We start from the raw sequence: 144179 nt of genomic DNA on the forward strand, positions 1-144179 counted from the left end.
TCTTCCATGGTCAGCATGCTCATTCTTAAGAAGCCATCCAACAGGAGGAAAAAAAATGCAAGTCCTAGGAAAGTGACTGGAGGAAAAGAAGGTCTGGGCTCAAACATGACTTAAAGACTTCAAGGTGGAGTGCACAGTACAGAATCATAATGAACTATGCATTTAAAAAAAAAGAAAAAGCTTTCTTAGGAAGGGAAGGGAAGGGAACTTAACAAATTCTCCTTTGAGTATTTCCATTCTCTTAGCAGGAGAAACAAAAAAAAAAGAAACTGCTCTCTGTGAAATTGATTGTAGTTACGAGAAGTATACATTACATACAGCAATTTCATGTATTAGGTGTATCCAAAGGTAATGTTAGCTATCTAAGATTTATCAGTCATTTCCCTGGACTGCGTAATTTCAAAAACCAAGCTGTGCATCTGCTGCATTAGGTATCCAAGCACTTTTCAATTTTAATGTTGACAGTCTTATAGACCATTAAATTAAGATCTTGCTGCTCTTCACTTGTAAAAGACAGAAGGAAAAAAAAAAACAATGAATGGCTTTTCTTATTACTGTCTCCTTAGTAAGACCAGCATATTAAGCTTAGCCAGAATACAAAGAGATGCAGTAGATTCTGGACTGTTAAGATTCCAGGTTCGTGCACTTTGACATTCCTGGAGGACTTTAGGCTCCACTGCACGATGCAGCATTCAAAATACAATAGGAAGATGAATTGGAATAACAGTTCTTGTCTGTGATAGAAAATAGCAACATAAGCCAACTGGTTGATTTCACTGAAACTGGGTCAAAACCAATGCTTTAAACAAATACTAGCCAGCATATAGGGGAGCTGGTTAAAACTGAAACAAGAATGTAATCAAATCTGGGCAACACAAGGTAGTTTTATGCCTTCTTTTAGCTAGAATTCAGTGCATAGCTTTTACACCATTCTTTAGATCTATGTGGAGAGAGCTGTCTCAACTGTTTCTTTTGTGACAGTTGGGATAAAACTCTCAGTTGCATATGAAAAAGGTGTACCCTCCCCCAATTTGTAATAGATTTCACTGATCATGTGTTGATTTCTCAATTTGTTAAGTAAAAGTTAAAGGAAAAGTGAATAAATCAAAAGCCATAGACATGTAACCAAGGATTCCAAACATATTAAGAGTTATTATTAAAGGTAATGATTTAATGTCACGTAAGATAAACTGAGTTTAGGCTATATATTCGATGTTAAGGCTGAGATGCTATCACCACATCTTGTTAGGCAATAGGAAACCTCAATGCAGATAACATGTAACTAGCAATAAAAAAATAGAACTATAATTATATAATTAGTATATGCTGATGCAGTCTTCTGACTTAATTTGTGAATATTTAACTGGCTTAGTTTCACTTTTGAAGAACATCACAGAGAAACAATTGCAATCTTAACCTTTTGGACTAAACCTCCCCAATATCCAACACAAAACCCAGTGCTTTCTATTCCAGTCATGAATGCTTCTGGAATAATGACAATATTAATTTGGGCAGAAAGAAGATTATGTAATATACATTTATACAGAATAGTCTAAATTATACTCAAATGCTAAGTTTTATATATCACACTTTGCTCTTCAGTTGACAAACTTCTCTTGTATAGAAAGAGAAAGAAAAAACCCCAGCCTCTATTGAGAGAATTTGTATATGCAAGGCTGATAAGTTTAAACAAGACAGTGAATATAAAATTACCATCAAAGATAAACCATAATCTTTAAAGTCGCAGCTAATTTCAAACATTCCTTTTGACAGATTCCTAGTACAGCAATTTTTTAGAAGTATGAACACTCCAAATCTCCTCTATTTATAGGGAAGTTTGGAGGTTCAATTGGAGACATCAAAAACATTTTAAATAGACATCACAAGATGCATCTGTAGTTTAAAGGTCAAATTTATTAGGAGATTAAGAGATGTATTATACATGGACTATAAATATAGCACAGCTGACTTTATTCACAGTCAGACAGCCAATGCCAACCTATTTTGTAGACACCCTTGTTCTTTTGTTCCAAGAAAAGTTTGCACCATAAGACTTGGATTTAGGTTTTGGAATCTTCTTCTCTTCAACATCATAGCTCCAGCCTGGAGGTTACAGGGGAAATGGTGGGGGGAGACAAGAAACAAAGAGAATTCTAAATATTCTCAGCTTACAATATAGAGCAAATGCAACTTAAACCTTTTAACTTTAATATCTTTTTCTCCACGTAGGCATCCACTAGTTTATTCCTTTGTAGTTGGCAGCAGAGAATACTGAAATGCCATAGACGTGACATATGCCCATTCTCTCAGCTGATAAGACTTCACCATACTACATATCTCCATTTTCTTTACTCCTGCAAAAAACTTGACAGTCATCAGTGAAAAGCTCAACAGGGAACACTGACTGTCCTGCAAGTTAGTGGCTCCACAACTCCACAGCATCACAGAAGCACTAAGGCTCTGTGTATGCTGGGAGAGAAATGAAAATAAACATAAGGAAACATAGAAAAAAATAGCATACAGAAGATCAATCCCAAAGGTTGGGAGAGAATGGAGACCTTGGAAAGCTACAGAAAAAAGAAGGGTGAGAGGACCAAAGAAAGGAAGCGCAAAGAAAAAACTTCAGCGTTAGAAAGAAGTTTAATACTTAACATTTTTATAATATTTTTAACATAAAAAATTAGGAGTAAAAGAAAAGGGAATGAAGTGATAGAAGACAAGTAAATTATGTGATAGTTAAGCAAGAGAAATGCTAAAAAATGTCAGAAAAGAGGAGGTGGAGACATTAGTGTTTATGTAAATCAAAATGCAAATTGGTTGCAGCCTCCAGGTGCCTGGAAAGTTGCCAGGGTAGCACTCACTATTCCAAAGTTTGGTCTCTTTAGTTGCAACATTTCCCTCAAAGTTGAGATACTTGATTTGAAGCTAGAAATGGTTAAGTACGCAGATTTAACTGATACTAGTGAGATGATACTTTTCTTCCTTAGTTTTAAAACAAAAATTCCATAAGTCCTAAAAGGTTTAACATATATCTGAATTTTTACATTTAACAATGTTTACAGAAAGCTCAAGATACATCTTCACATCAGAACATGTTTTGTAAGATACACAAGTTGTCACGTCACTGTGCCTCAATTTTTTGTATTCACAAATGTCACACAAACATTTTCTTCATGTTTATTAGGCTGAACCAATGTTAATTTCCAAGTTAACTATTCTCCATAAGATATACTGGAATAGATGTTTTAAAAACATATTCTTTCCAGCTGTGAGAGCACTGAGTTTTGCCTCCTGATCTGATTAAAAATATAACCTTGAGTAAACAGCCAGAACTAGATCCAGAGACAGACTTTGGTATTGCAACATTCAGCATTATAACACCTGACTTTGAGGCACTTGGCTGCTGGAATGGAATCTACAACCCCAAGTCACTGCTTCATCTTTTTATACACTAGATACAGAGGAGCCAAGTGCCTCCAAAACAGATTCGCAACTGCCAGCACAATGACTTGGCCTGCCATAGCTATCCAAAATCCACAAAGTTAGTTACATCTAACTTTGTATTGCAAGAGGCCACCATATGTGATAAAATTTCACATTCTGGAACAGTCTCCTTGAGTTAGGCACCTTCAGTTGTTCATGACAGAGAGCAGAATTCACTTTTATAAAAATACCACAATGGTGCGGGAGGTTATTCTTGCCCAGAACCCTGCTGTACCAGCCAAGTGGGTAGAAAGCAGATTTCATCGTCTCTGGAGGAACACCCTCACCACCTGACTAAAGGTTACTGTGGTGTAGAAATACTCTCCATCCTTGTAACTAAGGCTGTATTTTTTAAACAACTGCCTCGGTGATGTCAGACAGAACAAAAAAGAATTTAGGTTGACGGGCTAAACTTTTAATTTCATCCAGTTATAAGTGTTTCCTCCTTGCCTTGACTTCAGACCATCCTCTGCTGTCATATTTTGGACAGAGATCTCATCCGTTACTGTACTCTGTGCTGTTATTCCTACATTAGAAAACACATCAGATGGGGCAGGCAGAAAGATAGCTTGCCTCAGGTTCCTGAAGTTCTTAGATGAGAAAGAACTCTTAGGTTTCCCAATCGTATCAAAATACCTGCAATATCTAGGATTTGCAGAGATCAAACTTGAGGTTCTTAAGGAATTTTGTAATGGAAAACTTGGGTGGTTCATACAGGAAGGACAGAGAGGTACATACTTGTGTTCCTAGACTTAGAGATCTTTCAATAGCACCTCAGTTTAGAAGCTAAGTTCCATTGTAAATGTGTGCCTAAGTTTCTCATTTCTTTCTAAAAGCAGAACTAAATATTGTGAAATTGGTACTTCCAGCTACATCTGATACTGAAGCTATTACCACAGAAAATATTATGCACATACCATACGCCTAAAACTAAGCCACCTTAAATAAAACGGAATAATAATTTAGGCAAGCCAGTATCTGCAGAGGAGTTTGGTACATCTCTATTATGGTAAAATTAAGGCTGCAAGCTAAGTGAATATTGAACTAATAATATTAAATACTAAGTCATAGCCTTAGTTTAGTTGGTAGAATTTCTTCGTAGTTTTTCCCACACAATGGAGATTCATTACTAATTCAGTGAAGGCATAAACTTTCTACACTGAACAAATCAAATATCTTACTTGAATCTGCATTTCAAAAGAACAAAATACAACATGTCCAAAGAGATGACATAAGTAGCTCATTAATGCAGTGATATATTGGCCAACATTCAGTTTTTGTCTCTTATAGGCTGAATTTCCCAAGAAACAGAAATAGCATGAACAATATAGAAGCATAAGTAAAGCAACACCAGATTCTCCCAAATTCCATATTTGTTCATAAAACATTACAAAATACTATTGAAACTGCACAGTAATTGGTATATCCAATGCACATATTATGATCCTATTCATTTCTTAGTGAATACAATTTATTTTTCAATAAAATTAAGACTATTAATTTAAAAAAAAGATCCATTCAAAGAGGAATAGAGGAATTAAATCCTAGTTTTTACCATTAAAAAGTGCAAATAAATTGCACATTAAATGGTTTAGCTTCTTAAATGTATAAGTTAATGGACTTATCCTGGTTTTTGGGTGTAAAACATAAGCCATCTAACAATGTTGCACAATTTGGTCTGGCCAAGAAACTTTACTATTTACCCCAGACAAAATATAGTTGAAAGCGGTAGACCACAGGGAAGGCTTCTGAAGAAGTCAGAATGCACACTCCATGTGCATTATTCCTGGCTTTAACTCAGTGCAATTAATCTTCCTCACATCCATGAGCACTAAGCATCAAGACTAGCTCTTTAAGGAAAATGAAATTGATTTAAAAAGAACTCAAAAATGCAGCGAAAAATTCGTACCGATACATAAAAGACTGCTTAATATTCAAAAAGCTGAGATTATGGATACTGCTTGTGGTACCATAATTCCATGAGAAAATACAAGCCTAAATAACCAAGTAAGTTTACACATACAGTCCTTCTGATATACGCCATTAGCATTAAAAATATTAAGTAATGATACTGGCTTTTCTACTACCTTTTTCTCAAATATGAACAATCATCAAGTGTAAGTGTTCAGACTTTAGTATTGTACTTGGGAAGAGTTAGTTATAACTTCCTCAATCTACAACCTCCTCACGGGAGCAGGGGAGGGGCAGGTGCCGATCTCCTCTCTCTGGTGACCAGCGACTGGACACGAGGAAAGAGAATGAAGCTGCATCAAGGGAAGTTCAGGTTGGACATTAGGAAAAGGTTCTTCACCAAGAGGGTGGTCGGTCACTGGAACAGGCTCCCCAAGGAACTGGTCATGGCACCATGCCTGTCAGAGTTCAAGGAACATCTGGATGATGCTCTTAGTCATACGGTTTAGTTTTAGGTAGTCCTGCGAGGAGCAGGGAGTTGGCCTTGATCCTTATGGGTCCCTTCCAACTTGAGATTTCTATGATTCTACGATAAATCCATTCTGCAACATGGCCAAAACTAAAGTCCAACATGTTTACTTGGTAGTCACTTAATTTTAGTTTTTCTGATTATCAAACATTCACAAGGGTTCTGACAGTCTTTCCTTAACTAGAATTCAGATGCCTATGTCAAGCCTTCAGGCAAAAATCCCACTGTCATGTAGCCGGGACCCCGAGCCTGGGATATTCTTAAAGATAAAGCATTACTATTAAATTTTCCTCCAAGACCTGAGGAAGGCTCAGTTCTCATTCAAAACACAGGTACTTGCAAAAGCATGGCAAGTAATGCTAAGAGGCACCCTTGGAAATACTCTCCCCAGTTTTTCTCTTCCTCAAGTAGAGCACTAATGGTCTACCAATTTTGTGGAATAGAGGGAAGGTACTTTATTCTGTACTTTTTCTGTTGTTAATACTTTGAGATCAAGACTGCCTATAGAAAGCTGAATCCCTCATACCCAATACGTACAATACGTACCATTTTTTTCAGCAAAGGCAATGGCATCTTCTTTAGTAGAGAAAGTAAGAACCATGTTGGATAAAGGATCAGCTCTGTAAGAAATCAGATGACAAATTTTAAACACATTTGAAATACAAAATAATTATATCTGTATCTCAAATGCTTGCTAGATGCTGTATTACACAACTTTTTGTAGTACACCACCTCACAAGCCATTCAAAATACCTTTATTTTTAATTATTTCCAGGATTACACTTACTTTCTGCAGAGTATTGTTTCACTCTTCCAGTCTGTTAAACTTCCCTCCCAACTCCTTGCAGAAATTGTTTTAAGTTTTTTATTAGACAAATATGTCTAACCACCTGCTGAGGTTATAGTAACTGCTCTGAAACAATCCTCTTAATTTTTATAGCTGTGTAGTCCCTCTCTTTTTGGAAGATCAGGAGTCTTAAGGTAATTTTGAACATTTCAAGGAAACCAGGAGTCTGTAGAGCAGCTAGGGGAAGAATAATCTTACATAAAAAAGAGCAGAATATCGAAGTGAGCAGAGCAGGAATTAATCAGAGACTGAAAAGTACGTAAAAAAAACTCAAGAGTTCAGCTTTGGCTGAGGTCATATGACTTCCACAAATTATTCCAGTACAGCAAGCAGATCGAGGCCACCACTGAAAATGAAGCTTACAAACGCAAACTGCTAGCTAACTAAATACAAAGTGGTTAGTTTTAGATGATCAGCTATTGCTCAACTGCATTTCTGAAAGGAATCAAACAGCAAAAAGCTTTTTGAAACAAATTAAAATCTCTTAAGCTGCCTTATTTGTTGCTATAAAAGCTCAATTTAAGAACAATGACAAAGGATGAAAAAAAATAGCATTCTAAAAATTAATCTACAAAACTTTTAGAGAAATAAGATACCAGCTGTAGCAGGCACAATGATTAGATAATGCTTCCCTGAGACAACACTGCACGAGCTTGGGAGATGCCTGGGAAGACAAGACCAAATTGCAACAAACTATTGAAGGAGCTGCCTCTCAACTGTTCTCTCTTTGAAGCTAGAAGAGTAAATGAAGAGAAAAAGCAACCGAAGATACACTGAACTCTCTACAATAAAGGACAAAGCCTGTGACTGGCAGAGGGGGAGGGGAAGAGGGGGAATCTAGCTTCCAGCAAAGACAACAATGTAATTTTATCTCATGTACACATGGAAAAATGGAGTTCACTATATATCCAATATATTCCCCAATAAAAAAAAAACCAAACAGGATAAAGGCAGAAATTTCACTTTCACAAGCCACTAAGATGGGGTCTCTTAAACACATTTAAAGATTTCTCTTATAAAGGCAGTAAGGAGAATTAGGAACTAAGAATTGGCCCATGACGTATCAGTGAAGAATCAAGTGACCCAAATATACCGCAATATTGTGACAACTTTTGCTTATCGTTCTTCTCTTCCACGACTGAGGTTGGAAAAATCTCAACACTACTAAGTGGGAACAAAGAAGTTTAAGTCTGAAGCGTAGTGAGAGACCGGTGCCTGTTCAGTACTGCCAGTTTGGTGAAAACCTTCCAGGACAGAGGCAGTTTGGAAATCAGGATTGTGCAGAAATGATTTGTTCTGTTTTCACGTGGGGCCACCTTTCATCCATTCTAAATACAGCTTTTTGATTTCTTTCCATACATGAGCTATCCATGTGTTTCAGTCTGTGATAATCTGTGAGCAAACCGGAGCTCAGGATGGCCAGCACGATGTCCTGATAGTGTCAGCAAGAGCAGTGCTGCAGGCTTTCCCGTGCCTGCCCTGAGCTGTCTTATCAGTCACTACAAACTGGGATTCCGCATTTTGTTCTCTTATGAGATCTTGTACAATGGAAACCATGCATTTCCCATGTTTCTTTGTTTACAGCTTTATATTAAAAGATGTATTCAAGACCTATCCATAGGCACTCCTGTAATGAAACCTCCCCATTAAAAAAAAATGCCATGGGTCCAACTGGATAATTTTCACTAAAAAAACTACATCCAAGAAACAACAAATGCAACAAAAAAAGCAAACGAGACCGCAAAATGACAGAAATATACCAAAGACCTATAGATAAGTAAGTATATTGAGTTCAGAGGAAAAGGGCTCTAATCCCAAGACCCTAAAGGGCTCTAATCCACTAATCCCATTATATTACTCAAAAGTAAATCGGAAAACTTCTAAGAACTGTTCTTTGCAGAAATTAAATCTGAAGAGAAGAAACTCTTCTTAGGTATTTCTGGATGCTGAACGGTAATTTGAAATTACCAGAATGTCCACTAATAGTTTTTGCGAGAATTCCTTAAAAAATGAACAGATAAAACTAGTTTACAAAACACTTAACCTAGCAGTGTCAACTTTCAACACAGCACTTGCTTTTGGCCTACCTGGAGCTTGCTTACACAGGAAATATTCCTTTCCCTACCCCTAAATAAAAACAGATGCAGAGATGGATTCATTCAAAACAGCCATTCCTTTTTAAATTCCCACAACAAGCTCACTTCAGGACAATTTAACATACAGGTAAGCCCTTAATACCATGGCTCATTTTTCTAGGTGGTTTATTTAGCACAAATGGTTATAACTGTTAGAAAGGTTAAAAGCCATTGCTTTGGCTGAGATCATGCAAAATCCTACCCAGAAAATAACTTGTCTGGGGAGGTTAAAGTCAGCTGAAAAGCAAAGGGGATTAGGAGAAAAGTTAAATTCAACCTGAACTAAAGCGGGTGTTACTGGCACCTGCTACGGTGTTACAGCCTGTGCAGGGGTATAAATAGACCACACTTTAGTGGCTGGACACTTGGGGGGCACACAAGACAGGAGGGAAAAGTTTACTACTGGTCAACAGTCTATCACTTAATTAATTTAACAACCTGGTCATTACTTGCTAAATGTAGTAGGTACTTGCAGTACTCGAGTCATCCAAGGCATATATGTATTAAATCATTGAAATCTTATCCTCTGAAACAGCAATTTAAATATGCTTAACATGAAATGGTGAAAAACCCCAGGCCATGCTTAAGATGACGTCAGTGTTATATACAGGCTTAAAGTTTTAAAACAGGTATTTTAACAGACTATTTTAATACAATTAATATTTTAATTCATATTCAGTATTTTTTCTCGTCTAATGATAGTTGAGCTTGGCTTCCCTAATGCTTTCAATGCCAATACAACTGAGATGTTACAGGTTGTGAGCCTCCTCAATTTTTCATGGGAAACCAACGTATGAGGAAGACTTCTTTTCCGTATTACTTTGAACTTATAAATAATATTTATTTATAAATAAATAAAAGAAAAAAAATCATTTTGTGACCAGATTTAGAACGTTAATAAATCTCAAAAAAATACATCCTCAAGTTATTTCCTATTTAAGGTTTTAAGGTTTTTTTCATAGAATTTTGTGTTCTTTGACCATAAGTGCTAATATGATTACAGCCACACATTTTCAATACACATTGCATCCTTTTTGAAGTTTGAAAAATAATCTCTAGTGGTTGATTTTTGTTCATGTAAAACAATTAACTCTTCTGAATATGCCTCAAACAAGACAGCTTCAAATCAAAATTACAATATTTTCAGAAGAATTGCTGGCATAGTCCTCACAGTTTACAGGAATTCTAACCACACTGTAAAATGTTCGTAGTATATTTATATATGGGAAAAAGAAATAAAAATTAGCTGCATCCAAGTTAAACGTACATCTCCAAATTATAGCGTATTTGGCCAAGATTAGTACTTTTCTGGATTTTGGCGTTTTTAAGAGTTTTTACTACTAATATTAGCAACATTGAAACAAACAGTGTAATATTTTAAATAGGTTTGGTTTTTTTTTTTAAAATTAGTTATGGCTCCTCATTCCAGATCTTTAGGATATTTATAGAACTTTGTAAAAAAAAAGCCTCCAGAAGCTAAGTATTGTTATTTTATGTTTAATCAAATTTAAAAGATGCAACAGAGAGTTGAGAAGGATTTACTGCTTCAGGTAACTAATAACCTTCTTTCCCTGATGCTGCCATACAGTAACATCATCACAAATGTAATCATTGAAATTTCTGGGTTTTAACACCTTTTTCAAACTCTTCCAGATGATGTTGTGAGCTAAAATCTGCTTTTAAACATAACAGATCATTAATCATATGACTAACAAACCCAACCACTTATTGTAAGTACTGTTAAAACACAAGTAGATTTACAGGTAGAACGGACATTTCAAACTTAAAATTTACATGACTAGTAAGAGCCAAATACAGAAGACAAGTATTTCCAAATTCAGTAACTACTCACGTAGATGCCCAGCCCATTAAAGGGTTCTCCCAGCGCTCCCTGTTATCAAATTCCATCTTCCATTTCTTTGTATTGTTAACTCCTGCCTGCATAGCATTACGTGCTGGAACAAAAATGTGAACTTTTCTGGTTTTGATGTGCTCATCTGGAACACCAGTTAAAGTGGTGATATCCTGTGAAAAACACAATGGAACCTGTTAAAAAAGGGTTCGCGTAAAAGGCTTCTAAGATAACACTGCTTGTGCTTTTCACATAATTTCATGCTTTATTTTTTAAGTTACAAAAAAAGAAAAAAATTGCAGAAAAGCATGTTATTAGTCCAGTTGTATAAAAGTGAAGCTGATACATGTTGGGGCTGCTATCATCCCGCTTCCCCTGGCTGAATTAGATTTTGCATGGACCTGTTACCTAAACCTGCTCATGTCTCAGCTACACAACTGCTAGTGGCAGAGGTGGGACAGGACATTCCCTCCCATCCTCTGACCACAGCAGCAAAGTCAGGACTGCTCCAACTTGCACCAGCTAAAGCAAATACAGAAATGTATAAACTCTTCTTTCTCCCTTAAAGAAAATATTAGAGCACAGACTGAAACATCAACAAATCCCCGAAATTTTATATTACCATTAGGAGCCTAAACTTCATATGAACAGTACTATTCACCAAAATCCTAGCCAGCCAACTACGTGCTGCAGTGTAAGTGCTTTCACTTGGGCTTAAGTATGTATATAATTAAGAGGCACCAACATCCACGCCGACTCAAGAAGCTATGCTTAGCATGAAGGAAGAGGCAGAAGGTTATCTTTTGCACAATTATCTATTGATTGTTTAAGACTGCAGAGCACGTACTATAATTCAGCTCTCTTATTTCTCTGATCATTAGTTATTATATAAAACTGACGCCCTCGTCGTGTCTTAAGCTATGAATATCAGATTTTGAGAGTCAATTCTTCTGTTGATGTTAAAGATCAAGAGAGGAACATTTGATACTGGTAACATTCTTCAGTATTTTTGTGAAGGACAAAAGGATTCAGGAGATTCTAACCTTCAAAGAAAAAAAAAGGCTTGTAACATTGTATATAGCCCGTAATAGGATACTAAGGCTTGGTGTGTGAACCTTCAACAAATAAACCTAAGAAAGATAAAAATTGAAAGATCACAAAAACAGCCTAAATATATTAACTGACTTTAACAAAGAATAAGATAGTGAAAAACCTCACAAGAATTGCTGTTAAAAATTACCCTCAGCAGCATCTGATATAATCAAAGTGAACTTTCTTGCTAAAAACTAAACAGTAATTACACAAAATTAACCTGTCAGTTCACCCTCGTAAAGAGTGAAATCAAACATCAAACCCATCTCTAAGGATGCTAAACTGCTCCTGTTCCTCACATACTTAAAAGGCCAGTGGGAGCTCCTTGGTCTCCCTCCCTGCTCTCCTCTCCCCTCCTCTCTCCAGGAACAAATAGTAAACTGGTAAAAGTCAAAAAAAGTGCAGCTAAACTTTGGGCATATTAAACTCATCTCAGCAGTACTGCCATGACTTGAATTAAAAGGCAAACAAGTTTAAATAAAACACTGTGGCTTTACATGTCTGTAGCTATTAACTTTATGGGATTTTATTTGGGGCAAACTTAAACAGTCTTGGTGCTGTCATCAGATTATCCTTTGAAATGAGGCAAGTCTCATTTTTCATTTTACTTCAGAAAATAAATTTTGGGAGATCAGTCCCTCAAAACTACACAAGGGAGCAGATTTAAAGCATTTGACTTGTATTTGCAATTGGAACAGCAGGGGAAACAAACAAGCATGCACACTAATTTTCCAACTTCTGACATTTCTACTCAGACTACCAAAAGAAACTGTCAAAATATCTTAACAACTCCATTATAAATGCTTTCATTAGGACCGTAATGTTTATGTTTAATATGAGTCTACCAGTGATATGAAAAAGAAACACTACCAGTCACTGGAATGTTGCAACACGTATGTAAAACACCTCCTGACAGACTGGTATTTCTGACTGCTGAAGCTTAAACCACTGTTTTAGAAGGAAATAGCTTGAAGTTTTCTTATTTGAATTGGCAAAGTGCTTTGTTTAACAAAAAGGGTTTTTTACCCGCAGTAAAGTTTGGTGGGGCTTCAATGTTTCAGCTTGCCTGTTTATAGGAATAGGCTACTATATTAGCCTTTGCTTCTGTATTTAACAAACATGCCTATTGAGAAAATGTAAGAATAGTCACAAAAAAATTCTTTTCCCTCTCTGAAATAATCTGCTACATGCAAAAATTCTGGGTTTGTTATCATCAAATACCTCCTAATATGCAAGCTTCAAAATAGCTCAAAATTATAGATTTTTTTTTTTTACTGTTACTATTCTCAGCAACTCATATGTCCATTATGAATTTTATGCTTCAGATTTAGAGGTTTTTTCAGTTGTTCCAGAATTATCTGGAATCATTAAAATAAGATACTATGTTAAATAACACTATGGACATACACAATTTCCTCTTTTGAAGCCTCCACACCAGAGAATCATAAAAATACTACACATTAGTGCATACAGAACACAATCTGAAAAGACTATTAAAAAACAGCAAATGCTATATTTATGAGGTAACATAGTAAAGAAATGCCTAGACTTGTTCATCTGGATGAAAATAAAACCAAAATCCCAAACAAACCATAAGTCCCTTCAAGCCATGTTTTTTCGGGCACTCAGTTGGCTTCAAATCAAAGTTATTTCACTAATAATATAGGATTCATCCCATAAAAATCTTTCCAAGGTGAAAACTAAAACCTGCCTACTTTCCGAAACTAAAATATCTACATGGTGTTGCTAGCTCTTCATACTTTGATTGATTATAGCTAAAGTTTCCATGCCTTCTGGGAATCTAGCAATTGTTTATTGATATCTTCCCCATTTTAAAGCTGGCAATTGAACAGACAGTTGTTAGGACAATGAGTTTCTGGTTTCTGAAGCCCAAGTTGTCCTGACATAAAATCACTGTTTTTGCTTGCTGTAGACATGTAAGGTACTGTAGCATAGCTGAGCTGTTGCCAAAGATATGGAATAAAAAGGCTTGGCATCTATCACATACTTGACACCTAAAGAGCACAGAAGCTCTAAAATTCCTATTCCCTGTAGGCGCACTCTTAGTCTAGACAAACTGATTTCTCACACTTTTAAAATGCATTACAACACTCTATTGTGATCATTTCATCCACACAGCTCCAGCTAGTGACAGAAGAACCTGTCCTTTAAGCGACATTTCAATGGGCTAAAGCTCCCGCTCCAAGATGCCATTAAAACAATATAATACTTGAAAAGAACTATGCTGCACTGGGTTGAACTCTTTACTGTGTCTTCAGTGCTTTGTTCTGAGTTCAAATTCTTATTGAAACTACCTGTGAACCAACTTTCCAAAACAAAGATGTTTTTGACAGCTGGTTTCACTTTTGTTTTTTAAGTGTTCCTTACTGAATTTTGCTATATTAGCATATTAAAATATTAGTGAGGTGCTCAGCATTCAAAATTCTAAATAATAAGGTGACAATATAAAAGTCTTGAGATTTGAACTGTATAGGTTTGCTTTACTAAAAATTAACAACTCTGCTTCACATTTTTAACACAGGGCATCATCTAAAAGGTGCATTCTGACATTCTGTTTTTCTTAATATATAGAGAGGGTTTTTTTTTTTTAACAGCAACCTCTGAATTTTTTTGTAATTAAAATACTCATTTTGAGGCATTTTGGCTCCTCTTGGAATAAGCTGAGAGGGACAAACACTCACTTTTTTTAAGCTGCAGAAATCACATCAAATTGCTTACAAATGAAGAGGAGGTTTTGTCTTTATTATAACTTAAACTATTTAAGAACACTTGTCATGGTGGAAAGCCTGGTAACGCTGTTCTGGAAAGAGTAATAAGAAACGATACATGTGCTATACAGCAGGGAGAAAAACTGGTTCACAAAGGAAGTGTCAATGAAAGCAGTATTCGGCATGAAGATGACTTTTAAAGGAAATGAAAATTTCCTTCTTTTAAATACTCCGTTAATAGCACAAATTCCAAAGGGGACAAGAAATGGAACTCTAAAATTCATGGGAAAGAGACAAAATGATTGAAAGTATCTCGGAAAACCAGTGTTTTTAAATAGATGCGTCAGGTGCGCATAAAGGTGTCATGTTTATCCTATGACATTTCTTTCCATGCATAGACAAAAACTGTACATAACCACTATCAACTATCTACTGTTTAGCACATCCCCCCCCCCCCTTTTTTTTAATAAAGGAAACAGGGAACAAGCAATGGGAAGTTGATGTCAAAACACAGAAAAACCTCCCAGCAAGCTTCCAGCAACCACCCAGGATTTAGAGTCTTGCTAGCCGCTCTCTTTTCAATACCAGAATTTCACACATTTCAATGACCATTATGACTTCAAAGAATCAAATTTTCATCATTGTCCGTCATCTGCCGGTTGATTTGTATAAAGGAGTTCTTCTGCATGCACTCCAGACAAAGGGCTCCTTACTTTCGTGGCTATATATCAAGTTTAAAAGTTCTGTTTGTGACAGTTGTGTCTGTGGTAAATTAGGGTAATACTGAAGGAGTGCAGCTGCTCTGCAGGCACCTCCTTTTTGGCATCATTTCACTTAAATAAAAACTGAATAATTAGCTTCTGCCTTTATTAAACCGCAAAAATGCCACTGGCCTTAGTAATTACTTCCGGTTGCCCCACCTACTTAACCTCAATAGTTTACACTTGTTAGAAAGGAGGGCAAGTAGAAGTTTTCTGTACTTTATAGGAGTTTACAACAGCTTGCTCTCTTCCCCACCCCCAACATGTTTTACCAGACTAAATGCATAAAGTTTTCCCATAAATTCATGTTGCAATACACTTTCTTTAGGAGCTGTTATATCAAAGCACAGAACATCTTGCATAATACCCACAAAATAGCTGCCGTAAAAGGAGCTTTTTATTTAGTGTGCTCAGCTGCCTAGGCTGTAAATCAGAATGAGAACATTTACATTTCTACACTTCAATACGGTATTTTTGAAACAAATGTAAAAGAACAGAATCTACTATGCAAACTGTAAGTGGAAAAATGGAGCAGAATGAACTAAACATGGTCAGACAACATTTATCTAACAGCTACAGACATAACAAGGGGAAAAAAGCTTATTTGCCCTTAGGAAAGTCTGTATCACACAGAATACAGTTTTCTTTCAGGCTTCACAATCATTTTGCATTATCACAGTAATCTGTGAACAACATGGTGTTACCCGTAACATGTTCTCCCATCTAACCATCCTGCAGAATGATTAATAAAGAAGTTGAGAAAAGGAGTGAAAGTGAAAGAAGTATTTTAAAAAAGAAAACCGAACACTGTAAGCAGGAAACAGGATTCAATAATAATAATGATTGCATGAAAGCTTCTATGGAAAGAAAACCTCCTTCCATAGGCAGTTTTGCAGAAAACACCACAGAGAAACTGGATATGGAGAAAAGGATATGCTGAAAAGCGGGTCTAACAGAAGCAGAAATTGTCATATTATTGGAATCAACATAAGTCCATTATAATCCTTTTTTAGACTACTGACTGCCATTATGCAAAGGAGGTGTCAGCATCCAAAACAGTCCAACATGTGCAAGTGCTGTTGCTTCAGCAAACTCGATTCATCAGTTTGTATTTCACAGCTGAGGAGATACTACTCTAACAGCCACCACAGCTAAGTGTTCGCTGCTGTCAAAAAACCTCCTTCAGAACTTCCCTGTCGTCCCACTGCACAAAGGCTTACTCCACTTTCCCAATGTTTTGCATGCCCAGTATTATTCTATGCTGCTTGCATGAGATACTACAAACATAATGGCATAACACATCCCACACACCATTAATCCAATGTCACTTGGATTTGTTCAGAGAGAACATGATGGAAGAACAAACAGGAATAATTGATTGGACTTCTAAAAATCCCAGGTGCTCTCTACAAACTGGAACACGACTTCACACTAGCAAGTAGAAAACTTTCGCCTCACCAACCCTTCTTTCACATCTTAAAACACTCTACTTACAGTCTGCATTACATTCCCAAATTTTGTATGCATATTTGTCTCCTGCGAAAATTATAGAAAAATTGTATTTATAAAAGTGATTCATGGTAAAGTTATGGCAAAAGCTGCTGAGTTGTGCTTTTGTTAGTTTAAACTAACAAATAGTTTAATACTAAAAATAAAACCAAAAATCTCAGATTTTGCACCCCTCAGTGGCCTGACAAGCCTCAAAACAGAGAGGCATTTTTCTTGACAAATATGCAAAAAAGACCTATCATTCAGCCTGCATTCTTGATGGACAGGTAAACAACATTTTAGAACTTCAAAAATGAAACATTCAAAACACGTAAGCCCCACTTTCAGCACAGGCGGATATTTCATGCTCAGTATAGTTTTTCTGCCAAGAAAGAATCAAAGAGCAGGACAAAATGATTATTTAATTATTAATAATGTATTTTTTCCCTGTAATAGTATGTCTTAGTTTTATAAATGTTGTCTGGGTAAATATAATGAAATTGAAGAGAAGGGGAATCAAATATCTGGGTTTACACTTTGCAGTTTCTCCATATGACTGAAATTAAGAAAATCATTACTACATGGAGGAAAGTAGAGGCAGTCAGGGGAGAAGAATATATTTCATAAAAATAGGCTGACGTTGCTACTAGTAGTCATCAGAGACTTCAGTGTGGTCATGACATTCTTCAAATTGAGGAAATGATAAACAGCATGCTTATCTCAAACAAGGCGGGAAAAAAGTCTGAATTACTTACAGCAGATCTTGTAAACTCCTTTTTCCTGAAACACAGCAAGATTTAGAGAGAACATACTTTCTAGAACTCATTCAAAGCATATGTAAGCAAATCTTTTGCTTCCACACACACAAGTGGCTGGAGTTTTTTTATTACCTGTGAGGCATTTAAAAATACAGAGTTTTCTACAGCACACAACTTGCAAGCATTCTGCAAGAACTTCACAATCCTCAGATTAAAAAATGTGCCAAAAAATTGATGTTAAGAATAAGACTACAGCAAAGTTTTTAGACCGTAAACTTTCAAATAAAAGGATAGGCAGTCTTAGTTTATCTGCATTTAGAAAAAGAAAGAGGATAACCGAACAATTGAAATAATCTATTCCTCTTAGAATAATTTACAGTTATGGCAACACTCTACTGCTTTACTACCATAAGCAACTGTTCTTACAGGTACTATTTCTCAGTTGGAAAACAAAAAAAAACAGGCAGGAAGGAGCTTTAAAGGAAAGGAGACAGAAGTACTAGCAGCTAGAGCCTGCCTAGAACAGACAGCTTTGTATTGATTCCCCTGATTCAATTTTGTATATACTATTAAATAAATAGTATATTGTAGTTCACTTGTAGTTCAGTGATGGTATATTCTGTCAAACAAAATTTATTCAGTTTGCAGTTCTGATTATTTATGCTATACTCCTAGCATAAGTCACAATAAGCAGACTGGCTTGCAAAGCTAAACACAATATTTCAAGAATATCTTGGTGAATTATTCACTGAAGATGACTCTTGAGCTTACAGTCTATAAAATGTAGTTTTGATCATGGACATCCAAAGCCCCAACCAGCAGCTCAGGGTGGGGTCTTTCATATCTTAAGTGAGAGCCAAAATTCAGGCTGCTCTTGCACATTGGGAATAACTTTTGTATTTTTTGTGTGTTTCTGATGTCATTTTAGTAAAGTCCTTATTTTCAACATTCATTAAAAGTTACCTGTATTTACAAAATAAAACATAAGCATATAACTTAAGTGAATTTTATAAAATGACTGTTTTTCAGGAACTCTGTCAGGAACAAGAAATGTAACAGTTCTGATCTGCTTTATGCCTATTTGAAAACCTTACAAAGCTTCCTTTAAATTACCCATTAAGAAATGGGTAGAATTAGAGCAAAGTCTTAAGACGAGTAAGATTTCCTGTGAAGTTGTAAGAAAGATTATCACTACAGTATATGAAACATCCATTGTGGATTCAGTTTTAACTAGCTAACAATCTCCCTGGGCTGGCAGCTAGAGCAAAGAATACTAAATTTTTTTTTTTTTTTAATTTCATTATCGTGCATTCTGGTGGTGTTCTCCTTTCACCTCCCAACTACCTATTATTCCCTACTTAATGGTAGCTGTGGAACACCATTTAACTTTAAGGGTTAAAATTTTACAAACCATTTAGGTTTTTATTTATTAAAAAAAGACATTCATCAAAGGTGGGGGTGAAAAAAAAGCAAAAAGTAGTGTTTTAAAGTTTAACTTCATAATACTGTCACATTAGTGCTTAGTCTGCTACTAAGAACAATATGAAGAAATCCTGAGTTCATGTAAACCAATGCCAGCCTTCATTGTGATGCATGTTCTCTATTCTTTACATCTCCTTTATAAAGGAAGTGATTTCTGTAACAGATCTTTGCCACATAGTAACAAGGGGTGTGAAGCATAGGGGAGAAGAACAGAAGCAAATCCCCAATCAAGAAATGCAAATTTAGAGCAAAATCCCTGTTGGTGCATGCTTTATAGAAGAAAAGTTGCATTTAAGAAATTACAAGGAACCCAGACCTGTTAAAAGCAGTCCCTTACCCTAATGCAAGATGTAATGCTTCTATGTAATATGCATGGACTTTAAAAGTTGAAAGCAAGTGCTAAACAGTGTACATAATTTCTATACACAGCAGGTAGTGAAGCAAGAAAAGAACTGACACAATTACCCTCGTTAAAGAGATGCACAATAGAGAACGGTTATGCAGTGTTAGCATACTGAAGGTCTATGCATCAGAGATGTTGCGGCTATTAACAGCTTAAATGTTCTCTGTAGTTTGTTAATTAGTGCATACAGCTTTTAAGCCTTAAATGTGTTTTAGAAGGTTCTTTTCTAACAGTAACACAGTCATTATTCCCTGGTGGGGATAGGAAGGGTTGATGGGACTTGAACTGTTTCAACCACCGTCAATAAAATACGCAGTTTAATACCACTGGACAAACCCAGTTTCTTTAAATTTACCTATATGGCTAGTTAAAATGGAAGCTTTCTACACTCTCTCTCTAAAAAGCTGAATCATAACTAGAATGCATTAGTGTTACTTCACAAACTGTTTTTAGCGTGTTCTATCTAGAAGTCTGTCCCTGTAATTTGTGCTTTGGCCTTTATATGCTTGGCCTTTAAGGTTATTTATAGGACAGAAATCATGGTCTTATACTTCCTGATACAATAGAAAGAAATCCATCACCAACTAAATTCGGTCATTCAACTTGATACACTACATCTTTCCTTTCAGTTTTCTATTACTGGGAGGGGGGAGGAGGGGGAATCAAAGAAGAGCATAATGTACAATTGTGTTTACTAAACAGTGATAAAAAAGTAAGAATTTGAATTGGAAACAGACATCACAGAAGAAGATATTCAACTTCTGACTTATCAGAGAAGCAGAATTAGTTTACCCAAGAATGCTTTCAAATGGAGCGGACATGGCAACAAAAATGTGGTCCTAAGAAAAAATACAGAACAGAAGAATGAGGAATAAAATACTAGTGCAAACTACAATTTTCATTTTAAAAAAGCTTCTGCCTGGTTAACATGCTACTCAGTGAAAACTTTAAAATATATATTGATGATGATGATGTTGACCTATATAGAAAGATACTGTTATTTATTTTTATACATTAATATATGTGCTCATCTATAAAATTAATCTGTAAGGAAAAATTATGCACTTCTTCAGATGTTTGTAATCAGAATTACTCAGCATAGTCTTAATTTTTTTTTAAATATTTGCAACATAATTATAACATCTTTAAAAAAATAATGTATTTGGTATATCTTATCAGCATTTTGTAGAAATTCCTTATAGCTCAGCTTCTTCTCACTTGTTAACTCAGTTTTCAGGCTAACAGGTAATAGGATAAAAGTTATTTCCCCATCAAGCGAAGATTTTCTTTTGCACTAAACGTAAGTCAATGGGCTTTATGGAGTGAGTAGAACAGTATGCCAAAAAGATACATAAGAGACTGAGCAATTTTCCCACTTAACACAGGTTAACGTTCCTAACTTGAGAAAGCAGCCATGAAAGTAGTTCAAAGATACCTCACAAACAAGCCATCAAGAACTGGAAAAGCATCTGGTTCCATTTCATCATTGATCTTCTGAGTAGAAAGAGGTAGCACAGAAGCACCAAGCTCTCTTGCAGCATGACCAAGATGTTCAAGGATTGCCATAGAACTATTGGGCTTTCCAGACAAGGAAAGCTTTTCCTTTCTGACTTGGTAAAATGATTCAGCCAGAACTTCATGACTAGAAACAGCTTTCAAGTCTGTACATAGAACTTTGTTAGTTAGGCTAGGATTTGTGTCTTAAAACTACAACTTAGAACTACAAAAATGCAGAAAGACACATATGATTTAATAGAAAAGCAAGCGCTCTACAAGGAATTGTTTATTCACTATTCTTGACAGGACAAGAAGAATTCATATCATCTACAGAAATATTTCATAACAGGGGATACTAACTTAGGTGTTCTAGAAAAAGTTCAGATAATGGCATTGTTTTATGAGAGCATGAAAATACTATCTAGTCTTTAAAAAGCTAAAGTACTAAACAAAAGAGCTCCAAAAATGAAGTTACTTCTTACTCCTGTTGATTACTACACTGTATCAATGGCTTACTTTTGTTCTTTCCAGCAGATTAGAAACATTGCTTGCAGATTTAGACTTACAAAACCAAACAAGTATTTGCATGTTGAATAACCCTTTGGAAGCCAGACAAACTAAACATGGCACAATGATACTCCTTTAATTTGTTCTGAGCAGCCATTATAGCAAGCTCTTCAAAACCAGTATTCTTTCATAGAAAATGAAATACTATGTAATGAAACAAAAAAAATTGCCTGCATGCCCTTCAAAGAGACATATTCTTTGACCTAGTGCTCCAGACTAAAGCCTTGAAATTTTTGCACAAGAATGCTGCACGAAGGAAGCCCAGACAAAACAGACACTCGAGATGTTAGAAGGTTGTGTAACCTCAATCTCAGACACTCCTCCTTCCAATACCCAGCAGAGATAGCAGTACCATGCACCAAAAGAAAAGGCTCTCAGACAAAGAAATCCAAATCCTTTACTTTATCCTAAAACCAAAATAAACCTACATAGGGATGAGAGTGCCGCTGGCCTCATTGATACAACTATGTATCACTTTATACGAGGTTCTGGGCTACTTCCAAAATGTGCAGTTTTCTAAACTGAAAAACAAAATTATCTCAAGCTGAAATTTAGTAATATAGCAATATTTATTACTCTTAAAACACAGCTAAAGGTGATAGCAATTTCTTTACTTAGACTGTCAGAGCTATAAAAAGCTTCTTTATCATGGCGAGTAACTTGTTGCCCGCAGACATTCTTACAGAAAGCTCTTCATCGGTATCCAGCCAACTGGGTTTTCTAAACCACCGCAAGCTTCATCAAACTACAACTGCTTACAAAAACAAGTTGTAGCAAGCAATATAGGCTGAATTGAGCTAGGATATTCCAACTAAAGAGAGATTTAATTGACAAACAGCAAAATATAGTGAATTTGCAGTACTGAAAATGCGTACGTAGTTACACCTAAGCTTGTACTGTATTTAAGACCAAATGTAGCTACCAGCCAAAACTATAAAGAAGAAACTGTCAAATTATTTAAATTAAAAACAAAAAAAATCTGTTTAGAAATAAATATATGCTCTGGCAGACCAGCATGGTGTACATGAAGTGAGAAGCTTATCACTATCCCCAAAATAACTGAAACCTTTAAATATTAAATTTCACATTAGCTGCTTGACAAAGTTAACCAAGAGAGTTCCCCCCCACCCCAAGCATTATTCCTTAGTCTTCACTGGGGGAGGGGGGGAGGGGGGGGATAAAAAAATAATAATAATAAAAAAGAACTTTTTAATGGATTATGTTTTGCAGCAAAAATGCAGACTCACAAATAAACTATCAGTGACCACAAAAAGTAAAGGCCCTTAAGTATTTAACTCTATGCAGGTCCACTCTTAAATCAGACACTTTTATTAAAGTAGATGCATATGTACTTTTACTTGCAAACAGGCTTCTCTTTTGAATATTTCACTTTTATTGAAAGAATGCATTTAACTTTGAAATACTTCTAGAATGTGGTTTTACACCTTAAACACCTTCTACACTGGAAACTAGTATCATTCAAGTGTCAAACATCACAACTGCAGATGACCAAATGCAAACCCAACACTAAGGATTACATATGAAGTGAAACGGGAGGACAAGACACACTTATTAAATATTTCATACACCATGAGCAAAAAACTTTTATCTTGAATCCTAAGTACAACACAGTTCAAACAGGCTGGTCACCTGCTTACTTGACACAACTGTGATGGAAAAAAGTACTTCTCCAAACCGCAGGCTTTATATACAAGGGCATTTTGGCCAAAGCTAGAAATTGTGTCTCAAAACGTATCTGCAAAATAAAGGGTGGAAAAAACATTTTTATTAACCTTATTTTACAAAACAGGTTTATTCATTTTTCATTATTTTGAAGCAAAATGCAAGCTGCTGATCTAATTGAGAGGAAAATAAAAATAAAAGGAATACAACCTACAGGGGAGAAATTTGGGGCTAGTGGGACAGACTTCCACACAGACTTCCATTCTGGTACCTTGTACCCTTTGAATATAACAACTCCCTATCAGAGAGCCATACACATAAGGCACACAAAAATTTCTAAGTTACATTCCTCATCTAAAGAGGAATGCTGTCCTAAACTGAATCTTTTATGGTAACCAGTTGAATAAACACTGCAGCTAGAGTGGCTTAAATGAAGAAAAGATTATTCTCAATTCTTTTATCCCATTAAGTTACTTTAGGAACAGCTTGTACTCACCCTCAAGGAATAACCCACAAAGGGTTAACAGCATTTTGAAAAACCAAAACATAGAACATCCACTATATCCTTATTATCTAACACAGTGGAAATGCTTGGGAGAATTCTTGGCTGAATAGTCGTTTCAAGAAAATGAAATCTAGTAAGCCTGTCTTTAATAAAAGTATACTTTGCCAAGTGTTTTCTCTTCACTGAGTTGCAAAAACAGCTCCTATACACAGTCTTCAAATGCAATGTCACACTGTCTCACATGTAATTTTATGACATATTACTGCTTTGGTTTTCAGAGTAAAGTATATTATATACTCTTGGTTCTTGGGAAAGGCTGCTAGCAATGATCATGCATTAAAAAGCATGTTAAAGCTTGATTTGCTATGTCCTTTGTTTCACAGCACTATTAGATTGAGATTTTAAGAAGTTTCATCACTCCAGGCTATTTTTCACTTGTTTGTATATTTTATTTTGAGCTGCAGTATTATCACTGTTTATTACAGTAAACTCTATGCTTCCCTAATCAAAGAATATACAATTTCACTAATTCCTAAGCCTAGCCAAAGTTGGGATTTGGATGAAGGTGAACAAACTATGACTCAATCCTGAAAACACCGTGCGATCTTTGCTAGTAATACAGTCTTCTAGAAAAAACGGACTGGAGTGTTTCTGCAACATTTTTGCCGAAGAGGTTCGTGTTCTGAGAATCCTATTAATACACTGCTACTCCTGGATTATCCAGTAATAAACACTTACAACAGACACTAACTGCTACCTCTGGACAGCCAAGAGGAAGCTCCTAAGATTCGTGATACCGATTTCACAATAGTTATTAGAATCATAGAATCATTTAGCTTGGAAAAGACCCCTAAGATCATCCAGTCCAACCGTAAACCTAACACTGCCAAGTCTAGCAATAAACCATGTCCCTAAGCACCTCATCTACACGTCTTTTAAATACCGCCAGGGATGGCGACTCAACCACTTCCCTAGGCAGCCTATTCCCATGTCTGACAACCCTTTCGGTGAAAAAATTTTTCCTAATAACCAACCCATTTCCTCTTGTCCTATCATGTGCTACTTGGGAGAAGAGACCAACACCCACCTCGCTACAACCTCCCTTCAGGCAGTTGTAGAGAGCGATGAGGTCTCTCCTCAGCTTCCTTTTCTGCAGACTAAACAGACGCAGTTTCCTCAGTCGCTCCTCATAAGGCTTGTGCACACCAGCTTCGTTGCTCTTCTCTGGACACGCTCCAGCACCTCAATGTCTTTCTTGTAGTGAGGGGCTCAAAACTGAACACAGTATTCGAGGTGCGGCCTCACCAATGCCGAGCACAGGGAGATGATCACTCCTCTAGTCCTGCTAGCCTGATGCAGACCTGGATGCCGTTGGCCTTCTTGGCCACCTGGGCACACTGCCGGCTCATATTCATCCAGCTATTGACCAGCACCCCCAGGTCCTTTTCCTCTGGGCAGCTTTCCAGCCACTCTTCCCCAAGCCTGCAGTATTGCATGGGGTTGTTGTGACCCAAGTGCAGGACCCGGCACTTGGCCTTGTTGAACCTCATACAGTTGGCCTCGGCCCATCGATCCAGCCTGTCCAGGTCCCTCTGCAGAGCCTTCCTACCCTTGAGGAGATCAACACTCCCGCTCAGCTTGGTGTCGTCCGCAAACTTACTGAGGAAGCACTCGATCCCCTCATCCAGATCATTGATGAGGACATTAAACAGAACTGGCCCCAATACTGAGCCCTGGGGAACACCGCTCGTGACCAGCCGCCAACGGGATTTAACTCCATTCACTCCAATTCTTTGGGCCCAGCCATCCAGCAAAGAGTATGCCCGTCCAAGCCATGAGCAACCAGTTTCTCCAGGAGAATACTGTGGGAAATGGTATCAAAGACTCTACTGAAGCCTTGGTAGACAATATGCACAGCCTTTCACTCATCCACTAAGTCCGCTTATTAATCCGCTTCGGCCTAGGCTGCTTCAGTATACAGCATTTACTGCTCCTCTCGAACATCATCTGAAAAGTATGATCTGCTCATCCTCAAAAAGGGGTTCAGATTTGTGCCCAATTTGGTGTATGCAAGTTATCTTTTGTGAGTTACGTAGAGCTTGTCTACAATCAGAAGGAAACTGGCCCTCTGCGGAGGTTCAGTACTAAGACTTCTGAACCATTACTGAAAAAAAGGTTACTTAACAATATAGACAAAACAAAACAATTTCAGGACAGGTGCTGAAATGTCAATAGCATCATTGTAGTTAGCCTGTCATGCTTGTAATAGAGTCTGTCCCTACATGGTCTCACAATGCTGCAAAAACTACTTTAGTACCGTTTCAATTGCACTTGATAGCACTGCTCTTGAATGCTTAACTCTGTGTAGCAACTCATCCTATTTTATTTTGGCCTGATAAAGAATAAAAACATCTGTGAGATGGCTGCAAATAATAGCTGATCCTTAACCACAGTTCCACAATGTTTCTAGTGTCTCTCCAGTGACCAACCCTACAACTGCTCTGGCAATAATTTTTGCTTTGAGCTATACCATACATATTATCAGTGGAATATTCTGCTTTAGAGATGCAAAGGATATTTTCTGGCAGTTGTTCTAATTTTGAAATGTTCTTGCAATATTGGTATCATTTAACCACTACAAAAGTCTTTTTATCGGCAAATATTTGGTAGTACCTTCCAATTGCAACTTTCACAAAAAATGCCTAGGCTGTAGAAACTCCAGGCTAGACACCCACAACGCAGCATGACCAGCACTGACTGGGAAGCATGCTTAAAGCACACATGCTGAACAGGACGACTTTTAGCTACACAAACAGTATTGATGCACCCTACTTAAAACAATTGAAACAAATCGCAGTAATTTAGAACAGTTCAAACCCATATTTTAGGCAAAACAACTGAAGCTTTTTATAATGATGATGGAAGCTATATTATTCCATAGGCACAAACAGTTACATCATTTGGAACATTACCTGAGGGAGATTTGCTGCCGACAGCCTTTGTCCTCTATAGCCCAAATTTCCTAATGCAAGCAGGGTCTTGAGAGACTACTTTTCACACAGCTATTTGTCCAAAGTCTTGGAATATGACCTAATTGGTGGCCAGAGATTCAAAATGTGATACAAGAACTATATTTCTGTTTAGCTTTGTTCATTTTATATGTTATTTTCTTCGGATTTAACTGTTCGCTAAAAGTTATTTTATTCAATATTCACTGAAAACAGCTAGTAGCTGAGACAAAGACATCATTTCTTGGATGTGTTCTATACAAGCTGAGCATTTAACTCCTTTTACATTAAAGAGTCCCACTTTCTTCTAATATGAAAAATGAATGTGGTCTAAACTACTGTATTTTGTACTATTTCATGAGAACTCATTTTTCTGTGGTATTCAACACATGCTGGCCTGCAGGAAGAAGGTGACCGACTACTGCTCAATAATTCAATGTCAGGATGCTCTCCCCCCTTCTATTTCATTTGTGTTTCCCAAGACAAGGAATATTTTAGTACTTACAGAATCAAATGGGACTCTAGGTAATTCAAAGGAATCCCTGTTGATCAAGTTCTAGCATATGCATGTGTACATAGGAATATAAGGTCTACAAAAGCACTGGAAATAGATTAATTCAGCTACAATATGCAGTTAAAAGTTTTCAATAACCACAATGTTACTCTTGTAAACATCAGCTCACAGGAGAGTTCAGTTTCAAAATAAGTTACAAGAGGAGTAAGGCAAACAAGGACAACCATATCCCATTTTCCGCCTGTTGTTGCTTCTTCTTTCTGATATGCCCGTAAAAACCACCCATAAGGTGATGTCAGGCTTTAAAAAAAAGTATGACAAAGCCAACAAATCCATCAAAATATGATTTAATGATTTCTAACAATAAGATGCATATATCTGGCAGTAATAGAAGAAGAGGGGTCTTTTTTAATTAAAACTTAAGCATCAACTTCTGGAATACAGTTTAACTACAACTTGTGTGGAAATAATAGTTTTATTATGCTTAGCAACGTTATTCAAAAACCAGAAAATTCATCTAATGTGTTACATTAGTTTTAATGGATTGTTATTAATCCTACTTAAAATTAGGAAACACACTGCAACAACCTAAAATAAGTCAATACAGTACTCTACTTTTCCATGAGGTTTTACAGGTGTCCAGAGAACTTCTCCTAATCCTGAAACAGTTGAAAACCACATCAAACCTCTTTGTGAAGATCCTCCTTGCTAGCGGGATATAAATTTTTGCCCATTAATAGAATATCAATTATTGGATATTTTATGGCATTATGGAAACTTCTCCAAAAACTTAACTAAATCTACAAAAGAAAATTTTAAAATAATATTCTAATTTTCTATCATTTTGTTTCAGGCCCTACAATAATCTGGAAAAAAAAAATTGTGTATCTAGAATGTGCACCTACATGCACAATATTGTAGGAAAATACCATACAGTCTAACATTTAACCTAATACTTGAAAGAACTGAGGATAAAAATAATCATTTAGATACATTATATGTATCAAAATTAAACAAAATTATTCAATAGCTGCTACTATGAGATCTCAAAAAAAACCCCAGCAACTATGATATGAGCATCTTCAACTTGATAAGAACATATAATTACATTAGGAATAACCACTTCGCTTAAAATTAATTTACACTAACACTAAGAGAACAGAATAGTTGTATTTCAAATTAGCATCACTAACTCAACTGGAAGTATAAACTCTCATAGCTAGACAGGGTAATTTACAACCCTAACTTAGAATAATGTACATTTAAATACAAAATGGAAGATAGAAGAGTATTTATTTTGTGGGTCTGTCTTCGCACTGTAGTCTCTTTCAGATCTATGTATCCATCACCCGAGGTCACAATAGGGAAATGTAAATTCAGGCATTATAAAAACTCTCTCTAGATTTTTTTTTTTAAATGTTGAAGAACAGTGCTACAATAATCAAACACAATTCACAATTTGTTTAAGGAAATCTAGGTCTATTGACTTGGTGAATCTTATTTACATAGTGACTCATGAACTCTTGTATATTAAATGAAATTTCCTGAATCCCAAGTTATGCAACTTGATTAGCAAGATAATTATGTTTGCTAGAATACAGTATTAATTTTTTCCCTGATTTTTAAACCTAAAATTATTACTTTTTAAATTCAGAAAAAATTTTACAACAGAACGAAATTTTTTTAGCTGTGAGTAGATTATTATTGCTACATCTATATTACAAAGCACGAGAAAAAAAGCCCTAAAGAGTTGTTAAAGTAGATGTGTTTTTTTCCAATAGCCTGTTAAACTTCAGCTGTCTCAACTTGTAATTATCATTACAAACGTTCAATTTTTAAACACAAATTCCAAATATTTCTTAAGTAGTTAATATAGCTTCAGGGATACAAGAAAGTACATACAATATGAACTGTCTGGCACATATAATGGGAATTTTTTTTTCCTGAAGATTCAAAAGCGATATGAAAACCAATGAAAAGTATACTTCTGCTGTGATGCATTCCGCCCTAGAAGTCTTACAAAAATTATACTATTGAATAATGTAAACATAAGTGTCAGGTTGCATCTAGAGTAACAGACCACACATTATGGAAGAACTTACAAGAAAAGATTGCCAAATTTCTGATCTGCTACTGATTAGCAGAAGAATGTTATGCATTTGTTCCTAGTTGTAATCTAACCTTCATGCATATTCAAAAGCTAGAGTATATGTGCATAGTAACAATAATCTTGCATGATGCTTCCTTACACAATTTCTTTAGTAATATGGGTCCTAATGAAGATAATTTCAGGAAGCTGGCAAATTCTGTATAATTTCACTATACAGAAAATACACACAGATTTCAAAAAGAATAAACTTGTTATAAATTACAGCTCATGCTGGTCCTTGGCCATAATACAATAATAAGCAAGGTACTCATCATTTTATATTGCTTAACACTTTGAATGCCATATCTCCTTCACATACTTATGTTTTACTAATGTTAAAAATGTATGAAGGATTGTTGCTTTGTAGTTCACATTTATATGGCTTTCCTAGAAGAATGCAGAATACCATACTGAATGCCTATTGTGCAGAAATAACCCTGAAGGCTGTATCATAGCAGTATGCAGTAGAAAACCCTTACCAATTTTTCATCAACTGTGATGAGTTGCGTGTCTCGAGTTTGGTCCTGTGCCAGCCGCCATGTGGAAGTGCTCAGTGACCTGCGGTGCAAGACTTGAAGTTAAAAAATGATTCATGCAATGAGAAAATAGAGGCAGACAAATCTTACATAAACAAGTTACTTTAACAATATCCGTCTTGTAAAAAAAATTGAAGAGGGAGAGATGAGGGCACAAAAATCCTTTTTCTCCCCAATTAGTTCTGTCTGCTGAGTTTTTGGCAGACTCCCACTTAGCAGTTCACAACAGGCTGCACTTTATGTCAGCCTACAGGCTCTCTGTCACAGAGAGACTGCCAGTGGCAAGGACTGTGCTGCTCTATATGAATGTACAGTAGCTGGTTTGTCACGAACAAACAAAAATACAAAGCTGCTGCAAGCATTCTGGAACTCTGATCCTTACAATGATGGCATCAGAGGAAAAAAATCCTAAATCTATTTGTAATGGTAAAGCTCCAGTTCTACACTTTAACAACAGAATATTAATAAATTTTAAAAATAACAAAAAAAACCCCAACAAAAACCAACAAAACAAACCCTAAGCTGATAATTCAAACAAAATTTTCTGGTTTTGAGTGGGCAAAGCTTACAACTATTTTGCTTCATTTCTAAATCAGTATGGGTCAGCTTATTCATTTCCAAGAAATATGATTAATCTTCTTGCATAATTACTAAACCTGTAAGGTACAGATGGAAACACAGAACCCAATTCCACATCACTGAATTAAGAAGTAAAATTTGCCCTTAATTTGCATTATGTCACTAATGTCAGGATTGGGCCCTTTGAGTACAAATCATCTTTTGACAAAATAATGCAAGAGCAAGTGAAACAAGCCAAAAAGCCTAATTCTTTGAGCTAATAGTGTGCTTCACATTTAATTAAGGTCATTTTAAACAAATGAGGCACAAAAATGCAAGAATATAGACAACTGAACAGTAACAGGGACTAAGCCACTTTCGTTTCAACTGTTCCTCAGAAGATTACCTAATTTGGGAAGCCAGACATGCTTGCAGATGCAAATGAACGTTGAGATTTTGCCTATGGGATACTCACAACCATACTTCTAGTAATTTAATGCTATTGGTAATGTTTACCTAATTTTTGAGGAAACCATCCATAAGTGACCTTAAAAACATCACAGCCCTTAAAGCAAAATTCCAGGACTTTCAGAAAATCTACAATACTATCCAAACTAAACCCTCCCCACATAAACTATAATTGTTAAACAGCCAATAACGTGAAAGGTGTCTCAGGACCAGGTAACGTGCACACAATCATTCAAAACCTGTAGAATTAAAAAAGCGTACCTTCTACCGCATTCTACTAAGCCATGGAAACATGGAAGATCTAACTGGGGGAACAGTCTCCACAACACATGCATCTACCATGTCTTCTAATCTCAAACCCCTCCCTTATTATTGTCAATTATGGAGAGAATGCATTTGAAGATATGAACTTGATCATTTAATTAATCTAGCTGCACTGGATTTAAGACATTAACTAAACAAGCATTCAATTTTCAGACAATATTAGCATGGTTAAGGTTTTAGGAGGCAATACCTACACTAGAAAGGAATTTGAAATTAGTGACTATAAAGAAAGCCACAAGAATCTTAGAAAATTAGGCAACTGGAACAAAGTTCAGTTCAATAATATTTCAAATGCAGATTCCCACAAATCTATACTTCTAATACAGATTACACTCTACTAAATTACCTTCCGTTTGCCAATAACAAGTTCAAAAAATCTCCACATCATGAAAAGCAAACTTAAAGTACAAAGTTTATAGAATCACCCAACTTTGTGACATGGACAGACACATCTATTCCTACTTAAAACGACAAAATCTGTCTGGAAAGGTACTTTGAAGAACAAGATGAAGTTTTCAAGTGCAAGGGAGCACAAGAATTTCATAAACATCGAAATGATAACTACTCTGTTAGCTCAAAATCTCTGTCCTAGAGAGCTTCTGGCTCAACGCAGCTGTCATTTCTTAATTTGCACATCTAAAACAATACATCATAAAACCAGAATAGAGAGATACTGCAGCATGCTACAAGAAATGGCTCTTAGATGGTCCTTATTCAAAAATACACCAAGAGAGAAGTTATCCTAAAAGTCTTCAGAACAGCAGCGTTACACTTGAGTTTCAGTGGTTGGTAGCTGAAGCCACAAAATTTCCAACAAGGCAAAAACATTTTAATAGGAAAATTAGTTTCTCCCCCACTCCAGGAATTTTAGTATCAAAGTAGTATTCTGCAGGTATTCTAGAACTTAATGTGATACAGTGTTCACCACACTACTTAATATATGGCCAAAGACGGACATTGGATTACACAATCAAATCTGGGTAGAAAATAATCTAAACTATGAATCAAGAAGTTCTCTGAATCTTGCTCTGTGGAGAGGTCTGATGAAGTTTGTAAAGATTTGAGTATGCCAGGATTTAAGTAATACAGCTGATCAGAATCACACTTTTCTTGCAATATAAATGCAATCTGGAACAAAATTTAGCACAATTCAGTTTGAATTTGGTTGTTTTTTTTTTTTTAAATTTGGAAAAGTATTAATCAGCTTTGAAAAGTACAAATGCCACGCCCTTCCAAAATTATTTCCACTCAGCATTATGTAATTTGACATTGTTTTTACTCAGATGATTGCTCATTTTGGAAATGTCTGTATTTGCAGAAAAAAAAATTAAAGAGATTTCATACCATTATAGTTATTGGGAAAGAGCAGGGTAAAAATCCCACCAGATTAAAGCTGGGCAGAATCTCTCTCTGAGATGCCTCTACACTGCATACAGAGGGAGATGACTTTTTTGCACAAGATGTCTTTGTCAATGGGATAAACTGCGAGGCATCACACCTGACAGCTCTCCATGATGTTTTGTAGACAAAGAGCTAAAAGTAGACAGACAGTTTACTAAGCTAAGTCAACTTCTGCTCCTCTTCATCATTTTTTCAAAGCCATTCTGAAAAAAGCACAACTGTTGCAGGAATTTGCAACCTTGTGCATTTCTTAAATGCCTAGTCTTCTGCCCACCCCTAAATTGCAATGAGTTGGAAAGAACGTACTTTCCTTAAGAACTCCCTATTTGAAAGTGGTTGAAAACTGGCATTTGGACTACACTAGGAATTTGAACCATAAATCCATGGAGGTGTCTCTGTGTAAAGATACATAATATGTTTTGCTTTAAAGATGACACGATATTGGTATTTCCATTTGTTGCATCTGTCATAAGAAAGTAACCTGCAGTTTAGAAATACCAGCAACTCTGAAGTAACATCTGATCTGAAATACTACTATTTTAAAGTTAATAGAAAGTGTTACTTGATTCCCAGAGCACTTGTTTAATTTTCAACAGATTTCATTGCAAGTTTGTCCCTAATGTCAGGCACTTAACTGAGGACATAACCAGGAAACAGACCTCTTTCACACAATCCTCTCTTTTCAAACTCCCACAACAACATGTATCATTTCATCACTCGTTTCCCCTTAGAAATTGTATAAACCTGACAACATTTATTTTACCTTCAAATTAAACAAATATGCAATCTACATCACCTCAGTGACCACTGAATTTAAACCTTTTATTCTGTCCTCAACAGTAAAGTAATTCTCACAAAATTCCCAATTAATACTTGCCTCTGCTCACATCCACCTTGACCTCTAGGTAGCTTTTGTGACAGATAAACTTGCAAAAGTATAAAACATACTTCTTACGGTTCCATTCTCACAAGATTCTCCTCCTTTCTTCTACTACTGACCTCCAGAAAGATAATCTGCTTTCTTCTTTTCTCTTTGTAAGCAATATGGTCCACATTATCCCATTTTGGCTCTTTTTGACTGTTTATGCATTTTTTATTCCTGTCGAAACGTCTTGGGATGAGGCCTTAAGAGCAAGAAGTTCCATTTCTTACGCTGTTCCAAGATTAATCAAACTCTTGATTTAAAATTACTGTACACACAATACTTTAAATAATAATAAATAGACCAGCAATGTAATTCTAAAGTTCAGAAACTATACAGAAAGTTTTACACGTAATAGCTAGCAACAATAAACTCTGCTATCTTCTAGGCTCATTAATGGCCCATTCAAAACACAGAGCAGACAAACTACCTTCACAGTTACTCTCTAATAAACAAAGTGTGATGAGACTCCAAGCTGGCCACAGCTCCATTGTGCCAAAATGTTTTTCTTATAGTGAGCTCCCTAGTGGTGAATAAACAAGCTTTTAAATGTAAAAGCCTGGGTTTATTAGAATAGTTAGCCTTTTAAAATAAAAACACTTCAAAATTTCGTAGACAGAAGTAAAATTAAGGTTTATAAAAATAAAGTCACCCATGTCCTTTACGATCTTGCAGATACTTTCCACAGTATCCCACATTAATGTATATGGCTAATCCAATCTGCAGCTTCTTGGATTATAACTAACCCTTCACAAGGTCTTCTAGTCCATAAAAAGTTTCTCTTCCATCAAGGAGGCCTGGCTGTATGGCTCGTGAAGATGCCACACTTAGTCCACAGGGATTTAGACAGCAAAATTCTCCTTTTGCTGAAGTTTGTCTTTCTGGGCTTCTTCCTTCAGATGCATCTGGCATCACACTCCTCCCCAAGCACATTCCTTCTCTCAAATCTCCTAGTCACTCTCTTAATGGAAGATTCCTTCTTTGTTCTCTACATGTTAGTCTGTCACACAAATACGGAGATGTCTTTGTATTTCCACAAACACGGATAACTTGAAATGAATGTATAGCAGCTCCTTTGGCTACAGAGACCACCACTCATACTGTCATTTGGTTTGCAATTATGGAAGTGGTATTTTCTCCCCACCTCGTGCCATTGTGTTTAAATTCCTTAAACTTGATCTATATGATCCTGTATCATCAGTTAATCATTTCTATCATTTATTATAATTTCATTACACTAATTTCTACAGGTCACTTAAAATGTAACTTTGTAATACAATTTTGACTTTACCATCAATCTGATCGTGGTCCAGCTTCAGCATGAACTCTGCTTTAATATCTGCTATAAAACAATACCCTTTAATGATATTTCTGGGTTTCAGTGTTAGGAATTTAAAAAACAGTTAAGCTCATGTTTTCTTCCACAGTGCACAGTTCTTTAGAGAGGCATTATAGACCTGAACATTGTATCTAGACAGCGTTATGGCTACAATTTGTTATTTTAGAGCCTTAGAGTAAACCTATATGTCTTTTATACTGCGTAGAGAGACAGGAGTAGAAATTTCGTAAAGACTACCCTACACGGTCTTCTTATTAAATACTTGTAAAAAATACTCTTACATTAGTTCAGTAACACGGAATGAATTAATGATGACAATTAGTGAAAATGTAAATTAGTAGAATTCAAAAATTTCTATAGGTATTGTGTATCCTGGAAGAACAAATGCTGTGATCATCTAACCACGTGTGTTTCATGAGAAGCATGTACTCCCCCTTCCACCATCACCTGCTGTTCCAGCAAAGTCACAAATGGGTTCCACATCTCTGCTACACAAATGGAGGGGTCCATTGAGAAGTCATTGGAAGTTCTCCATTCTTCGCTACAATATTCACACCAGTATCAGGTCTCTCGACCATCTTATCCCACTGTGGAATAAGGACGTAGCAGAGTTCCTTGTTTCAGAGCACATACTCATGTCTCCTCTTCCCTTCTTATATTAGAGGCCCTAGCTCTGTTGATGTCATTAACCAGTTCTGCTGAACTGGAGAAACTAAAGAGTAAAAAAATGGACAGCGAAAGTCTTTTGTGATATCAGGACGAAGGATATTAAGGTGTCTGACTTGAACATTTATCTTGGTAGTTTTGGATATCTGTATTCAATCTCTAAAATTCAACAAACTTGAACTTCTTAAATATCTGCTAAATAACCTATGCTTAACCCTACATGCTTTTGGTTTTTAACTGCATAAAAGGAAAAATAAATGGAAGTCTTTCAGAAGAGAATGCCTGCCACAGAGCCTCTGGAAATGTCATGAAGAATCCCCCACAAGCCTAGTGGAAGGTGAGAAGCAGACATATTTACAAGGCATGAATTTGCCTTCCACGAAGAGCAATGCTGTGACCAGCATGTTACACAACACCCAGATGTGAAAACTTGTATTTACCTGATCTAATTCAATAGCTGAGATTTAATTCATTGCACAAAAAAAGGCTCCTTAACTTCTTTACGCAACACATCTGGCTGTTTGATCTATTAGCCCCCCCTTTTGGTCAACTGTTGGAGATATGTTAAAGAAAACCAGATATCACAGCACAGGTAATCAGATCACAACATGGAGATGAAACAAAGTCTTGAAGAAAACCTCACATGCCTCATGAAAAATGAAGGCAATCATTAAGAAGTAAGTCTAAATAGTGTTTTAAGTATTCTGATACTGAATGACCAAGGCACCAGTAGGTGTGAATATACATATATGCAGAAGCAGAAGCCATGATGAACCATTCAATACATTGAACAGATGATCATGCTTAGAAAACCAACCTTTTTTAATATTATGGCATTTATCAGGAATAATGTAAGCTTCACAGAGTACAGCCACCATAAAGATATTAAATTCTGAACAAGAAGAACATGGAAACAATGCTAGTTCAGAAATTCCACAGCATCCAACCTAGTCACACACTGCAATTAAGTAAACTAAAAACAAATGAGTATAATGTTCTCTCGTATAAAACACAGACATTAATGATTGCCTGTTATACGATGTCAAATATAGTAGAGATCACAGTATTCAGCTCCAATATAATGCATTTTTATAAAGACAGCTTGTAAAGTTGAACTTGTGAAAGATGAACTTTAAATAGAGTGGGATAATACTTCCTTGGTATTAGATTCACTATTGTTATTAAAGTGATAAAGACTTAACAGAGTCAATTTTTATTTTATTTTTACCAGGATACGTTTACTATTCTTATTACATCCCAACATAAATAAAATATGGAATATAATGCCAAACACTGCCTGTGGAGACCATGTAGTTCTATTTTGTAGTATGAACTGCGTGAGTAACTTTGGGGTTTGGAGGAAAAGCAAGTTCCCCATTTATAACTAGTTACATTCTCAGACAATATTGGCACATTATAATTTTTCCTTTGCCTACAAAATGATATTAAATTATAAACACAGTAAATTATGTTTCTGAATGGATGAAGGGAATGCCAATTTATTTAATCTAAACTACTGAAGTGGCTAAAAAGATCAAAATTGAAATAGAAATATATAAACACTGCTTCTACTTGCTAAAAAGTTCATACGCAATATATGTATATATATTTTCCAGGTGTGTGTTTAGAAAACAGGGTCGGAACTGATTGTGCTTTTCTGTTACACAAATCTGTGTTATGAAAAGAAGCAATCATCATATAAATGTACTGAATAAACACGAAAATAACTTTAAGCATTTGACTTGTGGCTTTTAATTTAGTGTACATCTTCAAAGCTAAATGTTAAGTTCACCTGCCTCTAGAAATATTAAATGAGTTTTCAAGTAGTAAATGCTTTATTAAGTAGAAAACAATCAAATTTTAGTTATTTTAGGTTCTATTTTAATTATAGGAAAACGCTATTGATATACCTACAGACAACCAAGGTATCAGCTGAACTGCAGCACTATGCAAACACAGCCGTAGTCCTTCCAGAACTACCGAAGGACCAGAGCACTATAGCCACTCCTGGCACGCCAGTTAAGTCCCCAGGACAAAAGTCAGCTCTGTTAAGACACAGCTTGAGTTGCCCACCATCAGTTTCCCTCATTTAAACAGCTTTCTCAGGGTCAACAAGGAATGAGGAAGGTTAGCTCTGACTTAGTGCCAAGCCTGCACTGCCCTTGACTCAAACAGGGTGCATTTGAGCTACTCTCTAGCCAGCTAATTGAGCTGATACCACTGGGCACACAAAAAAGACCAGCACAACCTTTCAGAAGGCTCCGCAATGGCCAGACAGTAAGCACAGGCAGGCTCAACCTACTCCTGCAGAGCTACACAGGTGTCTCCACCATGCTTTTGAGCGCTATGCCCTGTAGGAGCATTAATTAGGTGGGTACATGCATGGCATAAGCACACACACAACGAAAACAGCTTGAGCTGAGGAATAGTTCAGGCAAAAATCCACAGAGTTAGCTGGGGTTCAAGTCAGCACACTGGCAAATGAGGGCTGCATGTCCTGAAAAAGTTCTTTGCAAGTCCCAGGCTGATACCAGACTGTTTCTCGATGTGCTTGGACTCAGTCATTATTTGCAACTAAACTTCTGAACAAAGTCATGTCAGTGCTTCTAGATGCCCTTACGCATGTGACTCAAGGTATGCCAGTGGTCTCTCACAGATTACAGAAAACAGACTAGAGAGGGGCTTAGCACTTTAAGAATAAAATTACCCAGAATTATTTAACTATTTTTGTAGTGGAAATAATAAAACTTATTATGAAAGGAGATCTGGTGTACTACTATTACAGCAATAGAATACATAACTTGTAAGATGTCCAACTGCTATCAGGTGACAGGAGCTCTGAAACTACTGCCACCTGTACAGTTGCTGATCAGCAACTTCATTATTACGCTACTCTCCAAACCAGAAGACCTAATCTTAGAAATTAACCTCAGATCACAATCTGAGAACAGCAGGTTCCCTGTAAACTAGTGGAAACCGCTTGTAGGCAAGTCAGCCAAAAGGCAAATAATACTAGAAATGCTGCATAGCCTATATCAACTATCAACTGAATTTTACATTATCTCGTTAGAAAGCCTAATAAAGTTGAAAAGGAAGAGGGAAAAGTTATGTAGGGATTAAAGACAAAATACACAGGTGACATATTTGCTCTGTTTGTGCTTTCTAAATGTCAAACTTCTCCCCACACATACACATTCAGGCATTCATACAACTAGACAATAACTAAAAACTGTGCTCTCTTTATAGTAAGAACAACAGAAGTCAAAGGGTTTAATTCCAAAACTGTGAGGAATGAAACTAATGTTCCACAACCCACCTCTGTCTTAGGGAAGTTTATGCATATTGAACAAGAGCCTTTGAATCATGTAAAATTAAACAAAAAAAATGAGTAGATTCCTCTGTGTTTGCAAACTGGTTTATGGCACAGTACCGTCCTGTATTTCATCCCTATCCTTTCCTCTTGATTTAGCCTTCCTAGTTGACTGCACTTACAGGCTTAAGTAATACTTATTCTAATAATCTAAGGTAATAGTAAGGTCTGTGAAAGATGCCATATAAATGAAGCCAACTTCTTTCTTATTTAATGCCTTCAAACACTTGAAGTGAAACTACTGAACTAAACTATCATACAAAAATGAATCCTTTAAAGTGTTACTGGAAAACTACATCTTGGTTTACAATGGTTCATGAAAGTCAATGAAGCTATTTGGCTAATAAGCCTCAGTTGTTGGGCAGCTATGAAAAAATGTATTTAAGAGCTATCTATTCATTTATATTTGTAGTAATTCGTAAAAGCCACTTAGAGACAGCCAAATGCCTCACAAATGGAACACGACATACAGAAGCAGGTCACTTGTCTGAACTGTATGCTCTCAGCAGTTGTTCTAGATGAGAATGGGATAATCTAGCTAATATTACTGCATATGATTTTATTTCACCCTTGCTTTGTCAACTTTGCCTTGTCTCAGCCACCTTACTCTTCAATTTCCTTCCTGACAGCATGCTTTTGTCCTCAACTCCTCTTTGCGCTGTTGCCATTCCACAGTTATCAGGTACCTTAGCTACTCTCCATTATATCACACATCTTAATCACACCACAGCCCATTTTTTAATTCTTCTGCCTGTCCACATCATTCCTTTGTTGACGTATTTCCAACTTCCTTTTCACAACCTCTGAGTGGAACAACCCCCATGATATTTCAATATATCTTTGCATACTGAATTACATGCAGAGAAGATACACCAATGGTGCCATCTTACATGCAAGAATAGTTTTCAAGTCAGCTTATGCTCTAATATTAACAGTCTCAAGACAAAATCTGTGAGACCATGCATCAGGACCCTAAGGGCACTAACGGGTCTTAATGGCCGTGACCAGCCTCACCTAGGGCCTCCATGAACACACCCTGCCTATGGCTCCCATTTAAGCTCAGTCTCCAGCCCTTGCCTGAGCAACATTATTAAGTGCACCTGCCTCCAGTCCTGGCTCTGGCTCCTGTCTCCAAGCCCGGCTAGACCCATCACCCAAGCTGCAGTATAACTCCAGTCCTGTTCAGACCCTGTTGCCTGGACGGACTTCAGACACACGTTGCAGTTTGTCTCCAAACCTGTCTCTGGTTCCTTTTGCTCCTGACTGGACTCCCTGGATGGACCCTGGACTTCGCTCATGACTTCGCTGTGTCTGGGACAGCGCCCAGCTATTACTAGCACCCAGCTCTCCTCATGTATAGATGCTGTGGGACTGTGGCCTGGTCAGTGAGGGCACTGTCCCTGCTGGGATCACCCTCAGCTTCCCACTTGCTTTACCCTCAGGAGCAGCCAGCCCTTGCTGCTCCCCGACACTTCGCTAGTCATTAATTCCTATCAAATTCAGTTTTTTCCAGTCTGTGCAATATATTTGCACTTGTTTTTCAGCCTCATTACTTTGCAACCAAAGCACAGGACTTAATTTTTATGTAGTCTTTCTATAATGACCAATTTTAAATCTTACCTCTTTTAAAAAAAGATACTAACCACACAGGTTTTTTGTTGTGGATACCAGTGTGATTAATTAACTTCCACAATACACACCTCCCTTTAGCTTAAAACAAATGGTTGGCTGCAATGTAAGCAATCTATGCAAGTGTCTCCAACAGAAGTTTTAAAAAAACTATCACATCAAAAACTTTAACTGCTATTCTACATGCAAGTGCAAGTAACAATTATATAGCACTAGTTTAGAGAGGGAAAAAAAAAAAAAGTCCTTTCTTCTAGAGAGTACTGTATCAGCATCTGCAGTCTTGGGACAACAATTCCTTAAATTGGTGAAGGTTAAATTATTGTGTTACAAGAGTAATATAATGAAACTGCCTAGCTACTTAAATGAAGTCTACTTTAAGAGAAAGCTTCAGTGCCCTGTTGTTCCATAATTATCTTACTTCATTTTCTTTCCACTTACTGTCATTTATTAATGTAAACACACCTTACAAGCATTTTTAGAGAACTCACATTTGAGAATAAAAATAACCTCATCAGCTATCCTATTTATGTGTTCTCTTGTACTCTTATTTATACACTGACCCTCTCCTCCTCCACTGGTACTATTCTTTCCTTTTGCTAGTCTCTTTTCATATTCTTACTATCTGAGCAGTTATTAGCGCTCTGAAAGGAGACTGCTAGCCTTGCTATTGCTCACTCTTTTCTAAAGTGGAATAAACCCTTAAGGCAAAAGGGGTGCTTCAAATGCAAACCTTATTGTTGAATTCTAGTTCAGATAACAACATTCAGATTATTTGTCTCTTTCTCTGGTAGGCACAATCAACACTGACATATGACAAAACATCACTGCTGCAGAATTTCCCTTCAGATAACTTACACAGCACGTACAAATACTCCTTGAACACATGACAGAACAGTCACAGCTACTGCATGAAGAGCTCTGCGTTTTTTACCTTCATTTAAAACATAGTGGTTCTACTGAAATTAGTAAGCCACTTGTGTATTCTTGGGTCTTTAAATAGCCACAAAATACATCTCTGGTTTTATAGTGAAAGATGGTACTTCTGAACATTATTGACATCAGATGCAATATCCATAAAAATCTCTACCTAAAACTACTGAAATATATAGAAAAGATGAAAAATTAAACAGTCATCCTCTGCCACAAAATTTTGGATTGGACTTTAATACAAATGGCATCACTAACAGAACATTACTTCATTAGACTGATAGCAAATGACAACATCAGAAGAAGTACTTACATATAGAGTATACATTCATAAAAGATAGGTCTTCAAATATTTTATATAAAATACATCAGATCTGATTTTTAAAAAATAATGAATAGAAGCTGCTTATGAAATCTTCCATGTTAACACTCCAAGAATAAGCAGCTCCAAGAATTGTTTGCCCACACACATTCTGGAGCTGCCTACAGTCTGTCTAGTTGAGTCAAAAGTTAATTTACTTCCTCAACATCAGTCACAGGTCAAGGAAAGATTAAGACAGGCAGAAATTATTGCTGCTAGAAAGTAGTTTGTTAGCAAAATGGTACCTAAACATACTGTTATACTGCCAAGAGCGAACAACTGCACTTTGAAACTCAGACAGAAATAGGCAATTCATTTCTTAGGAAATATGGAAATATGCATTATAAAGAAGGTAATGTTAACTGTTCAGCTTGCCTCCTGCTAGTTTAACAATATCTTTTATTAGAAAGAATAAAGGATGTGATCTTAAGACAGTTTGGAGGTATACTTTGTAACACTCTCAGAATCAAATTCTTACAAAAGAATTTAAAAAGCTTATCAAAATCCACTGTATTGTCATGAGAATGAAAACATGTACATGGATAAGATGTATAAAACAATAAGCTCTTAAGAAAGAGCTGAAACTATTAGTATAAAAGAAGATTTTTTATAAACTTGGAGTTTTTTTAAAGTATTTGTGAGCAGGTTGAAGCTTTCCTGCTAACCATATAAACCTCTCAGCATTGCAATCTCTTACAACAGACAATTCATCTATGACAGACAATTTGGCAAACAGCAGAAAAATCAATAGCTGTCTGGCAGGGTGGGATAACTTTAATTTCTAGTTTTTCTCAAAATACTAAAAATTTAATTTCAGGCCCTATGGTAACAAAAAAAAAAAAGGTAAACAGACATGGTTCACTCTCGAAGAACCAAAAACGCATAAGTTTAAGAAAAGATATTTTCCCGCATCACAAAGAATCACATAAAACATAGTAACTATGAACAAGACTATGTGTTAATCCCAGGCAAAATTAAATAGTGACATTGTCTTTGAACCTCCAGAAATTTCCCTTATGCCTAACACTGTTTTCAAGCATGCTTAATGTTCACAAATTAAAAAAAAAAAAAACAAACTTGACAGAAACAGTCACAAGATTGGGGATGATGAGAAATTATTACCATACTAAGTAGATGATTCCATAGAATAAGTTATACAAAGATGTCAACAAAAGCAACGTTCAAAATTGAGAATGCAGATAAAAGTTAAAAATATTAACCATATTAACTGTAATTAGTGTTTCCATCCTCACTATTCATCAACATGTGCTTAACAATAGGCAAGATTTCCTACAGTGCCACAGGGAAGACCTATTACATTGGTCTAATACATTGAGAGCTATACATTGGTCTAATAATTCCTACTGTTGATTTGATTTGCATTTATTTCCTCACAGAAGAAGAAATATCAGATACTGATTTTGCTTGTGTCTAGTTGTGAGTGAAAGGCTTTGGCCTTTCACGTCACTGAGGTAGATGGTATCGATTAAATTCTGAAGTTACTTTGGGTTTTGGAACTTAACTTCTTCTGAATCTCACTGGCACATTTGAGTAGCGCCTGTTTTTGTGAAGAACAGCTTTGAAAGTGACAGTTCCTATCCGTCAGAAATACAATCCAACCCAACTGTCTTTTGGGCTTTTCCAATCATATATAAATATTGCATCAAGTTGAGATGTATAATGGAATAACAATGTTAATTGAGTCATAATGCTTAAACCTACATTAAGGCAACAACAAGGTCATTTTTGTAACCCAAAAAGTAGTATTTTTCCAGTATGAGTTAAACCTGCTGAACAGTATATATTAAACCACCACCACTAAAGCAAATTCAATTATTTTGTTAAGATAGATTTGAAACTCCATCTATTGACAGCTGGCATTCGAATTCCCCTTCTCCATGTATCCATATGGCATTTCATAATCTTTCTATCAATTTCTTCATTTATTTCACAAAAAAATATGTTTGTAGTCATTGTAACAAGTTCTACAAATACACTTCTCTCAAACTTCGAGATACCAAATATTTGGTATTAGGAAATACCAACATAAAAGCCTTTTCCATAAAAAAGGTTTGGGGTTTTGTTTTGAAAACGAAGTAAGTGTCATTTTCAAATACAGTGTCAGAACCTATTTTAAATTGTTTAGTCCCTTAAGGAAAGTATTATGTCCTTCTGTTTTAGGATCCTAGTGCAAACAAACTTCACCTCTATCCTTAAAGGCTTTTTTTGTGGTTTTTTTTTGTTTGTTTGTTTGTTTTGGTGGGTTTTGAGGTTTTATTCATATCTCCACTCCTCTTCAAATCTTCAAAGTAGAGAGAAGATTATTAGGTCCTCAGATCAGTAGACTTAGGGAAAAAGTTATTCTAGCATGTAATAATGCTTTTTTTAAAGATACGCCAAACTTTAGGTAAGTGACCTGCAGTTCTGAGCCCACAATGACTAGTTGCCACAGAGCTGGTAAGAAGAGCTTTCAGCTGTTTTAGTGCAGAAGCAAGAACATCATTTATTTACTAGTTATCTTTCAACACAAACATACCTTAAACGTCTGTCTGCTTGTCTCTATTAAACCTTCTCTTGCTGAAAAGGCTGTCATTCCTCCCATTTTGGGTTTCTAATTCCAAAAGTGAAGGAACCAAATATAATTAAAATAAGTCACTCCAAGTTATATGCCCAATAATGAACAGCAATTTAAGAAGCCTCATCAGGAACATTTTGCTGTCATAATGCCTGTTCTACTTAGTTACATTCTCCATAGTTACATTAAAAAACCAGTAATTTCCAGAACAACACATCTCTCCCTTGCCCCCATTCTCAAACTTTGGTTCTCCCAACCTCTTTTCCCCTTCTGCCTCTCTTACTTTCATGTCTTTCTACCGATCCTCTTCCTCACCTAGACCAATACTGAAAATACTTGAACTTTAAGAAACATTATGGGAATCCCATACAACTAAGAACAAGAATGATCTCGATCTTAGCTCACTAGGAGACAAGTTGTGCATTAAAAGAATTACATGATACATGGCATTTTTCACTTTTTAATTTCTCTAATCTGTGACAGAATTCTTCACTTTGACAGCAACATCCTACTGCTCTAATGTTTCATTACATCCAACATCTTTGTTCCTCCATGGGGGCTTTGCAAAGCTTCCTCTTTCCATTTTAAAGGAAACAGGGAGCACTCCTACACCCTACTTCCCATAATGCCAAACACAGAAGTCAAAAGCAGGAAATCCATTCTGGTTCACCAAAGCCACTCTGACCTCGTAATAAAGGTGCATATCCATGAACAACACACCAGTCATGAATAAGACAGTATTCAGAGTTGTTGTCCCGTCAACTCTTACAGGACAGAAGCAAGTGGTGATGGATTAGCAACTTTGAGCTCCTACGTAAAGGACTGCAAAAGGACTCAAGTCATCCTGTTGTCAGATATCTCCTCCTCTCTCCCCCACAGCATGCAAAACTGATGGGAAAAGAGGGCCCTTCACAACAGCCAGACACCAGATCATCATCAAAGAACACATGACTATAAAAAATAACCACTGATGATGGTTTCAGTAACAGTGAATACGCAAGATTTGGCTGCTAGACAAATCTTTTCCACACAATCGTTATCTGAGCAGTGTGGACAGAGTCAAAGGGAATGGGTTTTACATGAATTATACACTTAGATATACAGAACATCTACTTCTCCCAAACTACTGCTTCAGGCTATCTGCAAGATCAGACGAACACTTCCTGCTGCCTGGAGTCTTGTTTTTAAACTTATGCTCATGAAGTGTACATACTGCAGTGTTTTTCATTCTTTTCTGCCCTCGCTATGTCCATTTGTCTTTCCACATCTTTCACCTTGAGTCTGCTCCAAAGATCCACATCACCACAATCTTATGACCAAAAAACTCCCTGGAGTTTTATTCCGCATTTCAGCTTATAGTTGTACTATTGTGTCACTGTACCTTCTCCAATATGCATTAAAAACAAAATAGATACTCAAGATAAAATTGTAAATGCAAGTTAAATATATATTTTAAAAGGTCTTTTTCTCCTATGAATAACCAAGATGAAACTATGTATAAACACCACTTACACAAGCAAGGGCAAGACCTCAAAAAACTTTTTCCCCTGGTCTTATCTTAAAATTTTATTCCAGGTATTGTTTGCAGATGCAGTTAGCCATTGGAATTAATTTTGATGATGTTAAATGCCGCAGAACTATTTTTTTTATTAATGAAAATCAAAGCTTCTGACATGTCTGAACCTGCTACATTATCCTGCACAGTATATGAGAGTAAGCAGCAGACACACATTACAGCTGTATGAAATAAGTAATACAACTGCTGCAACATGCCACTTATTCCAAACTTGATAAAAATGTCACACTGGCTAGCACTAACACTGGCTAAATAGTGCTTCAATTAACCACACAAAGTCAGAGCTCTATGCATCTTTGTGTAGCTCTCTGGTCTACCCAGATCTAGATCTGGGAAGTCTACTAAGCCCTATTTCAACATATGGTTTAGTATGAATATGTAACAAAAAAGCAAACACTACTTTGAAGAAAGAAAAAAAACCCCGAAACCAAACAATAATACAAAACAGTAAGCTAGTTATCATGAGGAAAAAAACCATTTTTTGAAAAGTTAATAAACATTTTCTCTATTATTCATGAAAGAGCAACATAGAAAATGAAACAAGTTTATTCTATATTTTGTAAATCCTTTATTTTCCCACAAAAATGGCATCCCCCTCTTTTTACTGAGGGGGAAGCTTGATATACGATAATTGAAGAATAAGATTTAAATGGCATCCCAGGTTTCCTCTTGAGCATATAGCATGAATTGAATAACAGGCTTTCTACTACACAAACGTCCATAATTCTTTGCTTTCGTAACCTCAGGTATCCATTTATGCTGAACTAGCAAAACATTTGCTATCATGCTCAGAGTCTTTACAACAGAATTACAAGAGGAAAGTAATACCTTTTGAAGAACCATCATCTATCAATGAAAAGTGACAAGAACAATCCATTATCATGAAATGTAGGGACTGTGTGGCCAGGTATTACACCTGCACACACAAAATACTCTGCTTCTGCAACACAAATTAGTATCTTTGCATCCTGACTGCAATACCTTGTGAAATAAAGGGCCTCTCTGAAATACTACGTAGTTTTGGAACAAATAGCTGATTCCTACTTCAGTAAAAATTTTTTGGGAGTTTTCTTTTCCCAGCTCCACCTACCCATATTTTCTAATGCAAGGAGATACTGCAATCTTTCCCAAGACAAAGACATTTAAGAGTCCCTCTTCTGCTTTCCTCCAATTCACATGAAACTTAAAGAAATGTAACTATATTATTTAAATTATACCCCTTAATCAAATTTTGGCTGCAGATAACTAAAAGGTAAATTTTGAAGCAATTAGATAAGACAGACAAACAAGGTACAACTTTCCTTCTGAAGAGGTCAAACTCAGAAGAGCGTGTTCAACATAATTTCAAGCTCCTGAAATCCTGACAGATCTTACAGCATGAAAGCTTCAAAACTGTGATTTAAGCAAAGGAGGCACTTCTACCTTCTGTATCAGCTCAAGCCATCTGCTGATGGTCTATTAGTCTTATCACCAGACAGAATAATGATGGACTCAGTAACCACTGCTTCAGTGATTTAAACTAGGCACACATAAGATATGGCACTTCATAAAGGTATGAGGAATGTTGCTGCATGTTGTCTTAACTTCAGACCGAACACTTATTTCCTTGTGTTACCAGTAACCAGCTCAGAATCATCAAGCAGCTTGGGCATGCATATTTTGAAGTGCTTAAACATGTACTGATAAATTCAATCTTTGCGTTAGAGGATGTCATAATATTTGTAAGAATCAAATATAACTCATGGAAATCAGAGTAGAATCTCTCTTGTGACTACTGGAAAGTGATCTTGGGAATCGTTTTCAAAATCAGGGGGCAGCTATATTATTCTGTAATTTAAGTTCTGAAAACTGGAGAACTGTCAGAAGTTTCACATGCAAAAATTTGCAAAAAACACTGTAAATAAAACTACTGCTTGAAGGTTTTAACTTTAATCCTATGGTGCTCAAACAATAAGCTATATTATTCTCACAACCTAATTTAGGCAAATAATATGAAACTGTAATTTAACCAAGTTGTACCAAACTTGATCAAACCTTACTCTGAATCTGAGTAAACAAAAGCATAGCACTGAAGTCACAGAAGAATCATTCAAATGCCCTCACAGTTGAGAATTCCAACATCTTCTTCAGGCATCTCCTAAGAACAGTGTTAACTTGTATTGTCAGTAATTCTAACAGCTATATTTACTTTAAAGGACACATCTAGCATACTGTGTATAGTACATTCTTTCTACAGATTGACAAATAGAGATTACTCCAATAATAAATTAGACAGACAAAGACTTTAAATATACTCTGAATTTGTTGTAACAAAGAAGCTACTTGCACCAAACTGTATCTGTCAAAATACTTTTCTGAGAGGAAACCAGTCTCGCAGGATCTGTACATTCAATTGCAAGATATGCTGCAAACCATCAGCTTCTCAAAGAAGTAAGCTTTTGGATAGTGGCGGATCATTATAACTGGAAAATAAGCTTACGTGGTATGTATTATAAGACCATTCACAATTCTGTGAGGTAGGGAAGTTCCTTTATCCCCTTTTTACAAATGGAGATGTGAGATGCTAAAGCTAGAAATGGAACTTGTACACTGCCAAGCTTTGAGGCATCTACCAGTCTACTGAAATTTATGATACTGGAGTCATCTAGATTTCTGGTAAATCAAATACAAAGGATTGATACCTTGATTCTCCCTTCCAAGTAAGGAGACTGCAGAGGGTGCTCAACAATACTTTTTGTATAAAACAATAGCTGAGAAGAAGATGTACGTTTCAGTGCCTACTTCATCAAGAAAATAATTAATTACTTTACAAAAATTATGCAATGAATGACAGCCTTAACTGTTCCTTCATACTGCCAAAACTATCTTTCTCTGAAACATCTTTTCCTTGTTCCAAGGAAAATTTTCCTGCAACGATTGCGAAGATGTGTAAAACTTTAAATAAGAGAGACTCATAGCGCTCTTCTCTGCCTCTTCTCCAAGAAACCTGCAGATTTATGATCAAGCCACTCTCCTATGGAATGCGAAGCGTAAGTTCCAGTCCACCTCAGGCAAATATCTTCAACCTCCCTCTTACTGAAAATATTAAGGGACAGTAATTCTTCAGTCTCCCTCTGTGGCAGGGAAGGAACGTAAGGCACTATTTCAAAGAAGAAATTTCCTGGAAGAAATGCCAACTTAGGAGTCCCTACCTCACATTTCCATGCTGTTCATTCCTGCCCCTGCTACATCCTACTATTTGTTCTGGAATAACTGCTTAAACAGTAAAGTAATAAAACTTTAAAACAAACAAACAAAATTATTTTTAACCTGAATCAGTTGACTGATCCAATTTACCACATGGCATAGGCAACAGTTGTGTCAACACCACAGAGGACTAAAAGAAGGGCAGAAACAAGCAGTCAAACATGAACAATAAGTTTCTGCATTAGCACAGAGGAATTCCTAAATTCATATTCACAGATTCCAAAGCATTTTTATGAGACCGAGGATTAATCTTCAGCACTGTAAAACAGATGCCGTTTTTAGAGGGAGGAAGCAGCAGTAACCGATGGGACAGTCAGAGCATAAAAAGTGGGAAAAAATAGTATGGCCATAGTCCTTCTTTTTCTCTGTGTGTGTGTGTATATAGCTTTCTCTGTGTGTTTGTGTGTGTGTATATATATATGTGTATACATAAAAAGATATGTGTAAAGACCCTACAAATTTTTAAAAATTACTGAAACTACCTTGTGTGTAAGTTTATATGTAAAGATTTAAGTAGCATGGAAAACCAAACCCTCCAAATCATAGTTAATGGCACTAAACTAGATTTTTTTTCCTGACTAGAAGTGAGTCTTACAAAAACCTAAGTCCTGTGACATGCACAGAAGTAAACACATGCACACATCTTCAACTAGAGATTGGGTCATGTACTGGTCTTTCAATACAGGTGTCTGCATTAAAGAAACAAACAACAAAGTGCCACGGAAAATTATAAAGCGATTTCCAGCATTATTTTGAGGACTACGTCCCCCCGAAACAGTAACAGATCTTGGGGAGCGGACGGACAGGAAAAGCTACGGTACAGAATAGGGCAAAGGGATGCAAATCTGCGGGAAGACCGTGCTGGCGACGAAAGAAGCCATCGCCCTCTCCGGCTCCCTGCCAGCGAGGCAAACGCTGCCTGCCACGCCGGGCACGGCAGGGCTCCTCTGTGTTTCGACCAGCTCCCGACCTCCGGGCGCCGCAAGGACACCGGGGGTGGGGGGTCACAGCGAGGAAAACAGCACGGACAGACACGGACAGACACGCACAGCCCCGGAGAAAGGCCTTGGCCAGGCGCCCGCTGGCAGCTTGGCCGCCCCCCGCTCGCGGTGGGGCCCTGCGCGGCCCTCCCGGCCTAGCGCCCGAGGCGGCCGCGGCGAAGCCCTAGGCCCGGGTCAGCCTCCTCGGGAGCGCGGCCGTCCCCGCGGGCCGCCGCCGGCGGGCCCCTGGCTGCGGCGGTGCCGCCCGGCAGGCCGGCGGAGCGCCCGCGCTGCCCCGTTACCTGGCCGGCGACAGGCGGGCCGCGGCGGCCGCGCTCCTCGCGACAAGGTGCCTCAGAGCCGCTGACATTGAGAGAGCCGCCGCCATGACGCTCGCCGCAGCCGCTGGGAGACGGCGGCGTCGCAGGGCCAAACCTCCTCCGCCCAGACAGGAAACGCGAAGGCGAGGGCGGAAAGAGGGAGCGGGAGGGGCGGGCGGGGAGGGAGACAGGGTGCGGTGGGGAGAGGGCTGGGGAAGGGGAGAAGGGAAAGGGTGGGGGGCTGCTGGCGCCCCATCGCCAGCGCTGAGGAAGGTCGGGCCTGATGCCCGGAGCCCCGTGGAGCAGCCATGCACGCGTTTGGGGCGCAGGCGCCCCTTTCCCCCGGCTACGCGATCGGCCCAGAAACGTTTTCTGGCAGCTTCGGGCGTGACGCCATCTTCTCGGTGGCAGGGGACGAGCCCCCGGGAGGGATGGCGCAGGCCTGCGGCCTCGCCGGCGCCCTGGCGGGGTGGCTGGGCTGGCCGGGGTGCGTGCCTCCAGCCTGGGCCAGCAAGGCAGAGAGGGTACGGTGGCCTCCGAGCCCTGGTGGTGTCCCCAGCGGCTGGAGCCCCTTCTGCTTGAGCACAAAAGCTGCGGGACGCGTGTTTTTAGCCCCATTCTTTCCCATTACGTTTCACAGCCAGAATGGTACACTCTGTACAAAGACATCAAAGCTTTGATATATCTTCTTGCACCTGTTTTTTAACATATTTCTTAGTTTCACTATCTAAAATGGATCCACATTCTTAGTTCACTAAGATAAGCAAGTCTTTAACAGACTGTGGTACTTTTAGGAGCTCTGTTCTGGTTTTTAACCACTTCCAGTCTTGTTTCCTATGTTCAAGCAAGGAAGACTGGCAAGACTCCTGTTCTCTTAAAGTGGAGTCATATTTTTAATACATTAACTGTAAAAGGGAAGTAAATAACAGTACTTATGCCCTGGAAGCATTATGGTGCTGTGTCATGATTAAAGAAGACATTGCTATAAATCAAGAGTCAAATACAATCATGTTCAGTGCCAAAACCTCAAATGACAGTTTCCAAAAATGCGTGGTGCAAAAGCACAGTTTTATAGTAGGATCTGTAATATTGTGAAGGACTGAAAAGTTTTTGATTTGGGGGGGGGAAAAAGGCGGTATTCTTAAAATTACTCTGATTGGTTTTATATTAAAAATCTGTTGACATTTTGAAAAAAGCTTAGCTTAAGTCTCAGCTTCAATTTTACTGAAAAACTTCAAAAATATTTGGAAGTTTGTTAAACAAAAAAGTGATAAAATTCCTACAGGAGGAGATGTTGGTTTTGACTGTTTCTGCGTTGCTCCAGGAGAAGCCAGCCTTGTTCTCAATGTTGACAGCACAGTTTGACAAGGTCAGATACAAAAATTCTGCACAAGCAAGTAAATTCAGCATTTTCCTGCCCCAAATAAAGGAATATGGAAGAAGAATAGTTAACGAAAAGTTAAACAAACTTTCAACGAATGTCTTCTGCAGTTATCAAATCAACAGAGCATTAATTTCTGATGAGAACAAACAAGCAACACCCTTGTATTATATAATCCTAATTAAATGTCAGACCTAGAGCCATTATTTCATAGTCTTTGTATTAGGCAAAGGATGCAAAATACTTTCTATTGTAAATCATCCTATTAGAACTTTCCATTCTCAAATATGTAATTTTCTATGCTTTCTTCCCGTCAGATATTTCTGAATTGTGGGCAAATGAAAATGTACACTGTTTTTCCCTTTTAAAATAGCAACAACACTGCAGAAAAAGAAGAAAAGTGAAAAATCTTTCTGGGCAGCATAATACAGAGACTCCCTAAAAGCAGTGATTTACAAATTTGGTGGTTTTACAGATAGGAGTATTTAAAATTAATTTTTCAATCATTAGTGAATATGTTCAAAGTCAGATGTAGTACGACAGCAGGAGTAATTCTGTAGCAGTGATGTATTGAAATGGCTTATAAGGGGAGGTGATATCCTTTGTTAAATGCAGGTGGGAAAATACCCCAAACTTTTGATCTTCCTAGTTTTTCTTCTGGATTTTTAAGAGAAAGGGTTGAAAAACTCTGTTCCCCAAAGGTTTTTTTTGTGATCTTTTTTTTTCAACTGTATCAGTTATCAGCCTAGTAATGTATGTCATCTCTCGCACCAAACCTTCAGTCACATGCAGATAGACATAGTAATAATATCTGCATCTCGGGAAATTCATTAATTTTTCTCTTTCTCTTCCAAGAACTTTTTCCAGTGCATGAGTGATGGTAGGTTAGAGGAGGCATTCACTCCAACTCAGATTTACTTCAGCTAATCTAAACTTGTGCCTTTTGTGGTGCTTCAGCTAGGAGAAATGTTCTGTCATTTCTGGAAGCAGAGGAGGATTTTATAGCTGTTCAAAGGTACCAGTGGTTTGGTGAGGCCAGTTGCCCTTGAGGGCTCCGTTGCAAACTGAGGCAAGTTGTTTGAGTCTGTCTACTTTGCATCAGCTGGCAGGTCGCCATAGCTCAGCTGAAGAAGACCTTTGGGGTAGATCCAGCTTTGTATCTGGTGTCTTCTTTCACTGTCAGAGATGGAGCTGGTGTTTTGGGCAGCACGTGAAGGCTCCTGTGCTTCTTGTGGCTCAGTTCTTTGAACTCCTGATCTCCCTGCTACCTCTTCTTTGGGTGGAGGAAGGACAGAGGTAGCACGCGGCAGCTAGAATTTGGAGCTGCCACCTTATTAGCTGGACCTGTCAAAGGAGGGTGCCAAATTCAGGAGCTGCCTTTGGCAGCTGCAGAGGCAGGACTGTCTTGTGCTAGATCACAACAACTGATGGGCTTGAGCATGTGCACAAGTGAATGTGCTGCTAATTGCTAGCACAGTCCCTGGAACTGTTTTGGCCCTGGCCAATTAGCACCGTCCCAAACAATGTCTGAGCACAGTCTGGGAACTAGCGTGGGCCTGGGACTGTTCTTAATAAGCTGTGTGGATGAGGCCATTCTGGGTTTTGGATTGTTTTTTTGGAGCAGGGGAGAAGAGGGGAAAGAGTTTAGCTCCATGGGTGTGAGCTGTGCCACGTAAGCTGAGCTGCATCAGGGGTACAAAAGGGTCCTTGGACTGTTTATTTACTAATATAAATGTAACCATAGCATTTGTTGCTGAAGTATTATTGTATAGCAGTCACAAACACATGAGAGACTATTTCAAGACAAATACCCATAGCTCTCCAGAGACAGCATGTGTGGCAATTCCAAGTACACAGTTTACCGTGAAATTAATATGCACCAACAGTCCCTTGCAGTCTGGTGCCTGAGAAAGGGAGAGATACAAGTTTTTCTGCCTCCCACTATTTCCCCAGGCTTAGGAGTAGACTTGTAAGGTTCTCCTACATAGGTTTAAGTTGAATGTACACTGTTTTATCTGCTTGGCTTAAATCTGTGTAAATGTATTCACACATATAATACACCACCTTTTTAAATTATCATGTCTTAGGTTAAACTAATGAATTAGTGTGCGTAACAGTCTTAGAAAATGAAGTGTTAAATGCTTTATTCCCAAAAATAATTCAATGCATCAATTTTTGAGGTGACTGCAGAAGAATCATTGTAAATCCATACTTTCATGAAGGTTTAAACTTTTCATTCATAATTCTGGCTGCAAGCTGGTCTTCTGTCACTGATACACTGTGAAACGCTGTCCCTCAAGACTGAAACAGTTCATGTGCCAGCACTTATTGTGCTGTACAGTATGCTCACATTTCCTATTGTCTCACTGTATGAGAAAGCTTATTAGCTTAACTATGCAGAGTTAGAGTCATATTTTCTCTTCACATATGTGAGCTGCACACATTGTGAGAATTGGAGAGGAAAATTTAACCTTTTACATTTTTCCTGCGAGACTGAGGTTGCACAGCTTTACTCCATGCCCAGGCAAATAAATTCTGGTATAAATAATTTCATAGTCTGGAATAAACCACAGTTAGCAGTGACAAGCAGAATTGTAGAGCTATTCCTTAATATACTGTTGCTTTGAATTGGTTTGTTTTCTTCTGGGTGGCACAGGGGAACTACATAGGAAGCAATAGCATCAGTCTCAAAGATCTCGACAGTCTATGTGGCAAAGAACTGGTAGAAAAGGGGTACAGCTTACAAGCAAACTGATTATACTGGCTATAGCTCTGTGTATTCCCAGTTCCATTTTGGTTGTTGGTTGTATTGCTTTTACATACAGAGGCTATGATTTCAGTGTTGGATAACTCTCAGAGTCTGACACTTCAGACATCTAAGCGTGACAGCTTAACATACACTAAGTAATTCACGTTAATTAACTTCGTTTTTAAAATACTAATTTTTAGTTTGAAAATTTGATCTTTGTGAGAGCTTACTATGTAAGTAGTGACTCTTTTGGCTCCATTCTGTCCAAAATAATTTCTTTTGCTGATGAAGTATCAGCTGCAATTATGCTTGCAGTTTTTTTGAGTATTTGCCGTGGGACAAAGGCTATTCCTCTTACATAGTCCTTTGCAAACCTTACCATGCTTCAGATGTCAGGATAAATTTAATGGGAGAATTTGTCCCAAATGTCAATTTCTGCATTAAAGGAAGAGTTAGCACAAGAACAGGATGTTTTGGGATTTTAGTATTTATTTACATTTTCTATATGGCAGCCATGTTGGTAAGGAAGCTGACAATATTCTCAAAGTCTGTTTGATTGCATATGAAATTTAAAGTGCAGTTGGAGCTGTCTGGATTTAATTTTTCCCCCCCTTTGGTATGGGGGAATAAAACATCTCAGCTCATACGGGAGAAAAAAATTAAAACCAGGCAGAGCCAGCCCCATTGTAAGCTTCATATGCAATCAAACGGCCTCGCAGGGAAACTCCCCTTCCTGGCTGCACTGCTGCCACTGGTGAACCACAATTAAAAAAAAAAAAAAATCACTTTTTATACTCTCTGCTTTCAAGCTAGACATTGACATGTGAACCAAAATCTTCTTTTTAACTATTGCCCGGGAGGCCACCAAAGAATCCCAGCTGACCCCCTGCCATCAGAGTGAGTGATGGTCGGCTGCTGGTGTTGCAGCTCACTTCCCCCAGGCTGCCACCCTGAGAGATCCCACCATCCACCGTCGGTGTGAGTGACATTAGCCCACTGGGCTTTGAAAACACTTTTCAGGTCGGTCATCGCAGAGAGATAGCTTCCTTCACACACACCATCAGGGTGAGTGACGTCAGGCCACTGGGGTTTAAAATACAGACCCTCAGGCTTGCTAAGCTGACACTGCTGAGAAAACTGCTTTTATTGTTTTACATCAGCAGGGACCTCTTTGTCTTTTTTTGCATTGTTTACTTAGAAGCCAGCCTCCCCCTTCCCCGACTCCCACCCCAGACAATTATTAACATCTGTAGGGTAATTTCTACTTTTTTTTTTTTTTTTTTAACTGGAGGTAAAGCAGATTTTAGTCTTTGAATTTTTATAGCCATCTGCTTTCTCATATGATTTTTGAGAGATCCTGGGTGTGCCTGAGTATTTGTTAGTGGGAGAGTCTTAGAATACTAAAAGGAGAGGAGTTCTTAGAGATTCTAGTCCTTTTAGCTGTCCAGGTCAGACACTCCTTGAGCGATAATGCTAATGATAGTCATTCTTCCTTCTTAGCTTTTCCTGAGATTCCTGGATTAAGACTTCAGGAAATGTTTCTCTCCAGTCTTGACAGAGTATGACTCTGGCTGGTGCTTGGTCTTCCAATTCATGCTGCAAAAATTAAAAGACTCCTCTCTACCAACCATTGTAGAAATATATACCTGACATTTTGGATAGTTTTTGAACCCTAAATTCAGATGATGAGATTTTAAGAGCTTTGTGAAATAATACATGGGATTTAGGATAAAAAATCCTACACTGGTTAATATGGAATAAAAAGATCTAAAATTGTCATTCTATAATATTGCCGGAAACACTATATCATAGAATAATACGTAGTGCAGGAGAAGTACCATTTTTCTGAACTCTGTTTCCTTTTCATTCAATATTAGGAAATGTTTCTTGATATATTACTGAAAAGTAATGATTTTTTTCAAATATTTATATCTAAAGGATTTTAATTCCCTGTGAAAACAGCAAATATAGGTAAGCTAAGATAAATACATGCATTTGAGAATTTAGGAAAATAAATTCTGAGAAAGATTACTTGGTTAATTGTTGATTTATTTAAAGGTATAGAATAGTATTGAAACTAACATTTTTTGTCTGATTTGTGACTTTATTTTCTTTTTCTTTGCTCTATGCAATTTGAAGCTCTTCTCTCACTGATCTGATCTTCATTTGGATGCATAAACTCATTTTGGAGTCAGATTTCACAAGAGGTACTGTGCAGAGTACCATTGCTCTTTAACAGAAATTCGATTGTTTAAAATAGTCTCTCACTTCTACTTGAGCTGGCCTATTTTTTGAATGGCATCAGCTACAGATAGATACTGAATGCCACCAGTTTCATTGAAGGAAGAGGCTTTTTAATGTTTTTGAGAGATTAGCAGGAAATTATTGAAAATATGTAATAAAAATGTATTTTGATGAAACAACTGTCCAGTAAAATACATTTGAAAAGAATTTGCTTTAGCCTTATGAGAACTGAAATATAGAACAGAAATATATTAACAGTGCAATACTAGATCAGACTGAGGTCCTTTCATGTTAGCATGAAAGTAGCCCCTAGTAGTTACCAGTACGAGATGCTTCTGAGGACACTGCAGGCCAGGATGACACTGAGTCTTCCACACTGAAGTTCTCATCCTAAGTAATATCCTTAAACATTAAGGCTTTTCCTGCTCATAAAAGTTCTTTTAAAGGTGCAGTTTTAATAAGCTTGATTATATTCTGTGGTTGTAAACACCACAAGCCAGTTATGTATTGTGTGTGGATTTTTAAATTATTGTCCTAAATTTTGAATAAGCCCCACCTCACTTTTGTATAAACGGGACTTTCAAGGCCAACTGCTTGTTTCTGCCCTGTACAAACTTGAAGCAAGAACTAGACCCTGGACTTCTGCAGTTCAGAACCAGAGCCCAATCAGGCAAGATTGGGAATCTAACTGCTGTGCTATAAAATTTGCAAGAGGTGTGAAGGAGTGCTTTTGCTTTTTCTCCTGGCTGCAGCAATCTGTATGCGATTTGCCATTGTGCTCCTGTTTTTGTGACCAGACTGAAGAAAGTGCTACTTCTAGCTCTCTTTGTGCTGTTTGCAGGAGTTCATGTGTTGCTCCGAGCACGCTGATGTGCAGGCTTTCATACTAGCAGCACACCCCAACTAGCTCCCCTGTCTAGCGTGATCTGGGAAAGGGCAGTGTATATTCAGCGCCTGTGCAGTTTTAGGATTCCCCTGCCATGGAAATCCCCAGTCTCCATCTCATCAAAAGCCTGACCATAATATACTTTGTTAAGGATTAATTCATTTGTCACAGACTTAGCATTGCAGAACCTGTTCAGAAATGAGAAGTTGGCATCAAATGTCATGAGTTTGTTAAAAAATTAAAAAAAAAACCAAAACATGGGTTGCCTCCAGACATTTGGGCCTTTTTGGTTTACTCAGTTTGCATATTCAAATCATCCTACAGAACCATGAACATTATTTTGGATCTTTGTTGTAAAATGAAAATTAAGTTTTCTCTTAAGTGCACAGCTTGAGAGTCTAAGATTCACGAGAGGTGCCAAAAAGTCTGCAGTATCTGTGACTGTCCATATAGAAATGAAAGATGGATGTCCCTATAGCAACTGGAATCTGAAATCAAGACATTGCAAAAAGGAAGGCAACAACCCAGTTGGGTTATGCTTGCTTTGGCTCTGAGTAGTTTGTATAAGGAATTACAAGTTTTGTGTGTCTGCCTTATGCACTGGCATGCTGGATCTGGAAGAGACCACACATGTATTTCTGCAGCTTCTGTGTTTGGATGGAAGACATCAAAATCTTCTACTAAAATGCAGCATGCTATATAGTACTTTAAATTTTGATTGTGACCATTGCTGCATTAACTACACCAAGAATGTTGGTTTTGGTGACACAATTAGTTTCTGCAAAAAAGGATGTGGTGCCATGAAAATAATACGATTTCTGTAAAGCAGCTGTTGGAATTCTTAAGGATTAATGATTCTGTTTCCATGGAAGTAAGTTACCGAAATATATATTGGCAGAATATTTTCTAAATAGAATATTTAGAAAATGTCCAGAAAAAAAAAAATCTGGGTCATTTATAAAGAAGATGTTGAAGAATGTGCTGGTTTTACTCAATACACTGGTGAAGCAACACTATGCCCCTCTCAAAATAACCCCTGGTCTGGTTATGTGCTGTAGGAATACATTTTTTTAATACAAATGCTTGGCAATGGGAGCTTTAGCTTACCCACCACACCTTTCCCAAAATGTGCTGTAATTTTTATGAATTATTGCTTATTCACAATAACTTTCTCTTTTCTCTTCTTCTTGAAATGGCTTTCTATAAACTCTTTTAGCCCTGGTTAAATCACAGTGACATCAGTGATGAACAGTATTTTTCTGCTTGCTAAGATACTATAGCCTGTATAAAACTAATCACAAAAATGAAGTTCTGAAAAAAGTTGTCTACTTAACTATGTTTCTCAGTATAGTTTTGTTCTAAAGCCTAAGCTCTGCTTTGTCATTAGTAGTATACACAGTTAATTACGACATCATCATTCTGGTAGTCATGCAATTGGTATTGCATACCATAATTTGTCTTGACGATTTTTAAAAGTGCCATAAATTAGTAATTTCACTCCATTTGCATCGTCAAATTGCATAAGATTAGGACTACAAATCCACAAGATTTCTACTTAAAAGAAATAGTTATGTTCCTAATTTTGGAAAGTACAGCTTGATGTGTGATGTGTCAAACGTCAGGGCCTTAAAATAAAATCATAAGCTGTAGGCCTGTTTCAAGACCTGGGGAAAACGGGATGGTTCTGCCCTATGCCACTAAAAGGCTTAGTATATCAGTATGCTTGCCACTATCAGCTGTTCAGCTGCAGGACAGTGTTATACTGAGGAACAGATGACTTACATCCAACAGGAAAGTGGCAAAGCAAAAGTGACATTAATTCCCTGTCAAATGAGAATGAACTATTATTTTGCAATAAATCATTTAAATTAAAACAATTCCCTAAACATATAATTAAAATATAATGATAATAGAAAGTAGTTCATGCCGTCCTTTTTTAATTTGGGGTCACTTTTTATTCCATTTTCTATGACATTTTCTTGACTAAATTGTTGTTGTTTTGGTTTTGTATCAGATTTAGTTTTCACCAAAGGCAGTTGTATTGCAACACAACAAAAAACCACAGAAATAAATTTATATTTCGTCTGAAACAGAAACTGTTAGACACAAATAGGTCTTTTCCACCCAGTTCAGTATTCCTGGTGAGTTTAATTTTTGCTGATACTAATAGTAAAGTTACTCATACTTGTGCCTTTTGACTCGGATATTAATATGTCAAGATTAAATTGAGGAGGTTCTAACTCATCCATGCGTTGTGAAAGCAAGGCTTTTTCATACAAAAGGCTGTATGCGCATTACTTTTTCTCTTCCTGCTCTTCAGTGAAACAGTTAAGCATTTGCTAGATTAATTGGCTTGTGAAATTACCTCATCTTGGTCCTTTTCTAATTTTATCTATATATTTATTATTCCTCTCCTTACCTCTCTTCCCCCATCTGTTCTGACCTCTAAGCCTTATATTAGCAATTACCTTTCTTTGAGTCATTTTTTTCAAAAAAAAAAAATTTTGGAGAGATTATCTCATTCCATGAAGAAAGCAGAAACAAGTTTAAATGAGAGAGACTTCATCAGAGACTTGTAATCCATGTTGTGTCTGTGTATTCTTCTTGTCAATTGGGAAAGTATCATAAAAACCCCCTTCTTTGAGAATACTTTTCTCATATATTTTCCATTTTATACTCTTGAAGTGCAGTGGAAAAACAGACAGAACACTAATACTGTAATTTAACTTACACTTTTTTCCACCATATAATAAACAACAGGTTAAATACTACTATAGCTCTTGTGTTTCTTTCTTTGTACTTTATTTGCCATGTGAGACTTTGGAGACCCTTCCTCTTTCTCTTTTTCTATTTTCCTCATAAGAAGGTGAAGGGTAGTAATACTACATGAGGGTAGTAAATTCCCTGTACACATGTACATGTCAGCGGTCACAGAAATTGTGACTAAAATGACAGATACAATAAGTATTCTTCAGGGTCTTTTGTTAGTTTAGATTTAGGTCACAAAGTGTATTTCCCAGGCTGTCATTCTAAGATGAGCCAGTCTGACAACACAAATGTTATTTTAGCTTTTTCAGAGTATTGGCTTTGTAGCAGCATTGAATTAAGAGTTTTCAGAACTTCGGCAGTGTTCCTAGGAATCCACATTAAGCCATAAAGATTAATTTTTAAACAGTACTTTTCCTGCTCAAATCCTCTGCCCATGTTTCCATATGGTTTCATTTTAATGCCTATGAATCCATACTTCTATTACTGCTTGCCCCCTTTTACTGGAATTCACTGGAGGAAAGTGCTATTAGGGTTTTCCTTTTTGCAGAAGGGGGTAGTTGTTCTGAAAAGAGAGCACAAGATGAAATAAAAGGGTACGTTTATGAACAAAATGGACATAACGATCAAGGTTTTCTATTGAATCTTTGTGGTCTAGAGAGGATCACTGCCATTCTGAATGACAACAAAGGCTCTTAAAAAAAAATTAAGAAATTAGCAACATTTTCTGGAAGCTTAAATTTTGTCTTATGCCTCATGTCTCTTTTTCTGATGAACCTTAGAAATGGAAAAATAATTTATATCTATCCACAAAGATTATTTTTTGTTAACGTATATAAAAACTGTATAAGTAGCATCTGACAGGTTCAGACAATTTAAAGGGAACTCTTAAGCCTCGTGTTTAGGTATTCGATGTATTGCTAATTTATATTACCTGATTAGAAATGCATATTCAAAAACATGCATTTTCAGCACATTTTAACCTAAAATGCTCTATAAGGTCTCCTCAGATGTGTTCAAAACCCAGCTCAGTTTCTCACATTCATGTAATGTAGAGTCCTTCATGCATTCGATGGAGAGGTTCATGGCCCTAAAGAAATTTGGAATATGCTAATATACTGTGCTGAATTCAGGCCTCCAATTCCAATGAACTGAAAAAAACCCCACAAATAACTAGGAATCAACTGCAAAAAAGTACAACTTTCAGAAGCAGCTTTAAAAAAAACTTGTCACATTTTTCTGCTTGGATAAAAACAAATGTAAAATTTTGCAGTGACTTGAAATACCCTCTTTATTCACAAACCTGGAATTTGCACTTCAGAAGGACAACTGGAATCATAAAATATAGTAAACATAGAGAAGGAATTTCCCCTTTTGTTAGTTTTCTGTCTTTAAGAACATAGACAACAGTGTTGAAACTTGTTTTTACATGTTTCTGAATTTCAATTTCTAGGAATATTTCTTGAAAAATGTCCAAGTTAGGAAGTACATACACAAAATTCACAATTTCTGTAGTTAAATAATGAGCAATGTTTGATTTGCCAGCAGGAAAGCTATATATCCAGCAAAACCCCAGAATTTTCAATATTGATATTAAACTTTGTTTAATTGCTACTGATTTGCTACAAAATGAAGGGGAATTTCAGGAATGTTTATGTAAATTATTTTGAACTTTGCCTTGAATAATTATCTTTATGACCTTCTCCATCACTACATCTTTCAGTTTTAAAAGTCTCCCTGCAAAGGCAAAGCCAATGTTTTTTTCCTGTATTTATTATGGTTTGACTGTTGTCTCATCAGGTTAAAACTTTTCCATCACAACTTGAATTTTGTATTCAGATTCTTTTCTTGAATGCTTAAAGGGTTTTGCAGTGATAGCTTCTCAACATGAAGAACTGGAACAAGAAAATAAATTTTAATAGAAAATTGTTAGATGCAGGTTATTGTGCTTGTAAATCACATTTCTATAAATAATGGCAAGGTGTTTTGGTCCTTTTAACCAAGAATATATCGGAACTGAAAGGGATCTTCTGGCTCATCCAGTCTCCTCCTATTTCAGGCAACCACATCATATAACCTTTTTAATAAATTGATGAAGTTCCATCTTAAGATGATCTGGGCTAATTTTGCTCCATTGCTCCTTCTCGAGGACTGTTCAAGAACTTGATTGCTTCTCGGGATTGTGTTTAACTTGTAGTATGTCCATATCACACAATTGTATCGTTGTTAGCTCCTCAGTCTGGAGTCTCATTTTTTTTCTGTTGAACTAACCAATGATCAATGTCATCCAGTTCTTTTTGGGTGGTATCTGTGTCTTCATCCGTACTGGCCATGTATCCTAACCTTTGTTATTAACGTGTATGCTTGGATTTTGTCTCAAAGTTAAGTTAACAAATATATTAAACAAGATGTTTAAAGAGCTGGTCTGATGCTTCATTTCTCAGGACTACTTGTGATCATCTCCTTTTTCCTCTTTTTGGCCATTTTTTTACCTGCCTTACCATTCTTCCAGTAATCCTCACCACCTTCTAGCATAACTAAGAATTTCCTTTATGGTGTTGTAACACAATTTTTGCTGATGCCCAAGTGGATTGTATCTATTGCATTTCCTTTGTCTGAAAATATGTTATCTGATCAAAGAATGTCAGCATCCGACCACACAATGTCAGTCTGACAAAATTTATGTCTAGCATTTTACTCATCTCTTCTTGGCTTCCTTTTTTTTTTTTTTTTTTCATTTATTCTTGCTTTCTGCTATGAGCTTTAGCGCATTCTTAGGGTCATTCTAGCAAGCCCATAGCTGCTTGTATCACTTCCCTGGCCCTTCTCAAAAATAGATGCAATGCTACGTATCCTCTGATCAGAGGGTGTCACTATAGATAATAATCTTATCTATAGGGCAGCCTCATGGAACCTGAAGCTTTTTCTGCCAGATCTTTAAGAACCAGGAATTACGAGCTACAGGTTTCCCAGAATGTCATTCACTTCTGCCGTTTGCTATGTCAGCCAGCTGAAATATGTAAGACGGAAACTAAACTTTGCTTACTAATGGAAAAAGACAGTGTTGGGATGTATGCAATTGTAAATATCAGTGAAAGTTGAAATATTTTCATGCAAAAATAAGCTCCAAACTCAGACTTCCTAGGGAGTGTTTTTGTTGGAAGTTGATTCTAGCCTAGGTCAATTTTATTCTTGTTTTTGTATTATTCATTCCCTTTTTGACAGCTCACCAAGTCATGCTTTTTCCTGGCATAGGTCATTCTCCTTTTTATAGCAAAAGTAGGTGGTGGAGAGGAGTCAGCAGAAAGAAATCACGAAAGGTCCTTTATATTTCTATATCATTCTACCTAAATATTTGAAGGAAGGTTGTATTTCTTTGTAGTGTCCTATCACCAGTTCCTAACAATAGGTTTCCCAAATTAGAATACAACCATGTAGCCTGTCCAAAGATGACTTGAAGACCTCCTGCAGACTTGATGACTTTCATTTTCCAGCCCCTAAAACCCTATAGCTTTATGGATTTTGATTGCAAACTACTACAAAAAAAGATTCTGTTGATTTGCAGGATGGTTGTAGTAATCTTTCAGCGCTTCCATCTTTTTCATCTTTTTTTTCTATAGAGAGAAAAAAAATGATCAGTTTTTTAAAATATGGGTGACATTTTATTTTATTTAAAGAGCATAATTTCTAGGGATGGATGTGACTTCCCTGGTAAAGGACTTCTTGGCTGTATCTTTCAAGGGTGTACAAGCAGTCTAGATGCCTTGATGGAAGTAGAGATGATGTCAAAAAAGGCAACTGGCCCACAAATCCTCATGTCAATAGAAAAATGGAACAGTCTTTTCTTCCTCCATGCATGGACCAAGTAAGTTAGATCAAGACTTTATTTTCAGATGATAACAAGATAATTTTATGACAGATGTCTTTGGTTGCAGTTAGGTCTGCTGGATTAATTAAATAAATCTTAGCGAATCACACTGCTAAAATTAGCCTCAGAAATGCAAACAGTCATTATTTTGTAGTTTTCTTGTGCCTTTCTCACTGCTTACCTTTATGTTGCTAGAGCCTGGATTTCACTTTTACCAAGGCTAATTGCCCATTTGCTTTGCAGTGAAAATCTAAGCTCAAATCATCGAAGTGCTGGTGGCTATCTGAGATCCTCAAACAGTTCTACCCAAAACAGAAAGTTCTTCCAATGGATAAATTAGCAAACAGCTCATCTTATTATAAGGGAAAGAAGAGTGGATCTTCTGAAGAACACCAAACTTTGCACACACAAGGGGAGTGCAAACACTCCTCACGAGTGTAAGAGTAATACTGCACTGGGCGCCTGGGCTAACCTGGATGCTCAAACTGGGTGCAGATTTCTCCACCTGGCATTGCAGTGAAGGCTTGGAAGCTGTGGTTTCATTGCTTTGTTTTTGCTTGGGTTTTTTTCCCCCAGTAGATCAACTAGTACCTGCTAACAAAGTCTGTAAAATCCTAACGGAGACAAGGCAATTATCTTACTGCTCTAAAGTACGAAGGTAATACCGTTGACTCTGCTTAGTTACTTCTGGAAGACTAGAGTGCTTTCTGTCCACTAGGATGTTACAAGCAGGTAGCTTTTAATTACCTGCTGTAAAATCAACTTTCTGGAATAAAAATAAAGGCACGTAAGCATCTGTGATTTAACTCCTCTTACTCACTCGCTAAGACTAGTAGTCCATCTGGCTATTTTAATATGATTTATTGTCATGCATTTTTCCTTTTTTTCTGTCTTTTACTGATGTATTTTGGTATTTGCTTTAACCTTGTAAAAATTTATGTGATCCTTTCTAAAATAGAGCTTCATGATTTGTTTATGTTTACTAGGTCAGATAGCTTGTTCTCATGCAGACAGATCAGTGACATACAAGAAAGGAAATGTGAATTATCTGCTCACATCCCATAGTTTTGATAGCATCTCAGACTGAGCTATGCACCTGGGATACTCCTAGTGATATCAGGAACCGACGAGGTGTGTCCAATAGCGCTTCATTCCTTCTCATTTCTTGCTTCAGTCTGCCTAGCTATATTTGTGCAGACAGCAGCTCTTTAATTTAATCATGAAAGAAATTATTCTAAGCAATTATTTACTGAGAGTGTCTCCACTCTTGAAGTAACATGTTGATTCTGTGTGCTATTGAGACTGTATTATGTAGTTCATTACTCAGAATATCAAGACAGAATTACCTAATAAGAGAAGCATAAAACAAGATGATTTGCATAGCGCAGTTGAACTTCACGGTTTGCATTTCTGAGCAGGAGAAAACGCCAAGATTCCATAAGGCAACTACTTATTCCAAATCTGGCATTTCTCCTATTCAGAAACACAGATTGTGAAGTTCACTCGAGTTATTCAAATCAATCAATTTTTTTCCCAAGTATTTTAATAACAAGCACATTTTCTGTTATTAGTGTTTTACTTGTATGCTATTTGAATATTAAGGTATTAATTGAGTATATTCACTTACCTGCTGTCTCTCTTTCCTGATTCTCCAAGAAAAAGCTCTGTAGTACATTTAAAGGAGTAAGGAACATAGACAGGTTGATACATGTGTGCCTTTGCTAGAGAATTAAGATGAGTATCAGACACAGCTCATTTGTGGCTTTATCTTATGTCATTCCATCACTTGCAAGTTATACAAGCGATTCCTAGACTATATAAATAAGGGGTTTCACACGTACAGCATGTAAATCTGACTTGAAGGCTGTGCCTGTATTAGTGAATAAAATGGACTAAGGACTGTTCTTTGGTCCTGAAGCTAGCTGGGATGGCAAGCCGTGTCCATATGGCTAGCTCTTTTGCCCTTCTGACTATAATTAACTGTTTTCTTGTTGGGGATGATTCTTGGTCTGTGCGAATCCCTGAAATACAGCTTTGAATTGCGGGAGAGAGGTAGTTGGCCTGAGCCAAAACTATGCCCGGAACCTTAACAACAATTTCATGCTACACTCGCACAGCCGTGCTGCGGTCCTGCTGAGCTTATCCGTGCAGTGTTATCAGAAGATTTCGCTGTATCCCTGCCTGTCTCAGGATACTGTTCAGCGTCCTTTTCTAGCTCAGAAACCTAAAGCCCCAGCCCATCTCTCTGTACCGAACCCAGTGGCTAAGGGCTGCTTGCCTTCACGGAAGGGGTGGAAGGGCAAAAAACTCCACCTCCTTCCTCAGCTTAGGTTTATTTATTGGCAGCAGTGCTGCTCCGTAACTTGGGGAGAAAAAGGGGGAAAGAATGCATGTAACAGTGGGACTGTCTAACCTCCCTTACGAAAATAAGCAATACACTCCCTCTACTCTGTTGAGCCCCCATGGAGGCTTTAAACAAAGATACCGTCTATGATCTGCAGTTTCTGTGAAACCCAAGGAAGCTTTGAGGCTTCTGTGCACGTGGCAGTACAGCCAATCAAGTAGTTGTGTGTGCAAGTAATGACAGTTATTTGGTCTGAATAAGCAAATAGTGTGTGCAAGCATTTTTCCATGAGTTGTTGAAAAATTGACCTTAAATATTTTGCTTTTCATTAGAAAAGATGAGGATTTCACAATGACAGTCATATTCAACTCTTCCTCTGCTCTGGATCAGATACGTCAAAATATTATGTTTTTTTTTTCTTTATTAGCATCATCAGAACAAAGAGTGAGAACATAGGTTCTGGGCTTGATACATGCTGTTGAATATTTTACAAGACTGTAATAAAAGCTTATTTGATACGTTCTTACACGATTTGCCACTGCAGTGAAAAACATAGCTATTAAAACTTTATAAGCAGCTGTGGCTACTTGTTCCTGTGAAAAAGCAAATCCCAAATGTCAGCTTGGTTTCTGTGGTTCTTCAGAAAATAGTGTATTCAAGTCTGGTCTATACTTAATAAGTTTTACTGACATGATTATGTTTGCTAGCAGTGCAATTTTTTTCATCATCATAACTGTGCTTGACACTGCTCTACCGCAGATGTAGGTATGCTGGCACTCGTGTTGAAGATATGACTCTTTCTTCACTGACCAGAAGGACAATGTACCTTTGAAACACGTTTAAGCTGGAATTACCATTTCTAGATGAGGGGAATGATTGCCCTATGCAGGACTAACAAAAAGAGATGTTCTTAAGTGCAGACAAGGCTTCAGTTTCATAGACACAAAACAGTCCTGAATAAATGAAGTCCTCTCTGCTTGGCAGTCAGCCCTGCTGACTCTTACAACTTTATCATGTTTTTCAATAATTGTTTTTGTTTTGTTCCTTAAAATCTTCAAGTTCTTGCATAACATGGATGCATAGAATTCTGTGCTTCATAGTAGACTATTTCTAGCATTCATAGTTGTGGAAAAAAAGCTTGAAAATGCTCTTACAATCCCCACTTTTAACACAGCAAATAGAAGGATCTGAAATGTGCAGTATTTTAAAATATTGTAAGTTTTAAATCAAATTCCTTCTTTGTGAGACCTCCCCTTTTTATAGTTTTGATGATAATGACTTCTATAAATTTTATGTCCCTGAGGTGATTTGAAATGTGTTGGATCTCGTGTACCGAAATGTTCAGGCAAAAATGCGTAAGATGTACTTTTTAATAGGATTGCATACAAAGTATGCAAAAAGTATGGTTTTGAGATTCAGGGACTTCTGGTGGCTCTTTGCTTTTTGGATACATTTTACAGTGGGTACACTTGTCTTTTTTAGATGTGCTTTATGACCTAAAACTTAGAAGTTGAGCTCTGTGCAGAGTACTGGTTATTAACATTCCGAAACGAGTAGATTTGGAACAAATTTCACAAGCACAAGTTGTCCCGCGATTTTGTTGAAATAAACAGTGCCTATGAGCCTCCTCAGAAGTAGTATCAAGAAGGAGCTTTCTGCCTGTATGTGACTGTACACATCTGTTAATTCAGAGATCTAAATGTGAAATCCAGCACTCAGGGACACCAGGTGGATATTTGATACTCTCTGAGGAATTTGGGCTTCATAAACCATTGTATGGATTATTCACAGCCATGCATTTTTTCCCTGCTTGTGACAGAAAAAATATGGGTGAAATATTTGCATCAATAATTAATCCTGGTATAAATCAATACAAGTTACTAATAAATGAGAAGCAGAGACATGTAGCTGCCAAAAATCAGCTGTTAATATTAGCCTCTTCACTTACTGAAATGGCATGCTGCAAATCACAAATGTTCTATTACTAACTACAAAATATTTCTCTAGGTGAAAGTCAGGAATATTCTCCAGCTCTACTGTGAAAGCTGCAGTCATAGCACAGTATAATTTGAGATTGGAATAAATGTACACAGAGCATGAGAAATAAGGAGATACAACTCTTTATGTCTACTTTTCATGACTATTCAGAAGTACTTACATGATTTAGGAGCCTAAGGGCTCAATTCACTTGTCCACACATAGGGATCTTGTTCCATTTAAAACTCATTAGGGTATCCCAAGCTTCCTCATGAGGCTGTCAGATAGGAGCTATGGAAGAACCATCTCCTTTGAGAACAGCACCTGGAGACCAATGAGGATATCCTAGGGTGCCTCACGTGCAGATGAGTGTGTAATGGCAACTGAACCTTAAACCTTCAAAGTCCAGGCTGAATTCAAGCTTAGGATCTGTTCTTGAAGAAGGCATCTGTGCCACTTCTTCTAAAGAATGAATAAGACTTAGTCTTTTCTTCAGAGTGGCTATCCCTTTCTTGCTTGCTCAACATACTGACTCCTTCCTTAACCAAACGTACTTGTTCCTTGCCCAAAGATCATGCAGGTGGTGAGGGACAACCCCCACCTCCCCTGGAAACACCGCAGAGTTGGGCAAAACGCATAAACTTGGCTCTATCCCATGATAATGCCCTGGTGGTAAGATCATCCTCCTGAAAAATGGCAGAGGTGAGTGTGATTCCTTCAGGCCAAGGATTGTCAGGAACTGCTCTAATCAGTAGACTGCAGCTACCAATGGATATTTTAAAGAAAATGGTGGATATGTCTTCACTAGATGATAGGCCTGATCTTTTCAAGATGTAGTTACTCACAATTCTGAGTTTAATTCTCAAATCTCTCTTTATGTACCTGAGACCTTTACTTGAATCTGGCAGTAAATCAGTCAGAAATGAGACTTAAGTGCCTCAGAAATATAGGCACTGTTAAAAACTTTATCCCTTGCCAGTGATTAAACTCACCATCCACGTAGGGGTCTCACCTAGTAGCACAACATCAGTGCTTCCCAAAGTTTTCCCTTAGCAACCCTACTTCCAGGGTCACAACCCCACTTTCATTTTCACTTCCAGGCTTGCGGGCCCCAAGTGGGGTCATGACCCTAACTTGGGAACTGCTCTATAACACATTGAAAAAATTAACATACCAGCCAGTAAATACATCAGCAAAACAAACCCATCCAATCTACCTAAGACCCCGCGCAGTCTGCCATCCCTAGAGGTCTTACCTATTAAACATGGGTCAGATTTTCAAAACTATGTATTTACTTGCAAGATCACATACTGTTTTGGGTATGTGTTACCATTGTCTTGTAGTCTTCGTTTGTGCTATTTAGCTAAGTTTGGTGTTGACAAATATGTGCTAACACTTCTGAAAATATGACCCTCTTTTTCTTGCTCATTCATATGTTGGAGGTGCTGCTTAGATTTATTATTTGCACATAATAGAGTTCACAGTTATTGTGTGTCAGAAACAAGATCTGGAGAATCTGCTGTTCCCACAGCTGGAGCAACACATACACATCTGCTAAGACTGCAGTGTAAATTGTATTGTCCTTAGCAATTAATCACTTACACTGTATTCTATCAACTCTCCTCCTCCTTAACTCCTACTGGTCTTTACCCTCTTCTCCCTTCTTCTTCCTCCTCTGTCTTCTGTTCTCCTTTTCTTCTGTGTCTCCCACTTCATTTTTTAACATCTTCTCCAGAAGTGCTGAGTTTGGACATGGAGATGCTGCTGCAAAAGTTCCTACTTCTCTTGCAGAACATTCTATCACTGGATCTTAAGGAGCTTTGCACAGGTTGTGAAAGAACGCAGGTTATGAAATCTTAATATCTTCATTTTACAGTGGGGAAGTTATAACACTGTTCTAGCAAGGTCTGTTACTTACAGTCACCAAAAAGTCAGTGGCAGAGAAAAAGATGAATCCATGTTTCATGTGTCCCATGGTGGACCCCAAGCAACATGGTTAGTTAGCACAAGATATACCAGTAGATGGCACTTCAGCGTTCATGGCGTTGCTTATATATCTGAGGGGCTGATAAAAATGGGCTTCTTGTGTGTCGTTCTTCACATACAACTTTTAGCATAATTTTATTTCTCTTTGGTCTTGTGCTCTTCTCCTGGGATCTTTACTCTGCCCTTCTCTTTTTTCATTTTCCTTTTTTCATTTTCCTTGCTGTGACACTTTTCTGTTGTTTCTCCATTTCTCCCAGTTTTCCATATGCTATGTCTCATTTTGAAAAAAAAGAAAAAAAAAAGAAAGAAATATTATAAGGTGGAAATCCCTCACTGATTTTTTTTCGGAAAAGAGTTACCTAGATCCTGACTGATTCGTTACTGAGAACTGGAGGGGTGGTGAGCGGGAGCAGTAAGATTTACTCCCAAGTGTTCTTAAGGTCCGAAGTACGTATCTGAATGTGTGGCTCCAAAAGTGCACTGCAATGTCCCATCTGCATATACAGACGAAATGGTATTAATACCATGAACAGCCTCACCATGTGTTTTTTGCTGTGAGGTAAACAGCTGTTTACCAACTTGCAGTGTATCTGTGAAACACATGCAAACAAAGACACCATGTCCTCAAGTCTATATATTGCACTACCTTTGCTGTACACAGGCTGCAGCTGAACACTTCAGGTTCTGGCCCTTCTTCCAGTTAGGAAATGAGGGTTTTGATCGGGCTTCTGCTGTGGGCCCTGGCTGGATTTCACCCCGTCAGCGCATGTGGTGCTGCTTGCTAGGTTGCTGACAGTGGCAAGTGCCTTTCAATTAAGGCTGAAGTTCCATGAGAGCCCGTAAGTGGAGAATGCCGGGGAGATTAATAAACGAATTGTCACAGCTTCCAGGCATGCTGGGTTGGGAAGTGCAACTCTTGAGTTTGCGGGCTGTGTAAATTTGGAGCTCTGGGTCTGTATCTTTATGGACTCAGTCCTTTTTTTCTTTCTCATAAAATGAATGAAAATTACTTTCTCTAAAGTTGAAGTCCAAATGTGGAAATACTCAATATTTGTGTATCTTTTATGCCAAGCATTTTAGGCTTTTTGCAGTTTTGGTGGAGTCACCATTTGAAACAAGGATTTGAATTGCTCTGACTAGACCATCTGTATGTGGGAAAAGATTATGGGAAACATCCCTGCAGGGCTCTTTTTAGTTGCTCCAGTGGGCATTATCCATTATTTTTCCAAGTGTCTTGCCTTAGGGCTTTTTCTGCTTTCCTTGCTGTCTTGACCAATCTAGCTGGTACTAGTTACTGTCTCTTTGAGAATTATTGTCAGTCCTGAAAAAAAATTGCAAATCTGAACAATACAATTATTTCAAACTGCATTTTAACTGCTTCATTCTTTCATCTTATTTACTTGTTTTCACTTAAAAATACAGACACAAACTTTTGTGCATTTGCTTGCATTTTCTCCACTACACATTCTACTTGGCAGAGAATGAATATTCTAGTGAATAGTGAATAGATACTGTATTCCTTGAACAGCAAAAAGTTTCACTAAAATCAATGGGAAAATAGCATTTATGGGAAATTTTAGGATCACTTAAGGATCATGTAAGGGAAAAACATATTAAAGAAGAAACATTCTATATTCCTGCTGACAATTGCATCCAACTGCTGTGGTGACACGGTTGTTCCTTGAATGTTTATTGAGGGAATTGTGTCTTTTTAACTTGACATTCCTTTCTGATTTTGGAGTCTGTAAGACTTAAAAGTGGGTGGGCATACCTCTTCATAGGATCATAATTCAGCTTGGAAGGGATGTCAGGAGATCATCTGCTGGATTGTCCTCATGGGGAAAAAGGTTTCCCTTACACCCAGTGTGAACTTCTCGTGTTTCAACTTATGCCTGTTGTCCTGCTACTACGCACTGCTATGAAGTGCCTGGCTCTGTCTACACAGTGACCTGCTTGTAGGTGGGAAAGGCTGCTCTGAGTTGCCTCCAAAGCCTTCCCTTCTCCAGGCAGAACAGCTCCGTCCCTCAAGCTCCCCTCACAGGGCAGGTGCCCCAGCCCCTGAGCATCCTGGTGGGCCTCTGTTGGGCTTGCTTGTCATCAGTGCCATCTTTGTCTACGTTGTCCAAGGACTTGCATAACTACCTATCTGGCTTATCTGCATGTCTTGCCCTGTGACCACTTTTAGCAATGCTTCTAATTCAAATGAAATGGTAGCACGCTTTAGTATCTTCTAAGTGTTTCTATGGACACCCACCGACAACATCCTTGTAGTTCCACGTGCCTCTTAAAATACGAAGTGATTGAAACTTAAAATGAAGAGTACATAACATGAAGCTTAGCAGAAGATCAATAGGAACACTGTTATCTGAATAAGAGCATTCCAAATTGTTAAAGGATCTTGGGAAATATACTAAAACTGTTTTTCTTATGTAAAACCGTATTTTTGCATACAACCATGCTACAAAGGGTAAGAATGTTTTTTTAAAAAATGCTGGTTTTGCTGGGAACCTCTAACATGCTATAAAAAATAGTTCCAACATTCACTTTGAAATATTTCAAAAATCTTTAAAACCAGGTGTCTAAAATTTAGTTGTTGAATGTGAGTGGTGTGGTTTCATTTTGAGGAGTTCTGAGTATCTGTAGATCTCACTGAAGCACTGGGACGTTCAGATGCTATTACTGAGTGGCATTGGTGGAAATTCAGGGGCCTTTACACATTCAGATCTACACTGGACCACCTTGATAAACTCATTATCCTGTAGCATCTGGTAGGTCTCTGATTAGCTGTTACCAAAGTCCAGAGTTCCTCCTCAGTTTTCTGACACATTAGTGCTCTTCAATCCCATGGTGAAGTTGAGCAAATCCATTTAAAGATTAAAAGATCAAAAGAATGTACCTGTAAATTACAGGAGTATGAGCCATATGTGTGGTTTTAACTCCAAATCAGTCTCTGAGCTGAACATTATGGCTCACACCTTGTTTTCATGTCATATTTCTCCACTGTGTGATAATTTCATTGGCTACGTTGTTTATGAGTAATGAATGGTTGTGAATTATACAGATGATCCCAAATGAGTGTCAGCAAAATCCAGCCACTAAGGTCCATTCTATATTTATATGTATCAGAAAAAAAATATTTTAAAAAGTTAACTTGTGCATACCTGCAAAATTCATGCTGCCATAATGGGTCAGGCAGGCCTTGGAATTACAGAAATATCAAACCAAAAATGTAATTGCCTTATCTTCAGGGAGTTATTAATTTAAAATCTGATACCTTGTGAACCCCTTGGTCTATGTACAAATGTTATGCTTCACCAGAAAGCATGGAATCCTAGTTCTTCAAAGGGATAAGATACAGATGTTTCTGTGCTGGTGATTCATTGTATAGTAAAATGTCACTGCCTAGAGAACAGCACTGCGTACTGAAATTTAATTTCACCTGATTCCCATTTGGAGGGAAAGAAGGAAACATTTTTATGTCATAAAAAAAAAAATGGCAGCTGTTTGAAATTTGCTGAGAGGCTTGGAATGTAGTTTTAGTTGAGGTGTATTAGCAGACAGAAAGCAAGCAAAGAGGTAAAAGGTGCAAAAGAGGTCCGTGGTATTGTTCTTAAGTCTGTCATAGGAACACAGCTATCAGGAATGCATTTGAGTGTGATCAAAATTGTGTATACTCACTTGCACGTATTGCACAGACGAATACGTTTGGTAAGCAAGGCTTTAGAAGCAATATTATTGTCGTTCAAATGCCTCAAGCTGGGTCTCTAGGAATTAAACTGATTTTACTTAGGTACCAGAATATGGGTTTCTGTTTTCGAACATATGCGCTCCACTCTGTGTTACTGTACGTGCGTTTGTGAGTGGAGTTCACAGGCTTGGGATTCAGTACCAAAATATGCTCCGTGGTAAACTAGGAGTTTCAGAAATGTGATTTACAGCAAGGGGAATATGTATGCCAGACAATAGAAAACACTGAAAGATGTTTCTGAAAATGTATTTTTCTTTTGGTTTTAGGAGCTTGTGCAAGGTGGTTTCAGAGCTGGAAACCAACTTCTTGTACTTAGACATCCAGATGTCTCTGTTTCTTCATTTAAACAACACCCAGGATAGCCTGTGCGTTGAGAGAGGAAGCAAACCAAAACCAAACCAAACCAAAAACACAAAGAAAAAAAGAACAAGAGGTAGAAAACATGGATTCAGCACCTTCGTTAGACTGAGGGAATTAAGTTCACATTTCCACTTCCCAGGAAGTTCCCCATGTACAAGCCTAGAAGAGAGGATGAAACAAGTAAAGCGTCTCCTGTTGTAACTATGACTCAGTGTAGAAAAAGATGTGAGATTTGTAATCTTGATTTAAGCAGAGAGTTAAACATGATTGCATAGCTCAAGGATGGAGGCACTTACCTACTGGGGGAAGGAGGAGGGGAGGCAACCTGGATTCTGGCCCCTGCTTCAAGCACTATTTATGTATGTTACTCAATTACAAATGCAAAATGTGTAGGCAGCCCCTGGGGCAAGAACCCAGGACTTCCTCTTCAAAAGGAGCACCTATTAGGGTTGCAAATTATCCTCTCTCAATGAATCTTGCTTCTTCTCCAATACAGAAGTATGGCTTCAGCAGGCATGACAGGCAGTTCTCCAGCCTGAGCTTCACCTTGAGTTGGTGGTGGATGCTCTCCTGGGAGATGTGGGAAAGGTCTCCTCAGGAGGAGACTGGCAGTGAACCTGCATCTCTCACTTCATGAACAAGTACGATGTTATGTAAAATGTTGGCCGTCGTCCTGCCACAACCTCTGGACATGTTTCTGGGAGAAAGTCTCTGGGGCTGTTGTGCCTCATGATGAGGTTGGTGTATGTCAGTCATGCTCAGAAGATGTTTACCTCTTGAAGCCCCTCAGGAGATACCTCACCTGTACATCACAGGCAGGCTTTGGTGCAAGGTAGGTTTCAAGATTTTCAGCTGTATAGAAATAGCAGTAGCAATGGGAAATGCAGTAGCAGAACTTCCAGATAATTTTATCAGCGAAAACCTGATGTAGGTTTTTGTGGCTGTTTCGCATACGTGTACATGCGTACGTGTAGCTTCCCGGCATTTTTGTTGCTTTTTTGAATTTGGCTGTCAGTGACTTTCTCAAAGTTATTTTGTGATCAGCAGCAGGACATGAAATGAGAATCCAGAAATCCTGCTCTGCTACAGTCTCTCTGTAAGACATGTAAATATATTTACAATTAAAACCAGTCTTCTAATGCTGTCGTTTTGTTGGAAATGAAGTAGCTGGCACCTATCTGAATTTGAGAAAAATCTCCTCTGATACTCTCTGCATCTATTAAACATTTTATCTCTATGTCATTGTCATGTGTTTATTAGTTCCTTGAGAGATTTTCCGATAGGTTCTTTTTCCATCCGTCTGTTCTCCTGGCCCCTGTTCTCTTTTATTCTGGGTTCTGTTCCCTCAGGAGACCAAAATCCTGCTCCTTTTGCTCCTCTCATCATGTACTTCCTTCCAAAGAGTCTACTTGTCTAAATGAAGCAACAGGAGGAGAAAGGGCAGAATTTTTTTGCTATTATTTTGAATACAATATTATAAATGCATGCCTGTAGTTTTTATGTATTCATAGTTGAATAAACTATATTTGCTTTGGATAATGCTAAACAATCCATAACAAATTAGAGTTTACTCTGTAGTAAAAAATACACAGAAGGCTATAGCAGGAACAGCCTTCAAATATGATTCGTATTTAAACAAAATGGGTAAATCAACTCCTGGTCTCAGACCTCAGTTCAGCAACGTACTTAAAACACTATTGAATAAGGTGCGTAAGTACGTTTTTTTAAGGTTTATGCAGTATGATAGAGAAATTTTGGTAAGTGGGGCCTTATTTGGGAGAACAGCATAACCCAGATAGCATAAAACAGGACCTTGGTCCCTGCTGTGCTTATGGCCGTTACCTTTCCTCAGTTCACTGAGGAATTAGTATCCACTCTTAAAAGTGTGTCCAGTCGGAATAGTGGTTCAGCAAAAGGAACTTTTCAATTAACCTGGCTTTTGGGAGAAAATAATTTCCAAGTGATAATGTGCTCTTTGATGGTTTGTTGGGAGGAGTTTTTTGTCTTTTGTGCTAATTGTTACACATCTTGAATTTCAGCAAGTAGACCATGTTTTGCTTTTTCTATTGGTCATCTAAAATGGTGATACAACTGCAGCCCCAGCAACATGGATCTGAAGCTTAGCAAAAACTCATACGTATATTCAAAAGCTCCTAGAAACATGGAAGTTGAAGATGTCCAAGAAATGACAGACTTTTTATTTAGAGGATGGAGAGGGAAACAAAAATGACAAATCTCTTCTCCTCCATCACTGTACTTGGATTTAAAATTAATTAATACCAGTGAACTGGAGACAATGCTCCTGTCTGAAAAAAGGTGACATTGAACCAATGTCACCTGAAATCTTTGGTCTTAACTAGTGTGTTTTGCTGCTATGCCACGCACAAGCCTCCTTTCCCCTAACCATGAGTATTCTCTGCACCGGAGGGCCAGAACCCTTTAGAACCAAAAACTGAGGACTACCTCTAGGGAAAATTCCATTTTTTTATTTTTTCACTCATCATTTATTTACAAATACACATTATAACTTTTATATACATTGCACATTTACATGGTAGAAAAGTACAAAACTATATATTTAAATGAATTTATATTTAACTCGCCATGTTTGAAAATATAAAATTGCATCAGAAAAAAAGTATTATGAAAAGCAAGAAACTTGAACTGATAAAGCTTTGATATAACTTTTAGTGACACACCGATTCGGAAAACTTTGAAAGTGGTACTGAAGACCATCTTAAAGGAAACACCTGATAAAATACTTATGCATGTTACAAAAAAATAAAACAATAAAAATAAAATAAAACCTTTATTCTTATTACAGTTAGTCCTGTAGCTATTAACAACCTTCATAATCCGATTTCTTTGGGTCCGGAATTCGTATAGTACAGTATATATGCTCAGCACATTGAGATCACTTCAGTACATGATGTGATCAGAAGTAGAGAAAAGTGAAGTGGAAGAAGTTTCCTTAAAGATCGCCTCACTGCACCCTGGAAGTATACTTAAGTCAGTTACAACGCTTTTTGGTCAGTCAAGGTTCCTTGTAAACAAAAACCCGAGGGATCTTTTATGTACAGAACCGGCAAGAAGAAAATCCAATAAATAAACATAACAGAAACCGACATGCAAGTTTGTTAAAGTGGAAAAGAGTTAACGTCAGTGAAACAAAGAGATGAGATCATGTGGGTAAGCTCTAAGGAATGGACTTTTATAGTTTACAGGAAAAAAAGAAAAGCTTTACTTTACAAGCAAGAGACCTCACAATAAATAACACTGCTCTTCCCGTAACGAATAAATTTCTTCAAAAAACAAGGTGTACAGTCAACCAGACATTTTATGTATAAATTATAAAACATGACACAGTATAAATAAATGTCTACGAGACTCAACTATATGTATACTTTTTTTCTCCCCAAAATAAATAAGCATACACTTATTTACAGTATGGACATTGATTTCGTGCCCAATGGCTGTTCCAATAGTGATCGAGGTTTTACCACTCTAGAATGGAAGATATAGGAAAGCTGTAGTCCTGGTCTTCATCTTCCTCCTCGTCCTCTGGGTCTTCATTAATGGCTAGATGGGGGAATACAGGGGAGCTGTTGTTTAAATAAGGACAACAACAGCGCAGAAGCAGCTCAGTGCATGTTTTCAAAGCCCTCTGAACAGCCATAATACAGCGTTGCATTTTATGCGACTTGTAGTGAGATGCTCTTTGGCATCTGCTGTTATGCAATAAGGTTTTTTATACATAATCTATGAAGTCATAACTGCAGAAAGTTCTGAAGAATCAATGGCTCAGGTTTTATTGGCAGATTCCTGAAATCAAATAAAAAGCGCTCTTGTGTTCTAGGTTTAACTGCTTTGTGTCCTTCATTCAGAGTTAGTAGAGGCAACTGTGCTAAACCAGGTGCCCATGTGCTACCATTAGGCTTGTTCTTTTGGACCAAGTGAAGAGTTTATCTGGGTGTTAATAAAGCAATCAGCGAAGCACACGAGAGCAGACAAAGTAGGAAAAAATCGCTAGAATTGCACTCCTAGGGCAACCCCTTTCTGACAAAATGACTGGTGCTCAGAATAGCCCCCAAACCCCAACTTGAAGGCCAACTGGCTGTTGGAGAGCTATTGCATTTTATCGTTAACCAAAATGTTTGCATGATAGATGCATACTTATATGGCACCTGTACCATATCTCAAATCTCTAAATCAAGCTTTCTTACGTTTAAAGGCGTAAGTCTTCATTACCTAGGGATTGCCTTCAGAAGCTTTAAGTGTCTGCAGAGTTAAAAATCTCACTTACAGTTGCAAGATCCAGAGTGCTTTACTTCTAGAAGCACACCCATGGAGCAGGCTGCCTCTTTCATGGCACACTCGCTTGGGTAAGTTGTGTTATCGCTGGCACAGACTGCCTCGTCTGACTTGCTTTCAGGGCATAGCTCATCGCAGAGGGCACACCGACCTCTGCCAACCTTAAAATCCCACAAGCATTTCTTCCCAGCACTGCACTGAATGTCTTCACAGGATTTGGCTTCTAAAAATATACACAGGATACTAGAGGTAAGTGAAAATACAAAGAAAAAAGAAAAGCAACAATAAACAACCCCAAACTCCCTTTCCCCTGTGAACTGTGAATAGACAAAGCTCAGATGCAGTAGATGTAATGATACTTGCTGATTTTGCTCAAGCAAGTAGTCCCTTGGACACCATTGCCTGTCTATATGTGGGAGAGGAAAGACAGCTGTACCAGCAGAGCTTGGCCCTGGGAATACAGAATTACATTTGCCTATTGTACATGACCTTCCAGCTCCCCAGATTAGCAGTAAGTGCAGGATTTGCCAACCCATTCAGCATTTCTAAATCAATTATTTTTAAACTAACCCACACAGAGTAGTTGTCTACAAGATTGGAAAGGGAATTCACCTCAACCTATGCCACCAAAAGGCAGCCTAAGACTCCCCCGAATTCCCCCAGCAGTTTTGGGGAGCAGAGGCTGCCCTGAAGATGCTTCCTCTTAACGCGCTTCACTATCAGTCCTTTCTGGAAATCACAATACAAAATGTCAGGATGCACAGAGATTATTTTCCTATCTTCACCCACCAACTGTCTCCAAACTATGCAATATTTCTAAAGAGGAAAAAGTGATCAGATGTTTCCAATTAAGTTAACACAAGCTTTGCCAAGACCACTTGAAGACAATTGTTTCCAGGAATCCAGATCCACTGAATATCGAGACCTTGTTATGCTGTAACCATGTCATCGTCTATTTAATGGCGGGTACCTCTCCCTTGGATACTAATGTCAGCACCCACAGCGATAGCAAAAGAAGCAGGATCAGGTCCTCTTCTCCCTCATCCCTTTTGCAATCTTTTCGGGGGCAAAGCTCACCCTGGCTCTCCTTTTCCTGGAGGGAAGCACTAACCCAGGCTGCTGGAATTCTCTCCTCCTCCTCCCCAGCGCTAACTACATCCATCCAATTGCACACACGATACTCTGAAACAGCTGATCGAGGAAGCTCCCCCACCCTTATCCCTCCGACCGAGATACCTACTGATGCATTTTCCTTCGTAGGCTAATCCAATGGATCTGCCCAGTAGGCAGGTAGCTTTCCTCAGGTGGCAGGCACTGGCGTACGTTATGCCATCATTCCCGCAGAGATACTGTTCAGGGGAGGTAGGCTCTGGGCAAATTCGATTACATGTCACGCAGTAGGCGTTATTAGTTTGGTCAACCACACACGTGGAGCTGCCTGGGCATAAAACATCCCTACAGGTCTCTGAAATAAAGATGGAAACACACAGTGATTAATAGGAGATCCCAGAGCCCCAGAGAGGAGTGAATGGGTGACACAATGAAACAAATGATCAGATAAAAGCCTTCAGCAGCTCTCCTCATTTAAGGGCCACTGAAGGAAACCTTCCCATCTCAGGGTAGCTGGTGGGACACAAGTGCTGCTAGACTGTGGGGCACTCTCAATCCAGCTACATCCTTGTCTGTTGAGTGTGGTTAGTTACTGTCTCCCAGCATTTGGAACATCACTCTGGTTCCTGTGGGGAAGTATGTCCAACAGCTCCTCCTCCTACACTCAGACACACACCCTTTGGCATTTGAGGGAGATCGGATTAGATTTGCAAACCTACTTTTGCATTTGCCCTGATACTGGACTTCAAGTTCGGGCTGTTCTTTACATCTGGCTTTGAGAAGGGCACACTCGTTCCTGTAGGTTTTCCCATCTAAGCCACACACGGGGCCCTTCCAAGTGATATTAGAGCAATCCGGAGCACAAACACACCGAGGTTTGTTCTTCTTGTTCATTTTACATTTCTTCCCCGGTCCACAGTCCACGTTCTCGCACGTTTCTGATGGAAGGAAAGAGGCACCACTTTAGTACCGAGTGTGCAGAACAGACCTGGTGTCAAAACTGCTTAAAGAAAAAAAAGACACCGTGACCCTAGAGCATAGAGAGAACACACCTTCCCCCCCCTCTAGGGAACACCAGTCGAGGGAAATTCCCCCCGCCAGTGAGGGCAGGGGGGAGAGGAGGTCGCTCCGCTCCTCCCCGCGATGTGCACGGCGGCCGAGCCGAAATGGGGGTCCCCTCACTGATCCCGAAGCTGGTACGAGACGCCCCTCAAAGCCCCACCGAGGAGGGAAGCGGGAGGACCGCGCTGCCCCCCCCAGCTCCTTCCCCGCTCCGCCTCCGCCAGCCCAGCCCCCGCCTGAACCGCTCCTCGGCTAGGAGCAGCTCGCCAGCACACCCCTCACCTTTGCACGGGATGCAGTTCGGGGCTCCCCCATTAAAAATCATCCACTTAAAAAGCGTGTTGTCGTTGACGTCCTCTTCCGTCCACGAAGTTGTCAGGCGGCCGGTCTTGCAGCACTCCTCCTTGCTGAGGTCGGTTTTGTAGAGGACCTGGCAGCGGCCGTTCCGCGCCTGCCGGAGCCAGCAGTTCCCAGCTGCGGGGGGGCGGGGGGGGGGCGGGGGGGGGGCAGGGGCGGGAGGAGACACCCAGCCGGATCAGTGGCGGTCACCAGTGACCCAGACACAACACGTGCGCTTTGCAATGACTTTTACTAGACTGTTTACTTTTATTTGTCCCATTTCATAACCCGCAGCTACTCCGGCCCATTTGGGAGCGCAGTTTAAACAAACAAACAACCCCCCCCCCCCCACAAAGCCCACAAAAAACCAACCGAAAAAAAACCCAGAAAGAAAGAAAAGACTCGATCAAAACAGGACGAGGCAGTTTTCGGAGGTATTTATTCCATATGTAGAGCAGAAGGAGCACTGCCGGCACGTGACAGAGGCTTGAAAAGGATGTGCATTTAAAAAGGAATAAAAAGAAAATCGCGCTTGCAAATTCCTTCCTCCTCCCCCTGCCTTCTCCTCCTCACCGCGGCTGCACAGCAGCATTGTTTTAGTGCCGCACAGAGTTTCAGTCCCAGCCCGTTTTGCAATCTGCACGAATTGGGAACATTTGCTGTTTAGTGAAGTGTTTCGAAATCTCCACATTTTGCTGCTTCTATTAACAAATGTCTTTCCTTTACTAAAATAAGTCAGCAGAGGTCCAAAAAAGTGAGCAAAGTACATAAAATACAAGGGCACATAGAGTAGGAGGTCCCTACAGAGTTTTAAAAATCGATCAAGCTGGAAAAGTTATAGGTGCCGTCTCTCCTGCAAGCATTTCAGAGGAAAGTACACTGTCCTTAAACTGGATAGTGTGGGTTTTGTTGGGTTTTTTTTTTTTTTTTGCCTTTTTTTTTTTTTTTAACTAGTATCCCTGTTATTTGTGGAGTCAAGCCAAGAACATTAGTCCAAGCAACTCCCCCTTTTTTAGCTGGAGAGTTTTGGTTGGGATGAGTCTCTCGTGAATAACCAATGTGACTTCTCCAGCAACTCAATACCAATTGATTCTGGTGCTAATCCAGCCAGGGCTCGATCCTGCCTCCTTACTCCGACGGGAATGTACCGCAGCGAGGGGTCAGGATCGGCCAGCCGAGATGTCGCTGGGCGCGGGGGAAGATCCCCCCCCCCCGCCCTCCCCGCTAAAAATCATTCAACAAACAACGCCCTTGAAAAAAAAAATAGTTTTGCGTCTTACAGTTGCCTACATTAGATTAACTTATGCTCTAGCTCGGTAGTGGGGGAGAAAAGAAAAAAAAAGAAAAAAGGAAAAAAATTATAGACCAAGCAATGGCAAGACATCCAGGTTGTGGTTGGAATACGGTCAAGATAAGGGAAAAAAGCCCCAAAACTAAAAATCAATATTCCCTTGTGTCGAAAGAGGGCTCTTAAGAGTTGTCAATATCAGGTTCGGGTTTGTTTTGTTCGCATGGGAAAAAAAACCCAACTTATTTAAGCATACTCTTAAGTGCAGGAGAATTTACAACACTAATATTTATTCAAAAAAAAAAAAAAAAGGAGGGGGAGGAGGAAATCCCAATATTAAAGGAATGTCCGGAAAATGACCACTTATTGGTTTCCAAAAATGTCAGCTGTAATCGTGGGGCTCCCCATCACCACCTCTCCTTCCGTCAGGCAGGCGAGATAAAAATCTGAGCTAAATTACCAACAAACTTTCAGGACTCATTCGGGAGCCGAGACTGGGAAAGTTCCCTCGCGATGCTGCTCTTCATTCATGCTGCATAGTAACAATAAATACCAAGAAACATCCTCATCTGTCCTCTGTGCCTATGCAGAGCAGTGCGAAGATCCGATCAAAAAGGAATCTAAATGACACCTCTGCACCTCGGTACAAAGCAGTCCCATGCCCACCGTTAACTTCTGTCCTGTTGGACCTTGGAGAGAGGCGTTTAGCAGCGCAGCAAACTAAACCGTGCCCGAAAGACAGAAAACAATAGTAATAATAAAGAAACATATCTGCGAATAAACAATCTGGTCTTACCCTGCACTGTGTGATCTTCCATGAAGTGGCACAGAAACATCAGGAGTAAGAGCATGCCCGGGTGGATTCTCTGATTTAACATCCTCAGTACAGCAGGGAGTGAGAGAGACACAGAAACAGCGTGAGGGGGAGTAGGGATAGGGAGCGAGCACTAGCCAGCCTGCTTATGATCGCTCTATTGAATGAACGTCAGGCTCTGAATGCAGTCTCTCTTTAAATCTATACGGGGGTCCTAGCTGTCTGCGGTGGGCGGTCTCCCAATGTGTGTGTGTGTCTGCTCGGGGGTGGGGAGATTTAAAAAGTTCAGTGTGAATCAGGTGACATTTTCCACCTTCTGGAAACCCTCTCCAATTATCTACTCTAGGTGCACGCACACACGGGCACGCACCGGCGCGCACCCCCGGGCGCGCACCCGCGCAGCCCCACGCCAGCCCTGCGCGGCGGAGGCGCCGGAGCCGCTGGCGCAGCAGCGGCAGGCAGCGCAAGCCCCGGCCGCCGCGCCCGCGGAGCCGGCCGCGCCCGCGCAAGCGGGGAGGCGCGCGGCGGACCGCGCCCGCGCCGCGGGGGCCGGAGACCCGCGGGGGTCGCGGCCGCCCCAGGGGCGCACCGTCTGCCCCGGCGGCGCGGACGGCTGCGCGGCGGTGTGGCGGCTGCCGGGGCGCGGAGCGGCGCTTGCCCGCCCGGGGTGGGCTCCGCGACCGCGGGGCGCTGCCGTCCCCGCGCGAAGTGGCTGCTAGGAATGAATCCCACTCCCCGCACCTCCGGCGGGCGGGAGGCGGCTGGCGGGCAGGCAGCTCGCTCGGCGGGACTCGGCCCAAAAAAACCCAAACCTCAACCATCCAACCCACCAACCCCAAACCTAAAAAAAAAGAAAGAGCCAAATAAAAGTTTAGTACCTAGGGCTGTGCCCAAGTGACAGCCTTTTCAGTGGGAGCCCGGGAGGACGAGACGGGAATGGGGGCGACGTAGGCGGTCTCCTTTCAGAATCAGAAAAGATTGCAACATCGATAATGAACTTCGAGGGCACTAGTTTATTAAGCACAGTCTGGCATTATTCTCCCCTTAGAAAAGTTGGCGGTCTCTCATTTATAACATTTTTTGGCACCGCTGAATGAAACTGAGTAGGCGATATTTCCTTTTATACAAAACGATTACTTAACGGAAAATGGTATTGTTTATTCAAAAGCTGCCTTTTTAATTTCGATTCTTTCGCTTTTCTGAACCACCAAAGCACAACAGACTGCGAAGTATGCAGACAGGAATGCCCGGACAGTGCCGGGTCAGGGGCCGGTGCGCCGCGGCCGCCCGCGTCCTCCGCCCGGCCCTCCCCACACCCCTCCTCCCCGCTCCCGCCCTCCGGCTCCCCCCACCGCCCGCCCCCTCCCCACAACTGCAAATAACTCAGTGATAACAGATTTTTTTCCACCAACTGCAGGAGATAGTGCTAATCTTTTAATAAAAGATCTCATTACAATGGGATCTGTCTGGACAGACTATAATAGATCCAGAAATACAGCCGTGCTAATATTAGAAGACAGTTGTTTGGGTGCCTCAGAGCGGGCCCTGGTCCTGCTTTGAAAGTGGGCATGAATCACAATGTCCCTCGGTACCACCTGCGGTCACACGCATTAAGCAGCAGACTGGTAAATGACTGACCTCGCTGCATTTTTTTTTTTTTGTTATTATTATTATGATCATCGTCCTGAGCAGCGCCCGGGCATTTGAGCACTTCAGAAGCTCCGGGACTCCACATCCTTTTTAATCTTTTCCCAAATTGGTGCCACTCTCTCTCTCTCCCCCCGCCTCTCCCTCCTCGCTCGCCGGAGCCGCGTTAATGCAGGGTTGCTTAGTGCCCTCTAATGGCAGACGACATTAACAATCGATAGCAAAACACCCCTTACCCCGAACCGCAAATGAAGGGCCGGTTTCAAAATCCGCATCTCCTTCCGGAGGGGACGGATCCTGGGCGCAAGGTGCCCCGAGGGGCCGGTTCCCCCGGCCGCCCCCGGGCAGGGCTCAGCCGGGGGGCGCGGGGCAGCCCTTGCCGGCGGCGGGGGCAGCCAGCCGGGCTCGGCCCGTCGCGGGGCGCGTAGGAGAGGGCGCGGAGCGCGCCCAGGCGCGGGGTCGGAGGCCTGGCTGCCCTCGGGGCCCCCTCCCGGGAGCGCCTCTCCGGGGGGCCCCTCCGACTGGCCCCGCGGGGCTGCGGGCACGGCCGGGCGCGGCGTCGCAGCGCCGCCGCACGCCTCGGGAAGTGGCTTGGCCCCCCGGGGGCAGCGCGGGGGCCGAGCCACCTCTCACCCGAGAGCGGGTGGCCCGGGGGGCCCCGGCCGGGGGGGTTCCGGGGGGGTCCCCAGGGGGTCCCGGCGGCAGCGCGGGGAGCGGAGGCGGCTGCTGCCGAGCGCGGAGGCACCGCACGCTCGCGATGCCGGGGCGCGCTGCGGGGGCAGGCTCACCTCTTCTTACTCAGTTTGTGTGTGTTTTTTAGTAATTGTCCAATACGGTGTTTATCCTGATAATGTTTTCAATTATAGAGAGGCATTTTCAGGCCGTATTCCTGGAAATGAGATGCCGGATGGGTCGATAACGTTTGCACATGTGCTTCATGCGTGTATCATCAGGAGATCAATGTGATTGCGCTGGTATGGAGATTTGTGTCACACCTGTTCTCTGACATCACATAGAAACAGCTGCTGTTTCTTTTATCGTTTTTCTTTTTTTTCTTCTTCGCCTTTTTTAAATGCTAAATATTGGGTTTGTGTGTAACAATGTCAGGGATATATTGTATAATCAGAAATGCTTTCTTTCTCGCTGTGTGCCTCCCTGTACAACTCCCCCACGCCTTTCTCCTTTGCCAACAATCATATTTAAATTACCAAAAAAACAATAGGGTCAATCTGTAACTGAATTGTCAGACAGCACACAAAAAGAGTGTTGTTCTCAGCTTGACAGGTTTTAAAACTTCTTTCTATCAAGGAGTGTATGCATTTTAATACGTGTTTTTGGATGTGAATCCAATCTTTGCAGCTGGCCCTGATCTTGGAATAATAAAACCTTTTAAAAAACCTGTATATACTACCATCTCAAACTTTCGGAAAGTTCAGATTTAGCTCTCAATTTACATAAAATGTATGTCTTTGTCCTATTGGTAATATAGCTGTAGCTACAACAGACCCCATAATCGAAAATATAAAGTGGCTGGTCTCTGAGGAAAATTGCACCAAAATACTGAGTAGGAGGAAAAATAATCCCCAAGTATAACTTTGTGTGACATGTGCTATTAACATACATACATATATATATATACACACATACCTATGGGGAATATTTATTCTGTGATAAGTCAGTAGTTGTTTAATGTATTTCCTTTTACTCTTTTCCCCTCAATGTCCTGCCTCTCAACAGGGGAGCAATTGCTTTTATCAAGAGTGGGCCACCTCAGGACCCTCTCTTCAATAAGGAGCATGTCTGCATAAAGTTTTTCGAGGATGTGGATAGGACTCCAAGCAAAAGCTGATTATTTGGAAGGGATCTGGATTTTGGGATAGAGAAAATAGGAAGACCTATGCTGGCATTTCCCAACCTAACATTCAAGGGAGAGGAAAAAGACTCAAACACCCTCCTGTGGTCCTGTCCTGGATGTATGCATCATCCTGTGTGGTTTCTCACACAACTGGCTTCTACCACAGAGCAAATACTCAAATAAAGGTAGAACGTCCTCTTCTGGTAGGAGAGGAGACTTGTTAGCCTCCTTTATTCCCATCTAATTGTCCTGATTATCACAAAAAGAAGGGTTTGTTTCTGGAAAACTGCACTTTCACAAAGGTTCCCCTCTTTCGCATCTCAGATACCAGATTTAAGGACTTCTCTGAGCATCATTGCATTGTTCCATTTTATAAGCTTTCCCTTCAGCATAGGGCAATACAAGCCTTCAACAGCCTTTTTCTGTAGAAATTTCATATGCTGTTTCTCAGTGTAAAGTGAAGTGGCATGAAAATTTGGATTACAAAGGTTCATTTCGTGATTTGGCCAAGACTTCTCCGTGAAAAACAAGCAAACCAATTCCTGATAAAACTAAGCACTGAAATATATTAACTGAATTCTAATATTAGTGGATACTATTATTAATACATGCTATTACACTGAAATTATTCCTACACGTAAGTGAGACTGTTGAACATAGAACTGGTATTGTATGGTATCGATGAGTATTGTGCTTTTTAGACGAATACAGGTACATTGAACAGTTATTTTTTCTTTAAGTTGACTTAAAAGTTGATGTCTGTTTTCAGGTAGTGGGCAATAGATTGAACTAAGAGGTGGTAGGGATCTTACCTAAAAAATACCAGTAGTAAAAATTGCAAAGGGAATGTAAGTTTGACCATCAATAGGTATTTGGCAAGTCACATTTGAAAAGCTGTCATCCCTTTTGACCAAGACAGCTGTAAACAGGTATGCTATCTGAAACTTCTCCCTATGATAGATGCTCAGACTGTCTGGAGGGCACCCTAAAGGTTTAGCTTGATTCATTATGGTTCATTCAGGAGGAGTACGAGAATAGTGTGACTGTGGGTACTCTGATCTTAAATATGGAAAGTTTCTGGTAGCCCATGGAGGTTTAGCAACTCTGTGTGTTGGTGGCTTTGTTCATACTGTAGCCAGGGCAGGTAGACAGGTGGCATGCACAGATAAAATTGACATATATATGGTATGAGCCAAACTGACCCCATTCCTACCTTTTATTGGTGATTCACGGAGTAGTAACAGAATTGTGTATCCCTCTACAGTTTGGTGGATACTTTCCCCTTGTTGTAGGCCAGAACGGGACAAGCTGTCTTAGACACTCCAGGTTTTCTTCTCTTGTGTTGGCAGTACCACAAACCAGCACTGAGGAAGTGCAGCAAGCGTTATTATTCAGTATCCATTGCAAACAGGATGTGAGGTGGTAAGATGAGGTTTAATGTGCGAGTGCAATGAAAACAGATTGCTAAACAAGTTATAAAAGCTTTCCAGGTTATTGAAAACTTGGACAAAAGTACAAATTTCCAGTAGAAAATAGGAGTGGAAAAAATTGTAAGGAAAGTATTAAAATCTTTGACTATCTGAGGAGGTTAAATGAAAAATTATAAAGGAGTATACTATCTATTGCTTTACTGATCTGATCTATTGATCAGATACTTTTCTATATAATTTCAGAGAACAGAAAAAACCTAGAAACACGCACAGAGCATGGCATTTATAGGGCAGAAAAAGTCTCTTCCCTTGTTGGGACTGTGTTGTTGTCAATAGCAGCAGGAATTCTGACATCAATTTTAAATGAAATTTTGAAAACTTAAAAAAATAAATAGAAAATGTAGTTATTGCTGGAAACCTGCTCTAAACAGCCCTTTAGGATGCTACTGTTTTAAAGGAATGCTTAACTGCCAGAAAGGCAGCACCACCGGCTCTAGACAACCTATTTCCACGTAAAGGCTTAAGAAGTGGCATAGTGGGAGGGAGCATGGAAAGAGCAAAGCTGTCAGATAGAACAGCCCCTGGAAGGACATTTCAGCTTGGGCAGCATTAAGCTAACTGTTGGCTGTCTTAAGTCATGTGCTAAGTGCAGAATGGCTCTTGTCCAGCTTCCTGACTGGCAAATTGCCTTTTCTACTTCCACAACTCTGCCAAGTGGAGCTATGTCATACTTGGTGATAAAACTTCAAATTTGTAAGTTAAAATTACAGATGAGGAGCGTGGTGCTTTAGGAATGGAGGGGTAATACATGGTTATTGTACTTTTAAGGTCTGGAACATTTTGTGTGGCAGACTTCAAAAGCCCTGTCAGTTGGCAATCAGTTGCAGCTGGAACAGGATTGGAGACTAAACCCAAGATTAAAGTGAGGACGGACGTAGTTTGTAAATAACTACGATGAAAATTCAATTAATTTTTGCCATTACTTTATTTTTCTTCTTGTAAGTTTGATTCTATTAAAGTTAATGTGGAGGGCATATCTGATTCATTGGATATGTGGAGTCACATCATTTTCTAATCCAAAAAAGGCTTTGTTTGACTGTAGATCCTGGCTTGGAGCTTAAACGGAATAAAAAGCACTGTTAAGAGCGATACCCATAGCCAGCTGTGACAAGCGGAATCTAGCAAGGCAAAAAGGGTAGCAAATGGACAATTTCCAGCTCAGTGCATGTCTCTGGTGACGTACTGGATCTTGTTTCTAGACGGAGAGAGGAGGTGCTTGAATACGTCAAAGTTACAGCCTTGTTAGGGACTGATCATTAACTTCTTACTGTGAGATTTGTATTTACTTTATTGTCCATCAAGGAAGAGGATCAGTTTTAGTGGTTTACTTTCAGAGATTAATGGAACCAAATGGATTTTAGACTGCTGTTTAGTCAGTGGCAGCTTACTGGGACATTATCAAAATTCTCCTACATGGTACATGTTGATAAGCTCCAAATGTCACCTTCTAGTACTGTGTTGCGCATGTTGGTGAGTATATAGCATGTGAGGAAAGAAATGAACTAGACAGAGCCCTCAGCAAAAATAATGATCTAAATGAGACTAATTGTGACAAAGAATTTTAGAGAAGTTAAGGTCATGGGTATGATGGAAGTAAAGAAAAGCTTTTTTCCCAATTGTGATGAGCTGCTTTATTTTTATGAGCATAAAAGGAGTGTCTCATGATTACCCTGATTCTTTCAAATTTTTCTTTTTTAATGAATTACATTTATAAAAAGCACTTAGTGCTTAAACATTTTTAATTCAAGATCTGGCACAGCATCACACATGTATGACAACTCTTCACAGGTCATCAAAATTTTCAGTCCATTACAAAGCACATTTCTGCTATCACATAAACAACAGTGAATTTCTAAAATTAATTTTTAGTACAAATTGAATTTGCTATATTAAGTAAATGGCACTGCAAGTAACTCTGGAGACTTGTCTTACTGCAGTGCAAAATAGTAGTATCTGTAGACCTTCTGAAGTCTTATTTTGAAGTCATCAGGCTTTCATGGAATAAATATGACTACAAATATTAGCTAGTAGTATGGGAAGGAAGAAGAGCCCCGGGTAATTTATGCTTTCTTTTGGGACCTATTGCATACGTTTTTTGAAGTGGAGGCCCTGCATGGACTGCTGAGAGTTTGTTGGCTCCACAGCATGTACTGTGAGAACTGTCTCCCTCCAGTAGCACAAAAACTGGCTTATGTTCTCCTAATACTCCCCCAAGAAAGGGGTCTAGGAGGAGCCCTGTTCTGTCCACTAAGTTGGTTAGTTCACATATGCTTTCTTCTACACTTGATCAAGAGGTGACTTGAGGAGCCAGGAGTCATGAATAGAAAGATTGATATCCAGACTGCCAGTCCTTAAGGTATGGTAAGTTCCCTTCCTCCCTGGATGTCTGGAAGAAGAGGAGATGGCAGTGCATCTTCTGTGCATAGGGTAGCCAGTTCAGTCATTTGCAGGGTTTGCAGGACAGTCCAGACCCCAGCATGGGTTTGAAGTTCTGCTTTCTTGCCTCTTCCCTGGCCCTCACATCTTCTAAGGATCAACCAAGTCCTTGGTTTCCTCCGGTTATGAGAGTGGGGCTGATACCTGTGGGGCCTCCAACTCTGAGAACCTGCTAATCCTTAACAACTCCACTATACAAGACTGCTGTGACAGCAGGAAGAGTAAGCGTGGAGATCATCTGCATCTCAGATGAGAGACGTTGAGGTAGATACAGGCAGGAGAAGGGCTTTAGCCCCTGTATGAATAACCTGGGTACACTTGGACTTTACAAATGACATGAAATGTCTTTGTTCAGGCAACTGAATCAAGCACAAAATGATGTGTCCAAAGACATATGGATAGCCTGTGGAATAGCAGGGAGAAACCTCAAATCTCTGTCTCCACTGGCCATCCTTTCTTGCTGCTGTGTTACTTTATCTCATTTACGCGTGCAAAAATCCATGGATTGGCCCCATGCTTTAAAATGTGAAATGAAAAGAAAAATTGTTTTGTGAATGCATCATAAAATCCTGACATTTAGGATTTGGTCTGTATTAGGTGGCTATCTTTTATCTATACCTATTACATTTACTATCGAATCACTTTTTTTGAAGACAAAAGAATTATCCGAGGTTTGCTCGTGAAGTTTGTGCCACTTTCTTTCATTACGAGCAGTAGAAGGTGACAGTGGTTTGGCCCAGGGTCCATGTATTCCTTATTTCTAGCCTCATAGTTCCACCTTAATTGCACACACTTCAAAGTCCCTATTTCGAAGTCTAAACAGTCTGTTTCCAGTCCCGCATCACGCTCATTGGCCATACCCTGCTGAGCTCATTGAACTTTTGGAGCATCCTTCATAGGATTCAAAAGGAAGATGAAATTCTGTGGTGGTGATGGTGAGAAGGCGGTGTAGTCTCCTTTCCAGCCTTGTATATAAAGGAGGCCATCTCTGCAAATGGGAAAAGTCATAGTACAGTCCAAAATTGATCCGTCAGAGCATCCAAACTCCTTCTAACCTGAATGCTGTAATAGGGCCATCCACTATGTAGGAGCAAACTCAGCAAATCTGAGAATCTTGGCAGGCCCCTGCTTCTCTATAACGATGCAGCAGTAATGGTTAACTAAAGGGTGCCTTAAGTCTCACCCCTCTCACCAGAGGTTCTCGTGAGCCTTTCCTTTTAATGGCTGCTTGCCTCAGTGAGCTGCAGTATTGCCAAGGTCGAGTGTCCTGAACGTACACATATCGTGAGGTTTGACTCAAACAAGACAGCTTAAATAAATAGTTTTTAATTGAGTTCTCTTTCTTTCCTACTTTCTGGTTTCTGAGATGACAATCATGTTGTCAGGTCTTTCCACAGAACAATGACATTTTGCAAATAATTTTTTAAAAAATGAAACCTGAGATTCTGATATGATGCCTGGATTCCACTAGCTAGCATTTTAAGAAGAACATCAAATATGTCCTTGATAGAAACACTAAAATTTCCGACTAGGAAATTTAGGCCTGCAAAGTATGGGGCCCTGCTGGCCTTGAAAGATGTGAAAACAGAATAGCAAAAGGGGCCTACTTTATGGAAATGTGATTGTCACAGAAAGACACTTCTCTTCATATTAATTGACAGAAACTCAAGGTGGAGGGGCAGGGGAGAGCGAAGGGAAAGGATAGTGTAGGGGTAAATAATGGAATAATTAGAACCTCCAGAGAGGACTGTAAAGTAGAGAATCAAAACAAATTTGTGCTATTAGATTTCTGTTGGTGTTAATGGTATTTTGTCAGAGAAAAAAAAAATTTGAAAAGGGTTCTTAGCAGTAAACAGATAGTAAGGGAGGTTTTGAGGAACAACTTGAAAATCTGAAAATACATTCGTTTAAAACAGTGCTCACTAGTCCAAACTGACTTATATCTACAAAGAATTCATAAAATAAGAGAGACCTCTTGAGGACTAAGGATGAATTCATTAGCTCCATTCTTCTTAGATGTCTTTGATGTCTGTGTAACTTGCTCACCTATTGGTAAAACAAAGGAAAACAGAATAAAGGAAAGCATTCCTGAGAAGACCTAAGTCAAAACTGATTTTGCATCTATTAGGTGGAAAGAAGGTACATCCATGGCCAAGCGAATGTTTTATCCACAAAATTTTGAAGCATGCTTTAGTAACCTGCTACTAGTAGAACAAAAATCCGTAAAAGAATTAATTCTGAAGTATCTCAAAGATGAAGACATTACAAATCTAGACAGTAAGAGAGTCATTTAAGCATCAGACTCTGTGTGCTATTTGGCTCACACTGCAATATCCCAAAATTCAATACTGCAAGTGAAGTAACTGACTCTTTTGAGGAAAATAGCAGCATACCAACAACGTAACTTGCAATGTCTGGAACCACTTACAAATGAAATAAATTTGAAATAAAATGAAATAAAAATGAAATATTTTTACCTTGTCTTCTTTAAAGATGCACATAATTTTTAAGATCTTCTTTAAGCCTCCTAAAAAACTTTGTTAGCACATACTCATAATTTTTATCCTGCAGCAGGACAGTTGCAGGTAATTTTTGTCTTTTTCTAGGATATTCTAACAAGAGTGCAGTATAAAGGTGTTGACTGTATTAATCTTATTTTAAAAAAAAAGATAAAAACTCCAAAATGTACTTGGAGCTTCTCAGAAATAAAATCATATTCTTTTCACAGAAAAGGGAGGTCAAATCCTGGACAGGTTCCAACCCCAAGCTGAAAAAAGTAACAACTTGACACAAAGATGAATGGTCACAGATAAAAAAAAGTATGTGTGGATGTGGGGAGAGAAGGTAGATAGTAGAAGTTTATTTGCAATTAATTTTTTTCTCTTTAATATTTTGCTTAAAGTGACAGGATGTTTGTGATTCAATTGCAGCAATGTCCTTTTATATGCAGAATCAATGTGGTTTAGATGCAGAATCAACAGCATTCCTGTTCAGACAAGATATACAGGTAGGGGTGATGCCTGTTGTTAGAGTAGGACCCATCACTTTCTCAGTTACATGCATGGCCTATTATGCATGGCCATGCATGGCCTGGACACGATGATCTTAGAGGTCTTTTCCAACCTGTATGATTCTATGATTCTATGTTATTTCAGCTAAACTCTTCTGCAAGAATTTCTTTTTTTATGCTGTAGAAATGCTTTATCTTTAAAAAAGTTGGAGGAGAAGAGACATCATTTAGCACCTTCTTTTGTCTTAATATCTTACAATTAGACAGGTTTTCTTGTTCCATAGGCAGCAAACTCAGGCTGAGAAAGATTTGTAGGGGGAGTTTTGAAGATTCAGAGACACAGGCAGGGGAAAAGGACAACTTTTAGGAGTTTTATGCTTCATAAATTTCTCCTGCCAGAAAAACTGGTGGTGTAAAGTAGAAGCTGTACCCCTGTATTTGGACAATGAAAATTAGCACTACACTGAGGCAGAGCACACCATCCTGCCTATTACTGCTGCTGCTTAGGCTTGTCCTTTAGGCATAACCCTCTAGTGGAACAGGATGGGATTTCAGTTGCATGTGGGAAATGTCTCCAGTGTCTTTCAAATGGCGTGCCACGAGGGATGCTCCCCCTGAGACCACTCAGATTGCATCTGAGCTCTGCCGTCCTGAAAGGCCGAGCAGAAAGACAGATGTTTAGCATGCAGCTGTCCAGAGGGACATTTCTGCTGTGTTCCTTGAGGAGTGTTCCAACCAAGTCCATGGGAACCCCACAGTCTGAGGTCTATGAGGTGTCCTGCCCTCATGGATGTCTTGCCTCTGCCTAGTTAACTCATATCACATCGAGAATTACATGTGGTGGCTCTAGATTCCCTAATGAAGCCTCACCTGCTTTGCTGCTGTTTCTGAGCTTTGGTGGCGATTCTACTTTTGTGGAGAAAACAGAAAATAGCAAACTTTTATTAATCTGAATTCCTTGTAAAGTAGGTAAATAAAAATCAGCTGCAGAGATCCCAAGATGAAAGAAAAATGGAAACTGTAGGGTTTTTTTTTAGGGAGATTAGTGGAGGAACCTTCAGGATCATGAAACTGATTCCTTTTAAATTCAGATTGTCAGTAGCTACTTCTTTTGATGCCCTTCTCCACAGATTTCACCAGATGACCTTTTCACACTATGATGACATCTTGTTTTGTTCCTGGAGTGGCTTCCTTTCCCCAGGTATCTGCTCTAAGGGAAGACAGAATTTGATGTACACAGATCAGTTGCTTTCAGGAAGTGATTGTTACCGCTGGCTGGGTATATTAGCTGCTGCCAGATTTAAAGGGATTATTCATCCCATTAGAAATAGTTGGGAACCAAAGAAACAGGTTTTATTTCTCCCAGGCCTTAGGCAGTTAAGCGTTTTGCAAGAATACCTTCAGGAATCCACTGCTAAGCAATAAGGTATTGGATACAAATGGACTGACATTGTACACGTAAGGTTAATTTGCAAAGGAGGAAGATGGATTTGGGGTTAAAATAGAACATAGCAGTTGGAAAATCCCTACTGGTCTTTCTTGTGTCATTCTGAGAAACTGATTTCATTTGTTTTGTCCTAGGTCACTGTAAATTTACGGTAATGATAATGCATGTTGTAATCTGAGTGCAATTATGAATGAAATATTTGGTTCTGGGCTATTTTGAACCTCTGCTGTCAAATACAGAATGTGCACCAGGTAGCTGCAGGGAAAACGTGGTCACTGGTGCTGGGATTGCCTGTCTGATAACCTGGATGAGGCAGGACCCACCTGTGCGCTGCGCTGGAGGTGGAAAGGGAGCCTGCTGCTAGGGAGGGGAGGGACATGCTGTCCCTCGACAGCGTACCATCTCTGCTGTCACATCCTAGCTGTTCTGGTGGCACGCACTGAAATGGCTTCTGCCCCATGACTGTTTCCCTCTGCTGCTTGCCAACTGTGGGGCCGAAGGGAAGGGGAGAAGGACAGATATCTTTGCAGATGAGGGTACAAACCAAGTAAGTGGAGGCATGGAGTGACTTTCCTTGCGGGCCCTGAAATCAAGATAGACTGTGGCTGTGCAAGCAGCGGCATCTCTGCTATTGATACTTTTACTCCTGAACAGATCCGTGCTAGCACCAGTTGTTATCTGTCCCAAGCCTCTATTTGATGCCCACAGCTCTTTTGCCTCTTCAGGTGGGATACTCATTTCAGGGCTGTGCAGGGCTTTGCCTCTCAGTCTAACTTAAGTCAGCATTTTTAGATTTCAACGAAACCTTACAAAGTAGCTATGCAATTTGTTCTTATCATTCAGGGGATATAGAATGACAGACTCTGAGTACCTGTGCTGTCATCTGTAGCAGCGTAACAGTGAAGCTTCTGACATAAGTCACCCATTTTACAGGTAGTCAGCAATTAAAAAAATGCAAGAAACTTGATCAGTGAACAGACTTTACAGATGCAATGCACAGCCAGGCATGACAGTTAAAATTAACATTTCAGCACGACCTAGCCACCTATATATTTCATTAAGTAGAACTTGTAAAGGGCCTTGTGGAAGCACCATCTGCTGATTTCCAATAAAACTGCAAATGCCGTGGAAACTTTCTGCTGTTCATTCTATGTTGAAATGGTCTCAGTGCTAAATGCTAAACCCAAGGTGCTTCCAGCTTGGTTCCAGATTTTAATCGGAATGAATTGTTTATGTTGCTCTGTAGTTTATGGAGGCTTTTCTTTCCTATGCAAGTTAGTGGAGAAAAACTACCACAACCTGAACTTCTCCTCTGTGCTTTCCAGACCATGTGATGTATCTACAGGATCATCTACAGGATCGTTCCTGGTACTTTTAATAATGACTCTTCGTGATATTTATAAACATGCTAGGAGATTCCACTTCCTGATTACTTACATGATAATTATACGAAAACAAACCACCTAGGTCTAGTACACGGCCAAGATACAGTATGCCAGCTGAATACACTAGAGTCAAAAAGCAATGACTCATTTACAGACCTGTTCTCCACAGTCATTTATAAACAAAAGGAAAAAACATTGTCAAGGAAATAGTGGTTGAGTGGATTTTCATAATCCTTTCTAGGTAGAACGACATGGAATACATTAAACCCAGAAATCGTGAAGGGGATGTGATATTTTACTATACTGAATCATACGTGAGAAGAACCAGGGCATCCTACTGCATTAGCAGATTTCTTTTTATGTGTGGACAACTCTCCTTCATCTTACAGGATTTACTTTGAAGAGCTCAAGAGTGGGACATGCATCGTGCTTCAGAGGTAATGAGAATACTGTAAGTAATGGTGAGAGCTGCCTTATAATGCTGCAGAATAATTTTACAGAGAAGGTAAAGCATGACTGTCTTCCTCAGACTAGTTGTGTAAATAAAGTTTGTGGGACTACTCACATGGATAGAGTGAGAAATATTTGACCCATGATCTTATATATCAAATATCTTTACATATTATTAACAATCTATAAAGTTGGACATAAAAATGTGACTTGTTAATGCCAAACTTATGTCATGTGGAACAGGAAGAGAAAGAACAGAGTCTTTCCTATATGGTTTCTCAAGACCTTTTTCAATAAACTTGTAAGTGGCCCATGGCCATGGGTGCAGATTATAAATTAGCTTGGAGGCAGGTGTTTCCGTGGCTGCAGGGAAACTAGTGCCAACATGTATTCACAGACCATATCCACAGTATCCACACTAAAAGTATGTGCCAGTGCTTGCAATAGACAACAAATGGAAATAAGCTTATGATGGTGGAACAAATTTCCTATCTACTGAAACTGAAACCGGAACCATAAATGCTACAGCTGGAAGATTATTTTTCATCTCTGCCACCATTAAGATTCCCATCTCAGGTATTTTTCTTGTAATAGTTCTGTTTTGATATGTAAAAACATGAAAGATAGTGATTTTTTTCTCTTTTATTTATTCCTCTCTCTGTCTCTCACACACACGAAGATAAAGGGTAAAAGGAAGGCAAGAAGTTTCAGTCCTTTATCTGGGACACAGAAATGACGATGCTGAGTGGGCTAGTGCCTCAGTGCAGTCAACTATCTTTGTCAGAGATCACCTCTGACAGAAGCCTCTGGGCAGGACCGAAAAACCCCAGGGCAGACACATACGGAATAATGTGACCACAGGGAAGATTCTTCATTGTGGCAGTCAGCTAGCGGTCAGCTCTGTCTCTGAAACGTGCATCGATGCTCGTGCTCTTAGAGAGAGGGGGTCTGTCTGCCGTATGTAACTGCGGCCGTTTTGACCCGTCACAGAGTTTAAGCCCTTTGAATCCCCTAAATTCTTTGCTTGGTTTTTTATCTTGTAGCAATGAGTTTAATACTTAAGTAAAGCAGGTCTTTTCATCACCCCTAAAAATAACTCCTATTTTGATGGAAATGTGAATGAGAAACATATAATTCGGGACCACAGCCGTTTAGATTCTTATCTCTGATCACTTCCAGCATTGAATGATCCAGAAAGGAGTGTGGAGAAATACACGATGTACGGCACAAAATGTTTGGAGTATTAGTTGGAAACATTTGGAGCTCGGTGCTTCAGTGCTGCTTTCTTGTCATCGTGAGCTGCCCGGGAGGGCTGTGTGCCAAGGGAGGGTGGCGGTGACGGAGGGAGGGAGCGGGGGAACTCCAGCCTCACTTTCTGCACCGCAGTCCATTGCAGCGTCCCAGGCTCTCCAGTGGCGAGTAAAAAAGGTCAAAGACAAGTGCGCTGTCCTCCTTGCCAGCTTGTGTTTGTGTCAGGGCAGTGTCTGAAGGTGGCAGGAGGCTGGGCTGCCGCAGAGTTGGGTGACACACTTGCGGGAGGGCAGCTCACTCCCAGATCTGTTGCTCCTGGGTGAGCAGAAGATGCTTCCAGGGCTGCATGAGCCACCAAATGCCACACTTGGGGCTGCGTTATAGGAGTGCTTCCTTTTTAATATTTAAAATGGGTTGCCTTTTAAATTTAATTCTCTCATGTTGTTTCATGAGGACAAAGGGTAAATAAGATTATTCGTGTTTGTTATGGGATTGCCTAGTGACCATCTGTGGGCCTCATTGTGGTAGCCATGGTTCAAATTTAGAGTAATAGACAGTTCCTAATTCTCATATCTCAACATCTAAATAGACCAGACAGATGAAGGGTAAGAAAAGTGGCAGAAAATGCAAGCAAAATAGGAGTATTTACATCCTTCATACCATTTTATTTTACCATGTGTGCTTGCACTGTGGCTGCTGGTTTTATTTATTTCCAAGCTAAATAATCCTAACATTTTAAGACTATGGAATCCTTCTCATGGCGGTAACATGCTTATCAGCTGTCTCCAGTCACTTTCTATTTCTGTTAAATCCTTGCTTAGGTGGAGTAATCAGAACAGAACATAATATTCAACATGAGGGCATACCATTGATTTGCATAACAGCATTCAGATATTTTCAGTATTATTCCTTATTACTTGCTGACCAAGGCTGTTGGAACAGATGTTTCCCCTGGGCTGTACACAATGACATCTAGCTGTTTTTCTTGAGTGTATAAGCAATGCAGAAGTGGTTCAAATTATGCTTGCCATTGTACATTGCTTCCTGAATTAGTGTAGTAATATTATTTATTATCTGCTCATGCCCTGCAAAAAAAAAAAAAAAAAAAAAGGCTTTTCACAATGGGCTGTGTAAATGGGGATGGTGGGAGGCTTCGCCTCTGTAAGACTGCAAAAATTGTGCCTTTTTGATGAATATATTATTAAAACTTTTCTTTGTTGAGTTTTTGGACATGGAGAAGTTTCCAATAGCTAGGAATGGCTGTAGAAAGCCAAGTCTTGGGAGGCTGTGTAATTACTACATACTCCTCATCTTTCATAAGACAGGCTTATCTACAGGCTGCAATTCTGCATGAGCCAAACACTTAGGCTTGGTAACTGACTTCTGCTGCTTCCCTTTCTCTTTTCTGGAGCTCTGCCTGAAGGACAGTCAGACACACTTTCTGTGGTGACTGCTAAGGGTGAGTTTCTCCTAACCCTTTTTGAACAGACACTTCGGGTAGTTTTAAATGTAAATAATTTAATAGACTCTAGCCAACAGTTCCTAAGGCTAATGCAACCATAGCATCTTGTTTGTAAAATAACAACCAAGCCAAATGTATTCAGTCCTGAGGCGTTTGCCATGACGTACCCATACGATTTAACAACCTCCCCCCCTAGAATGCTGCATAACAAAACAATAGCTAACATGTACTTGTGGGGTAGTTGTATCTGCAGAAATCTAGAATACAGAGTTTCCCAAGTAGTATAGCATAGATTTGTTGTCACAGTATTTGTGCTTTTAATTTTTTGAGAGAGTAGTTTTCTGTGTGAAAAGGATTTATCAAGACAGTGAATATTGTTGTGTTGTGTCTTATGCCTCATTGTCAAATAACAGAATCGCATGTCAACCACTGCACCTGCACATATCCTTTATTTTATGTTTTGAGGCATGAAAAGGAACAATTCTGCGGTATCCCATATTGAGACGTATGGAGCTGGCTTCAAGGCAGCACAGACCTGTATGAAATGAGAAAGTTTGAGGGCTTTGTGAACTTTTATAGAGGATCAGAAGAAAGCTGTTTGGCACAGGTGTTTCTGTAATTGTGATACACTGGAAAAATTCAGCATGTTCAAGGGCCCTTATGCTGTGGCTACAGCTGTTCCAACTCATACTTCTGCATGGACGATGTGGTGTTTTAGTGTTAGCACACTTGGTTGTGTAATATAAAACAAGTAGGAAAGGGAATATTAGTTAGACCAAGGTGGTGCTCTTTCTTTTTTGTTGTTTTATGAGTTTTTATCCCTTCTCATAGAAATGCCACTGGCAAAAACTGTGTCATGACAAAGTGACTGGGGTGGAGAATGGCCAGATACCTCCTAACACCTCCGCTTCTCCCTGCTGTTCATCTTCATGTGCCACTTGGTTTCCCTGAGCTAGGAAGCATAAAGCACAAATGCAGAGGGAGAGACCAGGGTGGGGATGTTTTGAATCTCTCCTGCAGCACTGAAGTATGGCAGTATAAGTTATTCTTTTGCCCCCTGGCCTGCAGTTTGTTCCTGTGCATTTAAAAGAAAAGGGGTCTTGAACTCTAAGGCAATTGGGTTGCACAGAACTGGTTTCAAATCTATCAGGGTTGTATTGTGTGCATCTGGTGATCTGAATTCATTTCAAAACAGGCACTGGCATTATCATTGCTGCTATTTTCTAACCTTTCTATACAGAGCAACAGGTTTATTTCACACAGAGAAGGAGGATATGGTCCTTGCCTACAGGCGAGTCCAGTCTGTGCTGGAAAAGGCATTTATGCAGTCTGTACTCTGTGCTTGCAGTTGGCTGTTGCTGGGATGGGTGCTGGCTCAGGAAGACCTGTCTGAGTGGCCAGTCTGGTCCTCTACCTACCTGCCTTCTCTGGATGATAGTGAGGTTATTCTGCAGTATACTAATCCTAAAATGAGAGCATTTCCACAGCAATTTGAGAGAATTTTAACAGTGGGTGGTAGACTTTATTCCTAGTAGGTCTATGAACAGTGAAGCTACTGAAATACACTTTCTTACAGAGCAGTATTTTGTGGTTAGATTCCCTAGTTTCTAATAAGTTACAGACTCACGCCACAGCTTTTCCAGGGACACTGATAGGAGCTATTTTCTTATTCTGGCTATCTGTTTTCATGAAGCTCGTGAAGAAGAAACTTGACATCTCTGAGAGTAACTCCCTTCTGCCATGTTGGTTAATTAAACTGGGTAATGGCTTCAAAAGCTTTGAAAGATGGCCAAAGTCGCTAAGAGAGAAATACACAGATGCATAAGCATGTGCACAGACACACACATACAGAATGCTCACCATAATTAGGCTAATAAGCTTAATTTTGCTAGAAAAAGATGCTCAAAATATAAAAAGAGAATAAGGAACAAAGTTGGTGAACTAACAGGCGAAATTCTGTGGCATAAACAAAAACTTAGCTTGAGTTAGATCTGATTCTTCTGATGCTTCTGGTTCTTTTTTTATTAATCTTGATGTGTCTATAAGAATTTCAGTGTCATGCATTGTCTTATTCACAGTGGTGTAAGTGAACAGTGAATCAGACCCAGTGGGATGAACAGAGTGTCTCTGCTGTAACCATCAGCATTGAGACATACAGGAAGGGTACATTTTTGGACACTTTTAATATAAAATCCACCGTCATTTTGGAGGTCAAGCCTTTTGCAGGAACTTCAGTGCAGTGATGCCAATTTATGCCAGATGCCAAGCAAATGAAGAGCTTTAGCTTACTGATTGTAACATTCACTCAACTTGTTTATAATTTTCATTATACCTCGAGTGACACTTCACAGACTCCATAGGATGTTTGGAATTAATATCATCTGACTTTCATTTTAAAAAGTTAGATGTTTAGTATGCGTTAGTTGACTAGCCTCCTAAGGGAGAGAAAAAGGAAGAGGGCAGTGATGATTTCAGGATGGAAGAAATTGCACTTTGGAGGTACCTTTGTAGGCAACCTAGACTAGTAACTCAAATTAGATACACTGCATTTGAATTGCTAATGTAAGCCTTTGCTGACACACCTAGAGCCTTTGCTGACACACATGGACTATGTTGAAAAGGTCTTACTCAGAGATTGCCAAACTTAATACAGCTTGAAACATCTTACTTCTTACGAAGTATCTACCTGTTATCATGCGCTTGGGGATTTTATTCCTTTTCAAAGATTTGCAAGTTGTTGATGATGGAATAATTCCTGTTGTTGGTGTGGGTTTCACTAGGAAAAAATTCATGGCGTTAACATGTTCTGCTTCTCATGTATCTACATGGCAAATTGAGTGATCATCTTTCACAAGATACTCATGGTACCCAAATGTTTCTAGAGTTCTATCACATGTTATGGGTATGAATGACTGTGTATTACTTTTCCCAAAGAACAGTTCTGAAGTGCAGAAACTTCGAGAAACTGTCACAGTATTGTCTCTCCTTTAAACAATGTTTCTCATTAGATGGCTCCATCAATCTTCTTATAGAAAGGTGATAATATCTTATCACAACACACAGAAGGTAACATCCATCTTCCATTTCAGTCTCATGATTCATACCATTTGTATTTGCAGTTTCAGTGTGGTTAGAGGTTGACAGATATACAATAGGACTTTTTCTAAAAAGGTAGTGAGTTTTATTATTTATTTAGGACAGAATAGGACAGAATGATATTGTGTTTATTTAATAGGCATTTCTTTTATCAAATCTCCTGTATTTTCTCTTAAAGAATCATATGGATAATCAAGTAAAATTGTAAGACCACTTACACACAACTTATAATAACTTAACAAAAGTTAACAATAATAGCATATCACTTATTAAACCTGTAAAAACCACAGCAGACTGGTAATCTTGCTGCTGCTGATAAATTGAACTTTTCCATTTCTACTACTAATAGAGAGGAAGGGTTAAAGACCAGCCACTCTGTATGCGTTGAATATTTTACCCTTTCCTGGACTGGAAATATGTTATTTTCTATTTATTCTTATTCCTTTAGCAGACATGCATATAAAAAGGCTACCTCTTATTTTATGAACGTATGGTTGGTGCACACATCTGTTCATTTAACTGTACTGTACTGTTGTCCTACAGCTGTCTTTGGGGTATTACATTAAAGCAACAGTCCTGCAAAAACAGCTTACTCCATTTGCTTCTTTCCTCTCTCTGAGTTTTCCTCATCTCCTGTATGTATCTTCTAGACTTATTTGATTATTTAAGTTCATTCAAAGTTGAACTTTATTGTCAGATATTTTTCGCGCACCCCACAATAAAAGCATCCTGGTATATTTTACATCCAGATGAATATGGTAAATCAGCATTTTATTTAGACCAGTAAAGTTCTGTATCACTTTGCCTATAATGATCTTCTCCTAAAAAAAAAAGAAGAAAAAAATCAGAAGTTGAACTTAATGTCTTATCAGACAGTAAAATCAAAGCTAACTGCTCTGTAAGCGGGTTCGTGACGATTCAGAGATCTATGTTGTAAGATCCCAATCTAGTAAACAGTTACAATAATACTAAGATATTTGCCCATGGGCCTTTAAAAGAGATGCAAATGTGGCTGACCTTCCTGCCTCCTCTTGTGCGACCTGACATACAAGGAATATTCTGGAAGAATCAATGAAGTGAACAGTAGTAAAGCCAGAGAGCAGAAACCTGACCTCAGAGATGATAAGCATGCTGTGAATGCTTTGACAGAAAGGCAGGGAGGCAGACAGAGTTCAGATATAAAGAGTTTCACGGAAGGAAGGCTGCAGGCAAAACTGAAAAGAGAATCCACAGAAGACAATTAGGAAGAAATGTTGTCAGCATTGACGCTGAAGTGGGAGAGAAGGGAGAAGGAGAGAAACTGTATCTATGGGCAATGGAAAGGATACGAAATCCCAATGCTGTGTGTGAGATGTTCAAATTAGGCTGTGAACCATGAGTCGAGCACAAGATAGAGCTTGGATTATCTGCAGTCCTAGCAATTACAGCAGCGGTAGGAGATGTTGGCAGGTGTTTTGCCAATGGTGTCTGAGCAAACAGGATGAAGGAAGGTGGGAATGAAGTGATTCTACTATCGGAGGGAGTTTATAGTGAGGAAAGAATGATTTTTTTTTCTTCAGGTGCGCTATTGACAAAACATCAAGACATTCAAACAACAATTACTGAAGATGGCTGGAGAAAAAGGAGATGAAGATGTTATAGTTCAAAAAGCCAGGTAGTGGGAGGGCAAGTGATGTATATTACGAACATCTTACTGAGCCAGCAAAGAGACAAGGTGGAGAGAGATCCAGAAGGAGCAAGGCATGGCTGAAGACAATGTTTCTAAAAGAATAGTGAAGAGGGAAATGACTATGATGCTTTGCCCTTATAAAGAACATACTGAAGCAAATGTTTATGGTGTGAATTGGGGTCTGAGGAGGAACACTGTCTATGAGGCTGCTAATTTCCTTCCATACATGAATTTACCTTGCTCCCAAGCTGCTGGGTCTCAAGTTGTACTCAGAGGCCCAGATTAATCTTGCCTAAACATGGGTAGGAAGTATTTGTGACAATGCCAAACTGAGGTTCTAAGTCGGGGATCCCATCACCTTGCATTCTCTTTTCAGTCAAATAAATGAGAGATTACACTTAATAGCAATGGCAATGGATTAGGGCCAAGGTCTCTGTTCTGCATGGAGGCGGCATGGACAAGACTCGGGATTGTGCCTGTCATTTATGGACAAGACTTGAGATCATGCATCTGCCTATCATACTTTATTTAAGGGAGATCTGGATGTTTAAATGTATCTTGTAGTGTAGTTTCACTATAATAATTGAGTTAGTTATATGCTTTACTGTCACAAATTTTGAACCTATAATTAATTAGAAATGACCAAAAGGCAATATGTCACTTCCCAAGTTTATAAAGGCTGGAAAATATTTTAAATTTAAATCAGCAAAAAAGAGGGTGGGGCAGTGGGGGGAAAATATGGACAAATATTTCGCAAAGGGGTAAGAAATCAACTCCTAGCCACATAGCCACGAAAAAAAAATCTATCCATAGCGAATTACCAGGGTCCTGCATTATTGTGGAAGGCAAGGAAGAATAACTCTAATATTACACAACACATTTGTTTTCACATGTTTAATTGGATTTTGTAGAAATGGAAAAATAATTTGTTTTTATGGAACTACTATCAGTCTGTAACCCAAAACCTCTTTCAATATTTAAATGTTTTAATATAAACCATTCATACTGGACTAAGTAAAAAAATATGTCCAAAATGGAAATAATCCAGATAATATGCTCTGCTTTCTTTTACAAGCCTCAAATAGCTTCCATTTTACTAACAGTTTTATATCTGTATAAATGTAGGTAGGAAATGTTTGTAACTCAAAGATGTATGGCTACTTTTTACATTACTGAATGGGTTGTATGCCAGCAGTATGTTAGGCACATTATACCTCAGTCTGACTGACTGTGGTGTTGATTTCTTTGTAGAGTCATCAGAGATACAAAAAGCCATCTTTTGAAAGCCATCAAGGATTACTTTGTCATCAGACCAGTTGGATCTCATCTGGACCGCTTGTCATCAGCTTGCTGCAATCGTTTATTGTGTTATCACAAGCATAGGCAACCTTTTCTGAGGTTTGGCCTTTAGCTGATTGTGTAGCATTCTGTGTTAATTCAGTGGAGGATTGCGAGAGCGCTGATCTGAACTAGTAAGCAAATAGAGATTTTTGTTGAGGGGAACATCAAAAGTTAAGGACACGCTAGGCACAATTCTGCAAAACTTCGAAACGTCTTTCTTTGGAACCTCTCAAATCACAGGGCAAAATTTTTTTTAAAAAAATTGAACATTATCTTATACTGAATGTAGTTCCACCAAAACAAATGATACTATTTATAGAGCCAAATGCGAGTGCTGTAGAGCTGGTTGGTGGGAACTGTGCAGTCACCTCTACAGCATTTTATAAGGCCTTTGAATTGGCTCTTACAGCTCTTGTGGGTGACACAGTTGTAGCCGAATCCAGAGCATGCATGTGGATTCACGTTGAAAACCATGCTTAGAGTCCCGAGTAATGTTGCGGAAAGAGGACTTCCTTCTCTTGAGTGCAAACAGTATTTTTTTATTTTAAGTCACATATCTGACTTTCTGGCAGAGGTCAGACTTGGTGAACCTGCCAGATGAATAGCTAGAATAGACGTTTTTTATTTAGAAGTACAGCTATTGTCTACTTGTCATCCATTCCCTGGGCACATGCAAGGACCAACAGTGCTGTCCCAAGATATAATTTTTTTTGTCAGTTTGGATTGTCTCATTTATCCTTATCCCTACACTGGATACTAAGATTAACTTCTCAAAAAATTAATAGTCTAAACCTGAGGCATTGTTCTGAGATCGTAGGAGTCAATGATTCTCCGTACTGTGAAATATCATACTATATGAGGAACTCCAGATGAAAAAAACCCTTTTTGTTAGGTAGGAGAAGCCAAAGCAAGTGTTTGGATACGTGAGAAGAAAAAGATGCTTAAAAAACTCTCCATAGAAAGAACCTTCTGACTGCAGTCTTGACTGACTCTGGAGTCTCAGATAGTGATCACCAGCAGAAAGGCTCTCCACCAAGCGTGCCTCGGCCCTGGAGGACCACGGTAGTCCATGCAAGTTGCACACACCAAGAATGGAGGGCCATCCAAACCAGGCCAGGGACTGTGACGAATGCTTCTTAGTGATGCTAAATAGCTCTCAGATCTTGCTATGTCCAGATATTAGTACTGTCTCCCATCTTTCTTCTTTCTCCTTCAAACATTTTTTTCCCCCAAACCCAAATGCATCTAATGGCAAATGTTAAACAAGTTTCTATGTAGTTAAAGGTAGAGAAAGGGTAACTTCCTCATTTATCTAATAAGGACAGTGGACAGGAAAAACAGGCAAGCTGGAAGGACATAGTTTACATTCTACTCAACAATGTTGTTAAAATCAGTTTAGAGGCAAAACTTACAGACCTCTACAGGAGACAATTTTCTACTATTTAACTTACACTTGCAAAATCTTTTGAGATCTTCAGCAAAAAATCTCTATTATAAGTCATTTAAACTGTAAATCATGATATTACTACATTTGAAATAGCCCAGTTGTTTAGAGACATCAGTTTAGAAACACCTTTTGTCTTTAAATTTCAAGTAGAAGATATGATTTTGTGGAATATATTTCTCTAACTGCTGTATTATCTTGAGAGATTTTTATTTTTCCTTGTCTATGTTTCCAGTGAGGGAGGGCAGGAAGTCAGAAATGATTCATACCATTTTGGGATGTGCTGCTTTCTCTGATGACATCTGATTACAAAGCTGGGCCCACTTGTTAGCAAGAACATCACAGAGGATGTTTTCATCTCCATCCTCTTATTAATCACTTCTTAGTTCTTGTAAATAATCTACGCAAGTACATCCTTAATACGTCATAGGCACTCTAATGAATAACTGGGTTTAGCTTTGAGAAATGTAGCCCAGAAATTTTTATATGTATTTTCTCACCATTGTGGCCCTTTTCTTTCCATTCTGTTTAATTTGTCTGAGGCAATTGTTTTGAATTTTATTTTTGCAGTTATTTTAAAATGTATTTCCACCCCCAAAAGAGGGGCTTAGTCAGAGAAGCATGCTTTTAAAAATCAGGAAACGTGTGTAAAAAGAAATCTATTAAACAATGTTTGTCTGGGTTCTCGCTGATATTTTTACTACAATTTTTGAAACTGTTGGTATTTTTAATGAGGTTTTTTTCCATCCATCTGCTTCTTCAGCTTGATTTTGCAGAAAAGATATAAATCCTCCATTTATGACATCACAGTTTGTTGCCATGGAATTTACTATGCTATCACACACTGTTATGATTACACAACAGTTTCAAATCAGACGATAAAATACATTCCAAGTGAGAAAACATGTCTTTAAGTCAAGAAAATATAAATGGGAGAAATAAATCACCCTTCTTAAGTGCTGAGCACCAGCCTGATGCTACACAGACGCAGAATGAGGAGGTTTTTTACTTCACAGAGCTCCCAGCCTGATGCAGACAGAGGCATTACAGAAGAGGCTTGCAATATGCCTGGCAGGAATATAGACTTCGATCAGTTATGAGACTGACAGTTGTTGCAGTTGTGTTGGAGGAAGGGGCTGATGAAAAAAGACAAAAAGAGATTGGAGAGCCACTGGAGTTAGAGGTACTCTATGCACTTCAGAAGCAGGATGAGCTAAGAAAAAATAGAGTGAGTTCATATATACAAAGGCAAAGTTGCTCCATCACTGTGAGCAAGTGACTGGGGCATGGAATGTACTTCATGGCGTCGAAGAGGGTGGCAAAGCAGAAGGAGTCTGGGCAGGGCAGAAAGCACGGAGAGAGAGTCAGTGGATATCAGGGCAGAGGTGTAACCGCAGCTCTGTTGTGCAAACTTTGAAGGGCTGACTGCACCCTGGCACAGGAAGGGTAGTGAGGAATTCAAAGGGATGAGCACTGCGTTCTTGAATAGTGAGAATAGGAAACGAGTCTGGGCAAATGAGAACAAAGAGAAGGAGAATAAGAGAGAAAGATTGTGGAAGTTGGTATAAAAAGTGACTAAGGCACAAGTAAGGCTTTTAGTGGCAGAAATGAGAAAGAATGCTGGAAGAATACGGAGGAAAAACAATAGGATTTTTCAGGAGTTTGGCTATGAAGGGAATTCAGGTAGAGACACAGAACAGGAAACCTCTCATGCACGTATAAACAGAGCTACAAAGGTATGAGCTTACTGAACGCTTGGGATCCTGTTTGAAAACCCAAGACAGAGGAAAAATAAGATACTGATTAAAATACTGAGAAAGCAGTGGATGGAAAACAAAGGCAGGCTGCGTTTGAGATGATAACCAGGAAATAGTCAGGATATATCAGTGTGGCAGTGGAGAGAAGTGGAAATGTGGGGAAACTAGGGAAGGAGGTGCCTGAGTAACTGGAAGAGGAGCTGTGGGCCCAGCTGCCCAGCCAGAATAGAGTGTGATGTCTGTGCCATTTTCTACCCTGTGCTTTTGCTGTTGTCATGAGTCCTGCAGTTCCGTTGGGGAACAGAGTTCCCAAGTAGCGAGTTAAAAATCTACTGAGTATTGACACAATAGAAAATAGAAGTGGCAGGACAGTACTGTGCATATACATTGCACATACATTACACGCACATACAGTGAACACGTTCTTTCTTCCCTCCTGTTCATAAGTAGGTTTATACAAGGTTTCTTTCTCTGGGGCAGAAATTTTCCGCCTTGGTGCTAGACGACTTTTATTAGTGCAGAATGATGAAACTATTTGCTAATACTTTTTATGCAGCCAATGCAGAAACCTGTAGCCATTTAGCATAAGTAAACCAGGCCATTCTTGCTTAAAACCTCTGACTTGGTTCAAAGCATACAGCCCATTTTACAGTGCCAGCCTCTCCCCAGCTTCGTGTGGTAGTGGCACTGCCACAGACACATAGGGCCAGCTTGTTAGCTGCTGTTCACCGATTTAGCTACAGCTGTGCTAAGTCAAACCAGGAGAGAATCAGATCTGCCATAACTATACATTTATGAATTTCTGTGGTGGGGCACTGTGTATGATGCCTCCAACTAGGAGCTCTTGCAGTGGGAGGTGGGTCTACACAGACAGTGTTCAGTTCTTGTAATGCAGCCTTGAAGAGTTATCCTGAAAACTTTCTGGATAAGATGCACGAAATTAACTCGCCTGTCCTTTTCCTAAGGATGGTAATACATGAAAAAGAGTTATGTGCTTTATCAATAACAAAATGCAGACACAAAATTTTGCAGGCCTATTGGAATACCTCTATAATACCTTTTTATTTTTTAAAAAAAGCATTCATTACACTTGGTCTCATGTTAGCAACACATTCAAATGCTGGCACAAATTATTAATTCCTTTGGTGTTTTTGTAACACTGTTCACCATGATGAATTCATTTGGTACCAATATGGATGTCATAAGTACTTTATCAGATTTCCAACTCAATTCATGACTAATTACCTTTACCATTATTTTAAGGAGTTACCCAGATGTGCTTATGATAGAATTAAGGTAAACAATGACTGATGCTCAGAGGTTATGATTAGAGCAGCTCTACACAATTTGACAAAACCTCATGTGCCTTTCAATATAAAGCATCTGCCAAGCCACATGTGCACCAGATTTCTCAAATTCCTTGTCACTCATTAATGCAGATGTAGCCCATATTTTAAAAGTCAATGTGTAGAAAGGAGATTTTTTTCAAAAACTAGGCAGGCTTCCTCTTCAAAACTCGTGAACTCTGTAACTGAAATTTTTAGTGACCCACTCGTTTGCTGATTGAAATACTCTTGTCATATGAAGTGGATTTTTTCCACCCACTTCAGTGCACCACTTCGACACAGAAATAACATGCCTAAAAATGTATTTTCACAAAATGGTACAATTTAGGTATGAGAAAGGCCCATTACCTCAAACTATCCAACTTCCTGCCTTTGTCAGGTTGTTTCCTACTTTAAAGTAACTAAGGTTTAGTAGGGCTAGTTCACTCCAGTTTTGAAACTCTCCAAGGAGCCTAACCACTTCCCCAGGGGAACTGTTCCAAAACCTAATACGTCATAATGTCAGTACATAATTCAACCTAATTACCGCATATTTGGTGTTTACATCCTTTGAATATTTGAAGACGTTTACCGTGGTTGTTCTGCTTCTTATTTCTGCAGGCAAGTGCGTGGGAATTTTAATAAATTATTTAATAGATGTTGGACAACTTTGTTTACAAACTATCTGGGGAACATCTGATACCTTTTGTTAACTACGTATTTGGGTTATGTGGTGGAAGAAGGCGGGGGGGAGGGGGGGGAGTGGGGGGGAGGCTACCAGGGGGTGGAATGACTGGTTTGCTACATTTAAAAGGGTGTGTCCAGCTCATCAAAGAGTGAAGAGGAGAAAAAGACATCTTTGTTTACCTTGGCCTTTAGTCCTGGTTTTCAAAGGTGCAGGAAGTCTAGACTTTGCAGACTGTCTAACTTGAAAGGACTGTGAACACAGCCCATCTAGAAACCTGGCCATCATTCTCATTTTGTGCTGCCACGCAGCTGCCATTATGAGGAGTCAGACATGAGGAATTAAGTGGTTTTTAAGCAATAAATGTTGATCATGTGAGATAGGAAAAAATTCTTCTGACTCATAAAGACCACAGTCCTGATCAATAGTCAGTGGGAGCTCATGGTGATCCAGGACTTTACCCACAGTTTTACATATGTTATTTCTGCTCACAAAATTAGTTATGTAATTTCTTGCGTCTGAAGTCTTTAGGTGATCCAGGTACATATTTTATCCATGCTCAGAATACCTTCAAGGCACTTCTCTTCTTTGACTGTGCCTTGTACAGAACCATAGAATCACATAATTGTTTGGTATAATGTTGGGCAAGTGTATAGGGTGGTGAGTACTGGATGTGAGTACTAAAAATGAAGCCCACATTTACTTCAATGCTCTATTCTATTCTTTCAGTAATACCCAGGACTTACGTGGCACCCATATCTAAATATCAGTTGGGCTTACATGCTTTGATGCTTTGGAAAATCTTTTGTCTGCACTTTTAAATGCTTAAAAAATAATAATAAAAAACCCCACACTTTAATTAACCTTACTAGCATTTTTGACATACTAATCTGTTTTGATTTCTTTTTCTTCTCAGATGTATTTTTCCTTTTTCCCTTTCTATTTGCAGTGTTTACATGGGCAAAGGTAGGCCAGAATAAGCACATCCCACAGGAAACAAGATTGTTCTGAGGTTTCTGCTTCAGGCGTCCTTTCCTATTGATGTGCTGCAGTATTTAATACTGTATTGAATGAAGCAGGTAAATATTTATGGAGACTTAAGTGATCCATAAATTACTTATCTTATATTTTAGCTTTTAAGTGTAACAGTTTAGCTTTTTAAATGTAAAAATACTGTGAATACTCTAAAAATACAGTTTTCAAATACTGTGTTAAAATACCATGGCAAGGCAACTGTAGTGAAATGCTTCTACACAATTTTCATGAATAGTATGTTACCAAAACTATTTCCAAACAATGACCCTTCTAGCAAATTGCCCTCAGAGACAGACTTCTTTGAGCTGATCGGAAATGGGAACATAAAACCGACAACATTAGAACACTCCAGGAACTGGACTGTGTATTTTATAAGAAATTTTGTGACCTAGAAGGAACTTTGCCCTACAAAAACCAACCAACCAAATGTCCTGAAAAATGAAATCCTGCTTCACTGTGAGTGCTGGCGGAAAGGAATTGAGAGTTTATTTTTTATTTACTATGTCTTTTATTAATCTTTTCTTATCTTTAATGTATAAAAAATAAGGAAATGCTGTAATGAAATTTATGTCAATGTTGTGTCTTCTGGACTTAATGTCCCTCTCACAGTTCTTACATATTTTACTCCTGTGTAACCACTGCCTGAGAGTTTTACCAGGGTAAGCATGAAGAGAATTGGGCTGTTTGCTTTCAGTGATTTTCAGTAGTTGTGCAAAATAGTTTCTTCAGTACTCTTCTTCTAGTTTCTTCAGTACTCTCAAACCATTGTTTTTTTTTATGGATAGATTTGGCTAATATGAATGTCCTGAGGCTTTGCAAACATAAAGCATTGAATTTTGCATCTTATATTAATCTCTGGTGTTAGATTTTGATCCTGGTGAATTATTACCTCCTTGCTCCTTTCTCAGACAGTTCTGTGGGTAATATTAGATTTTGTCCTTGGACTGAATTGTTAAAATGTGGTTTGAGGTCTAGAATGGTGCCTGCTGCCTGGTCGTCTGCCTAGCTCCCCCAGTTCCTCTTGATCCTGGTGCCCACTTTGCCTATGGACCTCTGAGCAATTGTATCTGGATATGCAATACTCAAAGGACTAATGGAAACAGGCTATATGCTTGCTACTCCTTTTCTGGGCAGGATTACACAAACCTAATACTTATTTAGCTTTGGGTTCTAACACCCCATCCACTGCCCCAGGGGAACAGGCCAGGTGTCCTGGTTTTATAGCTCCTTTACATGACCTTATGTCTTGCTCTCTTCTCAGTCTTTTTTTTTAGTCTGTCCCTACTTTTTATTTAGCAAATGCTGTAAACTTTTTTAAAATGGAGATTGTACATTTCTGCACAATACAAATGGTCCAAATGCCATTTTTCCACTCCAGCAATTTCCACTTCAGCTGTTCCTTAGTTTATACCCAAGGTTTGGGAGGGTTAGGGTATGTTTTGCACCCTGATGGAATGTGGTGCTAATAAATCACCAAGGGATGGGATGCGCTGGGACTTGCCCCACTGCTGATGTTCTAAAAAGGTAGCCAGCTGTTGAGCTTATTCACTGTCCCATCAGAATTGGGATTGGGCTTGGGGCATTTTATAGATCCCTTGACTCTTCAAAAACCTGGTTAGTGGGAATTAAACACAGAATCCTTCCTGGATTTCTAGGTAATACTTTTAAAACCTTAGATCTGGTCACTTGTTAGGAATTCTGCTATCATTATATCTTCTTGATTTCTCATTGGGCACCTTTCAAACCAGTTCAGGAAAGAGGGCCACCATGATGTAGCGTCCAAAGATCACCCCTGCAGTTTGCGATGAGGTGTGCGAAGTTAAAGCAAATGGATGCATCTGACAATCCAAGTTCTCCCCTTTTAAGGTTACAGATGTACTAGAGAAATACTGTGATTATTTTGTCTTGCTACAGTTCTTTGGTTGGCTCAGTGCCATTCGAAGTGGCTGACTGCCAGTGAGGTCTATAATCTTTTGATTTTCTTCTCGGTGTGAACCATCTGCTCCTTCAGTCCTTGCTGCAACTCAACTTTTTTAGCAAGTTCAAAGTTGGCTACACCTTTCTCAGCCTCCCTTATTTTCCAGGAAATCCTTTGATCTACAACACCCAGATTGGTGATTATCTTTTTGATTTCTTTTTACTACTGAATGATGGGAACGTTGTTATTGGTCTTCCTAATGAATCCAGACATTCGTCACTGATAGACTGAGGTGTTTTCCCTCCTTTTTTTCAGTTTTTCTCTGAGGTCATCCTGGGAAATTTCCAGATGCTGTTTTAATTCCTTTTGCAAAGTTTCAGCCTCTGACTGGAAAGCATCTTTGGCTACCTTGGAGTTTAGCATGCTCAACAGAAATCTCAGCTCACAATTTCTTCCCCTGGGGAAATCTTTGGTTTCTTCTTCAAAAAGGATCTCACTACTTACACCATTGTTCATATTTTTATAGAGTAGGTAGCCAACATCCATGGTTTTGCAGACTGTTTCTATTATGACAGCAGGTATATAATATAGGCATATATTTTTTGATGTGATCCTGTTTATTTACAAGGTGTACAAGATAACATTCAGATTCCAGGAACTAAATAAAGGTCATACAAGAGAAAGCATTTTCTTTGCTCACAGATAGAAGCATTCTTTCAGCCAATGCTCTGTCCCCCAAATTCCATGACTTGGCTTTCTTTCAAACTCCCAGGTACTTGTCTTGCTGGCTTTTTGGCTTCTTTGCTTGCATCTGGCTGCTCCTGCCCATAAACACACACACTCTTACCAAAGAGTACACAGTTTAGATGAATTTATAGACATCTCCCAGCAAAAGTCCTTCACCATCTAGCTCAGCTTCTGAGGCGGCTTGCATATGGCCAGAGTTTTGGGTAGTGACTCATTTGTTTCAGCTGTCTTATGTGCCTTACACTAAAAAGGGCTATGATTTCTTCTTCTGTTTGCCCTATATGAGGAGCCTGTTAACAGCATCAATGATGTCTCATTCAACCTTCACCATAATACTAAATCTGTGCGTAAGGAGGACTGGATTATCACAACTGCATAGCTTGCCATAAAATTGCAACACAGTTTAATTTATGCCCTTATCCATTTTCATCCTACTGGTTTTCTTGGAGCAGTCCTCAGAAAAGAAATTCTGTGGCATCAAGTGAACAGGAAAGACTATCTGTGAGTTAAAGTTCACCTTTTATTCACGCTGCAAGGTGTGAGTTAATGGACACAACTGTTTCTTTTTCCATCAATTGCTTGATCAGTCAATGAGACGGGAGATTACCGATAAATGCAGCTTCACGTTGTTTTATTTCATCACTTCCCATGTCAGTAAGGTATTGGATTGGCTGTAGGTGGCAAGGTGTTGGCAGCGGGGGGCTGCAGGGTGGCCTCTGTGGGAGGAAACCAGGGGCTGCCCCGTGCCCAGCTGGCTCCAGTGCACCCACAGCAGGACACAGCTGAGCCCATCAGCCAAGCTGGTGGCACCTCTGGGAAACATGTTTAAGAAAGGGCAGAAACAGTGGACGGGCAGAGGAGGAGGGAACAGAAGAGTGAGAAACAGCAGAGGGAACACGGTGTTCTTGAGCCTAAATTTATCAGACCAAATCACACCTATATTCCTGTACTAGGGACATCCTCTTGGCTAGAAAGTCATCTGTATAATAAGGCATGGTTGGGGTGCTGAGGGGTGAGCTGCCCACTGCCATGCACTTGGAAACAAAAGGCAAAGGCTTTTAGGCAGAACCAGAACACCTGAGTCTCCAGTCATAGCTCTGCATGGTTTACTTCCTGCAGTTCTTTTGGATTTGTGCTAGTGAAAGATAGAAGGCAATTAAATGTTGCCTATATGTACGCTACAGAGACATAATTTTTCAGTAGCTGCAGAAAAGACATTCTCTCCTGCACGTGCAGACAAATAGTTTCTGTAGAGGAGCCTTGGCCAGGACACAGGATCTTAGTGCTTTCCGACTGTGGAAATACAGATCTATAGATCTATTTATCTTTTTCTAACTTATATTGTAGTTATAACCAGTAAAAAAGAGGACAGAAGGTCATACGCAAAAGGTTTAGATATGACACAGAATAGGCTGAATTTAACATCTGTGCTTTAAATCAAGACTGAAGTTAAAAATAAAATTCATGTTATATATTAATCAGCAATCATATGAAACAAAACCTCCTTTCCCAATAAGCTGGCATTTTTATTGATTATTATGACTTAAAATATATTTGAAAACAGTAATATAATTAAGTGTTAGTTATGAAAATATACACTTTTTTTTCCCAAGGAATCTGTGCAGATCATCCTGAAGCTTTACTGAAACTGCTTTCCTTCTCTCTCTTCTTGAACACACACATTTATTTGTGATGCTTACCTCCAACCCCAATATGACTTGGCTATCACTATGAAGAATTCAATTGCACAAGTTCAGTGGAAACCTAAATGAACCCTCCCTGCAGATGGAATAGTTCTGAGAATGTCTTTATCCCTTGAGCTGGGACACTGGCCTATGTAATTTTTTGAATTAAGTCTGTTTACATTTGCCTTAACAACTCTGGAACTTTTGTTCAGGCCAAAACCAAATCAACGCCATCCAGGCCTTTTTTTTTTGTTTCATTTTCTGATGGTCCTGTAATAAAACAGAAAAGGCTTTTAAAAAATCTGTTTGTTATTATAACTTCACCCTAATTCCTCACATACAGGAGATGGATTTCAGAGTCTCAAAACACAGAAAGTTCCTGAAGATCTCAGGGATTTAAAGGAATTAACACTGCTCTTTAAAATACCTAGCCAGCCTTTCTATACAAAGAAAACAAAACCAAAGTGCTTTAAGAAGTCCATAGTAACAAGAACCTTTTCTTTTATTTGTTCTTCCTTCATCCAGACTTTATCCTGTTTCTTCTTTCTGAAAAAAAGTGGGAAGAACACTATGGAAGATATTTGTGTGTTACCTTAGTAAACTCCACGCAACATACCCAATCCAGTCTATAGAGCGTAACAGAGTGTAAGGCATGGGACAGCAGTTCAGTTATGCTATCCTTTTTGTTGCTGCTAAGGCTGTTTCCTGACTATTTCTGCCACCTCACCTTTTGTATTCTGAGCAATAATAAAGAGTTTTATCTAAAGTTAAGAGACATACCAAATAAATTATCAGAAATTCAAGTATCACTGGGCATCCGTGGTACCACAATTGTTTGGTTATCCACTTAGTACGCCCATCTAGATAAAATATGGTCCAGTCATCACGGTATGGAAGACAAACAAAATGAAATGATGGCAGATAATGTACAGAGCCACTTTAGTGATGAGACATAAATAAGCTGCTATTTCTTCTATTATCAAGACTTGTGGTTAGAGCAGTGATAAATCTGCCAGTTTTTTGGTTTCATGACGAATTGATCTAAACATTTTTACCTACTTCTATTATGCACATTTTGAGTTAAAGCAAAAGCCTAGTGCAAAATAAATGTTGAATTTTATTAGTATTTCTTAATTAAAATCCATATGACTGACTCATTTTAAGACAGTTTCTAGGTGAAATCAAGAACAGTGATCAGGGGAACTGATCTAAAAGACTGTGATTTTTGTGGTGGAGCTCCTCTGAACTGTGCTTGTAGTTCAGAAAAGCATATTCTTGCTGCCTGGAGGTTTTGTGAACATTTTACAGATCCAGTGGTTTTAACAAGAAAATCACAACTGCACAACTTGGTTTGGTGGGATGATTTTAAACACAGTTTCTATCTAAGTTACACCAAGAGGTGTCAAGGTCTTTGAATATTCATAGTCTGATCTCTCCTTACTAAGTACTGTTGTATGGTCCTCAGGTAATTTCACAGTAACTGTCTGATTTTCATGTTAATTGCAAAATTTTAGGGTAGAATTTTTATATTTCTCGTATTTAGTTGTGCATCACTCCTAAACCATTTCTATTGGTCATGGAGTAAGGTGAGTAACATGAGTAATTGCAAAAGAATCAGCATTGAAAACAGTAATACGATACAGACCTAATTAATGGAACTCTAGATTTATGGACACAATATTAGATGCCATTGGGGAGGAAAAAACCCACCATTTTATTCAAGAGAGAGTAAGAAAGACTATAAACTTCCAATCTGTCCCAGTTAAGCAGGGACATGTTTCATGCTGAAGATTTTATCTGTAGAAAGATAAGTAAATAAAATGTTCAAAATTCTAAAAGAATTCAAGAATAATTCACCCAAAAAGTAACCAAAAAACTTTACCCCAAAGTAAGTAATGCTATTTGTTCAGTGTTTACCAAGACAGTATCTTAATCTATGATGTGGCTGGAAATGCAATTAGTTAATAGCAATATATAAATTAATTAAATGTTATTTTCATGTACATAAACAGTAACAAGAAGGTAGCATCCGAAACCGCATTCAAACTGGGCCATAGATAAAATCTGCCTATGTTGCAGATAATATAACAATTACTGTGTTTTTCCATCACTGTCAAGGTGCATTAATCTAATGAACTTCTCCCTGACTGGCCTGCAAGTTTCTCAGGTGCCTAACTTCAGTTGTCCACATCTGCTCACAGATATACCAAGGACATAAGTGCCCATGTCTTGCTCTCACTCCACCGCTGTATAGGCTCCAGTGGAGAGGCTGCCTACGTTTTCCCTAAGTAACCAAAGATGTCTGGTAATTTGTCATGGCTTTCTGGCTGATTTCAAAAACTCTCTTCATAAAGTGACCTCTTGCTTAGGAGGTTGTTCTCATGCTCTCCTGATCCTGACAAGGTGTGAACTGTTTGAATACTTTGGGTTTGAATACTTTTGAATAATTTGGGTGCAATGCTCTTTTGTCAAAATTGAAAATGCACACATATGGGGCCAGACGGAGATCAGGCTATAAGGCTCTAATTCAAACTTAAGAACGGACCAAGGCTTTTGATATTTCCTCCTAGCTGGATTCTTCTGTTTTATTTTTGTACATCCCCAGTCTCCTCTCTAAGGGGAGAGCCATTTGTCCTTTTAGCCTAATTACTTTTGCAGTTTTTGAAAGGTGGGGAGTGCATGCTTGAACCTGCTGGGTAAGTGACTTGCCTGAGCTGTGACCAGACCTCTCAGACTGACAGGGACCCAGGACCTTCCTGATGGCCCTTCCTCTGGCTGGAAAGAGCTCCCATGAGGCCACTTGCTTACGGTCTCTATGAATCAGTGGAGACACAGACAGCTAATTTAGTTGGACTGAATCTCTTACAAGATGTTTTCGAGACCTCAACTTTTCTCCATTGATTTTATGGGAATGTGGGCAGTTATTTTAGGACAGGATCACCCCTCCAGGAACTGAGTAACTAAGATGCAGGCAATTCCTAGACTTGTGAACGTCCAGGTGGCATAGCAGGTCATTAACTTCATCCTCTCGAATTATGGGGGGTTTATGCTGCTCGTTGTCCTTGTCTTCCAGCTCAGGGGGCTGAGTACCCTGAGGATAACCATTCTGACTACTAAAGACTGAGGCAAAGAAGGCGTTGAGTACCTCAGCCTTATCCTCGTCCTTGGTGGCAACGTTCCCCCCTGCATCCAATAGAGGATGGAGATTCTCCTTGGCTCTGCTTTTGTCATTAACATACTTATAAAAGCATTTCTTGTTGTCTCTCATGACAGTGGCCAGGTTGAGTTCTAGCCGGGCTTTTGCCTTTCTAATTTCCTCTCTGCACGACCTAACACGTGTTTAGTATTGGTTTATGATAATTTTCCAAATTACTTATTTAATTATTTATTGCTTTATTTTCTTAATGAAGAAAACAGAGCTGGAAATCCCTCAGCTGAGGTCAGCAGTGCTATTTTATGAGTTGACGAGCTTAAAGCTACAGTGCATGTGCTTCAAATGACATAGCTTTTCCAACCCCTCTCTTGGAGGTAAGGGTGGTGACTGAGTGATGGGCACAACACCACAAGCTGTCTCATGGCAAGAGCCCTTCCCTGTGCTGTACGGCACGCAATGTGTCGCGTTGTCATACTGTCTGCTGCCTTTGATCCGCCCTGGAACATGAACTCTGTTATGGAGAACACCCAGATGTGATCATCCAACCTCCAGATTTGGATCAGGAAAATTCTTAATTAGGCCAAAATATTCCTGTGTGATGCAGCTCTCACTAATTGGATAGGTATTGCATCTTTTAAATGCTTGTAGCCAGTGAGTAAGGAATGAAGGCTGAGCCCCTTTTCCCTGGCTACTTTCTTTAGCAGATACGAGGGCTGCTGTGTCACACGAACGGACTGACTCAGCTATGACTTGACCTTGCATTGACCTATAGTTCTCAGTCTGAAGGAAATAGTTAAGTAATAACTGAAACACACACAAAGTGTATCTGCTTACTCTATTATTTTGCCCAGATTTACAGTACTTAGGAGCCATCAAATATTTTACTTCAACAGAGGAATACAATTATAGTATTAAAATTAGCAGTGAGGGATCCTTCTTTCACAACCTGTATATGCTTTTTCCCTTCCTTTGACTGAAATGGAAACCAGAGTCCAAGTCATTGCTTGGCTGCAGTTTTTCTTTAGGTTTGTTATGTGGATTTTTGTAGTTTCTTTCCTGTTGGAATTAGGCGTATTGTGTGGAGAGAACAAGGGCATCAGGTCCCTGCTCTGTTGCCTATATTGCATTTCAGGCATGGGAGTTGAGGTGGTAGGCAAGAGCATCCTGAACCATCAGGCAGCACATGGATGGGAATGGCGGGAACTGGTCTTGTCAGACAACTAGACATGAGGGTAGTTATCATACGAGGGAAATCATATGCTCTTAACATCAATGAGTAGCACACAACTTTTCTCCTGGAGCAAGAACTGCCCACACCTGTAAGATTATGGGCTTTCCCTTAGCAAAGGCCAAATACTCGCTGACCCGGAAAGGCAGTGGAGCTGCCTTTCCCCGAGTAAAGATCTACTTCATCAAAACCAATGCTGATATTTGCATCTATGCAGTCTTTAGCTGACTGACTGTTAAAGGGCTTATGGCTGCTGCTCTGGACACTTGATGGAAAAGGCATTTTCTGTGCATTCACACACTTGCAAACTGTAGCACTGCAAATCTTTCTATACTTTCCTCACCAGTATGCGTGAGCCTTGACTTGAAGGAGCTGGATTTAGGGGTTTCTTCATTCACCCTATGCCTGCCATGAGTCCCTCCGCTGAAATTGCCAACAAGAATACAACTGGCTATGTGAATCATAACGACATGACCGAAAAGGGTGTATTCTCACCATATCAGCAAATGTTAAGGATGGCTTTATAGTAGGGTCATATGTAAAGTGGGCTGAGATTGCCAATTTATTTCATAAAAAGCAGCAATTATTTATATTCATCATGCAAAAACTGCAGAAGCCTCAGTGAAAGCATTGATGGAAATGCTGCTGCCAAGCCACTGAGCCATCAGTCCCCGTCTGGACTGCTGTACAGGCCAGCACAAACTGCTTGATAGCAACCAGCACCCCACGGCACGTGTGAGACAGAGGCAGCCTCGGTGGGCTGTGGAAAGGTACAGGGGGCCACATCTCAGGGAAGGAAAAGATTTGTTTTTAACACCATTTGGACATCTATCTACTTGCCTAAGCACTTCTCCCTCATTGGTTTCATAGGAATTAGGCACTTGGGCATCTGTTTGTGTTTTAGCAGGTGAAATATTGAAGAATAAGGCAAAAGCTTCTTATCCTGAAGTGATGAGCAGGTTGCCTGGCTTCCTGAGGGGGGATCCTCTCATATCAGTAAAGCTTCATGTAGACGAAAGGACCTGCTTGCTAAATGTGTCTACAGAATGAGGGCCTCTGAGGGGGGAAAAGCTGAAGGAAAGGACTGGACACAGTACAAACAGGGAATCCTACTCCCAGCTGCCAAAATTGCAAATCTGGAAGCATTATTCGTGACTCAGAATTACTCATTATCCAGACGTTCTTCACATGTGTTGTATATACTCCTAGGGTGGAGGTTTTAAAACGGGGAGAGGGAAACCTGAACATTTCCTGGGGTTCATTGGAAAGAAAAGGTTATTACATTTTTTATTTATTACTATTGAGTAATACATCTTTAGCAAAAAGTTATCCCTGAAAAACACATTAAACACAAACAAAAGATAAAAAGAAAAAAAAAAAGAGAGGGAACAGCTGAAAAAAGTGTAGGTCATTGCAGCTGTGTTGGAATCAGAATGGTTCTGTGATGGACTAATGAAAGATATGTGAGTAATTCGTTTCATATTTATCTACTTTAAGGTCATGTACAACATCTATTATCATAACATTTGAGCTCCTCACAGTCTCTGTTGTATCTTCGCATTTCCCTTGTCAGATCCTATTATTTCCATTGTACAGCTGAGCAATCAAATCAGCCAGCAACGCAGGGAGGATTTACCCTGCTTTTATGCCATTTATAGCACCTAAGTCAGAAAGTCAGCCCTTGTGAGGATGGCCTGTACTTAGGAGGGAAAATCAGGCATTGCTTGAGATGTACCTGGGTTTTATCACCATCCAGGACAGCCTGTCTCTCTATCCCTCTGAGGGCCATAAGGCAGCTGGACTCCAGGGAAGACTCTGTTAAGTGCCATGGATGAGATGAAAGTGAATCTCGGGGATTTGCCCACCATCAGACAAGATGCGTGAAGCAGGCCATGAAAACAGTGCACCCTCCTAGTTCCATATCCTAGAACCTGGCTGCTTCTGCTAGAGGGAAATATGTCCTTTCATAAAGCTCAGCACAATCTACACGTATTATCAGCTTGCCCAGATGCTTTTGAATTGGCACTGATACAGAGACAGGAGAACATAATAAGCTGTTCTCCAGCTACCAGACTATATGCTGTTGTCAATATATGTTATTCAGTACAATTCAGCATCTCAGTACGGCTGGAAGTCTGTTACTGGCTTGCACACAGTGTGTGTCTTTTTAAAGGCAGATAAACTGTAGGCTGCTCAGATTTTATAAACATGTTTTCTTCTTCCCAGCTGAAATAAAATCTGGCCAAAATTCAGGCTTACAGAGACACTAATTTGAGTCCCAAATAAGTCTTTAAGTTATGTTATTTCAGATTTACATGCATGTAATCAGGAGCACAATTTAGATTATTATGTTTAATCTAGCTCGACTCTTTCTAATTCTTTCCTGGTGGGAGGATGTTAAAGCTTTCAAGAGTCAGCCTTTGTTCCAGTTTTTTGGTGTACCCATGGCAGGTTTATAATTTTTATGTTTCATCCAATTGGAATGACAACCACATGCTGTAGGATTTTTCCCCTTATTACACAAACCTTCACTCTGTGTACTCTGCTGAGCAAATATCTGATCTTGTATCAGATGAGTAAAACTTAATGAGTTAAAGTATAAGTCCCAACGTGCTTAGATTGATTCAAAACCCCCTTTTCCAACACATGTACTCTGGCTTTGCCATTGCTTGTGACTTCCCAAAATTCCTTACGGCTTTTGCAAGGCTGGACTTCTCTTTACTGCTTGTACTGATGGCTTTTGACAGATTAGGTTTTTGAAAATAAAAATACTTTGCATGAATATAGCTCTTAAATTTTTAATGTTCTTAGCTTAGGGTTTAAGTGACTTGCCCAAGGCAACAGAAGGAGTTAGAGACAAAACTGGATTAGTCACAAAGTGTTTCTGGTTCATTGACTTGGGCTCACACTTCTAGACAAGGCTTTTCTTTCCAGAACAGTAAAATTGCTCTTTCAGTATTAGAAAAGAAGTCCAGTAGGTAAACTTCCAAAAACCGTAAGCTGAGCTCACTGAAATCTGACTTAGAGTTTCGCAGGAGGTGATATATAATAGCATCATTTTCCCCTGCCCAGCACTTAGCTCTTATTTAATTTGTGTCTTTTCCTGTTGTCTTCCTTGTTTTATGTGATGCAGAAAGACGTGAAGTTAATATTTGATTAATTTTGCTAAACTATTGCCATTTTAATTAGCTTCATTCTTAAGAGTGTGTTACTTGTTTCTATTCTGAACTTCTTCTGTCTTCTAATGCAGCCTTTTACACTGGTATCTGAAGAGCTAATGGTTGGTGAATTTACAGAATATAATCAAATTGACTCAATTTTCTTTTGGTTAAGCAGAACAGTGTGGGCTCCTACACTCCCTCAATATAAAGTAAATTTCCCAATTACGTATTCATTCTCATGGTTCTTTCTGCAACCTTCTGTGAAATATCCGCCAGAATTGTGTACAGTGGAAAAGACACAGTGGGTGGGAGCAAACTGAGCAAATGTGGACTACTCAGTCAAGAGTCCCTGTATGTCACTGAAGAGAGACAGTCACTTTCAGGTTGGAATTCATCTGATTGATAGATTTCAGAAGTCTGCCCTAAATGAATCACAACATAGAAATGCCTATTTCTCACTCATTACTGTAAGGAAACCCAAGGTGAATAATTCCATGTGGATGACCTAAGTTAGGTGATATGAGTCCTACTCAATATTCCAAAAACCAGGCATGGTCATTTCAGAAGAAATAAAGTAACTTCCTGCTGGAGATTCCTTTAGTAATACATGCAAGGGTTAGATTAGTACTTTTGGTGTTGTGGGAGAGCTCAGCCCATGGTTTGTGGGGTGTTTGCAACCTTGGGGATAACTTCAGTTTGTGGCCCTCCAGTGCTTTCTCTGGAGAAACTTCAGACCTAATTGCAGGCTGGGCAAGTTGCACTGGCAGGAGGGCAGCGTGTTCCCCAGCCATGCAGCCGTTTTACAGGTCACAGAACCAGCGCTTAGCCAGGGAGCCACAGGGGGAGCGGAAGCTTAATGCCGCTGAGTGCGAGTGCCTCCTAGCTCTGCTGATGCACAGCTGCCCCATGCTCCTTCGAATCTCCAAATTCTCGTGTCTGCTTGTCTCAGCCTACTTGCTATGCACGTGCACGCTCATCCCAGCTGTTTGGCAGGTAAGGCTGCTGTAGTAGCGGTTCTTTTCTGTCATTCACAAAAGTCTGCCCAGGCAGATAACTTGAATGCTGCTGTCTATCCCAACAGCTGATTTTCTTCCAAGATCACGCAGTATCTTTTTTAAGTTGTCGCTTACCAAACTGAGTCTCCATCTCCTTTAAATATGGCCTGTGTTCTCTTCTTATACATGGATGATTCTGTATTTGGCTGTATACATACGGTTTTCTAGCAGCACCAAATAATTCAGAATTTACTTGCATCAATGACTTCTCTCTTTTTGTCATTTATCACTGCTCCAATATTTGCATGGGCTATAAATTTTAAGGGTAGGAATTTTATGTTTCATTTCAGGTTAATGATAGAAAATGTCTAATGAGGGAGGAAAAAAGAACAGACTGTAGAGTGATTTCAGAAGGAACAGTGATTCTCTGATTACAGTTGTAAGTTAATGCTTATCAGTCAACCCATTTCAATCTCTGTAGGCCACATTTACTTGTTTTCTCAATAACAAGTTTATGTAGCAGCATATCAAACATCTTCCAGAATTACCACATAGAGCTTCTATGTCTAAACAACTGGTTATGAAAGGAAAGCAGGCAGACACACAAAATATTCACATTTTCCTATAATTACTTTGATTTGGAGGAAAAAAATGTTCAGTGACTTTAAATAGAAAAATTACCATTTTTTTTACAACCAACTTAATAGCATCCAATTATTTAAAACAAAAAACAAACAAAACCCTCTGTGGTGTAGACAAAAGCCAGATAATGGAAATGCTGGTTGGATTTCCACAGTCTGGCTGGTGCAGTCATCATGAAGAAGCAAGGAGTAAAATCGTAGCGATAAACATAACTTTATTTCATATTCAGTAACTTGAGTCCTCTGGTTTACTGAGATTATACAATATATTTGAACCCTTGTATCTGTACTATTATACCTTCTGATTGCATTAATAAAGTTGCTGAATTAAATTAACATCTAAAACTACTTGGCTAGCCAGACATTATGCAAATAATTTGAGTGAGAATCTGAAGTCTTCAGACAAATTGTAGTTCAGACTTGTTCTTCCTAAAATGCAACAAACTGTGTCCCATGCCTCTAATTTCCATTAGCTACAGTGTGAGTAAATCAAAGTCCTCATAACCTTTCAGCTAGTGCTAAAACTTTCCGGAACCGTGTCTGTCTCCCATCTGGGCTGGAAACTGAGCAGCTGAGTTGAGGACTCACAGACATCTTTATTTTTCTAGAGGTTAAAATCTTTATAAACATTCTTCCCCATTCTCTTGCCTTCCCTACTGATGTTGTAGTTGGTCATTTTATAAAAGTCTGTGCATCTGGAAAAGTTATATATTCTACATGTAAAAGCATAGCCATACCATTCCTAATGATATTGGAACTAATCAGAGCTATTTCCCAAAAATCTCTGAGCATGATTAAACAGAGCACACTGTGGAATTTTTCATGCAGATTGGGAGACGGTTCAAAGCACTGTCAAAGTAAAGCTACTGCTTCAAAAAGAACAGATGGGAAATGTATATTTGATTTCCACACAGAATGGAATGAGGAACTGAGCCGTCCCTGGACCAGCCCTAAGCTGGAGGCAGGATCAATAGCATTGCACTTCCAGGTATGTCTGTCTGATCCGCTCATGCTTCCCCTATCTCTCCTCCATCTGTAGTGAGAGTGCTAAGGAGTCTGGTATTATTTACAGTGTGTTTGCTACACCTGTCATAGATTCAATGGAGATTTAATTCTAGTACAAGCCAGCACAGGTAGAATGTAAACAGGAGAGAAACATTACAACTGCTTCTTGTTGACAGACGGTCTCCAAGTGAATTTGGATAGCTGTCCTAACTCTAGCCTGATCCATTCGGTGCAGAAGCTCTGTAGGGACACACTAGTAACATGCTGTTTAAGGAAGAAAGAAAAAGAGAGAAGCAAAATCTGGCATTTTTGTCACTGCACTCATTACACCAATGAACATTGCTGGGCAATTGTTAATCAACTCAAAACTTGCTATGTGCAAACTGGTAGCACTTCTTTAAGGTTGATGCATGGTTTCTCTGTGCAAAGGCTTTGAAGAATCAAAAGCTCTCAGCACAGGAGATGGATATAAAAGATGATTTAGACTTTTGGTTATTTGGGCAGTGGCAACTCCCTCACTCCTCTTATTCCTCATTCCCTAATTGTCTTTCCCTGTTGGTTGCACAAGTATATCCATCGCAGTGCTAATTTTGCATCTTTTGGCAGGATCTTGTATGATGCAGTCTACATTCCAGAAAAAGAAAAACACTGGTATTTATAATTGCAATTTTGATGAGCTGTGTGGCAGCTAAAATCATTATGGGTGAAATCTGATCTCAGCTTCCAGACCACAGAAATAACGTGTCTACATTTAAGTAGGGAGGGGAACACTGATTCATGTAAAATACGGCTTGAATCATACAAGAATGAATGCTTCTTGACGGCTTACAAAGTTAGGTTAATTATTCGCTTTTAGTGTGCATTTTGATTTCCCGCGGGGCTAGGAAAATGTAGAAATACTGTCCTAACCACAATAATACTTGTCTTCACCATGCTTCTAGCTCACAGAAACGCAAGAGATCTCCTTGAGAATCCTTATCCCACCAGACTTCCAGCCTTGTTTCCAGAGAGTAGAGGGCAGGTAAGTCCGGATAACTTTCAAAGTTTGTATGCGTATCGAAACCAGCTGCAAAATCTGTGGATGATGTAAATCAGCATAGTCCCACTGATTTAAACAGAGCTGCATCAACATTCATCAGCTGAGCATCTGGCTTCTCATCCCACCTCTTATCCCAAACACGTGTGCACTGAATATTTCACTGTATCTTTCTGACATTAATAAAGTTTTTCCTCTTACCCTGTCTCTCACTATACTTTCTAAAGCAACTCTCTTACATGTGTTTGTATTTTACAACTATCATTTCCATCTAATACCCGTTATTTGTATTTTAACTATCATGCTGTTTTTAAGAGTACCTAAGAGCCATTTAGCTGAGTGGGGGGGGAAGTGCCATACCAGATTGTGTTATTTTTTTTGACACTGATCTACAGCTCTAAGTTATATTGCTGCTATGCATTCATAAAAAAAGAAGTAGATAATTTCTTTCCTCCACAATACATGAGTGTTTTCTTAAGATGTATATAATGACAGCTTAATACAATTATATTTACCAGCTGGCCAGACTTTGACATAATAATAAGCAACTTTCCTTTAAAAAGTCTTCACACTTTTGAAAAACACTTTTTCTCAGCTGGTCTTACCCCGGTGGAAGACTAACTCATCTCATTTCATACCCTAGTTACAATACGATTTGGATGAAGTTCAGCAACAAATCTCCCATTCTTAAGATCTGCATCCCAGAGCAGTGCTCTCACATTAATGTGAAGCATGTGGCTAAATCCCTTAAATGACTGAAAACTTCAACCGTCATCTTTTTTTTTTTTTTTTTTTTTGGCTCAGCTTATACTGTTAATCAGAAAATATGTTTTTTTTTTTAAAAAAGTATCCCTTCAGAAAATAAAGAATAATGTGAAATCTAGATGAATGGGATTCCTCTGATAGTCTTCAGAATCTATTCTTCCCAAGTTACATTAACCACCCTTAAGAATTTAGTCCACACCTAACTCCAGACTACAGTTGCATCGCTAACAGTACATAAGCTAACTCGGTTAAAGCCAGTTCAGTTGGGCTGACAACCTTTAATATCCCACTTTGACTGCAATGTAGGCACACCCACAATGTGGGAGAGGAAACAGGAGTAAAGCAATATGCCCAAGATTACAGAGGGAGCCTGCAGCCGAGCCAGCAAGGAACTCTAGACTTGTGGCTTCAGGACCAGCGCCTTATTTTTTTTCCTTTCCAGGAACCTGTAGGATGTATTCTACCTTCCAAATTTCAGGCATAATGGGATTTATAATTTTGGAATTTATGGTATATTGTGATTGGATTCCTCTCATAGTCTGCCCTTTATTTTTTTAATCACATGAAGTGTTTGTGGATATTGTCTGCCTAGCTTCTCTTATCATGAACTAGGGATGCTGGATGCTGGCAGAATTCTTTTTCTGCTTTTTTTATTATATACATAGTCAAGACTGAAATATTTTCTTGCTGTTTTTTGTACTTTCTAGGCCTGAGGCATCACTGCACTACTGTAGTTTTAAATGGTAAATAATCTTTTCCTCCCTTTTCCACCGTGATTAGTGAATTAGGCCCAGTGCAATTAAAAAAAGAGAAGTGATAAAAATAAAACAATCTCTAGTGGCTCTTAGGGCTAATAGGAAAAAGTAGTAAGAAAACATCCTCAGAGATTGCTTTAGTGTGATGTAATTTTGCTGGTACTCAGACACCATGGGAAAGAAAACCTTGGAAATACTTAAATATAAAGCTCCAGTTGATTTTAAGAGAGATTGCACATTAGGGTGGAATTTGGCCTTTCTAATTCACAGTGGTCTTATGATCAGACTCAGGCTTATTTCAGCTCCAGCTATACACTCTCCCTCTCCAAAGGCTCGCTGCCGTGATCCTTTCCAGGACTGCACAGGAGGGGCATTTATAATGCAAAGCGAGGCACTGCGGCATGGTTTATTCCCAGAGCTGCCATTGTCTACCTGAATGACCTCAAACAAGGCACTTTACCTCCTGAGTTTTTCCATCTGTACAGCACTTTGAGATCTGCAGATGAAAAGTGCTATATAAAAGTGAGGAATTATTATGGGCATGGCTTAATGAAGTTATTTGTTTGCAATCAGTTGCTTGTATCACCCAGTATGTTTATATTGCCTCTTTACACTTCACAGCAACGTTTTCACTCTGATCAGTATTAAGAACAGGGAGGACGTGACTAGGAAGATGACTCATATGATCCTCTAGGATACAGAAATGATATCAATTATGCCTGCTAATTCTCATTATACCTGTCTCAGCCTTCTGGGAAAAAAACCTCTTGTTTTAGTTAGTCTTTTCTTAAGCAGTGGGAATTTCCCAAGTAATGTTATTTAAATACCATTTCTAAATATCCATGCTAGTTCCCAAGACTGCCATTTGTTCTGAGGGTACAAACAGCACAGCACATGCATTTCTCTGGATCAAAGCAAAGAAATGCCTAAAGGTTTAGTTTACTGGCATTACCTAGGTGGTTCTGACTCTCCAGTTTCCTTGGGGGGCTGTACTTGCAGTAGGCAGACTGCCTGGGAGAGCACAGGATGTGGAAATACATAGTGCAAAGTAATGCTATTGCCATGCACCAGTGGTCCTCATTACTTTTATTTAGGGATGCTGAGCAGGAAGAGATTTAGGGGGCACAGTGTTCAGCCGTACACCTCCTTCCTAATTAACTCACAGTGTGGCCAGCAATAGCAGAGCACTGAAAGAGACTCCACTAGCCGACAGATCTTATTGAGAAAAAAAAAGGGTGTGTGGCTCAGCAAAAAATAGGGCCTTCATAAAATTATTTTGTTTGGATCCTTGCCTACAAAATCTCAAAAATGGTTGATATTCCCAGCTGCCCCTTTGGTCACTAAGATAATATCCAATCTCGTTTAAAGTCGTTCTCACTAGGAGAATGGTTTTTCTCTCATCCCACAGGGGACCATTTCACAGTCTGATACACCTCATTCTCACATTCATCCTCCTTTCCTTTTCTTAGCATTTTGGTTGTCCTAAAATAATTCCTTTCCTATTAGACACCTTTTAAATATTTATCCATGTGGCCTTTTTTTCCCAGTTAACTAAATTTGGCAGATTTAGTACTTAATCTTACCTATTAAAATCAATTCTCCACACCTCTACTCTTTTTTCCCCTCACTGCTCTCCACTACACTGATTTTTTTTCAGAACGTAAGTTCCTAAAATGTAGTGGAGTGTTGTGTATGGAATAATACCAGTACTTTTGCCATACTGCCCACTGAGGACGTTACCCTTGCTTATGCAATTCACAGATGCATTACCCTTTTTCGATGCTACATCCTGTTCCCAATGCATGTCTAACTTTCTGTTGACTCTCACCTCTTGACTTCTTCAAAGTGACTGTTTTCCAAATTCCTCCCGTCCTCTGAATGTGTTTTCCCTTATATTCCTAGGCCTCTTTAAAGACTGACCCTTTATTTCTCTTCTCTTGTTCATTTTTCAGATCTCCTTGGATCCATTAATGTTATTTTATATTTTCAATATTTGCAACACTTACTTTAATATTACTTGGGCTCATATAGGCGGTTCGTTAGACAGAAATGCGTATGATCGACAAAGAACAAAATAATTTCAAGTTATAAAATTCATCACAATGAAAAATCCCAATTATGTTATCTTTGATGAAGTTTGAAAGTTTGCAAAGCTCATGCTCCAAAAATCAGTAGCATCTTTCTTCTCACTACAGACAAGAACACTGATATTCAGGAAGCAAATCCTCTGTGAAAGTGGTTTGAAGCAGAGGTATTTTCCTGATGAATGCTTTCTGATTAGGGAGTAGTTTTGTGAACATGCAGCTCTTGTTAATCTTCTTGGGACACTTGTCAAGCTAAAAGCAGTATGGTCAGACAGTAGATATGTCAGTTACGTTCATATTGAGAGATTTTAGCTTCTGGATATTTCCAACATATCCAAAACTAAGGAACAGTTCAGAAGTCTTTGTTAAAAAGGTTTGGGGAAAAGATCACATTGCATGCAGCAGCTGTTTGTGTGGATTACCTAGTCTAGCCATTCTGTCAAGGCTAAAAAAAATACTGTCTGAACTGCAGGGAGAAAACAAGTCGCTGAAATATCAGTTGAAGTAAGAGCATGTTACAAGCAGCATGGCTGGACTTCCTCAGGGGTCAAACTCCAGCTTGGAGAAGTAAGTGGGACAATTCTAAACAAAGACCTTGCTTGGCTGTCCCATTTAGAGGTATTTTTGGAGTGAACAAGCTGAAATGATTATTTCATTGCTGTGTAGAGCCTTCAGATGCGTGTTCCTTTTCACTACATATTTATGGTCAAATAGAACAAATCTATATCCAAGGCTTAGAACTTCATTTTATACAATGGTGGGACATGGCTTGGCTTTACTAGGCTGTCTGTGATGTTCCAGCATGTTTCCTTCCTTCTTTCCTTCCTTCCTTCCTTCCTCCCTTCCTTCCTTCCTTCCTTCCTTTGCTCCTCCTCAAAGGAAAAAAACAGCAAAAGCTTCTTAGAGGCATCTCACTTTACCCTTCTGAAACCTGCTCAGATGCATATTTATCCTGGAAGTCCTCTACACTCTAGTCTGCTCTACTCTAAAACAGAAAGTTTTTGTTTGTTCTTGAATCACTCTCTAGCATCTTGGTTTCCATTTCTAAGCACTGGCTACTCTCATTTTCATGGAAAAAAACATTACAACTGATCATAGTGTTTCTGCAGCAGATCTAGACCATCTGCAGTAATGAACTGAAGATATTATGATGACAAAGCAATAATTAAAACATGCCCAGTGACAGTCTGTTGACCCTAGATGGAGCATGGTGGAGCATGTGGGAAAGTTTGCTCTTTTATAGTTGTTAATTAGTCAGCAATACTGTCAACAAAATTAATACCCACTAATGAGGATTAAGATCTGATGAGCAGCTTTGATTCAGACTATTGTTGTTTATGTTCTTTTCTTTCCTTTTTAAAATTTTCCTATGGAATTACATATTTCATTGTGTACTGTTTGCAAACACTCTTTACTGAGATAATGGAGGGGGCATGGCTCCTTGGAAATCAGCACAGTTTAAACCCGTCTTTGCAAGTTTTATTTTTCTTTTAACCCCTCCCAGAACTTTAGGAAACCCTTCATTCACTCACTAGCGTCACTTGCTTCCCCTCGCATGGGGAGCTGGCTTCATTCCTTGCTGAGAAGACACAAACGCAGTTCCCTTTTGAGTCACTCAATGCTCCTTCTAAATGGCTGGAGGAAAGAAAAAACCCAAGAGGTCCTCCTTCCATCAGAACATGACTGTATGATACACTGACACGACAAATGAGGCTGATGTCCCTCTATGGCTGTCATACTGTGGAACTAATTAGTCCTGAACCCCCCAAACGGGAACAGTCGTATCAAATCTATCAACATTTTAGTTGGAGGGAGGAGAAGGCACTTGTCTTTTGCAAGGTTTAGTAAAGAATGATCCATGGGTATTGTCTACCAGCCACTTTGTGAACTTGAATCATCTGCAGAGCCCTAAAAATCTTAACAAAGGGGCTGCAGCCCCAGAAGAAGCAGCAAGGGCACTGCCTTGTGCCTTGTGCAGGAGTAGGAGTCAAGGGCTTCAGTCTTCTTTCTCTCCTGATGAAAAAGAGCAATTCCCTCCATATGAGGAAGACAAAAGCAAATACTGCTTTTGTCACGTGGGCACAGTTAATATATGCAAAGATTTGTCAAGCTTTCTGGATTTGCAGCCTGCTGGAGATTTCCCAGTGGACATTCAAACCCTTTGGAAAAAATCTATTAGTAGGTTTTTAAGTCACCTAACACAGGCTTATTCTTCATGTTTGCCATTTATGGACCCCTCCCTCCATCCCAAGAGTCCAGAGGCAACACTATGAGCATGACTGGACTCAGAAAACTAAATTAATTCCCACCCTGATTGTATCTGATATTAGGTACTGGCACAATGTTGCCAGTTAAAACCGACGCATTCTTTTCTTTCTTGTCTAAGCCTTAGCGTCATACTCAGGAAATTTCATATGCCTAGAAAAAATTATCTTCATGAAAAAAAAATTATCTTCTTGAACCACTGATGAGTTGTATGTACAAAATCAGTTATTTTCTTAGAGGTGCATTTTGATCAACTCCCTTCCTGAGGTTTTTGGGGCACAGATCATCGATGTCTCACTGGAACTGTCAGGACAAGTATAGATTTCCCTCTTATTGTTCATTACAAGATAACATAACTCTAAATCGGGCTAGTGACTCACCTCCCCCTGAGGGGCTGCAGTTGTAAGAGAGTTAATTATTCACCTTTCAGTCGTGGAAAGATTCCATGCAGCTGTTGGTATTGGTCTGGCTTGTCTTCACCCAACCACACCTACTGAACATCAAGGAACTTACAGGGAGAAGGGGTTGGGGTTTTTCTTTTTCTTTTTCTTTTTCTTTTTTTTTTTTTTTTTTAACTGACCAGGCAAGATCCTCATCTGTATGTGACTCAATAGCTTGACTATGAACTCAGGTTTCATGAATGTGAAGAAATCTCACTGAACTTTCACTTACCTCCTTGAACTTATGCTCACTCTCTCTGTTTTAAAAGAAACCAAACAAAACAAAACATATTTTGCACTGGACGTGGCTAACATTCCCTGATCTAATCTGGTCTGCAGTTCACATTTTGAGTAAGAGGCGTATGCAGTATTAAGCTCCACTCAACAGGACATATCTCTAGGTCTGTAAAGTCATGCATTACGCCTCCCCTTCTCCCTCTCCCCCACTTCCCCGCTAGCTGGCCACCTAACAACTCACCAAGTCATTAGTAGGAAAAAAAACCCCACCTATGTTTTAATATAATTTGCATTACACAGTCAACTGTCTCTACTGAGCCCCTGCTCAAAGATACAAAGCCCCTCCATTCTGCCTTGGGACCAGTCCCAGCACAGGTAATAACCCTCCCTACACAAACACAAACACGCGCACGCACGCACGCGCCCTACATTGTTCCATTCTTCCTACTTCTGTCCTTGTCAGCTGTGTCTGCTTTCACTCAGCACTTCACTCTTTCCCCATCGGCACCAAACCTAATGATCATTTAATGGCAAGTACAGAAACAGTCCTAGGAGCAGAGGTCAAAATCTGTGACTTCCTCCCAGGCACCGGGCTGGAGAAACATGCTTTCTTTTGTGCTCTGCCTCTTTGGCTGACCTGGTCTTAGATCCCTTCCAAGTCTGCTTAGCCACAACAGCTTTGTAAAGACAACCATTTGCTTCCAATCGACCTGTGGTTTAGATTTGGCACAATTTAGGTATTCGCAAATATGGTTGCCATCACCAGCACCCTGAGAGATTGGATGAAAGCACCTGTCTGGGAGAAAGAGTGTTGGGGAAGATGGTTGCAATGTGAATAGAGGTGCCCTAGTCACAGAGAAAGGTATCTACCATCTCCTGCTGGCAGACCCGACCTCAGCAGAGTATCTTCTGCGAACCCCATTTGTGGTAGTTCGGCTTTCCCTTGATCTGTATGGGCTGTCTGATGTGTGCTCCTGGACGTGGGGCGGGGGGACAGGCACGTACACGCGTGGTGTCTCCCGCCTGGGCTGTGTCTGGCCCCCGTGTCTCTGCTGTGCCTGTCCCCTGGAACAAAACCTGTCTGGGCTATATTCCCACACAGGACATAAACCAAGCATAAAGAAGGAAGCTTAAAGTCTTCGCTGAAGTAGGACAATACTGTACTGAGCTTTAAACAGAGCAGGAAGGGAGATGAAGACTGGCTATAGCAGAGTATTAGATACTTCCCTGGGAATCATATTCATGCCCTGTCTCCCAAATCAAGAATAAAGGATTTAAAAATCAGTCTTCCATAATCATATCACAGCCCACTGGTAAATTAACTACATTAAGGTGTTCAATCATACCAGCCAGGCAGAAAGTCTTGCTTCTGGCTGCCTTTTGTGTCAGGACTAGTCCCATCCGTATGCTCTGAATGTACCTGTCAGCTGGGCCCTGCATAAAGGGAATAAGGGAGAACATTTTTAATGCTGGGTTGAAGCAGGGTTCAGGCAGCTCAGAAGATTTACACCTGGGCATAGCCCCACTAGCATGTGATTAGGCACCTGCCCTGGGATTTTGAAGCTTCCTGTGATACCTGTGTATTACATCTAAGTGCCTAACTTGGTGGGAAGGTATAAAAGTCTTTTTTTCTTTTTTTAAATTGATTCCCCAAAATCATATTTTCAAAGGTATTTTGGTACCTGAAGAAACAAATAGGCTTTTCAGAAATTTCAGTTGGGATTAAATGATTTGACAACTCCACCATTATAGGAATCATTTAAAATGGCTGGTGGTCACAGACTATTTTTGTAGTGGTATTTGTTAAATGCCGTTTCTGAATGCTGTTAATTCTGCAGGAGTGCATATAGTATTCTTTTTACACATGGTCTACGCAAGACTTTTCACCATTCTAGTTTTATTAGTTTTATTTATTGTTACTACCTTCTGTTTATAGTTCCAGCGTAACCTGTGAGGCGAAGCTGAATGACCATCTAAACTGACTGTTAAATACTTATGGGCATTTCACTATAGAACACCCTTATAAATTCATGTTATCTCAGGACACTATAAAACACCGTGTGGCAGCTTGCTATTCTGGTAACACAGAGTATAATAAACAAAGGTGGAGGATAGTATAAGTTGATTCCCATAAAAATGTGTCCAGAGAACTTAATATCCAAGTTGCCATAAAACATGTTCATACTTAGGTTCAGTGTCGTCTCATTTTCTGTTCCACATATATATATAGTAGTGTATTTTTCCAAGCAAATAGAAATGTATATACGGAACATATGGTCTACTAGGAAATATAAATATAAATGACCGTATATGTCTTCATTATTATGATGCTTTCATTGGAAGGTTCAAACTCTGGAAAAAAGCACACGTAAGATAAATAGACAGAAAAATTGAAACTTTCTGCTCAGCTGAACTTTCGCTCTAAATAATTCTGGCCCCCATACTTTCATCATCTGGATCAGGTTGAGGATCTGATTTATCAAAATACTTCAGCTCTTGACTGTCTTTAACATTGTGACTAATTCTATTGACTCCTAAGGACCTACTCACAGCTATATATTTGTATATACATGTACATATGTATAAATGTTTATACATATACTCTCATAAAATGTATATACAATATACACATACATACATATTTAAATATATGCATTTAAATATATACATTAATAAACATCAATATACATTAATGTATTTGCAGAATTTGAGCCTTAAAAAGCAAAGGAAATTGATACTGCATTTCAAAAGGAGTGTTAGTTGCTAGAAGTTAGAAGACGACAGAGATTCCCAAACATTTTAGGCTAACGGTGAAGGTTCATGATAAGCGTTTCTTGTAGAGCACAATTGTTTTTTACTGCAAGTACTGAAAAGAGACCTTGTTAAATTTGCCCAGTGATTCTGACTTTTCTAAGCCACAACCAGACAAAGTTGTCGATCTGATAGTTTTTACTGTTTAATATAGTTGCGGCCATGGTGGAAGACAGTTTGGAAACCACGAGTATAAAGGCATTTAAACCTTGACAGAAGGTTCATGTAACCACAAGGAAATGGAATTTGTGTTACCAGATATGCATAGAGCCACTCTTATCTGTTCTAAATTTCTCTTGCTGTAACAACTTCTGCCATCATGCCAGTAAGAAGTGAATCAGTTAATGATGGTTTGAGAAGATGACTGGGAGAGCCAGCAATTTTTTTCATCTCTTTTTGACACTAATGATTGAAAAGGGCATATTTGTTTATGAGTGCTATATTTCACTGTATTTGTCAAATCCAAAGAGTTTAGGAGTAGGCTGTGCCCAGTGCACATTATAAACACTCTTCCCAATTAGGGCAAGTATCTTTCTTAACCTTTCCCAGTCAGTCTCATGTCAATCTTGCTATTCTCTTTCCAGTAGGGTCCATATATGATTTAGGTGCTCATACAGACTCACCCACTAGCTGACCTGTCTTAATCTCAAGAACTGGAATACTGGCCCCTGATTCAAGATCCTCTGTCAAACCAATAGCAATTGTTGTCCTAAAAGCTGCCTGGAGTGCACTGTTTAACAAAAAATAAAACCAAACTCAGCTTGCTTCAAGGTAGTGAGTGGAGATCCTGCACAATGTCACTGCCTGGCCAATGCAAGACTCTTTAAAAGATTTTTCCTGACATCTTCCTTTACAGATAAATATAACTGTAACAGTAACTAGTGATCCACAAATACTTCTTCTGACCAGAGACTTCTGCCATGTTTCCTTTAATTGCCTCCCCACACAGTCTGAGTAAGAGCTGTGCCTTTTATTCCCTGCTTTCTTCTTATGATTGATGACAGGTTTCATATGAATTGATTGTCAGAGACTTCCCTACCAACCAAGAAATGGGATCTCCACTACAGGCATCTCTCTACAGTGACTCATTCTTAGCCTTGATGTGTTATTATTGAAGAATACTATAATAAGTAATAATAACAATATAATGATAATAGCAAGGCTGATAATAATGATAGTAATGATCGAAGCAGCAACAAGAAAAAAAACCAATAAGCAATAAAGCACCAGCTGTGGAATAATATCATTGCCAAAAACCATATTTGCTGGAAAGAAGAAACCAATTAATCAGAGCCATGCAAAGATTAGCAAAGAGCCTGCCATTTGTTGAAAATAAGCATTTATTCAATTTCAGCATATCTGGAATCAGAAGTGGTCAACTCAAGAGTTACTCCTGTCCCAGGCAGACAGTAGAATAGAAGTAGAAAATATTTATAAAGCACTTAAAACTTGCTTTTAACCAGAGAATTTCCCAGTAGCTCTGTGCTACCATACAGTAGTACGGTATGTTCCAGCATGGTACCATAGTACCATTATAGTATGGGATGGTCATTAAGACCAGAAGACAGCTGGACAAAGGTAGATCCATGTTGTCAGTCTCAGCAGCTGCAAAGCCAAGCATGAGTTATGATAGGTCTGATACAAAACTTTGGGAGGCTGTTTCAAAGTACAAGTGGGAAGTTTCATGTATCTCTACTCTGAATATTAACAAACATAAACACTGGGCTAAATCTTAATTATGATGGTATGTTTTCCCTCCACATATATGTTACGTTATTCCTTTTAATGATTGTTTGAGGTGGATGGGGAAAAACTTGTTTAGATTAGATAGACCGGTTAGATTAGAGATATCATAAGGTCCTCCTCGGTTATGGGAGATGGCAAGCAGACAAAATCAATCTTTCTTGACTTACGGGTAGGTCTGTATTGCAGTCAAGATGTGGAGGCTGTAAACATACATATGGAACCAAACCTAAATTAATCTAGTAAGCCGTGAAGATGTGCTGACACAGACTTTAGTTTAGGTTATGCAAACCTGTCTGGGACCTTCTGTGCTTACTTGAGTGGGTAACACATCCTGAAGTTAATGATGCAATGATTTCACTGCTATTGGTTCAAGTAACACACAGTCTGTCAGCCAGCCAGAGCATGACAGGTTGGACCTGGGGAACACTGCACCCCAGTGATCCACAGCAAGCATAAAAAGCTGGTTGGAAAACAGCAGCACTCAGAGATGCCCAAAGTTACACTGCATAATAAACCTGTCCCGACAGTCCCAGAGACCATGAGAGGATACAAAAGTGTCTTAGACTTAGTATCACTGCTGCCTCTCCCTTCTCAGCTGTTTCACGCAAAGTCCAAAGTTCACCAAGTTTAACAGAGCTCAGGATCACTGTGAAGATGTAAAATCAACTCAGAATTAAGAGCTTCAGTTCATTATGTGAAATACCTTCACCGAAGCCTGATGCAAGTTTCTCAAAACTTGTTTGTATGCATCATTTTTCTTCTGCCTTTTCTTCTTTAACATTGCAAACTAGCAGAGTGTAGTGTTAAAAAGCAAAAAGTTATTGAACACAGTAAAACAGGGTTAGTTTGGAAGGTTTGGGAACTGTGCGTACACACAATGCATTTCAGCCCCACTTGTCCTGTCCTCTCTGCCCCAACCTCTTCTCTTTCTTTCTTACACTTTCACAAGTTGTTTTTCTGCCTACATCAATTTTCTTCTTTTTAACCACAATGTATATTTGCTGAAGCCTGGACAGTCCCAGTACACTTGAACATGGTAAACACAGCATTTCGCAATGCTCTCTATGCTTGGATATAGAAAACATGATATTTCCTGAAAAGTTGGTTTCACTAAACTAAACCGCGTGCAGTACTAAAAAAAATAGATGCAAGGGCCCACAGAAATGTAGGTCAGGCTGAGAGCTTTCTCTTCTGCTTGTTAGTGGTGGAAATTGCCCTCCTTGCAAAAGACTGATTTCGTCCTTCTGGTGGGTAAAAAGATAAAAACCAGAAATATAATAGCCAACACATTACTGTTCTGTAGGGAATTTGGCTTCTGTACGCATCTACAAGGCAACTGTGAATCATGCATATATTAATAGGCTGTAAAAGATTTATCATGTTTTTAACTGATGTTGTGTTCTCAGCAACGATTTCACAGAGACAGTTGTTAAAGAGTGCTGTGTTTTGGTTTGCTGGGGCTTGACATAAACATTTTCTTTCTAGTCTCCTGAGTTTCATTTCAGTTTTTGTGTTTGCTCAAAGTCACGTCAGCCAAAACCTGCTGGATTTGTCTGATGTGAAACTGAACCGGTGAGAAACCTCTGAGCTTTGCAGAGTTACAGGCTGGAAGAAAAGCTGGGCTAAGCGCTGTTTGCAGTTCAGTGCAGGCTGGTGCTCCGTGGCGAGCTGGCCGGGTGCCAGTGCAGTCAGCCACCATGCACCTTCATTGCACTGTGCAGGTCCCACTTCATTCAGGCTTTTTTCCTTGAGCAGCACGCAGAGCACAATGCAATTTAAAGTCTTTTGTTACAGATAGTCTTCATCACATGTTGTGCACTTTTGTTTCTTTCCCTACTGAAATGCAGATAACAATGCTGCATTTCAAGGCCAAGGATATTACTAAGTCCTGACTTTTTTCCCTAAAGTGAACCTTGACACTTGAAAAATTCCTCTGGCCTTCCTTATATAAAGCAGGGATGGGCACACAACTATTTGTAGATGAACCTTTTTTTCATTAGTAGGGAATAATGATAAATGCAGAATCGATGCAGGTTGTTGCATCTAGTCACTAGTCACACTAACACTAGTACTAGCATATGCAGTCTGTATGTTCGAGATTTAAGCTCTAGGAATGTAACAGCATGCAAAAAGTTAAGAGAAACTGGAATATGGTCCAGGACATTTATGTGGCTTTATTTTTTTAGAAAAGTGAAAACTTGATGTATTTTAATTAATTGTTCCCAGAGAACGTTCCTGAACAAATGCTAAGTTTTCAAATCAGCAGTTTAAATGCATAAGAACGGGAAAATAAATCAGAATGCGATCAATATGAAATATGAGGTGTGTGTCCACATAAGTCACAATCCATGTTGAACACAGCTTCTGAAGAAAGGACACACTTGGATAAATGGTGGTTAACTGAAGCTGGAGGTTTCCTGGACTGCCAGGGAAGCCTGTGCACCCCTCCTCATTCCTACTTTGTCCCTGACCTTCTCCAGGCTACCGTGCTCTGCCCCTGTACCCCTTTGGGGATTTCTTTCTGCCTCTGAGGCAGGTAGACCAAGCGTAGGAGATAAAGACCTACATCTGAGAGGAGCCCTCACACAACCGGATGCTTCTTATTCTTCTTGCAATCTAACAGCACACATTTATTCCTAACATACTGTATGTCATAAAGGTTTAATAACTGTTTACAAGTTATGGTTTTCTATGACTGTTGGACAGGAATTTGGCCATGGCCTTCATAAGATATTCAGACAAGAAGCATCCTTTCTGCCTGCTGAATCCACAGTCACCCTGAGACTGAAGGTCTATAATCCCTGGTATATGTTACTTTAATTGAAGCAAGATCAAGCCTTAGGCACAGGATACATATCCTAAGACTGTCAATATAATTTCAGATCCCCAACCCATCCCTTTCCAAATTGCTTACAAGGCCTTTCATGCATCTGTATTTTGACTAGAAGGCAATAATTATTCAGGAGTACAGCAGCAATACAGTACTCAATAGTTTAAAACACCAAATAAAATCAAATAATGAATATCCAGGCAAAATTTCTGGGAGTATCCAGCTGTCAGGACATCTGCTCCCAGACTTTCCTGGAGGACCCAGATGAAGATCCACAGCTAAACTGACGAAAATACCAGCGACAATGCTCAAGACAGTTCTGCAAAACTGGGTAAAATGTGCTTGGGCCTTTCTAAACATATAACCACACACAGATCTGGCCCCAAGGCACTCATAATCAAGAAAACATGATGAGACAGAGTAAGGGAAAATGAAGCATTGTTAAGAAAAGGGCAGGGGCCAGCTTCTTGAACCTGTCCTTATTTACTGGTAATCTCTTATTGGAACAGAGGGACACGTGGGGTGCAGGGAGGGATCAGAAGGACAGGGAAGGTTGTAGCTTTGCAGATTAACACTCTTATTTTCCTCCCTGCTTAAAATAGCTTATCCTGGTACACAGGAGTGATGCCTCAGTTTCTGCTTTCTTTCTAAGAAAGAAGGTAAGCTGTTTCTATTTTGGCAGTTTATGAGTTTTTAAAAAATAATCTACATCAAAGTCTACGTGACTAACTTCACAATGAAAGCAGATTGGGCCTTAGACTTGAAAAGTGAAAAAACTTGGAAAAGAGAAAGGAAGGAAATATTTCTGTCGCCTTGTTGCCAATGTGCTCCTGGGGGGACACTTAATGAAGGTAAACAAGGATTCCCAACATTGTACATCGTGCAGCTTTTGAGTCTACTGTGTTGAAAGTGTCTTGGCAGCGAGAACCGACTGTGGGATGAGTTTTAACCTTTATTTGGAAGAAAGTACACATAAGAACAGTATCAATGCATGCTTTGAAGGCAGAAGGGTTCCTACCCTTTTGTGGCATATCTGTTCCTGGAGGTCTGCCTGGAGATGGAATCTTTTCTGGACTATCAATAAAGGTATCTGGTGTACAACCTACAGTTATTCCCAAGAACCAATCTGTGCTTCCCAAGATGTTGAGCCCAGTTCTGCTTCTCTGGAAATCTAAGAAATTCTTAATAATCTTCTGTATTTATCATTCTGATCTTCGTTACAGTTTCTTTGCCAAATAAAATACAGACTTGCAGAGCAATAGAGTTAGCATTGGATGATAAATCTTTGTTGAGAATCATTTAACACATTGCTTCTTTTCAGCTTTGGCCCCAGCAAGTTTAAATGACATACGCCTGATCAAGATTTTGGGAGACATAATAAGAAAACCTCTGGCAATAAAGATGAGATTATTTTAGCCAGGTTCTTTAGAAGCAAAAAACGTAGCTGGGAGATTGAAGGTAAGCAAGAGGCCCTAAGAAGCAGTTTTGTGGGGCTTTTTTTAGATCATCAAAAGGAAAATGGAGCCTTTCAATTTGGAAAAAAAATTGAGTCCTTCAAGGCTCATGTGGGAAGGCTTTTGTGATGTGTTTTAACTAATGTTTTTATGACAATGACTTAAAGAATGATAAGTGAAATCCATATTCCTCACTCTGAAAACAAATTATTTGCAGAATTAATACTTTACTTTCCAGAACGAGCTGGTAGAAAAGATGAAAACGGAAAAGAATGCTTTAAAGACGTATGGCCCAACTTCCTCTCGCAGCCATATATATTTCACTGTAAATTCTTGAAAGACTAGCGGATTTAGCTATGTGTATAAGAAATGTCTGGCAAGTAGAGTATCTCAGTACACATGCCAGGTGAAGGAAGGAAGCCCAGACTACAAACAAGAAAGAAGAAAAATACCAAATTTCAGGCCTTCAGCAGGGAGACAGAAGATGAGATTTCAAGCACTGCCTAACCTAACGGGCCTTGATCACGGATGGGAGCTCTAGCCACTTTTCTAAAGCAATTAAAAAGTGACATAAGAAAATAGAAGATGACAGGAATCTTGCCACAAAAAAGGA

General features: G+C 39.2%; 2 protein-coding genes across 3 annotated transcripts; both read right to left on the reverse strand.

The window, feature by feature from the left end:
* Window positions 1-1894: 1894 nt before the first annotated feature.
* On the reverse strand, window positions 1895-50890 carry NDUFS4 (NADH:ubiquinone oxidoreductase subunit S4). Of its 2 annotated transcripts, XM_075137206.1 has the most exons (7): window positions 50574-50670; window positions 35389-35653; window positions 33680-33804; window positions 29873-29951; window positions 10758-10930; window positions 6470-6543; window positions 1895-2103 (listed from the first exon to the last, which is right to left on the reverse strand). In XM_075137206.1, the coding sequence occupies exons 3-7, from the start codon at window positions 33733-33735 to the stop codon at window positions 2000-2002; spliced, it is 486 nt and encodes a 161-aa protein (XP_074993307.1). In that variant the 5' UTR covers window positions 33736-33804; window positions 35389-35653; window positions 50574-50670; the 3' UTR covers window positions 1895-1999. The 2 variants fall into 2 exon arrangements, with proteins under 2 accessions (XP_074993307.1, XP_074993306.1); XM_075137205.1 differs by lacking the exons at window positions 33680-33804; window positions 35389-35653 and having other exon boundaries at window positions 50574-50890.
* Window positions 50891-77366: 26476 nt separating this feature from the next.
* Window positions 77367-83995, reverse strand: FST (follistatin). Its single transcript, XM_075136882.1, has 6 exons — window positions 83807-83995; window positions 81666-81857; window positions 81041-81259; window positions 80452-80676; window positions 79204-79434; window positions 77367-78479 (listed from the first exon to the last, which is right to left on the reverse strand). Exons 1-6 carry the CDS (start codon window positions 83886-83888, stop codon window positions 78397-78399), a joined length of 1032 nt encoding a protein of 343 aa, XP_074992983.1. The 5' UTR covers window positions 83889-83995; the 3' UTR covers window positions 77367-78396.
* Between the last annotated feature and the right edge of the window lie 60184 nt (window positions 83996-144179).

Source organism: Calonectris borealis, chromosome Z (assembly GCF_964195595.1).
Source record: "Calonectris borealis chromosome Z, bCalBor7.hap1.2, whole genome shotgun sequence".
Lineage (NCBI taxonomy): Eukaryota > Metazoa > Chordata > Aves > Procellariiformes > Procellariidae > Calonectris > Calonectris borealis.

What these genes read in the sequence shown, in the direction of transcription:
- NDUFS4 (XM_075137205.1), bottom strand. Translation starts at nt 50,659, where the DNA reads ATGGCGGCGGCTCTCTCAATGTCAGCGGCTCTGAGGCACCTTGTCGCG. An exon ending in TTAATGGGCTGGGCATCTAC is followed by an intron (nt 6,544 to 10,757) that starts GTGAGTAGTTAC and finishes GATTTCTTACAG; the next exon opens with AGCTGATCCTTTATCCAACA. An exon ending in TGCCTTTGCTGAAAAAAATG is followed by an intron (nt 2,104 to 6,469) that starts GTACGTATTGTA and finishes TGTAACCTCCAG; the next exon opens with GCTGGAGCTATGATGTTGAA.
- FST (XM_075136882.1), bottom strand. Translation starts at nt 83,888, where the DNA reads ATGTTAAATCAGAGAATCCACCCGGGCATGCTCTTACTCCTGATGTTT. An exon ending in GGAAGATCACACAGTGCAGG is followed by an intron (nt 81,858 to 83,806) that starts GTAAGACCAGAT and finishes GCCCCCCCGCAG; the next exon opens with CTGGGAACTGCTGGCTCCGG. An exon ending in GCACTCTGGATCTTGCAACT is followed by an intron (nt 78,480 to 79,203) that starts GTAAGTGAGATT and finishes TCCCCCATCTAG; the next exon opens with CCATTAATGAAGACCCAGAG.